Genomic DNA, 144,179 nt, shown 5'->3' with positions numbered 1-144,179 from the left:
GCAGAGCCAAAAACTTACACCTCCCCAGGGGAGGCATAAGGGAGGCACAAAAAGGAGAAATATCTTAATTTCCCCTTGTTATTCCTCTTTCTTTATCTGTTGCATTCTGCAGCACACATAGAAAGAGGAACATGCCTCTTGTGCAGGAAGGGTCCCCTTCCTGAACAAAAATAATCTTACCCCCAATGTAATGGTGCAAAGGTGCCTGCACTGGCATACAGCAATCCAGTGTGCGCTGGCACAGAAGAAAAGGACTGGAATGCTCCCTATCTAATAAATACAGCGCATTCCAGACCTTTTGTTTTGCAGTAGGGCAGTAAAGCAGCAAGGCCTGCTGCGCTGCCCTAAGGCAAAAAAAACATAAATGAGACCCAATAGAGGGCATTCTGAAGGGCATTTCTGAAGTGCTGAAGCCAGCACTCTCGAGGTGGATGAACCCCCAGTCAAAATTTCTAACCTCCTAAATTTGACGAACCTGTGAACGACCAATTCACACCAGTACTTCTGTTCTGTTAAACCGTAAATGACCCCTTAGTCCGCTTATGGCAAACCAAAGATGGACACACGTGTAGCTTGCACATGGGTCGAGCCCGTTCACAGAGAAATGAGATTGCCAGGGGGTGGATTTAACACTCTAAAACGTGCTTCTCTTCAGTAGATCCCTTTGGATGCCTGTTCTATAATTTTATTTATCATAATACTGATATTGATTCAAAGAATGTTGAAACTCCATGAATAAAATTCCGCATGTACTGGCACATTTTAGAGTTTGGGAAGCAAAGCTCTGCTCTGAGATTTCCTGAAGCTTTTGGAAAAGTACAGACTTTCTGAACGCTCATCATAGATTACGCATTTCTCTTCACATGAAATGATTTTAAGGTGGGGTATGAGTACATTTGAACGCATCCACAATGTGAGCAGGGAGTCTCTATTTAAAGATCCAGACCGACTATGCGAAGTTGATGAAATGAAAAATGTTGTAAAGAACTTTTTATTCCAAACAGATGCCGTCGAGCATCTTGGTTTTAACAACGGATCATACGCCAGTGACACCAGCTTGTCATCCCTCTATCGCAGGATGAAGGAGCCAATGCAGCTCGTGTCTTGTTGAGTTAGTAGAGTGCATGGATAACAGCTGCCCGAATCTTAGAAGCAGAAAAACGAAGGTACTGGTCTTAGGAAAGTTACCTACTATCGGCTCCACTGCCTGGTGGCCAGACGTTCTTAGACCAGTACCGATCCCTAAGCCTAAAGTGAAAAATCTCAGCATTTGGTTCGATGCCAACTTATCATTCGATAGCCATGTATCTGGCATGCCCAGAAAATGTTTTGGGATTCTGAAAATACTGAGCAAAATCCTGGGTCTCCTTCAGGAAGCAGCTAAGAAATCAATAGTCCAGGCATTGGTAATATCCAGGCTGGACTATTGTAATGTGCCTTAATGTGGAATTTCTTAAACTAGAGTGGAAAAACTTCAGAGGATGCAGAATGCAGCAGCGCATCTGCTACTAAATCTGCCTAGGCGCTAATCCATGCGCCCTGCTCTCAACGAACTTCATTGGCTTCCTATTCACAGAAGAGCTGCTTTTAATGACGTGTTTCTGCCATCAAATTCTTCACAGGAAAGGACCTCGATGTCTAGCTCCTTTAGTGAAACCTTTTGTTCTTGGAATATATCTGAGGTCTGTAGGATCCGCTTTTGCTGTGATCTGCTTGGTCAAGAAAGTTCATTTAGGAGGATGTCCCTTCAGCTTTCTTGCTTCCAAAATGTCTAACACTGCCCCCATCTTTAAGACTGAAATGTTCAGAACCTCTCTTTCGGAAAAAAAATCAAAACCTGGGGCTACATGGATCTAAATTGTAAATTGAAAATACCTAATTGTGAATTCCTGAGAATTGCAATTAGGTAATCGCAATTTACAATGGATGAAACACAAAGAGTTTCAGATTGCGACTCCTAGGGGGTCGCAAATCGTTCTACCTCATTAATATTAATGAGGGAGATCGCAATTTGCGACCCCCTAGGAATCGCAAAAATTATGGGGACGGTGGCCTGCTCAGGTCAACAGACCACCATGTGCCTGATTGCTTTTCAATAAAGCAATCTTTTTTGGTAAAGCAGGCTATTTTCCTTAACCCCTTCGACGCTCATGACGAGCTGGGCTCGTCATGGCCGTAGCCTCCTCGCACGCTCATGACGAGCCCAGCTCGTCACGTAAAGTGCGCTTTTTAAAAACCCAGCGTACGGGCGGAATTCCGCCCGCACGCATGCGGTTAAAGGAAAACAAGATGCTTTACAAAATGTAAAATAAAAAGCTTTTTTTTTTAAGACCAAGCAGTGGCCTGTGGGACCACTGCCTGCTCTTAAAAATGCTTTTACAACCATTCACAAAGGGGAAGGGGTCTGCTGGGGATCCGTTCCCATTTGCAAGTGGGTTAAAGTAGGTGGTAATATGCTAATGTTTTGCGACTGCATTCATGGTCACAAAAAATTCATGCATACATTAGGATTCGGTATTTGGAAGGGACGCCATTTTGCGATTCGGTAACAGGTTACCGTATCGCAAATTGGGGTTTTGTGCATCTGAAAAGCATTTTTTGCATTCGCAAATGGGCCGATTCTGCGAATCGGCCGTTTGCGAAGGCAAAAATGCTAGATGCATGTGCCCCTCAGTTCTTTAGACAGATTTAATGTTCGAAGAGCTGGTGTAGCCAGGCCTCTGTAGCAAGAGTAGAATCCTTATCGGTGGACACTCTGAATGGAGTTACAAGACACTCTACAAGTCACTTTTTATTATTATTATTCAGATTAAAGGCATATGTTTTCGAACACGCACGGGTTAATGTTAAATTGCCGGATTTCACTGTGCAGTCAAAAAAAATAGCAATAATACGGTATGAGACGGAGGAATACATGCAAATTGTGCATTAAAAGACAGTGACTAATCCAGTGATGAGAGGAAACCTTTTCAGTTGTTTCAAAACCTGTCACACTGATGCACCGAATAGATAATAAAGTGGATTCTATTTGATAGGCCCTTCTGTATCACTGTCTCCGCTCTAGCTTTGTTGTTCAGCTCAATTAAACACGATGCTCCCTACCTTTCGGCTGTAAAGATATGATTTTCTTTATATGTCGTGTCTTCTGTCATATTTTGGAGGCATTTATTTTGAAACTGTAGAATGTATTTGGTCGTTAGACAATGTAAACGATGGGAAATGGGTTGTAAATATCATTTAAATGAAAATAACAATGTAAAATTACAAACTAAACCACTGACATTTATACTTCCCATAAAGGGAGTCTGTTAGAAGATGCAGAACATGTGCAATCATTTCAAATAATAAAACAAACAATTCACTGAAGTAGACATAAGTACATTTTTTTTCTTCAGCGCTAAGAGAGTTAGGAATAAAACAATCTCTTTCACATCTTTACAGACCGAATCCGAATGTGAACCAAAGGGCACTGCGGGTGCCCTGGTTTAATTTTCAGCAGAAAAATGCAAAATTGCAACTCCACTATGGCGGAGGAGAGTTGCCCCACTTCTTTTGAGCAGTGCTCAGCAAAGTAAAGGAAACATAAAATGATAACAACTTTGAGTTATTATCATTTTATTTTTCCTGCAGCTTTGCTGCGGCTGCTCTGCTCTCGGAGCAGGGCAGGGGAGTAGTGGTTTGCCCACTCCTAATTGCGCAATTACTGTTTGGTACGCCCTTTCGGGAAGCCCAAACCAGTCATGCGCACTTTCCTCTTTCTCCATGCAGGCTGCATTGCAGCTAGCGTGGAGAACAAGCCCAGGACCCCATTTCCTGGTTGAGCATAGAACCAGGATGCTTAAAACCAATCACAACGCTGCATTAAAGCATTGTGGTTGGTCAGGGAAGCCTTTTCTGTGCTTTCCGTGCCTCGGTCAGACGAGGGGAGAAGGAGCAGCGACGCAGGACTGATGCAGCAAGGTAAGTGCTTCTTTTATTAATATTATTTTTTTATCCTTTCACCCCCAACCTCCTCAGGCCCTCCGCACACCTGCACCCGTCCTGCTACCTGTGAACCATGTCGGCCGCTACGGCAACTAGGGAGTTACTTCAGGTGGTTAGAGGGGGGATTACACCTCCTGATAATTGAATTATTTACTTGGTGGTGGATGTAGGGACTCTCGGTTGTAAAGGCTGTGTCTATGTTGGACTTCACTGGTCATTAGCAGTATTGAAGACACAGCTGCATGACCCTCTAAATATATGAAATGTTTAGACCAAATCTTCACTCCCCCTTACATACATATACCCATAATCACATAGCAGGACAAGGGAAAACAATTAAGACACATTGTTCCAAACATAACACTATTTCACACCTGTGTCTCTTATTGGGCCTGATTCATAGGAGATGTGTAAACTTGTATCCTAAGGTTTACAACCTCACATTGATGTAGATTTCAACATTTTTGAAATTCACAAGTTTTCAGGGTATTCCTGGAAATCTGCTCCAGTCAGAGATTTTCAGATGCAAGCCTGATAAATATTTATTAATTCTAATTTCTCAGATAGAAATTCACATTCTTGTATTTTCCATACAAAAAATACATTGGACATGTAAATATATTTTATTCTTTTTTCTCTCTCTCTATCAAAAATATTTACACCCATAGAGAAAACCCGCTTCTTAATTCCTACTTCAATATGGGGAGGATTACTTGCCTTTCCCACCCTAGAAACGGATTCACTACTGCCACTGTTAGGTATAAATCTTTAAAAAATGTTGGGGGTGGGGAGAAATTTGGAGAAGAGTTAGTGAAAACTGTCAAACATGTTTGTGGGAATGTATTAACGTACAAGGCACTTGCACTCTGTACTGACATCTCGCTGGAACCACAGATCCACAGGTTGTAGATTAACTCACAAAAATACATGTTATGTGAGTAAAGGCTCATCAATTTGAAAAACTAACTGCACTAAATTAAAAGTAGATTAGCACTAATAAATAAGTCTATTGGAGTGTGCAAGTTTGATTTACAGGCACAAATAAGTTTGGGATGAAGCTCCAAACCTGGTTGTGCAGGACATCAGCATGACCATATAAAATGTACTTCTTGCCTGGTGGCAATACACTGCCATAAGGTGAAAAGAACTCCTTTCGTGAATCTCCACTCTTTTTGTGCAGTGGAATAATCTCTGGATTCCTCCATGAAATCGTTCTAAGGAACCTTTGTAATCCTTTGGATTGCTCTCTCAGGAGGGTGAGCACATGGTCCCCTCAAGGTCAATTCTTCTCCAAGGGACTGCTCTGCAGGTACCGTCCATGGTACTATATAGGTGAGAGAAACCCCACTATTCCTCTTTTTTAGGGGGCTCTTGCACACCCCATAGAACACATTTGTGGTATTGTGCATTTGTGTCTTTGTGCATTTGTAAAGTGGAGGAGGTTGTGTTGTAGAATATCGAGTTTGGAAATGCGCAACTGTTGAGAGATGGCGTGCATGGTGAGATGTTCCCAGTTGCAGCTGTTATCTGCATCTTGAATGATTTCTCTCATTCGTATGAGGACTCTGTATCATCTTGTAAATGGAATCATAAGGATTCCCAGGGCGCTTTATGCCGCTAGATTGAGAAGAGCTACCCCCCTCTCTGGGGTTCAAGGGCTCCATGGCTACAAACCTAGGCCCACTGGCAATCTGCATCAAACTGGGGGAATACCAGGGGATTTCTTGAGCCCTGGCTTGGGAAAAATCGGGGGGGGGGGGTTGGGGGGTTTGGGATACCTGGTCTGAGGTGGCAGACTACAACACCATCTCCCTACCCACTCACGTTCAAATTATGTGGCGATTACTGCCACCTGATTCTCACTTCGAGCAGGCTTTGTGGGTAGCAAGGGTGTCTGCTGATTGATGCTATTCCCTCCTCTGTTGCGCAGTTGGTAGCTAGTAAGCAATTTGCTGCACAACATGCAGATTCATCAAAGCTTGAATAAGGTGAAAGGATGCAAGAGTGCTATTTACCTTATAAAAATATCAATTTTCCTCCTCCACACTTCTCAACCATCTTCCTTTTCAACTAGTTAATCTCCCATCTCCCACTCATTGCATCATCTTTTGTGGTCCCGGACATACTAGACTTCAGATGGAGCAACACTGAGGTCAAATCTGTGTTTGTAGGTTGTACTAACGTAGAGAATAACATTCTAGCGCCATGGTTAAGAAGAGTTATTAAATGCACTAAAAATAAAGTTTTAGTCTCTACTAGACTTCACACGGAACATCACTGAGGTGAAATCTTCGTTTGTACGTTGTGCTAACGGGAAGAAAAGCATTCCAGCGCCATTGTTAAAAAGAGTCATTCGTTGCACTAAAAAGAATGTTTTTGTGTAACGCTAATCAGTAAGTTTTTACACAAATTCAAGCCCTTGGTTTCTTGTGAGACAGCTGTACTCGAGGTTCAGCTTCCGGTACAAAATCATATGCAATTGACACTGTTCAAGCATGGGTTGCAAAAAATGTGTACTTTTGTATTTCAGAATACGACTGCAGATAGCATGTGATATTCCACTTGCCTCTTGTGTGCAGCTGTTGCCACCAGGATTTTACACAAAGCTATATTACACTATTTCAGTACCTGTGGCATTGTGCTGAGTTCTGTTAGTGTTTCCTCTGCTTATGCCCTCTTACACCTCACTTGCAGCTGTCCTTTTCGCAGGTAAATAATGTACTGGACTCTTTCCAACAGGGTTTTAGACGCCAACATTTTACGAAATCGGCCCTGTTGCTAGCAACAGAGGTGAATCGCAACCAGGTAGATCGGGGAGAAGGGCTGACCTGATTGTAATTGATCTCTCAGCCACTTTTGATATGATTTACTATACCATACTCGTTAGTCAGCTGGAGAGTATCGAGGTGGGGGGCGCAGCCCTTGCAATCCTCTGTTCATTTTTGCTAGAGAGATAACAAAGAGCATAATTTGGAGACTTTTTCAGAGCCATTCTCTCTCCTTGTGGGGTGCCAAACGGTTCATTCCTATCACCCACTCTGTTCAACATCTTTGTCACTCCCCTGACTAAACTTATTTGATCATATGGATTTACAGCAGTGTCATACGCTGATGATACACAAATAATGGTAGAAGTGTCATCAAACATTGAGGAAGTAGCAAACAAATTTAAAAACTATCCTAAAAATATTGTCATCTGGATTCAGGAAATCTGCTTGAAATTAAATTCAGAAAAGAAAGAGGTAATCATCTTGGGTGTGGATACCTCCTTTTGGAATAGTTCCAGGTGGCACAGTGACTTAGGGCCGCTTCCTTGTCCGGTGGAGAGAGCTGATAATCTTAGAGTTTTTTGGCAATCATTTGTCATTTTCAGACCGGGTTAATCAGGTTACCTCGTCCTGTTTTTATCTTCCCAGTGAGTTGCAGAAGACGGTATGGTTGTAGTAGCATTGGTACTGTCACAAGGGAATTATTGTAACCCACAACATTTAGGTACTCCGAAAAATGTGCTTGTGAAGCTTCCTTCATTGCAGTATAAGGTAGTACATCTGCTTTTGGGCTTCCTGAAATTGCTCCAATTTCCAAAGAAATTAGGGACCTGCGCTGGCTGCAGCCCATAAATGATAGAATTAAATTGAAGGCTCTGCGCACATAGTCCATAAGGCTGTGCACGGTGGAGGCCAAGTCAATTTCAAGAATTGTTTTGCATGGTAGCCTACGGGGAAGAATTTGAGCTCAGGGTCCACAAGAATGAATATATTGAAAAAAATCAGGAAGGTTAGATGGGGGGTGGGGAGGAGGCGAGTTTCTCCTTCTGAGACAGCAAACTATGGAATTCCATGCTGCTGAAACTACGATCGATATCCAACTTACTCCCTCTAAGAAATCAGCAAAAAACATGAGTGTTCTTCAATTTAAATAAGTAAAGAGTTGGTAGTCTTACTCTGGACCCGCTCGCTGTTAGACACCTTGGCATGTGCCCGCCCTGCAAGACGGAAAGTTACTTGCTTACATACTAAATAGTAGGGGACTTAGGACCCTGTAATGAAAAGTGATTTGCACCGTGCTCAACTCAGTATTTCAGCAGAAAATATGTTTTGATCGGCTGCTGCTTGCATGCAATACATGGTGTCATGGAGACCTGATGCTAAATAATAGTTGTTGTTGTTGTTGTATAAGCTTTATTCGAAACAATTTTCATAAAAGCACATGACATATAAGACAATTACACAATAATACATAATATCAGTTAAAAAGACATTAAACTTACAGTGCAGCCCATACAATATTGCATCTAAAACCATGATAAAATATATTACATTATCCATTTTTAAAAGGGATCCCTAATTACACAATTCTCCCAAGAGCCCGTCGTCTAATTGCCCAGGCCCAACCTAGATATTTAGCCACCCCTATGACTATCGAGTCCTGAGTAGTTGTACATAGAATTCTTAAGGCCACAGTACTATCGCGTGTCCCTAGGTTCCTACATACCGGCGTAAGCCATTTAGCCCTAGGTTTCTTATAGGCTTGACATACGAATAGGAAGTGGCCTATACTCTCTTCGGCATATTCACATGCAGGGCATAAATTATTGGTCGATTTATTCCAGCCAGCTGTCATTTTCTTCAGGGGGATAGATCCTGACCTTAGCTGAAAAACCAATTTCCTATCCATTGGTACCGTGATGTTGTCCCAATAATTTTCTAAGGCGGGTAAAATTTTTGACTCCAGAAACCGGCCAGACATGGAGTCAGTCCTTGTATCTTTCAACAATTTAACACCCACCCAATCCCAGTACTGTTTTTTTAGGTTTTCCTTGCTGGGGAAAATCTCTCCTTCAGGATTATTCCAAAGATTTGAAAACCCTAGATTAACTAGCATAGACTGCAGATGTTTCAGCCATTTTATCTTATGGAATGTATCTTCCTGGATTATCCACAGAAAGCCCTCCGCATATTGTCTAATTTCTGGAGTCGTCCAGAGGCGCCTCCAGTAGAGGAGTGGACGCAATCGGGCTCTATCAATGATAGAGCGCCTACCCAGTTCCAAAAACAATGGAGTTAACGGGGTGCTCTGTGGAAGTCCTGTGATCCCTCGCAAAAACTTATTCTCCGAAATCTGTAATGCCGCAATACTTTCCCAGGCCCATAGCTCTGCGCCATATAATGTTGCTCCCAAGACCTTTGCGTCATACACCGTAAGTGCTGGTTTTATAGGTTTTGTCTTGGATTTACGGTGCTCGCCCCTAAGGGCACCTGAGAGCTGCTGATGTCTTAGGACCACTTTGTCCACGTGATGTGCCCAACCAGTGCCCTCAGCAATCTGGACCCCCAGATAAGTGAATTCTGCAACAATATCCAACCTGCTGTTATCCAAGGTTACTTTGGGGTGATTCCTACGGCCAGATGAAAAGGCCATTAATTTTGTTTTTCCCACGTTCACCTCTAGGCCATGCTCAACGCAAAAAGCATCGAAAATGTTCAGTGCACGCTGCAGCCCCATAGGGGTCTTAGATAAAATGAGAGTATCGTCAGCGAACATCAGGATGGGAACCCTGGTGTCCGCTAACGATGGGGCATCAACGCTCGCCTCCAACATTCTCTCTACAATCCCGTTGATAAATAACGAGAACAATAGGGGGGCCATGGAGCAGCCCTGCCGGACGCCCCTTTCCACTGGGAAGTCCATAGTTGTTTCCCCACTTCCACCCCACTGGACTCTTGCAAAGTTGGACTCGTGCAGTCGCATGATTAATGTAAGCAGATCTGCAGGAATCCCCATCTTTTGCAGAACCGACCATAACTTGCATCGGGGGACTAGGTCGAATGCCGCCCGTAGGTCGACAAACGCGACATACAGGCAGCCCCTTCCCAGTACAACAGTCTTCCACCGCAGTATGGTGAACCGAAAGACCTGGTCGATGGTACTGGTTGCTCGCCTAAATCCAGCTTGGTATGGGGAAAGGCCGTTGTTGTTATCAACCCAGTCCATAAGCTGATTTGTTATCATCCTCCCCACAACCTTCTGCATGGTAGCTATTAAGCTTATAGGCCTATAGTTTGCAGGCAGCGAACGGTCGCCCTTCTTGTGGATAGGGATAATAGTTGCACATTTCCAAGGGTCTGGGACCACTTCCCCCTTTGCCAGGGCATTTGCTACGAGGAAAGTGTACCTCGCCCATCTTGTCACATCATATTTGAAAATGTCAGAGGGAATCCCATCTGGGCCTGGGGCCCTCCCACACTTCACAGTCTTGATGGCAATTTCCGCCTCTCTAAGAGAGAACAGATTGTCAGTTGCGTAAGCCGGTATTATACTGCTCGCCCCCATTGGGTGATTAACATTAGCATACTGTGGTCTAAAGTAATCGACCCAAGCATTTTCTGCCACGTTGTTATCAGGCTTTCCGGGACCAGCTCCTCTACCCCACTTAATAATTTCCCAGAACCTTTTAGAGTCTTTATTGCCTGAGGCCTCTTTCAATTCTGCCCAATGATCTTCATCCCATTTCTTTTTCGCTAAATAGATGGCCCTCTTGTACAGTTTCCTTTGCTCTGCTACTACTTCACGGTCCCTACTCCTTATGGCTTGTCCCAGTTCAAGTCGTGCCAATCTACACTGACTATCAAACCACCTTCCCACCTCTTTGGCTTTCTTCGCTTTCTTGTTTTTGGTGAAGAAGCACGGTCTTAGGAGGGAGAACAACTCGTTATGGATTTCCGTGATACCACTATCTCCCGGTACCACTGGGGCCGTTGCTTCAATTGCAGAAATTGCACTATCGACCACATTATTAATGAAGATCATAGTAACCTCATTTGCCACTACTTTTGGCCATTTTAGCCTCCGTTCATCATTACTCATGACCGGGATGTCATCATTGGTTACGAAAGAGTTTCCTGCCCCTGCATTCCACCACCTGTGAGTCACGCAGAGGGGGTTGTGATCACTTTCGACCATAGGCCTAATAATCATATCAACAACTCCCTCCCACAGCTGGAGACTACACAATATATAGTCGATTCTGCTCCTGTGAATACCATTATCATAAGTGTACCCACCACCCTTGTCCCCTTGTGTCCTCCCATTGAGTGCTCTTAAGCCATGTTCCAAACAAATACCATTTAATATTAAAATCTCTTTTGTCCATCTCTTAACAGGTTTTAAACATAGAGAGGGTACTCCCCAAAGGTTATCCTCTTCGCTCCCTAATGGATCGTTTGTACAATCCAACGGCTCAAAAGTCCTGTTGAGATCGCCTGCTATTATCAACATACTTTCTTGTGACGTAGCCTCTATGGCAGCAGATAACAACTCTATGGTGGGTGTATTAATTTCTTTATTACCTCTCACATAGACATTATACAAATCTATTGGGGGACCCTTTCCTGTAGAGATTCTTAGTAATTGTAAATCACAACTACCCAGATCCAACATTTTAATATTAATATGCAAATCTTGTTTTACCCATACAGTAAGACCTCCCTTTGGCCGCCCTCTTCCACCTTTTTGGGCTGGTATGCAGTAGTTTAAATAACCAAAACAAAAAAGAGAATCGCAAGCCCAGGTTTCTTGGAAACAGCAGATATCATATCCATTTATAAAATTCACCCAAGATTGGGAGTCCATCTTACTGCCCAGCCCTGCAATATTCCAGGATAAAAGGGTACCAATACTAGCCACAGAACCATCAAAGTTGTTGGTATTAATGGATACTTGGAGTGGCGTTAAACTTCCAATAGAATTGATCGGCCCTTCCCCTACATCCATGCGATCTACAATCATGTTATCATTCTTTGTCGGTAGTACGTTTACATTTGGGTTTAAAATTTCTAAACTATAGGCACTTTCTTCCACCAAATTCCCTACCGCCATGTTATCAGACATTTCATTTACACTTGTAATATCAACTTTACCATCCCCAACCATTATTGGCACATTATGACTCTCCCGCTCCCCAACTGTACTGGTTTGTCAATATCCCCGTCCGGGGTCCTGCCATCCTACACAAGAGTTGTGGTTTGTGTATTTGTTATAATTGTAACCAACTAAAGGAGGTAATGGAGGTAATGGGCAATTGACTGGCCAAGGTGCAGTTGGGGGTATTAGGGGTTCACTAAGCAGGCTAGTTGTTACACTACTGGATCGGGGATAAAAAAAGGTAAGGTCTACAATTCCAATACCTCCCTTATTTATTCCCCATCCCTGCCTAGTTATCCATCCCGCCACCCTGGGGTCTTGAAAATTGACCACTATACAGTCTCCACCCAAAGTTTTTGCTGTGTATCCCATCCAGTCTATTCTCCTTACCCCTATAATTAGCCCGTCTATATCACCAGGGAGGGGACGATTGTCCTTTAACCAGTGCATGGTCTTATTCTTAAGTGTCTGGAAAGTTTCCCTCTGCCCTGGCGCTAATGATGGTACATTTATAAGGACTGCAACATAGGGGAAGGAATCAGGAGTGAGATTAATCGGGGGTTTCCTGTAAGTAGGCTTTACTAAGGGAGGCGGGATAGATATAGAAACTTGGGGGACTGATTGGGAGGAGAGTCTCAACGCCTGTTGATTATTATTTTGTTGAATTGGTACTAAATTCTTATCCACCACAGGGCGGGCATTAGCCCTACTCCCTCCCACCTGAGTGTTTGGGACAACTTGCATACTAGCGGTTGCTTCTGCAGTTGGCAGTGCTTTGTCCACACTCATAGTAATTGGGGAATTTAGTACCTGCTGTGTTGAGGACTGTATATGGTGTATTATAGTCGGCTGAGTTGGAACAGAGCCGACTTTAGATTTGTCCGATTTTTCTGAGGGTTTTATTACTACTGCAGCCAAAGATTTACCCTGCTTTGGGGGTAAGGGAGAGTTATTTTGGGGCCTTCTTCCCTTATCCTGATTAACAGGGTTATTAGAAACCTGGGGATTTATCCTTGCATCCACCCCAACATTCGCTTTAATCAGCGATTTTGTAGAATAGAAATTGTCTAATGTAGACTGTTCAAAATGATTAAGCCTTTCTGAAAGCTTAGTAATTCTATCCTCTATAGGGTTAAGCAAGGATCTTAATAGTTTTTCTAACTCAGGGAGCACATTTACAAATGAGAACACATTATCATTGTTATGTACAGTGGAGCCAGTACCAGAGATGACTTCGATATCCTGGCTATCTAAGAGGGCATGATCAATATACACAACATTTTCTACACTCTCTGTTTCTTTAATAACAACCTCTCCAGTGTTCATAATTTTATGTAGCTTCCTATGTTTCTGGGGTGGTTTCGCCGCCGTTTTGCATCTCCTTGCTGGGGCTGATCTTTTCCTTTTAGACCCCAGCTTAGATTGGGCCAATGTTGCCTGTGCACCAGAGTCAGGGAGCATAGTAGTTTGAATGTCACTCCCACAAGAGATATTTAAATCTGTTACAACATCCTTATTTCTTGTTTGAGTTTGGCCCTCAAAATACTCAACTGCAATAGGAAGATTCAATGATGACAAGGGGGTCACCAGGGTGGGGTACGTCAGATTAGGAAGTTTGTCAGCGGAATTCTTGAGCAACTCTATAGACAATCTGCGCTCCGCGCGCTTCTCAGCCAGAGACAACTCCTTGTCAATTGCTACTGAACGACTAAAGAAAAATTTATCTAGAGGGCCAATTGCTAATGGAGCATCCTCGACTGGGTTAGATATCATCTGACTAGAAACAGGACTTAACGATGTGGACGTTGCCATAGTCAATATCGAACTCAACCACAATGACACTTACTGTAACAAATACGGTCCAGCAGGAGTTAAGGGGGTAGCCCGGCCCGGCCTCCTGCGGCCCCGGACGGCCACAGACGGTCCCGCCCTTGTCCCGGGCTTCTCCCGGCGCCCTCCCGCGCGCTCCCGCGCAGCGGCACGTATAGCTCCTTTTATGATGATGGGGAGAGTTTATGGGCGGGGTGGGCGGGGCCAGCAGGGAGAGCAGCCCAGGTGTTGCGAATAGGGCTCGCAGGGACTCCTGGTAAGGCGAGTCCCTGCTCCCAAGCTCGCAGCCCTGCCGGCAGCTCCTCACGCCCAAGAAGTCAGCTCCTCTCCCAAGAATGGCACAGGCTCCAAGTGCGGCGCTGCGGGACCCGCGTAGCGGGTCCGGCGAGGTCTCTCTCACCCACGACGGAGGTCAGAGGGGCAGCAGGTCAGTGCAAATCAGCAGCAAGTATGGCCAGCAACAACAGGCTTAAGGGTCCCGTGAAGGCAAGTTCCTCTCCCGCTTTTCACTCCGTGGGCGGGTGGGCGGGGCCAGCAGGGAGAGCAGCCCAGGTGTTGCGAATAGGGCTCGCAGGGACTCCTGGTAAGGCGAGTCCCTGCTCCCAAGCTCGCAGCCCTGCCGGCAGCTCCTCACGCCCAAGAAGTCAGCTCCTCTCCCAAGAATGGCACAGGCTCCAAGTGCGGCGCTGCGGGACCCGCGTAGCGGGTCCGGCGAGGTCTCTCTCACCCACGACGGAGGTCAGAGGGGCAGCAGGTCAGTGCAAATCAGCAGCAAGTATGGCCAGCAACAACAGGCTTAATAATAGTATAGCAAGACCTAAGTTGGGTATGTTACAGTGACTGCTATGAAATCTCAGGTTAGAATGCCCGACCTCCACCACAACCTGCCAAGATACACCCCTTAATGCAATAATAAATGGGAGATATTAATCTCGAAATGAGCAGTGTACCTCAAGATCCTCTGTCTGAATTAGGGCATATCTGCTACAGTCCTTCATATGCGTTTGCAGTCATGCACACTGCTCTAATCTGTAGCAGTGTATTGTCCATGAAAATGAGAAATGCAATGTGCACTTGTTTAACCGACATTGAAAATCAAAGTGCAGGAATGCATGTGAAGGAACTAATTAAAACAGGAAACACTTATGCAATCGAGATTGTTTGAGGATCCAGTTTTGCAGAAATGTTGTTTTGATGTGCCCTTTGACAGTTTTTACAGAGGTAGGAGCCATTTCTGCGCATGCACTCGGGGTAGTATTTCAGTCTTAAGAACACCAGCCTATTCCAGCAACGGTACCATACGTGTGTATCTGTACTACTACACACAGCCAACAGTCATTTTTTTTGTGTTGGTTGTTGGCCGCAGTTTTATTATTCATTACATATGTCATATTTATACAATTCCCCTGGACCACCTTCTCGAGCCGGGGTCATAAATCATTATCATACTTTATCGCAACTGGTTATCACTCATTGTCATTGGGACATCATTAATCATCGGTCGTAAATCATCGGGTATCATAAATCTGTCATCATTTGTTGTCATTTGTTGTCATAACTTGCTCTGCCTGATCATCATAAATCAGCAGCCATAAATCATGGTCATAAATCATCGGGGTGTCATAAATCATTCTGTCACAAATCTGCCATCATTTTGTTGTCATAAATCATTCTGCATGGGCATCATAAATCATCAGCCATCAATCATCGGCTAGCCATAAATCAGGTTTGTCTTTTGCTCATTTGCATATTCTAGGGTCGTAAATCACCCTGACAGCTTATAGATTGTTCTTTGTTGTTTTCCATGCCGTTTGCATGTGGGGGGTAGCCTTTTCCCGGAACCAGGCCACCACACGCTACCTTGCTAGTCTCTCCTGCGCCCTGCCATCTGGCGGGGTTGGGCTGCGAGTGCCGTCTCCGTTTGCTTCCCTGATTTTTTGTCAGGCATACTCACCCAGCCGTGAGGCATCCCAGAGTGAATGGCCCTCCTTCTACACACCACCCTGTTAGTGTGTTTCCATAACCAAACAAATACACCTTTTTTTTCCGCCACGCTGCTAGGGAGGCTTCGGTCATCCTGCCGCTCCCCCTATCCTGTGTCGTCTCTTTGCGCCTCTGTTGCTCTTTCTGTGGGCCTGCCCATGCTGTTATTCCACTTGAGCGCCAGGATATCCTCTCTAGCTGTGTCTCCGGGAGGCTGACATCTGGTAAGGTCTGACGGCCATCTTCCCCCAAAGGCCATGGTGTGCTCTGCTCCATCCTCGTCATTATGTTGGGGGCACGCTTGTGTCCTGTTCGAAGTCGTATGGCACTATATCCTCGCACCATGGGTCACACATGAAATCAAACAAAATTGGGAGATAGTCAGATACCGCTCGTGGAGGCATGATACAACATGCATTGCTTAATTACACCGTCTACTTCGTCCATGCTCCTGGTAGGCTCGTGCCGCTCCCCCAGCTCCCTGATGTAAAAAGGTGAGCTGCTCAGGGTGAGCGTTGCCTTATATCCCCCTTCCCTTTGTTCTTGGGGAGGGGTTGGAGAGGGCCTCAGGCGCTTTTCACCATGCGGTGACTCCCGGCGGTGCTAACCAGTGCAAACCGGATCTATTCCTTGCAGGCAAGGGAGGCCGTTATGGCACCGGCCTTCAAGGCCCCCTTCGGTGGCGGACTCTGCTAAAACACTCTATGTGGGCGTAGAAGGTATTTTTGTAATAATGGCCTTTGACCTCCTTTAAAAATGTGCACTGTAGTGAGAGATGCGGCTTCCAGTCTATATGTTGAGATAACCCAGCTTTGTACAGGTGGTCAATGCATCAGACCACTTCAGCCATTTGTTGACTTCTCCACGCTGACTCTTCACAAGTAGCACATCAACACAGAAAGTAGTTCCCTTCAGTGCCAGGGAATATTATGGCAATATGTGTGTTTTTTAGACCAAAAAACACTTTTACTTTTAGCTAATGTTTGTTTAACATTGATGAGGGCCTGTCAGCTTCTCAAACAACAACATTTTTCAAAAACGACAACAAAACCAAACAAAAAGTGCCAAAAGGCTGGCGGCCAACACAGCTTATTGGCTTTGCAAATAATTGTTTTCTAAATGCCATTATGATGTAATGGGGTAACCCACAATTGTCCAGGACCTGGGTAGAAATCAATTTAGAAAACAATGGTCCTAGACTTATTAACTAGAGTTTAGTTATGAGAACAATTTAATTAAGAAAGCATTCATTTATCGAAAATCATATCAGATATGTATAAGTTCAGCATCTGGTTATTTACCCCTTCGATGCTCATGACTGAACCATGCCATCATGAGTCATGGTTGGGCTGTGCTCATGACGGCATGGTTCCGTCACGACCACGTCCGCGATTTGAATGTCCAGCACCGGTCTCGATTTCCTGCCTCAGGCAAGATGTTAATTCACAATCATTTATCAAAACTGCACATCATCAAAAGACACAACAGCACCAAATATATCCCCATTAGTGACTGTTTATTCCATCTCAATTACTTTTATAACAGATCACCATATTAAATGTTTTAACAGGGAGGTTGCTCCAAAAGGAGTGTGAAAGAGAAAGTGTGCTTGTGAATAGAACAGATAGGAAAGAATGGAAATCAAGTCAGGATAGAGTTCACCAAAACACTTTTTACCTTAGTACCCTAAGCAAAAAGGCTATGATTTCTCATGACCCCAGTTCACAACTAGGCCTGTCCCTCGTAGGTAGTTACAAAATGTTGCTTTCCGATTTTCTGGAGTTGCACAAAGATCTTATCATCTGTGGAATGGGCCGGGCTGGGGTGGTATCAGGTACAGACCCACTGGGGAAGTGTCAATGGTTTTGACCTTGGTGCATAGAGGGTAATTTACATTCTCAGCGGACGGTTCTTCCGCAGGACTAAGCGGAAAGGGGGGCAACCTATGGTTGGGTAAAGTCTGGGTACAGTGCCTCGTGTGATGGTCCGCACAGTGTTTGCAATGTAACTACGATTAGATAAGAAGAGTTGTGGCTGCAGTGTTTATATTAATCAAACACCGGTTGATTCACCCGTGTTTGATTAATTTAAACACAGTTCGATTCACGAGCATGCTTTCTCTTTCACACTCCTTTTGGAGCAACCTCCGTGTTAAAACATTTAATATAGTGATCTGTTATAAAAGTAATTGAGATAGAATAAACAGTCAGCCTTGGAGATTTATTTGGTGCCGTTGTGTCTTTTGAGGATGTACAGTTTTTAAAAATGAGTGTGCATTAATAACCAGATGGTGAATGTATACATATCTGATATGGTTTTCGATAAATTAATGTTTCCTTAATTAAATTGTTCTTACAACTAAACTGCAGTTAATAAGTCTTGGACCATTGTTTTCTACATCAACTGTTTTCTAAATGCAGCCACCCAGGAAATACATTAATGCATTTTGCAGTTATAAGTAGAGAATGGAGACCTGCTGTTCTTCACAGGCCTTCCTCCTTGGATTCACAGGCAGCCGGTAGGATTCAGCTTATTCTACTGTATAGGCAATTTGTCCTGTGATAGTGTATTGCATCTGCCACAGTGCAAAATGAAGGTAGGATATTGAAACTGTAATTCAGAGAATTTTACTGAGCAAAAAGTCAATGTCTTAGTGGATTTGTACAACGAGTATTAATATACTAGGAAATAACACGTGTGGTATACCACATCAATTGTAATCCAGTTTGAATCAAAATGTTCGATTTCCAGCTAAAATAAAAATATCAGGCCCCTCTTAATGAGGGCCTAAATAGGTTATAAAAGTGGTACATAGAAATAGCGGCCTGTTAGTATCTCCTATAATACATTATTTCTCCCAGATAGGCCAGGTATTAAAAAAGTCACATTATCTAAATTATGCCAGTTCTGTTTTAGACTGATTTCCTTGAATACAGGTTTAAATTGTATTGCACTATCATTGCCTTCCCAATAACCAAAAGCACTTGGCATTTTCAGCCTAAATACCAAACCCGCAGGTTATCACCCTTTAGAAAGCTGCTGTTGCCTATTTGAGATACATGCCCCTCCAGATGCTTTTCAATAATGAACAGTTTACACTCTCACTCACCGAATGGTTTTATCATGAATTACCACAAATCTTGATTGTGGTCACACACACACTGGTCTTGCATATTCAACTGTGAAAGCACTTTGTAATCCATCCGGAAGTGTGCACTATTCTTTGTTGCAAATAATGCTCTGGGGATATCAAAATGGGCAGCTGCTCATCACCTAAGGAATGTGTATATATATAAATATATATATATCCACAAAGTGGCTCTCAGTCAGGCACACAGAGCTCTAATGACAGTGCCATTTTGTAGATACGGCGGAGCCCAGCCGTTATTAAATTGACACAAGTTTCCCAAGGGAAGAATTTTACTCGCACTCGTGGGTGAAAATCGTTGTTGATTTATTCATTCAGCAACGTTTCTTTTAGAAAGCTCAACAACCCCACGCGTTTCGGTCTGCTCTCAGACCTTGATCACGGGTACCCGTGATCAAGGTCTGAGGGCAGACCGAAAATCGGAGGGTTGTTGAGCTTGCTAAAAAAAACGTTGCTGCCTGAATTAACCTTGATCAAGGTCTGAGGACAGACCGAAACGCGTAGGGTTGTTGAGCTGGCTAAAAGAAACTTATCTGTATATATATATATATATATATATATATATATATATATATATATATATATATATATATATATATATATATATATATATATATATATATATATATATGTTACCTACTGGCGGTCACCAGTAGGTAGTTATAGTTAGGACCATGGTTCTATTCAAAAAGCGTTTTTTCTTTTCCCAATAACTTTGGCGCCGGTTGATGAATTTTTGCGAAATTTTCAAAACTAGTGGGGTACTCTGGTCAGCTCCTATCTTAAAATTTTTGGGGTTATTTGACAAGCGGGGGCATAGAAATTAGGGGGGTCCCAAAACATGTTTTCTTCATGTTCATTTCCACAGGAAACTTTAGACACGGTTACAGCCTGAACTGCTGAACAAATTACACCAAATTTGGCAAAAAAGGTAAAAAAATGCATTTCCCATAGGAAACTTTAGACACGGCTACAGCTCGAACTGCTGAACGGATTTAGCTCTTTTTCTTAAATGGTGTAAATCCATTCAGTAGTTGCTGAGGAAATAAAAAAATAAAAGTTTTGATGTATAGAGGCGCAGCGGATCCGCGCACCCTCCCGACCACAAGCTTTATTCTAATTGGCTGTCAAAACTCCAAACCAGGAAGTTTTGGCAGCCATCTTGTGCCTCGGTAGAAGTGTGTCAGAGGATAACAGGGAAACTAAGGTGAAAAGAAAGAAAAGGGGACAGGGTAGAAACACCCTGAACCCCTTGGCCTGCTCAAGGGGGTCCCAGAAGGACCCCCATGGCCAAAAAAAGCATTTTATTTTTAAAACAGCTGAATGCACGATGGGTGCGCGGATCCAAACGAAAAACATTAAAAAAACGAAGCGAGGGCTTTCTCGCATCATTATTTTTTACCCCTGGTGGGCCAGGTCCCGGGGTTATTTGAAAAATAAAAGCGGGGGCCCAAGGGGGGCCCCAAATGCCCCGGGGACCACCACCTCCCCGGGGCACTGTTAAATTCCGGGGGTCCAGTTTGGACCCCCGAGCCCCAGAGACCACCACCTTCCTGGGGCTTTTCAAAAGTTGTGAGGGGAGCCCTGGGTCCCCTCCTGGAGCCTTTGATGGCCCTGGGGACCAACACCCCCCAGGGCAAGCTCCTGCGGTGTCCTGATCTGTCCACCTCCAGGACACTGCAGTTTGCTATGGTAGGGCAGGAGCACGTCCCCCACCCCACTGTATCAAACTCTGCTTTGTATTTTGGAAGAGAGAGCAGGGAGACCTGCTCTCTCTTCCAAAATCCAAAGCAGAATTGCTTTTCCACACGGGGAGCTGCATGTTAGCAGCTCCCCATGTGGAAAAGCAATGCTGTCTCTCACTGGATGCGGGGAGCCGGCGGTTTCATGGGGCATTGGGAATCCCCGCATGGTCCCTATCGAAGTGGATAGGCCCCCGGCGATGGGGTCCCCGGGGCAAATTGAAATTAGGGATAGGAGCCGGGTTTTTTTCCGAACAATTTGGAGTCGGGACCCTAGCGTGACGCTCAGCGCGGACCCCTGGTGTGAACGCACTGGGTGTGTGACTCCCAGCTTGACCCCTGATGTGAACGCGAGGGGTGCATGACTCCCATTGCGGCCCCCTGGTGGGAACGCGAGGGTTGCATGACTCTTAGTTGCGCTGGGTGCAAGACTCCCAGCAAAAAAAAATTACGTTTTTTAAATTATAAATCTAGGTTATATGTTTGGATTTTGGGTGGCTCTAAAAAGAGCCCTTGTGTTGATTGGTAGATTTTGGTTCCTACATGTAAGTGCCTATGTAGAGTCTAAAGCTGTTGAGAAAGACTCTGTTTCCCTCATCTGTGAAATGTACACCATCTCCCCTGTAGATGCCATCCATATTAAAACACAGATTGCTGTTACATATGGACCCCATACTATAATCTCTGAGATAAGCAGAAACAGCTTTATTGACATTTTTCCTAGCTTTCTCCATCTGTGGACAAAATTGATTGGACCAGTTACATTTCTGTCTTTGGAATATGTTAGAGTAGACAAAAGCAGTTTGGGGGAAAAGTAACATCAGTTCTGCAAAGATGTCCTTCATTAACATTTCCAGACCTACCCCAGTCAATGTACCAAGGTCATTGCCACCACAGTACACAATAATGAGGTCAGGGTGTTGGAGATGAAAAAAGGATTTAAACAATGGCACCAATTGGTGCCACTTTTATCCTCCCTTGTCCAATCCATTGAATGTCTATTTTATTTTATTTATTTTATTTTAAAGTTTTATAGAGCGCGAACTTGACCCGTGAGGGTATCAGAGCGCTTTACAGGTTCAAGAGTAATACAGAAAGAATCGGTTGACAAAATGAAAGCAATGAATAGGGGGGGTATACAAAAACAGGGGTCATATGGTAGGCAGGGGGTCAAGGAGTATGTGCAAGGAGGGAGGGAGGGGGTGAAAAGGTATATAGGAACATTTTACAGAATAAATGGTCATACATTGACACAGTGATCTTTACAGAGTCAAGGATCATACAATAGCTCAGGGTATCATATAATAGAACAGGGTATCACAAAGGTAATCAGTCTCTCGGTGCTTGTGGAGCAGGTTAGCCAAGGAATTTGGCCATGAGGAAGGATTTGGCCTCTTTTTTAAAGCGTGCCAAGGAGTGGATACTTCTAATGTCAGGCGGGAAGGCGTTCCATATTCTTGGAGCAGACCCGGTGAAAGAGCGATTGTAGTTTTTTTTTTCTTAAAACGTGCAGGCCGCAGTAGGAAGGTATTTGCCGATCGAGAGTTTCTGCTTCCTCCGGATATTGCGAGCTTCTGTGCAAGATACGCAGGGGAGTTGGTGTGTAGGGCCTTGTGCGTGATGCATGCCAACTTGAGGTGAATTCTAGCCTCGCGAGAGGGAGCCAGTTCAACGCTTTCAGGTGGGGGGTGATGTGATCAAATTTTCTAGAGCCCGTGAGTAGTCTGGCCGCTGCATTGAGGCAGGCTTTTAAAGGTGCCAGAGTGATCTTGGGTAAACCAGAGAGGGTGGAGCAGCCATATTCCAACCGAGAGATGACTAGAGATTGGACTGCTAGTTTTAGGTCGGGAGCAGCTAGAAATGGTTTCAGTTTCCATAGGTAACTCAGGTGGAATCTGGCAGATTTGGCCATTGAGGTGATGTGGTTTCGTATGTTTAGGTTGTAATCCAAGGTGATTCCCAGTGATTTGGCAGAGTCCACTATGGTCGGGGAACAGTTTAGGGCTGTGATAGCTTTGATCCAAGTCTGTATCTCAGGGTTGCTCTTTGGCGGGGAGATTAGAAGGAACTCCATTTTGTTAGCATTGAGTTTGAGATTGGTTTGAGGCTAGCCAACGGACGGTCAACTTCAGGGCCTCATTCATGGTGAGGATCTCCGCAAGAGATGGGATTTTTATGTAGATCTGAGTGTCATCAGCGTACATATGGAAGGAGATATTAGCATTGCGGAGGATTTCAGCAAGGGGTTGTAGATAGAGATTAAACAGGGTGGGGGATAACGCTGATTCTTGAGGGACTCCCACCGTGACCATGGAGAAGGAGGAAAGTTCACCATTGATTAGGAATCTCTGGGATCTGTTTTGGAGGTACGAACTAAACCAGTGGAGTACTGTGCCATCTAAACACATCCTAAGTTTGAGGCGTTCGAGTAGCATCTCGTGATTGACAGTATCAAAGGCAGAGGATAGAACAAGGAGGATTAGGAGACAAGTTTTGTCTTGGTCCAGGGCTTGAAGAGCATCATCGACAACGTGGAGCATGGTGGTTTCAGTGCTATGTCCTGGTCGGAAGCCGGATTGGCAGTCATCGAGTAGATGGAAGTTGCTGATGTGGCGACTTAGCTGTATGTGAACACACTTTTCCAACACTTTTGCCAAGAGGGGAATGTTGGAGATTGGTCTAAAGTTGTTTGGAGAGGTTGGGTCCAGTGATGGCTTTTTCAGAATAGGGAGAACTTGTCCTGCTTTCAGTGAGATTGGTATCGATCCCTGCCAGAGTGAGGCGTTAATTATCGCGGTCCAGCAAGGAATAATGGATTTGGTAATCGTCTCAAGACAGTTCGAGGGGAGCGGGTCGTTGAAATGGTTGTTCGGGTTTAAGGAGGAGAGGATATTTGCGACAGAGTCTTCATCGTAGGGTAAGAATTCAGACCAATGCGCTAGGTTCTTGGGTGAGGCCGGTGTCAGTAGCAGTGATGGAGGAGGCGGATGGTCAGGGTTTGGAGGGGGGAGTAAGACAGCTTTGAGTTCGGTATCTAAGGTGATGATTTTGTTTGCGAAGAATGAGGAGAAATCTTCAGAGGAGATGAGAGACTTGGGGTTTTCTTTCGCTGTTTTGGACAGTTTATTCGACTAGAGTTTGATCATCTCAAAGAGTTTGCGAGGCCTGTTCTGAGCATTTCCTAGTTCCGCTCTGAAAAACTCTTTTTTTGAATTGAGGATGTTTTTGTTGTAAGCATTTCTGGCCTGGTGAAGAAATTTCAGGTGATCTGCCGATGGGTGCTGTCTCCAGATTCTTTCGGCTTGACGGAGGGATCTTCTCTCGTTGTTGAGGGAGCCAGTAAACCATGGGTTTCTGTCTTTGACTTGAGTCTTTTTTAGTTTAAGAGGGGCAAGGTCATCCAAAATGTTCGACATCGAAACAGTGTAGTGATCATTGAGGTCACTGGCCGAGGTGATGTGGGGTAGGGGTGGGAGGTCGGATTTGCAACGAGACTCAAGTTCAATTAGGTCGAGGTTTTTGGTGTCTCTGACCCAGCGTTTTGGGAGCACTGGTTGAGGAGCCCATGTTTTGATGGTGCAGGGTAGAAGGAAGGCGATGGCATGGTGGTCTGACCAGTCGCAGGGGTCGGTGGATATGATCTTGACAGTTTTCTCATTAGAGATGATCCATTTGAGAGTAGCCCCTTTCGAGTGGGTAGGGAGTTGGCAAGCTTGGGTCAGGGCTAGATCAGCCATGAGGTCTTTAATGGTGTTGACATGGGGATATTTATGGTCGTTCCAGTGCAGGTTGAAGTCCCCAAGGAAGATGTCTTTGGAGTTGGGGGAGTTCTTAGCCGTGATAATTTCCATGAGGTAGTCAGTGAATTGATTGTTATTGCCTGGGGGGTGGTAAAAAGTGTGCAGGTTGCACAGGAGGGTGGTGTTGCTCCAGACTGAGAGGGCTAGATATTCGCAGGAATCAGTGGTATTCGTTGAAAGCTCTGAGACAAGGAGGTTAGAGCGATAGATGCAAGCAATTCTGCCACCTTTTTTGTTAAGCGGTCTGTCTAGTCTGGTAATGTTAAAATTGGGGGGGACTAAGAGGTCGAGGCAAGGGGATGATGCGTCATTGAGCCATGATTCAGTTAAGATGGCTAGGTCGGTGTTATTGTTTAGGATGAGAGCAGCGACATCGGCGGCATGCTTTACTGCCGATCGGCAGTTGATTAAGAGCCCCGTCAGACCATGGGGGGAAGTGGTGGTGGGAGTTGGGGCAGTCAGGGGTACAGGTGCAAGATTGCTTCTGATCGCCCTTCTATTGCAGGGGGGGGGGCAGTCGGTGTGGGTCAATAGCGACCGTGCAGATGGGGTGTGCGGTGCTCAAGTCAGGTAGGCAGGGAGGGATAGGGGCTGGGTTGAGGTCTTTAAGAATATCCAGGATTTCGGGGAATCGGTAGTGATTGGGCAAAGGTTATATGAGCAGGCGAGGTCAAGGATTTCTTCCTCGGATAGACAGCTAGTGTGCTTGCAAGGGCGAAGATGTCTTAAGGCTATTGGTAGCGGGCGTTTGGGAAGTTCAGGGATGGGCGGAGGAGAACGCTGAGGCATGAGGTTTGCGAAGGCTGATTCGGCGAGGTGGAGGAGGTTTTTAGTTCGAGGATGGAGGAGTGGACGCTTTGAATTATTTTGGAGGCTCTGGAGTGCAGAGAGCGGATATATGTGGGGGAAGGGGTAAGAGGGTTGGGGTGGATGGAGCTGGGAGTTATGGAGGATTGGGTGGTAGGGTGGACTTTGCTAGGAGTCATGAAAGGGAGGGTGTGATTGATATCGGGGCAGGCTTGATCTGCTGCGGAGGGCGTCACTATAGAGGGGGGGTTGGTAGGATAAGGATGGACAGTTTTGGTGGATTGGGTGGTAGGGAGGATAGTGCTAGTGGTCATGGAGAGGGGGGTGTGCGTGCTAGCTGGGCTGGCTTGACCTGTTGTGGAGGACGTCACTAGGGTAGGGGGACGAGGAGGGCAAGGGTGGACCATTTTGGTGGATTGGGTGGTAGGGAGGATAGTGCTAGGGGTCAAGGAGTGGGGGGTTTGCGTGTTAGTGGGGCTGGCTTGACCTGCTGTAGAGGACTTCTCTTGGGTGGGGGGATTTGGGTGGACAGTGTTAGGGGTCAAAGAAGGGGTGGATAGAGTGTTGGCAGGGCTGGTTTGACTTGTAACAGCGAAGATCACTGAGGATGTGGTGGTCTTAAAGTCAGAATGGGAAGCAAGGGGGAGGGGACTGAGGGTTCAGGGTTAATTACAATCAGGGGTTGAAGAAAGATTAAAGGGGTTGAGGTGTGTTGTGAGGGAAATCGTGGGTTCCGAGCGATGAGTGGGGAGGGGGGAAATCAAGGGTCTCTGGATGCTGGCAGTATGAGGGTTGATAGGAGTAGTGAGGGGATGAGTATGCTCTATGTTGGGCCGGGGGGACGGGTTACCGTCAGGCCGGATGTTGGTCGGCGTTCCAGTGTCCTGCACATGTTTACGGAGAGTGGTATAAAGAGCGGAGAATTTGTCGAGGTTATTTGTTGAGGCTTGTACCAATACAATGCCGCTTTTGTAGAGGGTGATGGTTAGGTCAGCTTGAAGAGATATTGAGGGCCCTATTGAGAGCTTAGTGCCATAGGGAATGTTCCTGGAACAGCGAACATTGAGGAGTAGAGAGAGGGTGTTGCGCCAGACGGGAATTCTTTTGGTGTAGAAAATGAGGTCGTTGGTGATGAAGCTAGGTCTTTGTCAATACCTCTGCTTTCAGCATACCTTTTGCACCAGAAAAGTGAGCTGTGTCTCACAATCCATACTCTAAGCATCTTGAAGGGAAGTCTGGATGCACTCAAAAGATGTCTGTAGGTGAAGTAGGCAGATGGTAAAATAGGAGGTCTCTAAAATGGTCGATAAGATGCAGTTTTAAAAAAAGAAGAGAAGAAGAGAACGGATTGGCTGTTTAGCGTAAAATAGGGTGCATGTTTCTATGTTTAAAAAGCATGTTTCTTATTGGTTAGTAAAACTGGGTGAAAGGTACATATTATAGGATACTCTGATATTTCCAAAAGTCAAGCACACTTGCTGTTTGAATTTGCAACATTGTGTGCTGAACTTGTGACCTGTGTGTTCAGTTGAGTGTTCCATGAACTGTTACTATGGAAACAGGCATTAAGCAGAATAGGGGTAGGGTTGGAAGTTATATGTGGCATTAAAATATGTATTTCTAATAAATATTAAAGTAATATGTAATTGCAGTGAGAATTCCCAAGTCACGGGTATGGTTAGAAGTAGTGTGTTATGAAAAAAAATGGTAACATTATTTGTGATATACTTTTAAAGTCTCTTCTGGATCCGCGGTTCCATCACTTACGGTGCAACCACCAGGAGCGACTCCAGAAAATTCCAGAAGCAATTTTGGTTCAGTTAGAGGTCAGTTGGCATGGGTTGATATGTGTAACCAATAGAAATGTGTCTTAGAATTTGAATGAATCTGGGAAGCAATGTGATTTGATATTTACATTTATAAGTGTGTAGAATAAGAAGGAAACTTTGTCATTTTTTGGTTTTGCTAAGAGCAGTGCACTATATTCATTGTGTGCAGAAGGAAATCTGGAGTGTGATTCAGATACTTCATAATCATCTACAAATCAATTTGAAAAATGAGTTATTAATTTGTGAGGTGTACTATGTAGTGCCTTTGTTTTTAAACATAAAATATCATTCATAACATGAAATTAGTCATATATTTTGTAATGAAGAAATATTTATTGCAGTTTTTTGTAATGTGTTTAAATGTTGTTTAATATACACTTTGCCTAGTATAATGTGTGTTTTGGAATAGGGATTGCTGATTATGACTGATGGTTTTCATATGTGGATATATACATTAATAGTACATTGCATAATTTTTAGATAGTGTTCGGTAGAGAGATACTCATTTATGTTTTTCAGTGATATGGTGAGACTAATAGTAGAGAAATGTGAATGGTTTCTGCTTTGTATTTGGCTACTTGTAATATTGAAAGTAGTTGTAGAAAGGTAATGTAGCAGTAGAGATGTATGCAGCAGTTTTATCCTATAAAGAGTTTGCTTGCTGAGCAGGTATTGCCCTGTTAGTACTGAAACACTCCTCCAATCACCCATCGAGCACCATGCCCTTATTCATTTAGTGTAGTAATATCAAAGTACTTATACATTCTCTATGTACTGTGTTTGGTGCACTGTAAATATTCCAGTTACTGATTGTGTACTTATAGAATGCCTTAGATAGTAATAGACCTACAGGTATGTTATTCTGTGCACTATGCATGCACGTCTAACCAGCTACATACTATTTATATACTCTTATAAATACCCAGTTAGTACTCATGCAGACTATTGATTCAAAAATCCAGGTAATAGTCATGTAAGTCAGGAATCACACTGTGAGTCTGTGTCCAGTCTTAAAATAATTGTGACAGAAGCATGTCCTTGTCTAATCACTCTGCTAAAACATAAGTACTTATAAACCTACCTTGATGTCAACTACCAGCTCTCTAGGTACCAAGTCACTGTCTATGTACTTGCACAATGACTTAGGCATTGAGACAAGCAGTGGTACAATGAAATGTGCACAATGTATGCGGGGCCCTAAGTCCCTGCAGACTATTGATTCAGTCCTGCAAAAATCTAGGTAATAGTCATGCTTGTCTGGAATCACACTGTGAGTTGCGTCCACTCCTACAATCATCCAGACGGAAGCATGTCCTTATATAATCACTCTGCTAAAACATAAGTACTTATAAACTCATGTTGCTGTCAACTACTAACACTCTAGGTACCCAGTCACTGTCTATGCTCTTGCACAATTACTCAGACATTGAGACAAGCAGTGGTACAGTCAAATGTGCACAATATATGTGGTCCCTTAACCCCCTGCAGAGTACTGATTCAGTCCTGAAAAAATCCAGGTAATAGTCACACTTGTCTGGATCACACTGTGAGTCTCTGTCCACTCATAAAATCATCCTGACAGGAGCCTGTCCTTATCTAATGACTCTGCTGAAACATAAGTGCTTATAAACCTATGCTGCTGTCAACTACTAGCACTCTAGGTACCCCGTCACTGTCTATGCACTTTCACAATGACTCAGGCATTGAGACAAGCAGTGGTATAATCAAATGTGCACAATGTATGCGGTCCCCTAACCCCCTACAGACTACTGAGTCAGTCCTGCAAAAATCCAGATAATAGTCATGCTTGTCTGGATCACACTGTGAGTCTCTGTCCACTCATACAATCATCCTGACAATAGCCTGTCCTTATCTAATGACTCTGCTGAAACATAAGTGCTTATAAACCTATGCTGCTGTCAACTACTAGCACTCTAGGTACCCAGTCACTTTCTACGCACTTACACAATGACTCAGGCATTGACAGATGCAGTGGTACCGTCAAATGTGCACAATGTTTGCGGTCTCCTAACCCCTTGCAGAGTACTGATTCAGTCCTGCAAAAATCCAGGTAATAGTCATGCTTGTCTGGAATCACACTGTGAATCTCTGTGCACTCCTACAATCATCCTGACAGAAGCATATCCTTCTCTAATCACTCTGCTGAAACATAAGCACTTATAAACATATCCTGCTGTCAACAACTAGCACTCTAGGTACCCAGTCACTGTGTATGCACTTTCACAATGACCCCCCAGTCATTAAAACAAGCAGTGGTACAGTCAAATGTGCACAATGTATGCGGTCCCCTAAGTCCCTGCAGACTACTGATTCAGTCCTGCAAAAATCCAGGTAATACTCATGCTTGTCTGGAATGACACTGTGAGTCTGTGTCCACTTCTACAATCATGCTGACAGAAGCATGTCCTTATCTAATCACTCTGCTAAAATGTAAGTACTTATAAACTCATTTTGCTGTCAACTAGTAACACTCTAGGTACCCAGTCACTGTCTGTGCACTTGTACAATGACTCAGGTACTGAGACAAGCAATGGTACAGTCAAATATGCACAATGTATGCCGTCCCCTAAGTCCCTGCAGACTACTGATTCAGTCTGCAAAAATACAGGTAATACTCATGCTTGTCTGGAATCACACTGTGAGTCTGTGTCCACTCCTACTATCATCCTGACAGAAGCATGTCCTTATCTAATCACTCAGCTAAAACGTAAGTACTTATAAACTCACCTTGCTGTCAACTAGTAACACTCTAGGTAACCAGTTACTGTCTATGCATTTTCACAATGATTCAGGTATTGACAGAAGCAGTGGTACAGTCAAATGTGCACAATGTATGCGGTCCCCTAACCCCCTGCAGACTACTAATTCAGTCCTGCAAAAATCCAGGTAGTAGTCATGCTTGTCTAGAATCACACTGTGAGTCTCTGTCCACTCCTACAATCATCCTGACAGAAGATTATCCTAATCTAATCACTCTGCTGAAACATAAGCGCTTTTAAACTTATCCTGCTGTCAACTACTAGCACTCTAGGTACCCAGTCACTGTCTTTGCACTTGCACAATGACTCAGGCATTGAGACAAGCAGTGGTTCAGTCAAATGTTCCCAATGTATGCGGTACCCTAAGTCCCTGCAGACTACTGATTCAGTACTGCAAAAATCCAGGTAATAGTCATTCAAGTCAGGAATCACACTGTGAGTATGTGTCAACGTCTACAATCATTCTGACAGAAGCATATCCTTATCTAATCACTCTGCTGAAATATAAGCAATTATAAAGTCACCGTGCTGTTAGGTACCAGTACTCTAGGTACCCAGTAACTGTCTATGCACTTGCACTATAACTCAGGCATTGAGACAAGTAGTGGTACAGTCAAATGTGCACAATGTATACGGTCCCTTAAGTCCCTGCAGACTACTGATTCAGTCCTATAAAAATCCAGGTAGTAGTCATGCTTGTCTGGAATCACACTGTGAGTCTCTGTCTACTACTACAATCATCCTGACAGAAGCATATCCTTATCTAATCACTCTGCTGAAACATAAGTGCTTTTAAACTTATCTTGCTGTCAACTATTAGCACTCTAGGTACCCAGTCACTGTCTTTGCACTTGCACAATGACTCAGGCATTGAGACAAGCAGTGGTACAGTCAAATGTGCCCAATGTATGTGGTACCCTAAGTCCCTGCAGACTACTGATTCAGTCCTGCAAAAATCCAGGTAATAGTCATGCAAGTGAGGAATCACACTGTGAGTCTGTGTCAACTCCTACAATCATTCTGACAGAAGCATATCCTTATCTAATCACTCTGATGAAATATAAGCAGTTATAAAGTCACCGTGCTGTTAAGTACCAGTACTCTAGGTACCCAGTAGCTGTCTACGCACTTGCACTATGACTCAGGCATTGAGACAAGTAGTTGTACAGTCGAACATGCACAATGTATACGGCCCCTTAAGTCCCTGCAGACTACTGATTTAGGGCCAGATGTAGGTAATTCTATTTTACCGACTCATAAATATCGAATTTTACCGATTCGGTATTTATGAATCGGTAAAATAGAAGTACCGAGATGTAGGTAAATCCTGATGTGCATTTACCGAATTGGTAAAATTCGGTATTTACCGATTCGGTAAATACCAACCGGTAATGCCCATTCATTCCTATGGGCTTTGAAGCCCATAGGAATGAATGGGCATTACCGATTCGGTACCGAATTTCACAAGGGTGCTGAGGGTGTCACTTTGACACCCTCTAGTACCCCCAAAACAGGTTTGGGTGCCATGTGGCAGGCATACCTGCCCTAAGGGCAGGTCTGACTGTCATATGGCACAGGTGCGCATGCACCCATGTGCATGCACACCGGAATCGGTATTTTACCATCAAATTGAATTTGATAGTAAAATACCGATTCTGTTATGCTTGTGGGACTCAGAAGAGTCCCACCTACATTTCAATTTTACCGAATAGGTACAAATACCGATTCGGTATTTTACAGCATCGGTAAATTTACCAATCGGTAAATTTACCGATTCTGTAAAATACAGGGCCCTACATACCATTTCTCAAATACCGGTCGGTAACGGCCGAAAATACCGATTTTCGGCCGTTACCGACCGACCTACATCGGGCCCTAAGTCCTGTAAAAATCCAGGTAATAGTCATACAAGTGAGGAATCACACTGTGAGTCTGTGTTCATTCCTACAATCACGCTGACAGAAGGATGTCCTTATCTAATCACTCTGCTGAAACATAAGCACTTATAAAGTCACCATGCTGTTAAGTACTAGTACTCTAAGTACGTATTCCCTGTCTATGCATTTGTATAACACTTGTTCATTCCAACAATTATTCAATTAGTATCTGTGTACTTAAGTAAATTAATTGTGATTTTAAAAGAAAGTGTTTAAATGGTTTTTACGTAGAATGTGTTTGTTTAGTAATAGAATAGTATATTTTATAGATTTACTTAAATAATATTATATATTTACCGTTTACAGATATTGTTCATCATCATTAAAATAAACTTATCATTGATAGAAAAACAGAGAAGAGGAAACTACAGAAAAGGACTATTATATGAAGAAAACTCTACAGCAAAAATTAGATGAATAACATGTGGTGAAAAAGAAAAAGTCTTTTGATAAGAGAACAAAATAATTTATTTTAAAAAAATCAAAGCTTAGAAACAGTGTGCACATTGTGGAAAGTACAAAGAATGCTTCAACAACAAAAAGAATAAGAAGAAAAGAAACGTAAATAATGGGAAATCACATTCGGAAGAAACAATGTATGCTAAAAGGAAAAGGAGTCAGTATGAAGAAATTAGAAAGAAAATGCTTTACAATAGAGTTGTCTTTCATTTGTTGAAAGATGTGAAGAAATACAAAAGAAGATCAGCATTTTATTAAAAGAAAAAACAAATTGAAACTATTGTTGTGAAGGCTTTTGAATTAACAAAAAAATATTCATTTTAGTTTTAAATAGAATTCGATCACTAGATAAGCCAATACATTTGGTGAAAGCCAAAAGTAAGAAGAAGAGACTAATTAAGATAAGTAACTTTTGTGATATTTTTGTGGGTGAATGGAAACACTGTTCAAGTTCAAAGCCTTTTTTTTTATGAAGAGAGTTATTTTCAAACCAATACATTATTGCTTGCAGTTGATACCAGTGGGCGAGCTTATGAGGTTAGAAATGGTTGTCCAATTGAGAAAGAGAAGATGGTTCCCAGAAATGTAGAAGAAGTGATAGCTGATGAAGTTCTAGGAAGATGTCCTAAAACTCCAGTGTATACTTGGGATTGTAGTAGTATTTGTAGTATCCAACAGGAATATTTTGATATTTTACGAGAGTATAGTAAAAAAATGTTAAACAAAAGATTAAGATGGTGCAGAGGACTAGATCCTAGCAGAATGAGGTAAAAATACTGGTTTGCAAGGTCATTCTCTGGCTTGTCTTTCTAGAAAAGTATGTCAAAGTGTTTTTCATCATTTTAGAATATTAGCAGTACATCATTCTCAAGTGCGGAAGTTAGTCAGAAGATTGTATTACGCAAAAAGTCCAGCAATAATTTTAAATGAGTTAAACAGTGCTCTTTTGCATGGGTCAGATGTAAAAAAGGTTTGTGATGAAATAGAGTTTTGTTAATTTGGTCCTGAAAAAGAGAGTGGAGAGAGTGAGACATTAGTAGAAGTAGATGGTGAAGAAAATGTGGAACATACTACTACAGAAAAGTTTGAAGAACAAATTACAAAGTTTAAGGTGATTTCATGTGAAAGGCCAAATTATTCTTGTATTTGTTGCCAACGAACTCCCTATAAAAATCAGACTAGGACTGTTGATCTATATTTAAAAAGTGAAAGAGAAAATAATGATGTGGAAGGAATTTTCAACGTATGTGTTGGTAGAGGTTTGCTTTGATTTGGGTTCTGATCAGCGTATTCGTAAATATTATTATAACAAATTAGATTATGATAAAATGCCTGCTAGAGCTGTCCATAATAATCTAGAGTTGGTAAAAAATCCGCCTCCACTGGTAGATTTAAAAACGTATGGGTCTATTCTGATTCAATGTGTGCACCCATTTCAGGCTATTGTTCCTATAGAGCCTAAATAGGTAAATTGCCTCCTACAGATTTACAGAGAGGATTAAAAGGAAGAGTTTTATATTTACCCCTAGATTTAATGAAAAATATTAAAACTATTGGTGTAGAGAATGTAGAAAGTGATCCACTAGTTATTCTTGTTAATGGTGTTCCTACTAATAGTACGAAAACCTGGCAGGAATTAGTGGATCAAAACTTTAATTAAGAAACGTGCAAAAGGCAACATTATATCTGACAAAAACAATGAATACTACAGAAATGTGTATGTAGAAGTAGAAAAAATACTTGTAGGAGATAATAGTGAAATGTCAACTGGTCAAATTGAAAAAGTGGACATGGCCAACAGTGAAGAAATTTATGAACATTATAGTGTACATCCACTTCATTCAAAATAAGTGATTGGGAATACTAATGAAATATTCCAAATGAAGAAAGTGGAGGCGACTCCCATGAGTGTATGGGAAAAAAGTTGGGAAACTTGTTGTTTTCCGCAGCTGTTACCAACTGGAAAAGGTGGACGATATGACGAACGATCAGTGCAGATTCTGCATCAGAATATCAAACAAGAAGATTGTATGCAGAAGATCCAAGATTTTGATGATATACTTGAATTGAGAAGCAAATTCAAATATTAAACATATTCAATACAAGACACCTGAAGAATTGTGTTCTTTGGATCCTGTTAATGTAGGCAGATATTTCAATCATAGGTTTGAAGCTATGATGTCTTTTATCTGCAATAAAAAGAATCCTCCTCTTGGAGAAGTTATTGATTTCTTTTGGAGAAAGGAGTATCAAGCTAGAGGTGCTCCTTATATACATATGATGTTATGGATCAAGGATGCACCCAAATTTGGAGCTGATTCGGATGAAAGTGTTTCATCATTTATTGAAGATTATTTTACATGTGCTATACCAAAAAGAACAGAAAAAAAACCTTAAGGCGACAAGTTTTACGATTCCAAAGTCATCGATGTGGCATATACTGTCGACAAAAGTACAAGTCCAAGGAAAAGTTTTATACCAATTGTCATTTTGGATTTCCACATCCAGTAATATCCAAAGGAAGAGTAAACAGTTTCATGTCAGCTGTGAGACATACCATCGCTAGAAAATCTCCTAAAAATGTGTACAATTTGAGAAGAAGTGAAGAATCAAAGTATATCAATGATTATAATCCAGTTATTCTCCCAATGTGGAATGGTAATATGAATATCCAGTATGTTGTGGATAATTCCATTGCTGTTGCGCGTATGTAACATCTTACATAACAAAATCGGAAAAGACGGAGTTGAAAGAAATGTGGGAAGAAATTCCCCACGAGAAGAGTCTTAGTAAGAAATTATACAGTTTTAGTTTGAAGATGTAATCCCATTGAGAAATTGGAGCGCCTGAATGCTTGGATCGGTTATCATCTACAAGTTTATACTCAAAGGCTAGAAGAATCATTTGGGTGAGTCTAGGTCTTGCTGCAACGCGAAAACGAGTACTTAAATGTATATAGGAAATCAAATATTTAGCAGTAAATGAACCGGAAAGTACAGATATTGTCAAAATAAACATGTTGGATACATACTATCCAAATAGAAGTCATCATCTTGAAAACATATGTCTCTGTGAAGAGCTGCAATATTACAATTTTAAGAGAAATACTACAGAAAACACAAATAAGGAAAATATGCAGTGATTGGTTGAGAAGGATGTTTGGTGAAACAAAGCAAAGGAAATCTGATTAATGACCGAAAACTGAGTTGTGATACTCCTGATAGAAGAGAATTTTACTATTTAGCACTTTTTCAACTCTTCAAGCCTTGGCATACAGAATTGAAATTGCTTGGAGATTTTCAGTGCTATGAAGATTCTTTCAATGCATGTAAAGATAACATTGAATGCACAGTTTTTGCTAATTATCTAAAAATGATGAATGAAGAAATTGATCAAGAAGCTACTATTATAGCTGAGATTGCTAGAGACAGTTCTCATGATAGTCAAAGTTCTGCTCAACTGAGTCAAGATCCACTAGGACAACCAATTCTTGAAAATGAAGCGGCAATCGCCATGAATGAAGTGGAAACAGCAATGCATCAAGCTCAAGAAGATATTATGGACTTAGGAAACTTGGAAGAACAACTAAATGTTGAACAAAAAGAAATATATCAGCAAGTGAGACAAAAGATCAACCATGGTTTTCTTCATGAAAAGAAAGAATGCACATCATTTCAACCTATCCGAATGTATGTCAGTAGTCAAGCTGGTAGAGGAAAAAGTTTCTTAATTAAAGTTTTGACCAGTTATCTACAGAAAACAACTGACACATTTGTCTTGTGTTGTAACTGCTCTAACTGGATTGGCAGCACACAACGTTAAAGGAATAACATTACATTGTTTACTAATGCTATCTGTAGAGCATGAAAACAAATTGGAATATCACAAGCTATCTGGAGAAGCTTGTTATGAAGTTTCAAGAGTGCTAAAGAAAATGAAACTTCTGATTATTGATGAGGTGAGCATTGTCTCAAACTTATTGCTTGCCTTTGTGCATTTAAGAATTCAGCAGAATCAGAAAACAGAATATGATGCCTTACTTGGAGGAAAACGTTTTTGGAGATCTACTGCAACTCACTCCCGTAAAAGGACAACCAGTATTTAAAACACTTGTACATGAAGACACCAAAAAGCTTTTGGGAAGTGTTAGACATGTTACCATTTGGTCATATTTTGAATACAAAGGACTCATTAAAAATATGCAACAGGCAAATGATGTTGATTTTGGAACTATTCTTCAAGATATAAGAATTGGAGTATTGACAGAACATGGCAAACAAGCTTTGCAAAGTCGACTACTTACAAACGTGTTTCCAAATGAAAATATAGTTCCTGAAAAAATATACCAAAAAATTGCAGAAAATAAATCTATAATCTGCTTAATTCCAACACTGCACGAGTGTTCTACATTAAGTGAAGAACTTTTAAAGCTGGAAAATGAACAAATGATAAAAATGGAAGCCATTGATAAGATAGAACATGAAGGAATCACTAATATTTTAACAGAAAAATTAAAAACAAAATTGGTTTCTTTAGAAAAATCTATATCTAAAACTGCTGGTTTAGAAAATAATTTAAATCTATGTGTAAACTGTCGGGTAATTTTAAGGCGTAATTTGGATGTGGAAAAAAGTTTAGTAAATGGAGCAATGGGTATAGTTGTTGATTTTGTTAATTATCAACGTAGAGATGAAATTGAATTTTTGAAAATCAAATTTGATCAAATTGAAGAAGTAAAACAAATTGGTCGCTGTTCTGTTCATTTTTTGCTTGTTAAAGATGTGTATGTTCTTAGAAAACAGTTTCCTCTTTCTCTGGCACATGCTGTGACTATTCATAAATCTCAAGGTTTAAGTGTAGACAGTGCTTTGGTAAACATTAGAAGTACAGTTTTTAAAGAGGGTATGGCATATGTTGCTTTGTCTAGAGTCAGAACTTTATCCGGATTGCTTTTGATTGATTTTGATGAGAGAAAGATTAGTGGAGATGCAAATTGTGTAAGAGAGTATAATTGATTAAGAATATTGTATGCTCCCAATTTAGGTGAATATCCTGTACATGAAAAGCATGTAGTAGGTCGAAAAAGAAGATATCAGAATATCTGAAGTGAAGTTAAAGAGAAGACAAAAAATCAAGATAATGTTGAGATTGCAAGCAAAAAGAAAAAGGACACTATTGAAGAGATTGTCGGATATCAGTTAGAAAATAGTTTGAGTATCAACTGCTATGCTAATGTAGTGGTAAATGGGTTTTTTTCTTGAAAGTCTGCAAAAGCAAAATTTGGACAATCAAAAAACAGATTTTGTTCCTTGTTGCATTGTATTTATGAAAAATTGAGAACTGATAAAAGTAAAATCTAAAGTGTTCCTCATATTCGCAATCTTTTGGATATATTTTCTGGTTCTACTCAATTTACACAGAATGTCCAACAAGATGCTCAGGAATTTCCAATGTATATGCATGCAGTATTGGAAGATGAAGGAATACAAATTGAAAATGTGTTTGGACTTCATTATAAATGGAAACATGAATGTGAAAATTGTACATTTACTTCTACCACTAACATAGACACTGAAAGATTCATATATTTGACAATACCAGAATGTAAAACAGAGTCTTTCAACAAATTAGTTAAAGCAGCAAATCAAAACATGGAGTGTAGCCAATGCAAATCAGAAATGTTATCAACAATATTTATAGAAAAATTAGGACAATATATCATTTTAATGATACAACATTGATACATTAATTGAGAGAGACATCTTTGTCTTTAGCTGTGCTCTACTTAGGCTGTGGTGATACCCCAGCCCCCTTCTTCTTTTCACTTTGAGAGAGGTGGGTCTCCTCCCTCATCAAAGTAGATGCACACACTATTTTGTTTACATTTGAGAACTTCTTGGTTATTAATAGAAAAGGTTGATTCTTAGGTGTGCAGGTACACCCCATTTGCAGTGGCCACAATATTTGACATGTCATCGACGTAATCCATCAGCTGACCGGGACAGTTTGCTGACTCCAACCACTGTACCCAATGTGCACCAAAGCAGAATCGGGGAGTGGGTCAATTTGCTCACTGCATACTACGACACATGTAATCTCCCAGGCCCAGTTCCCAACATGCATGCCAAACATCCATGCATGCCATAAATGGGCATCACCATGACACTCCCAGTGTGGGCCAAAAAGGGGCGCACACACCCATTGTAAACCATCTCAGATACCCACACGTTGGAGAGGCACACGTCCATGGACCACTCAGATAGGCACAGGCGACATTGCAACACAGGTTGAACGCAGGTGACGTCATCAATGCAGAAGCTCTGCCGGTAAGTGATCCGCAGCACTGCTAAACTGCTAAAGGCAGTGCACCCAGGACATGCAGCAGACGTGCAAGGTATAGGTGGATGTGAATGGAGTTAACCATGTGTTTGGGATGCCCCGCCATTGTGTCAGTGGCTCTGCTTGTAGCTGCACTGGCTTGCCGTGTGCCAGTCTTGTGGATGAAATGGTACAGCTTGGTGCAATGATCTGGGTCTGTGTGCAATGGGTGCAGGGCAGGAGTGGGGTGGGAGTACTTGTGAAGGTCATTTCATGCACGCTAACTACGACAAAGGACTTTTGCATGTGGGATGTGTACTCGTTGTTCTCAAATCGGGAAGTGCGTAGTGTGGGAGACGGATGCAAATATTATCATATCTGTCAGGGGTGCTGGTCACTTGCAAGTTCCTTCTCGGAGCAGCAGATGTACATGCACAAGATAGCTCAGCCAAACAACCTTTCATCCCTACAGTAACATTTCCAGCTGCATTCATACAGGATGTGTACCGAAGTCGGTTGTAGGTGTTGCAGGATGTCTTCAACCCTGGTCATCATGGATGTGATGCCCAGCACATGACACATGGGCGGGGTCACTGTGTGTTACGCTGCCAAACAGCTGCTCCTCCCTCCCATGAGCCCTCACACTTTTGTGCGCTGCGCTGTTGTATCCCGTCCACTCCTACGGCACACCATTGTAATGCTTATTTTGCGCATGTCCTGTGGCATTCCAACCACACCGTGACACTGTACTTTGAAGGTGGTGCATGCCACTTTACAACATCGACTGCTACGGCCCTTATAGCGGCCACACCAGAACACAGAGACACACTTACCGCACTTCCTGTACATGGACATGTCCGAGACAACCCGTTCCTCTTGTCAGATAGGCACACCCCTGCACTGACCTGTGTACGCCGGACCAGCACACGCCGCTCGTGCATGCAGGAGGATTTGTGTGTAGCTACATGTCCAGGCTCACTGTCAACCCTGAGGTGACATGGTAACGTCCACTGAAGACAGCACACTGTGATGTTGTAGGGCCTGTGCCCATCATGCTAACACAATGACCACACGGACACACTTGCTCAGATGTGGGATTGGGGGGTGTTAGCGGTCCTGGGGTTGTTGCGATGAGTGTTGTGGCCCTCATGGGTATCTGTGTATCATGCTCATTGACTCTATGGCACCTGTGGATGTTCTGGTGTGGTTCTTGGCCGTGTTCCCTTTCATGCTGCAGGTAGTCGTCCTGCTTAACACCAGCAGAAATCAGGTTTAAAATCCCTGGTGCTAATGCGGCTTGTCGCCAGAAGGTGGTTCGCATCGCACTTTTTGCTTTTCGTGAGATTTCTTCATTGATTTTTTGTGTTCCACAGTGCAATTCAATACAAGATTTTAGTCTTAAGATTAAATCGCAAAGGTGCACCTCGTGTGCTTTTGCTCTGGAACACCTACTCTGCATCTCATTATCAGCACTTTAATGCAACTAAAGTTGAGATAAATCTAATACACTATTTAGAAGCTGGTGCAAACTGAAAACATCACCATTATTTCCGCAATAACTGCCCCAAAATTCAACACCATGGTGGACACCACGAAATAAAAGTAATAACAACGAGAAAGAGTCACAAAGCACTTAAGTAACAATCAAAAACTTTATTGAAATTTAACAAACAACACAAAACAACAAGGCAGAAGATTCCTGTCGGGTCCATCAATGTCCACGACACAGCCTGGAAAATAAAGCACAAAATAATGTGTAATGTGTAAGGTGCATAGCAAAGGAGTGAGACACAGAGAAATAGAGAAGGAAAGAAAAGCCAGAGGGAAAAAGAGAGGGAAGCAAATGAAGGGAGTGAGAAAGGGAGAGAGAGTGAGAGAGATAGAAGGAAAGGAAGGAAGAGAGTGAGAGAGAGAGTGAAGAAAGGAAAGTGAGAGAGAGAGAGAGAGAGACACCGACACCCCTGCGCTTCCATGACGAAATAATTAGCGTCTGCCACCAGATTGTATACCAGTGGGCCCTCCACGTGCTCATGAAAGCTCCAGTGCCCGGTCCGCCACAAAGGCTTGGTGCAAACTATGTGGACCTGCTCCGCACCCTAGCAGATCCCACACATGTCGCTGAGTTCTGAGTCATCAATGGCGGGGACCACGTCAGCTTCTGGTGCCGGTAACCCTGTGCAACGCAAGTCAGCACCACGGGGTGGTAAGCTGCTTACGGCCATACAACTTAGGGTGCAACTAACCCTGTGCAACTCAAGTCTGTGACACGTGGTGGTAGGCCCCTGATGGCCACATCAGCTTCAGGTGGCAATAACCCTGTGCAACTCAAGTCCACACCATGTGGTAGTGGGCCCCTGACAGCCACATCATCTTCGGTTGGCACTAACCCTGTGCAACTCAAGTCTGCGCCACGTGGTGGTAGGCCCATGACGGCCATACAGCTTAGGGTGCGACTAACCCTCTGCGCTACTTTTCATGGACTCTTTATGATTCAGACCCGTGGAGCGTTCGCCATCCAGTCATCACCGGCAATAAAGGATGTGACGTTGTCGATCCATTATATCTGCGTGGTCACATGGCCTGTGACGTATGTGCTGGATGGGTGTGTTGCATGTGCAAACCTGCCCTCAGGGAGTGACCATGACATGTTGACAACTAGACCACTGACCTGCACACCAACAGCGAGTATGCCTGCGACTGGTAGCTATGTGGGGCCAACACCTGAACGTAATCAGAGTGGCGTGGCGTATGACAGAACAGGGCAGGGATAGCCACAATGACTCTGAGGCTCTGGGCGTGATTCAGTACATGTCTGGACAAGGAAGTGACTAATGCGTGTGTCCCCATTGTAGTGTTTATGGGACCAGAAACACAATAGGCTATGTAGCATACTGTGACTGGCATCCCATTAGATGAACATCATTGACATAAGGTGAATCACTGTCTCTACATTCTTCCACATATTCATACATGAATTAGGTAAAACATAACACAGCAGTACGTCACTGGATGTTTATTGCACATCCAGTGGAGTTTAGCAGCTGGAGCGGTAAAGGGACAGGACAAGCACACTTCACAATATGGGCTCATGGAGGGCAGACCAGAGTCCATCCAGGGATGACAGGTACCGCGGAACTGGAAGGGAACAGTCCCCAGTGAGGTCACCGTGTCATTGGTCAATAAAGAGGATATGGCAGGCCATGTCCCGGACCAAGGTGAGTGCATCAGAGTGTAACGTGGGACAATGGAAAGTCATGGGGCCATGTGTGGCACCAAGGATAAACAGGCCAGGTGGCGGAAATGAATGGTAGTGCCATCTTCTGATCTCAAACCCATCCACGTCCTTGTCCTCGTATGTGTGCACTGCCCCACCTGTGGGTTTTTCTGCACCAGCTGCGGGAATGTGTGCCACTGAGACATGAGTGGACAAAGGTGGATTGTTTTGCGCACTGTGTGCCACTGACACATCATTGGACAGTAATGGACTTTCTTCCACACTGTGTGCCATTGACACTTCAGGGGGCGCAGTGCATACGCCTGCCGCACTGTAAGACACTAACACACCAGGAGGCAGAGATGTGAAGGGTATGGGGGCAGCAGCATTCATATGCACCATGCCTTGTAGCAGCAATGCCATGATGAGGATCTGAAGGGCATGGTAGATCCCAGCTACATTTCATGTTCAGCGGTGGGTGCCATCCTTTACGCCTCCATCCACAGCATGTCATCCATGAGCCTCTGCATGTGTGGCAGGTCATGGCATTTAAAAAGACTATGAAATTCACATAGGTTTCAGACACGTTATTGTTAGAAATTAGCATTTAAACAACATTTGAAATTTACTGAAAAAACCATAGGTTTCAGACACGTTATAGTTAGAAATTAGCATTTAAAAAACCTAAGAAATTAACTGAAAAAACGATAGGTTTCAGACATGTTATAGTTCGTTGGACATTTCACTCGTACAAAACCACAGAAATTCACCTGTTATAGTTAGTTCAGCTAACTATAACTCGTGCACCCGCTATGCACTGCTGATGACATCACATATCACATCATTCATGACATGGTCAGTGACATCACTGATGACATCTCAAATGACATATATATATATATATATATATATATATATATATATATATATATATATATATATATTTATGGAAGAAGGAGTTGCCCCTGGGTGGGATGCACGTACAGGTAGGAATTAATGCCAACGCAAGGGCGCGAGCTGCGAACAAAGTCCTTTTCCTGCCAGACGCATTTCGGGCCAACGCCCTCTTCAGTGGCAGACCATGTGACATTACGGCAAGCGGCAAGCACCAGTAAATACCCACAGTAATTATACACATGTGTAGCACCTGAAGCAATGCTTTCTGGGACTGGTGGTTTAGTAGAACCCAAGTGGGTCGCCGCCGCCATTCACATGCAAAAAAGTATTAAAAGGATTGCCAATGTCCCCGCAAGCACCCCGCAAGTAAAAGGCACCTCCTGTACCACAGTAAGCTACCCAAATGAGGTATGACGGATTCAAGAAGTCAAAAGATAATATCTGATTGGCTGGCACCATATCCACAAAGATTTTGTGGAGCAATTTTTGTACTAGAGGGCTCAGTCCTCTGTACTTCAAATGGAATAAAAAAAACATATAGGGAGCTGGATCGTGACACTCTGAGCCCTTATGCCTATTACAAGCACATAGGGACCCTCCCTTGGAGCCAAAAGGGTATTTTATTTTTGAGTCGCACAGCAGATCAAGTTCTTTTTTCAAATAAGCCCCGGGTGTGGGCCAAGGGCCCAGGGGGTCATCAATATCTTTTTTTTAGAAGGAGGAATTGAGCCTCCCCAGCAAGAGCCTCTGTAATGACCATGGGAACCCATTTCCCAGGGCAGATTCATGAATTATGGGGAGGGGCTATATGACTGCCCTCCCTAAGCCTCTGGAAGGCCCTAGAGATCTTATCGTTAAACAGCATAAATAACCAATCATTTGCAAGTGCAGATTCTGAAATAGATATGAAATTAAAGTCCAAGTATAAACAAGAAATGTCTGCTTATATAGGTTATTCAATGAAAGTCTCTCTCAGCAGAGTAGTTGTTGACAGCATTTCAACTAGTGGAGAAGTGTGGCTCACTGGTTAGAGGAGGCAGACCTGGAAGCAGAGGTCAGCCCAGGACCAGGGTTCAATTCCCGGCTCGGCGGGGTCTTGAGTCCTAAAATGCCCATGGACTCGACAATTCTCGCTCCGGTGCCTACTCGATTCAAGGGTTCACACTCTGCGACTCTGGGCAATAGCTTGCTTAATCTCCACAACGGCCCCTCGCGGCGGGATGCCTGGCTTTCACCTTGCGGATACCCTTCCAGGGTTATCTCACAGGGGAATACCAGGACGGGTTCCCTAAGCAAGCGCTTAGAAACCGCTTGGTGATTTGCGCTATATAAATTCCTGTACATTTACATAATATCTATTAAAGAGAATTCAGGCCACGATTATTAAAACAAATGCTGAATGAATAAATACTGCTTAAATATCCCTTGGTAAGTTAGGCAAGAGAATTCAGCACATAGGGGTAGAGAGTTAGCCATACAGTAAGCCAAAAAATATTAGGACTCAGCTCATCTGCAGATCAAGTTAGCTAGTAAATAACCACCCAAAACATCACAATATCTTACTAAATAAATAGTACCACAATGGGTTAAATATTGCATCCAAGCGGTAAGAGATGCTGTTTCATAAAGAAAAAGACCCAACATCACTGAAGGTCTTCAAAAGAGGGAGTACATTCTTCCCTTAGGCAGCAAATAGAAACACAACTTGTATACGTTTAGAAACTGTCTCAAAAAGCCCATATACAAGACGTGGTGCTAGGGGCATCTCTGAGGTTCATGGAGGAGGGCTGCATGAATCCTCTCCAAAGTGAATTAGGTTGGCCCCAGTATTTCGGTTCCGGGGCCTTCCAGAGGATCGGTTAGAGAGCTGTACATACCCCTACCCCTACCCCTAAAGCGAATCAGCCCCAGGGGATATTATTTTTTTTAATCATTTTACATTATACAATACAATTTTTTATATTGCAGAAATGTTGAATTCTGGCTTGTAATGATACCAGCTAGGACACTGTTTCACATTCATGTTTGATACTCTTATCTTTGGAGTCCATTTGTGCCTCCTGTGTTCTAAAATACCCCTAGCTCCTCCATTCCTTGCATCTTTCTGGGTACCACTTCCGAATTTGTGGTGGTGTGAGAGACAATTCTGTAGTTATCATAGTCATAGATTTCATACTAGAAGCATTTTCTGATTTGTGTTGTGTCACATGTGTCATAGAAAAGCTATTTTCATTCCTTTTGAGAGAGGGTCCTCCCGATTTTGTTTCTTTTCCACAGTTTGAAGGGTTGGGCATACCTCATGGAATTTGACTCCGGGATTCTGAGCTACAAAATAAACTACAAGATTCCACAGAGTTCTGCCAATGTGCGGGAATGGGCACTTTGCACTGCTCGCACTGTGATTTGGCCCTGGGAGCACATTCATGCTGAAAAATTAGTGCAGAGGGCACTAGAGTAGATTTTGTTTTTGAGCTGCAGCCTTGGGACCGTCAATAGTCATGACTGGACGCATTGAAAACATCTCACCGGACACTCTTCTAGCAACTGAAAATCACTCTCGGGGACACCTTACTCGCTAACTGCCCATTTTGACATACACGCATCAAAAAAGACTGTAATGCGTTAATTGGCAGATTTTGGCCAGAACTCCCACCCCTGCAGATTTTTCTTTAGGGGGTGCTTTGTTAATAGTGCATTTATTTTGAGAATTAGTTGCTTATCATTATCTTTCCTGAAGACTTTTTTTCTCAAAGTTCGTGAAGGGCCATAGTGCATGTGGTTTAATGAAGAAATGCAAGACCCAGGGCCTGATCTTGAGGTATTGCTTGCGATCTGACTCATGCAACCCATAAACTGTCTCACGCAGTTGGAAGGGAGTGATCCATGCGACATTGAATAAGCTGCCTATTTCCTTACAACTTAGTGTTGCCAGGTGAAGAAGCGTTTCTTCTGGAAGCCAGGAGTGAAGCTATTTTTGTGGCCATTTCCTATTCGCTGCGTGTAAGGCTCTTAGGGTGTTGGGAAGGTGTAGTCGAAGGCTCTGGAATAGAAATAGTTGTTTAGAGAGGGTATTCATCCCAGTATGGAGAGCTGGTATTGTTGCCAGAGATAGAGATATTGTTTCATCTGCCCGAGTAACCTGCAATAGTTATTGGCTACCATTTCTAATGGCTGTTCAACATTCTGCAGGCTTGGTTATGGGATTGATGCTCCAGACCAGACAATTAGAAATTCTTTGTTGGTGGGTTGAGAGGACTGTAAGATTACAATTTTGGGATTTCTGTAGATTGATTTTTAAGCCTAATACAGCTCTGAAGTACTGAAGTGGCTCAATAAGGCTGGTAAGGAGTGAGTGGGGTCCATAAGGCCACTAGCATGTTGTCAGCATATAAGCTAATGCTGTGGGTTTTCCCACCGAATCTCACTCCAGTGATGAGTTGGTCAGACCTAATGTGTTGAGCCATCAGGTCCATGTAAAGAGCAAACAAGAGGGCAAAAGGGAACACACCTGCCTAGCTCTTCTCTGAATGGGAAGGGGCTTTGGGAAAACTCCATTCACATGCACTGTGGACTTAGGAGAGCTGTAGCCACAAATAATCTAGTAAAGGAACTTGTTTCCAATACCAAAGTGTCTCAGGGTGCACATTAGAAATGGCCAGTGGACCCTATTGAATGCCTTTTCAGAATTTAATATAAGTAGTAGAGGCTCCTTTAGGGACCATTCTACAATTTCTATGAGATGGAGAATGAAATACATTGTGTCACAGCAGTTCTTATTCAGAATAAACCCTGCTTGGTCTGGGACCACCAGGTAATGCATGTAAGGGTTGAGCCTTTCTGGCATGATACTGGTGAAGAGTTTAGCATATGTTAATTAGTGAGATAGTTCTGTAGGAACTACAAATCTACCTATCCTTCCCTGCCTTCGAAACCACGGGCATGGAGGCCTTTAGCATAAATTGGGTTAGTGATTAGGTTAGGGACCCACTTTCAAAAAATAAATTAAAGAGTCTAGTTAGGATTGCGGTTAGGGTCCGGCAAAAAGCCATCCAGGCCCAGTGATATGAGAAGTTTTAGCTTTGAAAAGGTCAAAATACCTTTCTGTATTCTAAGAGGTTTTTCCATAGTCTTGGCTTGTCATGTGGTTAGTTTAGTTAAGTGGACACTCTCTAGGTAAGTGGGCATCTCTTTAACCTTGCGCATTTGCGACAAGGGGAGTCCCTGATGGAGGTCACTGAAGGGGTCCACTATCTGAATGTCTCCAATTATCCCAGGCCAACTTGAGTCTATAAGGAAATTCACCCTGTTGTTGGTCATTTTAGGACACAGTCTGTGAGCCAACAACATTATGCATTTGTTGCCTGCACCATAACATGTGTATTGAAGGTAAAACAAAGCATTTAGTGCCCTAACCTGGAAAAAGCATTTGAGTTGGGCATTTGTAGCATCTAACTTTCACAACATTTTCAGAGCTTCATTTCTTTTATGAATAGTTTCCAGTTCCTTTACCTGTCCCTCTAGTTCCAGTTGTTTTTATCTTCTTGTCTAGTTTTCTCCAGCAACTATAGTTATCAGTTACCCTGTTCTCACAGCTTTTAGTGCCTCCCAAAACATAAGCAGGAGATGTTCCCTGTGCCATTATAGTGCATGTTGTAATTATGGATCACATTGATCACTGCAACATTGGCATCTTGGTTAATTATCCTATTCCGCCATAGTGCTTTGGCACCATCGGGTTTTTGTGCAATACATAAATGTTATCCTTTCCTATCCTATTATGTTATATCTTAATCTCCAGGGCTCAGGAGCTTGCACCCCCCTGTCCATTGGAGAACTATGGATTGGTGTCTGGTCTGACAAGAACAAAGGTTTGATTTTCACATCCTGTATGTGTGGTAGTAGTATGGGTTTGTCTAGAAAGTAGTCTATTAGTTCATAGGTGTTGTAGGCAGCTGAAACAAATGTGTAGTTTCTTTGAGCAGGGTGTGGGTGTCTCTACAGATCTGTCAGCTTGCTCTCTTTTACCCAGGTTAGGCAGTTTGGGGTGAAAGCCCCCATTTTGTTTATGGCATTGTCCTGATAAATCAATGTCATTACCCATTATGAGGTTTATGTTCCCTCCCACCAGTATTGATGAGTCCGGGTTGTGCACACTATCTTTACTTGCCTTGATCAAAAATTATTTCTGGTTTTGCTTGGGGGCATGTAAATATCCACTGTAAATATTTGCTCTGCACATTTTATACGATGAACTAGTATTCTCCTCCTGCTTTCACATGTCTTGCCTAGCATGTTGCCTCAGGAGTTTTTAATAATACATTTGGCAACTCCTTCCTTTTTGGCCGGTCCAGAGGAGAAGTATTGGTGGGGCAATCAACAGGATTTCATTGTATGCCATTGTATGGAGAGGGGATGCATCTCCTGAAGCAGACAAATGTTTCTCGACTCCACATTTTGCTTGAGCAAGGACAGTATTGCTATTCTTTTAGTCAGGTTGTTTCACCCTCTAACATTAAGGTTAATTATTTTGAAATCAAATGCTTGGTGCATATCATAGCGTAAGCATTCGGTGATGCCCATGGACATAGTCTGGAGGAGGGGGGCTATTGTACCCTTTTTACTGTGAGGTATTACTAACAGGATTTCCATGACAGCAACCCTTTAATAATCCAAAAATCAAACTAGAACAACAAAGCGTTCAGAAGGTCCATTCAAATGGGTGCAGTACTTGGGAGTCCTTAGGGCTAAACCTGGACTAGGGCATTAGTGGTCATTAGAAAGAGAGATGACCCCACCCCCCAACGCCCCTCCTATTGGAATGGAAAGCTCAGGGCCACCAGATGGCTTGGAAAACACATTTCAACTTGAAGTACCTGGACTTTCATGTATGGAATCTACTTCCCATTGAGGTCAAATCTTAGCATGAGAAGACTTGACTGATATCGGTGAATTACCCTGGTGGTAAGGGGGGTTGGAGAGGGAGAGAAAGAGCACAGTGGTTATGGTGTTCCCTGGAGCTCCCGAGAACAGGACAGCAGGTGGGTGTTAATCCTTCTGATGAGGACCCCTCAACTTCTAGTGGCAAGGTGCCCCCTTGGTCAGGATAGGTACTCTGCAACAGGAACACAATCATTTCAGACAACCACACATAAATGCTTTACAATAAGCCTGTGTTGTGAATCCATAATAAAAGTTACCAAAAAAGTCTTACAAAAAGGAATTTGAATCTAGGAGAAGCACCTTTGAGCACAAACCCTTGTGCTGAATCCTGACTGGTATCCTTCCAGCCTCTGCTCAGATGATTCCAAAAATGTTATCTGTCCTTAACATTGTGTTACTTCACACAACTAGTCTTTTTCCTTTACACAAGGTTTTCTTAATCAAATTCAAATTTGTCGGGTGTCTGTGAAGAAAAAGGGGACACCAAAACTAGATGCATCCAAATAGTGCACATACTAGATGTATGTGTAGAGGGCTGAAATAACTGGTCGCAGTTAGGGAATAGTGGGGCACCAGTACCAGTTGATCATCCAAGTTCTAGGGTTCAGGTTCGAAGAGGGATTACTGGCTGATGCACCAAGTTCCAGGATTCAAGGTTGTTGGAAGCTTGCTTGAAGGAATGGAGTTCCAAGAGGGGTTGCTGACTGGTCAATCAGGTTCAAGGTTATTGCGAGTAGTCCCAAAGGGACGAAGTTCCAAGAAGGGTTGCCAGCTGATCACACAGGTTCCAGGTTTCAGTTGTTGGAATTTGTCTCTAAGGTATGTAGGTCCAAGAGGGGTTGCTGTCCTTTAGCGCCAGGTGAAGCTGCAGAGGTTATTCTTGTTGTAGGTGGCTGGGCTCAAAACCTCTGGATTGTGCTGATTGGGGACACAGCTCTCTCTCAAGATGGACTGAGGAAGATGTATGTGACTGAGCTGGAAAGCTGTATTTATAATCTGTCATAAAATTGTTTATCTAAAGCCTTCTAGAAGATTGCTCAGTGTTTGCTGTCAATTAGAAGGCTGCCTCCAGTGGAAGGCTAGGGAAAGACATTGAAGGTTGATTGAACCAACACATTAAGCACTGACATCTTCCTGAAGACAATTGAGTATTTTCTGTTAAATAAAAAACTGTCTCTGGCAGGGAACTGAGGCAGGGAGTGAAGGTCTTTATTCAGATGGCAAGGCAGCTGAAAACAAAAACAAGTGAGCATGCTAGATACCACGAGGTCAGCAAAAGCATTTAACTAATTAACTCCATCTGTTAGAGCAGCTGAATGAATAAATAACAGACACACATCAGGTGACATTAAGGATACAGAAGCTTTTACTTTAATCAGCATCACCTGTTAGGGAAGTTGAACACATAAACAACAGGCAAGCATTAGATACCCTTAAGGTCAATAAGAAACGGCAAATTTTAACTAATCAGGCCCACCTCTTTGCATATCACTTAGATAAACATATCTTGAAAGAGTTCACTCAAGCTAAAGTACTTTGCATTCCTAAATAAAGTGCACAACAGAGTATATTGTGCCTGCCCAGTTAAACAAGCATTTGCAAAGCAATAGGTCTCACATTTACACAAGTTTTAGCAATTGGCATTGTAAATGACAATGCACTTTATTTATGTTTTAAAAACCAAAACATAAATAAAACACATTGTCATTTACAATGCCAATAGCTTAAACTGGCCGAAAATGCGAGACCTATTGTATTGCAAATGATAGGCGTCATAGACAAATGGAGGGGGTGGAGAAGGCACGGACAATGGCTGGGCGGGTGCAGGGAGAAGGAACATACAATGAGATGGAGGGGGTAAACAAGGCATGACAATAGGGGGGCAAAGAAGGCAACAAAGCACGTCATGCCGGCAGTAAGAGAAACGTAAAGTGTAACAACCGAAGTAAAGAGGCCAGTCGCCATGGGAGGTGTCAAATGAAGAGGAGGCAGTACTAAGGAGGGACAAACAAGCCTTTTTATGAATAAGAAGCCATTATAATAAATGGGGTAACCCAATAGTTGTTCAAGGACCTGGCTATCGATCGGTAAAGACAACAGTTGGTCCTAAACTAATTTATCACAGTTGAGTTGTAAAACATACATGTTTGGAAATATGTGATGGTGGGCCTCAGCAATGCCTACCAGTGCTAGAGGTTCGCTCTTCTCTGCACAAGTCCTCAGACCAATAGGATAGAAGTTGGCACAGAAACTGGAATAGAAAATACAAGGTTTATGAACCTCATGAGGTGGAACTACATCACACAACACTCTTCTGCAATGTATGAAGTAGCACCTGAATGGAAGGAGCTTGGTCCTTTTATACCCACACAGGGGCTCAGAAGAAGGTGGTACAAGTACAAGAAGTAGGTATTAGGCACATATAAGGTCATACAGAAAATGCACAGTCAACAAGTCGGAGGAGCTAACTGTTGCTAATTCTGGTGAACACTTCCTGACATTTACAGACTGACAGCAGCTGCATGGACAGCTGCAATCTCAACTGAGCATGTGCAAAGTGGAAGAGGCTAAATATAACCTGTCTCTAGGCAGATGTCAAGAGCAGACAACAGCAAGGTAGGACAGAGCACATGGCACGCACGTGGTAGCACATGGCAGACAAGATGGCTGCCAGAAATACAAAATGGATTCCACAAAACGGACAAGATAGCCTCTAAATACAGGATGGCTTCTGCTAATGCTAACCCAATCACTGCCAAATAAAAACAGACAACCCTTTTATCATTAGCTGAAGACATTAGTTCATCTGGGGTAATCTAGATATGCATCCTGTACATCGATTATCATCAGTATAGTGACCTCTTTATTTAGCATTAGTTGGGCTTTCATTTCTGCAAAAAAAATTAGTAGGTATACTGGTAGTGATGCAAATAGAGCAAAGCATGGGACCACATTGTATACATATACAGCATGTAAATAGTATCACCAATAGTATACATAGCATAGTCAGTATCTTCCAGCCCCAAGTATTAAAGAGTGTCCACAACCAGTTCGAAAAAGTCCATGTACCAGTCTCTGGGTGAAGCTCCGCAGCTATCTCATGTAGTTTAGATATTGCATCATATTCTGAAGGCGAGTGATCCGGAATGAAAACACAGCAGCTGTTGCCAATGATACGACATACACCACCTCAATCAGCCAAAATCACATCAAGTACCATACGATTCTGGAGTGCTACAATCCTCGCAACTTGTAGCTCTTCTGTAATGTTCCCAAGTGCCATTGCTGTCTGATTGGTAACAGCTTCCACAACACGAGTCAATCGCCTTATCTTTCTGCTGTTCAATGCAGCACCCACAAAAAAGAATAAACCCAAGGTAAAGTCGACATATTGTTGCGAAGCAGTGTCAGTTTGGTCAACTTCATCCATACTTATTGTCCTCTTATTTCTGTTCTTGGAAATGTCATTGTATAGCTTGAAGTTGAGATGATACGATGCAGATGCCAGAAACACAGGGGTCAACAGAAAGGACACGTAGCAGACCCCAGACCACCCCACAGGTAGTTGGTAGTATCCCTTATTACCACAAATGAAGTATGTATTATGCGAAGACATAAAACTGCTGCTATTGGTAGCTACAATTGACAGAATTACAGTACATTTGCTTCTCCCCACTGGAATTCTCCCAACACTACTAATACATATGTCTGCTTTAGCTCTTGTCACAGAAATCACAAAAGGTCCACTGTTCTTAATAGTCCTTGTATTTGTGAAGACATGTGGCATAGAAATATTGTCAGGTTGGTACTCCTCCCATTCCCATTTTGTTCCTCTAGCTTGAGGGTAACCATTCCCAGCAGGATAACATTCTTTATTAAGGTGATAATTGATTTGTCCCACTGTCATCTCTGTAATGTTTGCCCTTTCAGAGGCAAACAAAAGCGCAAACTAGGCTTGACAACAACCGCTATGAGAAAACGGAAGAGGAATAAAAGGTGTTCCTCGTTTCTTTTGGTGCGCAGGTGTCATTCCACAAACCCAACAGTCGATAGTATTTGTGGCATTATGTGTATGATGCAACATCTGGATAAATGTATTGTTTAGGTAGGCTTGTCGATGCTTCTGCTAGGGAAGCGTGAAATAGTGATGGTCAACTGGTTCAGAAGTAGTGGCAATCAGCATTTGTCGAGCAGGAGCCACTTTCTCAACAAACCAAGTTATTGGTGCCATAACCGCCATAGCAACAACAAACCCTATAGCACAAAAGATTTTCTTATTGCAGATCTTAGCAAATTTTGATCATTCAGCAGACATGATTATTTTGTTGTAAAAAAAACAACATTTGTTGGAGCTCTTATCCCTGGGCAGCCATTGATTTCTTCACCGAGGGTCAAGACAGGTGTCACTTTGCAGGACTGATCCCCCCCTTGCCACATCGGCACTCCGTTTCACCAACTCAGGGCGGTAGCTCAACCATTCCTTTTCAACAATGCAGGCTCTTTCCTTGGTCTCAGTTGGTATCGCGATGCTCCAGAAATCGTGTGGTCCAGGAAGACTCCCTCAGATTTGTCAGGTGAGATAGCGTGGGCCTTCTCCGTTTCCAAGCTCTCTCAATGATCAGTAAGCACAGCAGGCTCCACCAAAGCAGGTGACACTCGCTTACAGTGAGTGCTATGGACCCAGTTCTTCCTGTTGGTCACTCGAACTGCTGTCCTCGTCGCAAGAAGCACTTGCTCTCGTCCTCGCCACCTTGGCTCCAAACTGTTCGACTGCTCGAAGACCTTGACCATCACATGGTCTCCAGGACGGAGGACGGAGTTCGTGAGCCTCACCTGTAGATCCGTCTGGAAGAGCTTCTCGAACCTGTTGATGAATAGAGATCAAACTGTTGGTTAATTGTGTCAGATAATCATTCATCTGAACACATGGTACATCATGTACAGGGCATGGCTTAGGAACTCGCCAAATGTTCATCGATCTCTAAAATACCACTTCATATGGTGTAAGGCCAGATCGTGAATGTGGCACCGATCTTATGGACAGCAATGCGAAAGGTAGTGCAGCTGGCTACTTCAAAGATGTGGAAGCCAGTATTTTTGCTAATTTCAGCTTTAGTGTAGCGTTGTACCTCTCCACTAATCCTGCTGATTGCTGGTGGAAGACTGCATGGAATTTCTGTTTGATCCCTAATCCTTTCAGGACATGCTCAACAACTTGCCCAATAAAATGAGGTCCGTTGTCACTCCACAAAAGTTTGCAAACACCATATGTAGGGAAAAACTCCTTTAGAAGCACCTTCGCTGTAGTGACAGCTGTATTATCCTTTGTAGGGTATGCCTCTATCCATTTCCTGAAGGTACATACCACCACTAGGACATACTTTAAGTTATTGCAGCGTTCAAGTTGGATGTAATCCATCTGCTAAACTTCAAAAGGTGCAGTCGGTGTAGCAAACCCTCCTGTAGGAGTTTGTGTCCCTTTACCAGGGTTATACTGCCAACAGATCAAACAGGACTGTATTATTCTTTTAGCTGTACCGGCAATCTCTGGATGCTCCCAGACTTGTGTGAGCAATTTCGTTATTGCTAGAGTTCCAACATGTGCCGGCCCATGTGCCATTTGAACCATAGGCTGTAAATAAGCAGCAGGCAATTTCCACTAATCCATTTCTTTGTTACGCCAACAGCCCTCATCGACTAACATTCCTTCTTTAGACCATTGCTCCAGCTCTTTCACAGAGGCAGATCTCTGTATATCTAATACTTCTTCTCTAGCATCATGGCAACGTTCAGTTTGTGATATCACTACATACATGGAAGTAGTGCTTCGTTGCATCACAGTCTCCCGAGCTACGCGATCTGCAAAGGCATTGCCTTGTCCTATCTTATCCATGACTTTCTTGTGCGCGCTACACTTAATAATAGCAATTTTCTTTGGATATGTAAGAGCAGTCAAAAGATTATGCACTAGTTCTCCGTACATTATCTGCATTCCGTGGGATGTAAGAAAGCCTCTTTACTTCCAGAGTAGGCCAAAATCATGGGCCACTCCAAAAGCTTAGCGGCTGTCTGTATAGATGTTCACATGCAAGTCAGTGCTAAGTTCACACGCTCGTGTTAAAGCTATTAGCTCAGCTGCTTGAGCCGACTTCTGTGGTATACTAGCTGTCTCCACTACTGTCTTAATTGTTGTAATTGCATATGCAGCTGAGGTCGTACCATTTAGTAACTTCAAACAGGACCCATCAACCCACAGTTCCCCATCTACATCTGAAAGGGGCATATCATGCAAGTCAACGCGACCCTTTGTCTGTTCCTCTGTAAGGAAGATACAATCGTGAGATTCTTGTGACTGAGCCTGAGTCACTGGATAAGGCAACAAAGTAGCTGGATTCAGTGTCGCACATCTCTTTAAAGTAATGTGAGGGGCCAACAGTGTCAACTCGTATCCTGTTAAACAAGCACTAGTCAAGTGTTGCGTCTTGGTCTGATTCAAAAGTGCATCTACTGCATGGGGTACTAGCACCAACAGTTTATGTGACAAAACTATCCCTTCACTCTGATGTATGGACACATCTGTTGCTGCAAATGAATGGAAGCACCCAGGCAATGCTCGAGCAACAGGATCAAGAACTGCTGAAAAATATGCACAGGGACACTGCTTGTTACCGTGTGCCTGTACTAAAACTGACAATGCACACCCTTCTTTCTCGTGTACATAGAGTGTAAAAGCCTCTGTGTAGTCTGGAGTGCCTAACACTGGTGCAGAACTAAGAGCTTGTCGTAACTGACGAAAAACATCCTGGCATTTATCTGTCCATGGAAGGGGCATTTGAGTGTCTTTAATCAAAACGCTAGCAGGGGTTTAAGAATGTGTGAAAATCCTAATATCCATTGCCTGCAGAATGAAGTCAAACCAATGAATGCAAGGAAATCTTTCTGAGTAGAAGGTACTGGTGTGTCTAAAATTGCTTGTATGCGATCTGGTATAAGTGCACGACCCTCCTTAGACAGAAGGTGACCTAAATAGGTTACCTTTGATCTACAATATTGCAATTTCTTCCGTGACACTTTAAGGTTGTGTGTAGCAAGAAAAGAAAGTAGAGACAAAGTACATTTTTCACACTGCTCAGGCGTATCTGCTGCCAACAAGACGTCATTGACATATTGTATGAGAGCCACTCCTTCAGACAAAGTAAAGGAATCAAGTTGTCATTTCAACGCTTGACTATAAATGCTCGGACTCTCAGTGTACCCTTGAGGAATTCTACAAAATCTGTACGATCTATTATTCAAAGTGAAACTGAACAAATATTGGCTATCAGGATGAATAGGAATCGAGAAGAAAGCATTCTTCAAGTCAATGACAGAAAATGTAGTTGCTGTTGGAGGAACTAAGGTAAGCAGTGTTGTTTTGTCTGAAACCACAGGGTACTGCGGTACTACAATCGTGTTGACTTCCCGCAAATCAATAATGAATCTGTAAATCCTAGTTTCAGTATCTTTTTTCAAAATGGGAAAGATAGGAATGTTACAGACATTATAGGGAACTTCTTCTACAATCCCCGCTTTAATCAAATCATTAACAATACGTATAAGTGCTTCTTCTCCTTCTCGAGAGATTTTATATTGAGGCAATCGTGGCTATGAAGCACCCTCCTTGACACTAAAATGCACTGGCGGAATAACCATTTGCCCTACATCAGTGTCTGAAGTAGCCCACAAAGTACTAGGGAGTGAAGCGAATGCAATGTCCTCTTTAACAATACAGGATCTCTCCATCACAGGGTAGTTGTCATTCAAAATAACCCGTACTCCTTCTGGAGAACATCGTATTGTAGCCCTGAAATGCTTGAGCATATCAAGTTCCACAATATTGTCTGGTGTATTCGGAGAAAGCAAGAAAGGACATGGAGCAGTAAACGTATCAACATGGAATGCAAGTGGTTGTGATAGCGGGCTAAGGGAAGGTGTTCCATCGAAACCTATCGATGTAATGATTAAGCCAGACAGGGGAGCCATTGGAACCAAGTGTTTAGATAAGGCGCTACGAGTAGCTCCTGTATCAACCAGAAACTGATCAGTAGAACCCAAGACATGTGCTGTAACATCGGGACACTTCTGATCCACTGGAACTTCAACTGATTCCTTACCCCATCCTAGGCAATACTATGCATAAACAAAATCTTTGAAATCAGAGGGCACATAATCAGACATTTGATATTGATTTCGTCTATCAAAAGTGTTAAACCCATCCTGTCCACGTGTGTTAGCATCAAACCTAGCACGATCATCCGTGCTTCCTGTAGGTCCTGAATATCCTGACCGATTTCGCATTTGTCCCCGACCACATGGATACTGCTGAGCAAGTAGTGCTGGACAATCAGAAGCCCAATGTCTAAATTTCTAGCAATACACACACTGATCAACAGAAATTCAAACGAGTATAAGAGAAAAAGGACGAACCATAAGATCCACGTGCACCTCTATCATTGCCTCTAGAAGGCGGACCATAAGCCTGAGCCAACATAACCTTAGTTTTTAATTCTTCAGTCTTTTTATCCTCATTGCCTTTCGCTTCTAATTCCTGTCGTTCGTAATACTGAGCCATAGTTAAAAGAGAAACCGGAGAAGAGGTAGTCCATGAACTCTCGCTGGCCTTAGGCGACGAGATATTCCTGGCAACAGGTTTGCGACATATTTATCGACGAACAGATGCCTATCTGTGTCATCGGTCAATGACTGGCCACTAAAATCGTGGAATGCCTCTTCAAAGTGCGTGAAGAAGTCAGAAACCGATTCATCTGTCTTTTGCTTACAAGACGCTAATACAGTCCAAACTATCTTTTTAGGGGGAATAATCATTTTTAACTTTACTATAATAGCTGCTGGAATATCTAGAATTAACTGACACGGTTTCTGCGCAGGTTCTCTTTCTTCATCTAATTGTTCTAAATCTTTCCATTATGCCCCAAAAGTCGCACAATCATCAACTTTACGCACAGTTCTCCACATATCAGGGGGTAATAACAAACCAAAAAACAGGTCAATATCGGGTAAAGTCATAGTACAAGAGCTAATAGCACCCTCAACTTCCTCATAAAAGGCTGCTGGATTTTTTCGTAGATCAGGTAATGCAGTTTTAAGAGCCATAACATCCGCTCTATTCCATGGAGTGTAAACCCAATTATAAATAAAATAACCCTTTGCATCAGTAGAAGCCTTATCATCACTTGTACCTGCTCCTTTAGGAGGAACCTACAAAGGCGTGGCCTCCCGTATAGGTCTCACATTCACTACAACATTCTTATCTGTTTCAGGAGTAGAAGCTCGTGCCATGTTACTCCGGGATGTTTGTGCAGCTGCTACTGCTGCCTTTTTCTCTTCTCTCAAACGGACTGCATCAGCACGCGGTTTAACCAAACGTCTGATTGTATCAGCCATGTGAGAGAAAACAAAAAGACCATAACGCAGTTGCTTATAATCATTTACTATATCAACGGGCTCCAATTCTTCCGAATATTTTCTAAACCGCTCAAGGACATCTGCGGCAAAAACCTCAGTAAAATATATTTGCTCCCTTTCAAGCCAATACTTTATGTTATCTAATAGGTCAGAAGCAGGAGCAACACTACGAACGGTTTTACGAGCAGCAGCTCTAATCACAGACACACGCTCAGCGGACAACATAGAACGAGTTTCTCGTGCTTAGTCCTGGTCTGTAGGGGAGTCCTCATCTGAGTCATAAGGAGCAGAAGGAATAGTATACGGAGGTTGAGAACAATCTACCAATAGAGAATCATATTGGGGTTTATTAAGAATAGGATAAAAAGGTCTACGAACAGGGTATTGGCCATTTACCTGTAAATGACGCTCCCTATCTTCACTCTCTTTAAGTTCTTTCATTTCTTTATTTTTAATTTCCAATGCTTTCGCATAAATGCTCTTACACTGTTCTTTTTCAATCAAGGGTTGCTCACGCTTCATTCGCTCACGCACTTCTTTCTCCCACGTTCATACACAAACATGTCTTGTCTAGCCTTTCGCTTAAACATTCGTTGTTCCACATACTGAATCTTTCGCAAATCAAATGACCCATGCATAGGCCAACGCAACCCAGGATCCTTACGAGTATATTCATTCCATAACGTGCTGTACATTATAGAAGAAATACCATATTTAATATACATGTCTCTATTAGGCGTCCCCTCAGGGGGCCTGGTTGTGCTTCATCGAGTCTTAAATTGGTACCACTACGAAAGCAACACATCCTACCAAGTGTGCTAGAAACAGGCATGCCAAAAATAGTGTAGAATATGCAGTATTATAAGCAAAGTAGCACTTAAGGTACTGTAGTACGTTGTGCCGTTTAAATCCTGGAACTCCCGCCCCTGGAAGGGGGGTTCGTTGTTGGACTTGACTTCTTCCAGCAGCCCCATCATTGTGAAGGCTCGATCCAGGACTCTCTTCACTTGGGGGAAGGCTGTTGACGCCATGACTTCAACGATGTGAAACTTCGAGAACAAGTCAAACATGACCAGCATGTGACAACCATCGGGAAGCTCCCAAAGTCCACACTGAGATTTGTCCATGGAGTCCTGCACGGTTCTTCCGTGATCACCGGTGCTGGCGCTGGGTCTCCCCCGGTGATCGTGCAGGCATGGCACTGCCGCACCATCTCATCTACCATAGAGTCCATGTCCGGAAACCAAACATTGTCCCTCAACGTTGCCTTGGTCTTTGCCATTCCCTGGTGCCCAACATGGGCCAAAACGAGGATCCTCCTCTGTGGGCTTTCTGGGACCATGATGAGATGTCCCCTCAGGAAATAACGTAAATCTTCTCTTCCAAACACTACCCATCCTATTTTTCTTTTAATCCTGGTTGTGGAACCCACTAATAAAGGTTCATTTGGTATCCTCAAACCAGTTTTAAAGCACTTTCCTATTAACTGCACTTTGTCGCATCACTAGTCCTAGTCACAGGGTGGCACTCACTGATTGCTCACTATATATATGTTGTGTTTGTTTTTGAATTGTGTCTTTTGGTCTTTTATGTTTACCCCCTCCCTTATGCTCCGTCCTGAGTGTGGCTACACCAGGGCATTTTGTAAGCAGACCCGATGACCCGATGATGAAGCATGTCACGCACTTTGGTGTGTGAGTGAGGGCAGTTTTCCAAAACAGTTGTATTTTTTCTGTTTTGTGGTGTTATACGTGTATTTGAGTCTCTCCACCCCTTCTTGTGTGTATAACGTGACTTAAGGGGTTCGGGTGGTAGAGTTGTAGATACGGTTGACCCTCTCCCCTCATTTGTGGTTAGTGTCGAGACAGGTAGTCAGCAGGGTTGTGCGACCCAGGGCGGAAGATCACCTTAAAGTTGTATCCCTGTAGATGTACGGCCCATCGTTCGATTCTCGGTGGTGCTAGTCGGGATGAGCCGGTGAACAGCAGGAGCAGTGGCTTGTGGTCGGTCACAACGCTGAATTCTTTGCCGCAAAGATACAAATGAAAGTGCTGGCACACCCACTTGATCGCCAACGCCTCTCTCTCGATTTCGGCGTATCTGGTCTCAGTGTCGGTTAAGGCTTTGCTCGTGTAAGCAACAGTCTTCCATACTTCCAGGCCATGTTCTTGAAGTAGGACCGCCCCAAGGCACACAGGGCTAGCGTCAATGACCAGCTCAGTTCTGCATTGTGGATGGAAGTAGGCCATCACGGTCTTGTCGAGTAGGCCTGCCTTGATGTCCAGGAAGGCCTTGTTGGCCGCTAGTGTCCATTCCCATTTGTGGTCTTGAAGCTTGAGCGCCCGCAGTGGCTCGGACATGGCTGCCAGATTGGGAATAAACTGTCCACAGTATGTGGCCATGCAGAGGAAGCTTCTCACCTCTGTGGGGTTGCGAGGGGTGCTGGCTGCTTGGATGGCTTCGGCCTTCTTCGGATCAACCAGGAGTCCCTCATGGGTGAACGTATAGCCAAAGAAATCAATGCTCTCCTGATAAAACGAGCACTTGGATTTGTGTAGAATTAGCCCGCAGTCGACTGACCATTTCAGCGTGGCCCAGAGGTGTGAGTGATGCTCTTCGAGCGTGGCAGAGTACACGAGGATATCATCGCTGAGGTTGATCACCCCCTGAAGTCCCGACAGTGCTTCCCGGATGGCATTTTGGAAGATTTCGGCCGTGGAGGACACTCCAAAGCTGAGCCATCTGTACCTGCGCAGGTCCACATGCGTCGAAAAAGTTTAATGTACCGGCTTTCCGGCTCCAGTTCCAGCTGGTAGTAGCCGGCGTTGAGGTCTAGTTTGGAGAACCACTTTGCTCCATTCAGGTCAGCTATGACGTCGTCCATTGTGGGGGTGATGTGGCATTTTCTCTTCACCGCCATATTCGGTAGCCTCATATCGATACAGAGTCAAATGGCTCCTGGTTGCTTGGGTTTAGGTACCATGACCAGCGGGGACACCCACGGCGTAGTCCCGGACACCTTCTCGATGAAATGGGATTTCTGGTTGGCTAAGGCTTGCACCAAAGCCAGGCAGAAACCACCACTCTAGTCAGGGCAAGGGAGTTACAAGATAACCCCTGCACACCCCCTTGGTAGCTTGGCACGAGCAGTCAGGCTTATCCCAGAGGCAAAGTGTAAAGCATTTGGGCACACACACAACAGCAACAACATCCTTACGAGAGCCCTGCCTGTAATCGGATTGGCGTGCATGGCTCCCTCCTCGCACAGGAAGCGCCGGAGGACCATGGCGGCACTCTGGGGGAAAACATAAGTGAAATCACAGTCCGACCCACCAGCAAGGACCGGCATTGGTCTTCTGGGTCATGCTAGGCAATGGCCTGGGGGAAAGCTCTCTCGCGGCTCGGGCCGCAACGGTGAGATGCGGGGCGGGCACCCGCTGTCACTCAAAGATACAAAAATGGGGAAAGTCGCGGGGTGGGCACCCGCGCAGGAAATAAATAAGCGGGCATAATGCAGGGTATTCACCTACTGGTAAACATCAAAATAAGCGGAGTAGGCACCCGCCCGGAAGGGGCCACGGGGGGAATCCCTACGCTGGGGATTCCCTCTTACAGGGCCACATGGAAAAGGAGCACAGCGCTCCCAGGGGAATTCAGGCAGTGTGCTCCTCATGTGCAAAAGGAGCCAGGTGCTTTTAAAGCAATGCAAGCCCTCCCAGGGCCAAAGGAAATAAGATCCAAGGTTTCAGAAAGTCCTCCAGGCATCCAGGGGCTGGACAGGGCCCAGGCAGGCAAACATTCCCCTGGGCCCCAGCAGCAGCACGCCCCTGGTGGATTCGAGTCACAAGCAGGAACAAGAACCAAATCATGTGATCACAGGTTCTCTTTTATTCACACATAATCCTTTGTCTACAAGGTGCAGGCAATGGGAGAACCAGCTACAATTGGTTCAGGGGAACTCCTGAGCACTTTGTTTTGCTCAGCCCCTCTCTCGCTTTCACTGGCCAGGCTAGGGACATCAGACGCACCACAGGGGGTGGAGCCAGCATTGTGTAGGGAAGGCACAGCCCTATTCAAGTCCCAGGTGCAACTCCTCCCTTCCATCAAAATGCAGATGTCCCCATTCACCCCAGGGCAGACCCATCCTGGCTCCTGGAGCCAAGCACACCAGCCAGTCCCTGTCACTTACAAGCCAGACAGTCAATTCACATTCACTGCACACAGAAATGCCAACTTCTAAAAGTGGTACTTCTACACTAGACACATTAAATGTGCTCACACCGTCGCGCAGCATTTAACCTCATGAGTTGACACATACCAAACTCGCCCCTGCACTCCCCACACATCAGGAACCACCATGGACACACATATCCCCATGCATTCCTATGGGAGGGCAGGCCACTCTCACTACACATACACAGAGAGCGCACGCACTTTACACTGGACCACAGTGAAAAAGTGCACAGAGGCTTAAAATCACCAACACCAGGTTACAGAAACAGGCTAGGAAAATGCAAAAAGTTTCGGGGTGTACCTGCCAAAAGGGCCACGTCCAACAATGACCCCTTACTCTTCGAGCTTCCTTAGCTCCTCCTCCACCTGTGGGCGTAAGTTGAAGGGCACCCGATGGGGTCGGAGGGCCACTGGTCGCACGGAAGGGTCGATGTGGAGCTTGAGCCTCTTGCCTTTTAATTTCCCTAGGCCTTTGAAGAGCGTCGGAAAATCCTTCAGCATCGCCTCCGCATGGGACTCGTGAAATTGATTGGCAAAGAAGACAAGCCCAAGGTCTTCGGCTGTGTGACAGCTGAGCAGAGTCCCCTCCTTCCCCTCCGTGACGTGGAATTTCGCTTCAGTGGAGTAGCTTCCACTCACAATCGTGGTCTGAATGACGCCCCGGAGACGGAGCAGGTCCGTTACCCAAATATGTGTAAATCCTTGCAGTGGATGGTGCGGGGGGAGGTCGTGTTGTTCGGTGATCATATTGGTCAGAGTCCATCATATTGATGGAGGCCCCAGTGTCGATGAGAGCTTATACCTCAATACCTTCCATCTTGGAGCTGCCGTTGCAGGTTCCGGGGCCTCACTGAAAGGGGGTAGTGGTGCACCTGCCGTATGGGTGTGCACTGGTGTCAGGGGATTGGCAGCAACCACTAGATTGCGCCCCCCATCTTGCTTGGTAGCAGTCCCTGCCGCCGGTGTGGTGTTGCTCATTGCGGCTTGTCTCGAGTGTGCGGGCGCAGGAGCGCGGTTTGCGTGCTGACATGCAATTTCAGTATGCGCCTTTCAACCCGTTTCCTTAACACCCTGGCGCCGTGGTGTCTCCTCACGCCTGCAGGTGGCGTGGCGTCTCTCTCTGCGCACCTTTATCTGTGCCCCTGGAATGTTATCAGACTTGACCCCCACTGGGTTGTGGGTCAGAGGATGATCTAGTCTCTTTGGTTGAAAGTGTGTTTACCTTTTGTTATCTTCACTTTCACCTTCCTTGTCTTCTCCCCTTTTCTTATTATTTTTTTGCAGCTGCCAATGCTTGTTTGGCAGACAGAGCCCGAGGGTACAGTCAAAGGCCTCTTCCCTCAAGGCGTCACACGTGGCTCTCTCTCTCAAGACAGGAAAACAGGCAGTGGAAGGGGAAGCTCTAAGCAAGGGCCTCACTGCTCGGGGCAGGCTGATGTAACAGAGTCCGGGCCGGCCGGCACTGCTGATACCGGGCCGCTGCAGGTGAGGAAACGTAGGCTGGCGGGGTAGAAGAGGGGAAGAGGGGGCGGAGCCGGGAGCCGAGCGGACGCTGATCGTCTCGGCTCCCGGTCGACGAGATGCTCTGACCCGGCCCTGGGCAGATGCAGCCCTTCATTTTGACCGCTCTTTTTTCCAGCACGAAGCGGAGCGAGTGGGGCAGGTGCGGAGCAGAAGCGATCGCTCCGAGGTTGGCAGACAGGCTCGATCTCCCGAGGTGAAGGAGGAGAGGGCGGAGGCGCTCAAGATGGCGGGCGGCACTGCGCCGTGGACTCCGCTGACTGCGGCCGCCGCTGGGAGGTAGGATTGCGTCCTACACTACCCCGGCTGGTCGAGACTCTCGCCGCAGCAGCTGGCATAATTTCCTCTACCTTCACTTCGGTGGAGACCCCCACCGAGGGAATCCTTCCAGCGCCTGCCTGACTCTAAGATGGCGGCCGGAGGCGACTTTTGGATGGCGATCGCCGCTTCCACTGGCTCGCCCCAACTTCTCCCCGGCCTCCTGCTAATTCCGGCCCTCTCTTGGATTTTTGGCCTTCCTCCCGACCTGCTGCCAGTTTGGGGCCACTGCCAGTGCCGGAATGCCCTGGGGCCCTGCAACACGGGCCGGATCTCCAGACCACTCAGCCTCCCGCTCCCCCCCACAGGGCACCAGTGTTCTGAATGGACTCCACACTGCTTGCGGGTGAATCCACACACAACCCACCGGCAGCCGTGCAGCGCCCCATGGCCAACGCGTGACCGTACCAACAGCGTCAACATGGCCTTCACCACCTGGCGCACTCTCTCCCCCACCGAGACGGCTGACTGCAAGCTCTCCAAGATGGTGTCGCGCCTGCGGCTGGCCTCCAGCTTCATCTCCCACCTTCACTCCTGGACTTCTTGACTTTTTGCTTTGACCTGACCATCACTTTGCTGCTGTTTTCGGACAGTTTCGATGGACTCTAGCCCTCCTCCCATTCCCTCGTCCATCAACCCTTTTCCTCGTGGATGATCCTCAAATGTTCCCTCCCTTTTCCGCTTCCCCTTCTCTCCATACCCTTGCATCCCTCCCACCCTCCCTTTGTTCTGTGACTGCATCCACACTTATGGAACTCTGCTCTTTGACTTATTGTAATAACTCTAATCGATGGTATTTGCTTTAGACCTTGCACCATATACCTTGCCTATGTGACTCTTTAGTATATCCAGTCTTATCCCCTCCCTTTGTATATAGAGATAACTCTAATCACTAGTGTATGCAGTAGACCTTTGTACTCTCTACCATTCCTATGTGTCCATTAGAGTATATCCGGTCTTATCCCTTCCTATGTATATAGAGATAACTCTAATGACTAGTCTCCTATATGACTTTTAGAGTATTTCCATGTGTATCCCTTCCCTATGTATATAGAGATAACTCTAATCACTAGGACATGCAGTAGTCCGCTTTGCTCTCTTCCATTCCTATGTGACTTTTAGAGTATATCCAGTCTTACCCCTTCCCCATGTATATAGAGATAACTCTAATCACTAGTTTAAGCAGGAGTCCGCTGTGCTCTCTACCATTCCTCTGTGACTCTTAGAGTATATCCATGTGTATCCCCTCCTTAAGTAGATAGAGATTTCTCTAGTATATGCCTAGAGTTTATCCATTTGTATCTCCTCCTTGTGTGACTCTATCTGTTGTACATTGGAATTTTTTTTCTGTTTGTACCTTTTTTGTAACGCATGTAATCCTAAGTCCGTATGTTTTCAACTGGTTCTTATGTAAGTCAAAAATTTGCAAATCTGTTTTTCCGAATGTAACCATCAGTCCTTATGGTTGAAACTGGGTCCTATGTAAAGCGCTCTGACACCTTCGGGTAAAGTTCGCGCTATATAAAATCGCATAAATAAATAAATAAATAAATAGAAAGCACTTACCTCCCTTCTTCTTTGGCAGAGCGCCAGCAAGCTCTGCCAGCTGAACATGCTCCCCGGTAGCACGGGAGGCGCGTGGGCGGGCTCGAGCCAGTGTCGCCGTAGGTGGCGGGCACATCACAGAGGCAAAACCTCCGCACCTCGTGGCAATGTGGGTGGGCTCCGCAGTCAGTTTCCTTCCGGCAGCGGGTACAGGCACAGCGTGAGGGGCAACGCGGGTGGACACCGGGTCCCCAGAGCGATGCAGGTGGGCTCCGCAGTCGGTTTCCTCCTCGAGCACCACACGGTCACAGCGTGAGAGGGGCAACACAGTGGACACTGCGTGTGTCACTCGACCAGAGCACTCGAGGGCAGCGGGCACGCATGGGGTGCGACCGCCCTCATCGCCAATGTAGAGCGGCGGGCCCAGGTCACGTGGGACACAGCAGAGCTATACAATAATACACAGGAGGCAATACTTGGGCTCTCGGCCGAAAGACCCAGAGCGGTCTACAGCCCATTTATTTATACCCTCGGGACGAACCCGCCCCGAGGGGTGCGTGGATGCGTGGGTGAAACGCAACATTGTCGTAGAGAGTCCGAGTGGCTCTCTACATGGTCTACCATTATTAACCCCTTGCCCTGCTCTATGTGGCCTGTTGAGTTGGATTTTCATTACTTCCTCCTTGGCCAGGATTTGTTGAAACAGAGCTTGTGCATATCTTGCAACATCGGATCCCATTACGTTAATGTGCTTCCCTCTAATACCAATGTTATTTCATACAGGAGTGATTCTGGAGGTCTTGTGCGAGGTCAAGAATTTTGCTTTGTTGCTCCTGGAGGTGTACAATTTCCTGCTGAAATGTTTCAATTTCTTTGTCTTAGGTAATATTTTGCCATCTTCCAGAGTAGCAACTCTGTCACCTATGGCTCTGTAGTCCCGTTTCACTGCGCACAGCTTGTACATGAGGTCTTGCTTCACCACCCATGCCCTTCCCCGTGGGCTGCCTTCACTGGGAGGGGGCAGCCTTTAGTCAATGCACCTGTATAGTGTGTCAACATGTCTTGCAAGTTGTGGTCTTTCTTACTTTTATTCTCTGCTATGGTCCCACCAGGAAAAAAGATAGCACACCTGGTGCTCTTGGTAAGCAAACTTGCTCCTTTGCACTACTGATCTAGACACCTCGACCTCAGAGAATGGTTGTGGCCAGGCGCATGTCTGGCCAGGCAGCTCATATCTTGCCAGTTATCTTTCCTCCAGCTCACCATTGTCCTAGGGCTATTCTCTGAGAACTGTGAGCGATTTATAGGTTCACCATACCAAACAGGGCCAACACAGATCCACTTCAGACTCCAGGGAGCAACACGCACTAATGTGCGCTTTGGCCTGCATGGATACACAGTAGTTTTTGATCTGGGCGGTAAGTTAAAGAATTAATTGCGATACACAAGATTCTTGGGCCAGCTATATATCTTCCCTGAGGGCTGAGTGCTGTCTGCAACCTTTGGTGCACCCTCCCATCTGGCCCGGTCACCGGGGCATTTGACCAGTGTTTGTTGTGGCCGCCAGTGCCCATCTCCTATGTAGATGCCTGGTCATCCACCTCATCGTGGTGCCCAAATGCCTCCAGCAGATCTTCGTCTAGGCCCTCCAATACCCACTGGGCCCTGCCCCATCCCAATTAGATCCGGCCTATAGAATAGGTGGAGTGAAGAACACTCCCTCACTCATGGCCACAGCCCCTTGCGTGGTTTTAAAAAAAGCTTTTATGGGGTGTTTTCTGTGTGAGTTGCAAGGAGATGCATGGGTTCATAATTCTTCATAATTTATTGTAAATTTCACATAATTGTATTGGTGGTGTATCTAGTTATAACACCTCGAATTGAAATAACAGAGGGAAAGTGTTGTTGCTCATCATTTTCACATCTTTATCACTAATTCCTATTTATTTTCTGGCTATGGTTTTGCAGGTGGATATGTGCCTGAAAACACATGGAGACATAATTTTTCAGCTGCAGACACCGCAAGAATTGAAATCGACCCCCTAGTAAGAAAGAGCAAATAGGTAAACTAAACTAAAAAAAACTAAATGTGATTCGCTACTCGAATATTTCAATTTTAACACGGCCTACCTGTTTTCTGTTATATTGCTAGGTTATTTTACAAAAATGCATTGAAATGTTTTGTATCTGCAATGTGTTAATGGCAATTTAATTTTATAAACTGTTGCACTCAATGAAAAAATATTTTTGAAATTTCTGTTATTTTTAAAATCGAAATGTGAAACTATGTGCACAAGTGTTACATTATTTAAAAAGACACATAACCATGAACATTAAAGATAAAGGAAATTGTGCTATATGAGCTCTCTACTTTAGATTAGGAATCTTAAATAAATTTCAAACGAAATGAATACTTGAGGAATAAACGGGAGTAGACATGAAAAAGCAATGCAGCTTTCAATTACCGGATTTAAAAAAAACAGCAAATGCAGCATAGCCTGAGTAGAAGAAACAAAACAATAAAAAGCATGCAAAAAGTAATATGAAATTGGCAAGCAGAAGTCTTGAAACAACATCAATGTTAGGAAAGTGATAATTCTCTGCATGGACAAAACCATTGTCTGAAGGCACTTTTATTTTTTTCATTGCTTAGGTTTTCCAGAATAACTGAACTTCTGTTTGCAGTGCAATTCTGCCGATTAACTAGTACACCATAGATCTTATATAAATACAATTTAAAAAATCAACTTGTGTAACAGTTATTAGTAATGTAGCGTTCTATTGCCTCCCCTTTAGATTGATGATAATGAATAAATCAATTACTTTAATCATGGATGTCTAATGATACTATTTATGCTATTTTGAATAAAGAGGTACCGCACTAATAACCAGCATGACACACGATGACACAGAAGGGCACACCGCATTAACCTGCAGTTTATGAATAGGGCCGCTCATGTGTGTATGTTCAGCGGAATGACATAATTATAGTAAGGTGACAGACATAAAATGCAAATAAAAGGAGCAAAATGAGGGCACAAGTACTTACGGGTATTAGCAGAAAGGAAATAATGAGCTGTAAAGGTTGAATTACAGAGACATTGTAGATATAAAGAGAACAAGGTCTTGTTTTTTTTGGTGTGTGTGTACGAGTGGCCGCCGCGAGATAGAAAAAGAAGCAGACACTATGAAGTGTAAGGAATTCGTAGAATTTATCACTATCAAGATGAAAGATCAGTATAGAAAAAGAGAAATTGTGCAACCGCCATTGCTATGCAGTTCATCCGTCTCAGTAGGTTCCACTGTCTGACCGATAATACGAGAATATTTCATTTCAATTAGGTATTTGCTTTTGTTGTTCTGTACTTACAATTGGCATAATATTATGCATTTAAGGGTTTGTAAACTTTGAGTTTAGCCTGCGTTGGCTGTAATGAGGTTTAGGGAGTGTCGCAGGTGGCCACGCGCCCTTCGATCACAGACAAGCCTACCAGCCTACATCCTGCACACGCCATGCACCTGAAATTAAGGCCCAATGCAATATTGCAGAGCAAAATTAAGGCAAGGTTTCTCAAAAGAAATTTAGCCCTTCTGCCAAAAGCACTTTCTTGGGGGTTCAAAACACAAATTAACTATTTTGAGTGTGTCCAATGTTACATAAAATGATGTTTCTGATAAGTCAAGGCAGGCCATTGCACCATTTTGAGGGAGTCTGATCTGAACACCTTCTGCATTGATATAGTACTTGACTGGTACTGAAGCTCCAGATTTATGGTCGGAATTATGTGCAGTAACTCAGATTGAATACCACATGTACATTCTGAGAAAGTAACATTTAACCCAACAGCCCTTGGAACGTGATCTAATCTACAGCAGCCTTAACTGCCTTGTACTCTAAGCTATCAAGATATCTTGGATGGCTGAAGACAATGACATCCTCACACTGTCTCTTATCCACACTTGGCAACTGCAATAGAAGATGGAAGATTCATCATGCAGCATGAACCAGCCCGGCATGAGCATAGTATAAACGTGATGTTATTTTCTACATGTGCATTGATATAGGCTCAAACAGAAGCAGAATCAGCGCCTCTATAATAGTTATGCTTAAACATACACAATTAAATATAGTCAGCCTAGTGTGGGTTAACCACTCCTTTGCACAGCTTCAATATCCATGTAAGGAATTCGAGCACTTTGTGAAATGTTAGGATCACACACAGTCCTCTGTATTATTTTTGTTAGTAATTGTTAGATCTGGGGGTCTCTAGTTGGCAGAGGTAGGTACCAATGTCCAAATAGGGACCCTTGCTTCTAGTCAGGGTAAGGGGGATACATGCTTTGGATAACCCCTGCCCACCCCCTTGGTAGCTTGGCACGAGCAGGCAGACTTATCAAAGGCAATGTGTAAAGTATTTGTACCAACACTCACAGTAACACAGTGAAAACACCACAAATGGTCTCCACACCAGTTTAGAAAAATAAAGAATCTTTATCTAAACTACACAAGACCTAAATGACAAAAATCCAACATAAACAGTTCAAGAATATGAGTTTAAAAGAGTTCTAGGGTTTGCGTTAAAATAATCCACAGTTGCGTCACTTTTAGCCCAAAGTACCTGTAGATGCGACAAAAGTTCGAAGGCGAAGCTGCAGCGTTGAAAAACAAGTGATGTGTCACTCCTGAGACCCTGGTGAGGGGATGCGACAACCCCGCTGCATGCAGCGGGTGTGTTGCGACGAATCCGGTCTGTATGGGGAGAGATGCGATACCTTGCATGGATTCAGGTGCACAGGTTCGGTAGGAAGCGACTTGCACAGGCACAATGCGACGATTCTTGCAGCGGCAACAGGCGCTGTGACGCTCTTCGCAGCAACGGGAATTTTCTCTGACTGTCGACGATGCGCTCTGCAAGCGAGCGATGCATGAAAATTTTAGATGTTCTGTTCTTCTACTTTTACAGCTCCCCAAACAGCAGGCAAAAACTTCCAGAGGCCCCACAAATAGATCAAGCACTCTAGGAAGGGCAGAACTCACAAAGTAGAATTCTAGGGGAAGCTGGGGGTGAAGTCCTTTCGTTCCTGGGACTTCTTAACAGGAGGCCAGCTCTTCTCAAGCCCTTGGAGATCTCTTCAAGCAAGGGGACACTGCAACAGCAAAGTCCTTCCCGCCTTGGCAGCAAAACAATTGCAGGTCCGCCCACAAACACACAGCAGGACAGTCCATCCTCTTTAGTCTTCCAGCTTTCTCCTTGGCAGAGATTGCTTCATGATTCCAGGATGATCTTATTTTCTGAGGTCTGGGCATCCCTTTTTATACCAGTCTTTCCTTCGTTCCCTGGAGGCAGTGAGGCCTTGGCTTAGTCAGAACCAGTTCTGGTCAGTCCTGGAACACTTTGTTTACTTGACTTCTTCCTTCCTTTGAGAGAGAGGGTCAGGGTCGTCAGCCGGATAGCAGGAGGTGGAGCCAGCATTGTGGAAGGCAGGCACATACCTATTCAGGCCCAGGTGCTATCCCCTCCCACCACTCAAGATGCAGATGGAGCTATTAAGCTCAGGGATGACTCACTCAGCCTCTGGGAGCCACCTCAGGCACTGTCATTCACAAACCAGACAGTCAATTCACAAACTGGCCAAGGCACACAGAAAGGTCAGACAAGAAAACAGCCACTTTCTAAAAGTGCTATTTTCAAACACAGGATCTAGAAAACCATCCTTCCTAAAAGATGTGTTATTAAATTCTGAGTTCAAGGATACTAGACTTTTATTTTCTATCTTGCTCGTATGGGAAGATATGCAGGTAAACATTATACACAGCATTCCTCATTATATCCTATAGGGCAAGATAGTCTTTCAATAGTGAAAAACGAAAATGGCTGTAATTCACTACCAGAGCATGTCACCCACACTAGTACATGCTCTACCTTTCACATACACTGCACCCTGCCCAGGGGGGTACCTAGGGCCTTCCATAGGGGTGTCCAATGTGTACAGAAAGGGAAGGGTTAGGCCTGGCCTGTGTGGACACTGGTCATGTCAGCATGGCAGTTAGCAACTGAACACAGGCACTGCGGTGGCAGGCCTGAGACACCATTTTAGGGCCACTCACGTGGGTGGTACAATCAGTGCTGCAGGCCCCCTAGTAGCATATGAATCACCAGCCCTGGCACACTCAGTGCACTTTACTAGGGACCTACTGGTAAAACAAATATGCCAATCATGGATAACCAATCACAATAACAATTTACACAGAGAGCATATGCACTTTAGCACTGATCAGCAGTGGTAAAGTGCCCAAAGTCCTATTGCCAACAACCACAGGTCAGGAAAAACAAGGGAGGAAGAAGCAAAAAGTTTGGGGATAACCCTGCAAAAAGGGCCATTTCCAACAGTAATCAAATTTTTCTTTTTGTTTGCAGATGATGTTGATATGCACAACATCACATTCACCAGTCACTCCATTAATGGGCTTCAACCTCAAACTCTGCTCAAAGACTCTGGGCTAGGTCATCTTCCATGAGAATTCTGCAGCACTGCATCTAGTATTTTCTATGTCTATGTACAGATCTCAGCAAAGACAAACTTTATCATGGCCACTATGTCCATCTGCTATTCACATTTGTGCAAAAGAGCTTTCCTTGCCTGCATATAGAGATATACATTCCCAAATGTAAATACGCAACTGAGCTCTCCTCTCATTATAACAATTTTCAACTTATGACTTCTCAAGAATTAATAACCCTAATGCCAAATATTCCAACCCCAAAACGAAGATATATAGCAACCAGATCATGATATGCACAATATCCAAATACGAACTTGCAACACTGAACACATACTGAGGTCCCATAGACCCAACACCGGTATAGAAAATGTTGTGATTGTTGATACGGATTCACCTGGCTCCACAGGTGGTGGACCATGCAGGGTGCTCTTTGCGTTCCAAACACCTAGAACATATTTGGGCATGCATGCAGCATGATGACTACCTCTATGAGTTGCAGGCTCCCCAGTACCTGCTTTGTTATACACAGACGATGCAGTATTGTTGATCATGACCCCTAAAGCCCTGAGACACCAGGTGGATTATTTTGTTTCCTTTTTGCAGAAGCTGAACCTTAATACTAATGATTCTAAGTCGCACATCATGTCCTGAGGCCCAGGCAACTAAGACTAGGGGGGGGCATTTCCAGAGCCTGACGCCGCCGTGAGGGAAACGGCTCCAGGCAAACTCACCTGTGTGTCCTGTGTGTTCACCTGCGGACTACCGCTCCCAGCAGCCCCGGAGAGGGCCTGACGCTTCTCCCCGCGCCCGGAGGCGCCACAAGAGCACCGAGTGCCTCCCGCCTCGCGGGACGCGCGCGGGCGGCGCCGGGCTGAGCCCGGGCAGAGGGCGGGCCGTCTGAGGCCATCAATGGCCGGATAAGGACGGGACGGGCCACCCCCTTTGGCTGCCACTCTGAAGGTCAACTATCACAAAGGTTAAGACCCCCTCTAATCGATTTGTCTCCATATTTGTGGACTCTAACATATATTGCCGCCCCATATCACCATGACCTCCAAGGCGGACCATTTAACTAGCGTAGCAGGTAATGGGCAAATGTTCTCTTTGTTAGATGAGTTAAATTTCCTATGTAAAACTAATTATGCCACATTGGTAACTCCTCCTCCGCCCAAAAGCGTTAGCATACTATCAGACAAGGCTATACACCTAGATCCCCCCATGCTGTCTGATAAAACCTCCAGTTCGAAAACTCAAAGCATTGAAACCCCTCAGGTCTTATCTGTGCAAAGGAAATATAACGGTGTCAATCAAGGAGGAAACGACCCCAAAACCCAAATTTTGTGTCTAAGTCCACCCACTGTTAATTCCTCTATGATTCCACCGACTGTTGAAAATCCAGAGACCATAACACCTCCTCCCCACTTGCACATACTACCCCTTATCGAACAACTGGTTAGCTCCATGTTAGCTCCGCTGTTGGAAAAAATTAACATGTTAGGGGATAGGCTCTCTGGCTTCAAGTCAAACCCGCTGGTTGACAAATGTAGTGACACACCCAACCACCCTAAGCCATCTCCTACTCACCTAGGCTCTAAACCTCTGTATCAGGTGAAAAAATAGCTTAATACCCCGCTAAAGTTTCCCTTCCCCGGTTGACCGCCCCTAGAGTAGGTCACAACGAAGCTAATTCTATTCATTTACCGCCGGAAGCGGCCCCATACGTGTGCATTCTTGCGGGTGTACCTGCTCTCCCACCTGGAAAAACTGAGAGACAACACGATTTAGTCAATAAAACCAAATTCTGGCTGTCAAAAAATAGGGCAACTGCCTCGTTATCTATACGGAGCAATAAGGAGTGTCAGAAGGGTGGACTGGTTGGGCTCCCTCCCCAAAGATGTTCCTGGGGACTTAGTACTTGTGCGATTTAGAGATAGAAACATTGTCCCGTATTTGAAAACTTGGCCGCCTGAAATAAGAGATGGCTCAATATCTATTTGGGATTTATATGACTTTTATCCAAATATACCGTGTTTTCCTCCTCTTCCGAAATCATACCCTATGCGGCAGGATTTATAAAATACACCATTACTTTTTGGGAAAACATCTGCAGATGTAACAATGACTAACCATGAACCCCTATGATCCTGTCTCAAACCTTGGAGTGAAAAAGAATTTTTATGATTGGGACCCTACCATACTGTATCTTGGTCTCTTGAAGTGTTTTTAACATAATCTGGATTGTGAATTGTATATTTTATGAACTTTTATGACAATCTATGTATTTTATATTACTGTATACTTTTATGATTCCTTTGTTGAATCGAAATAAAGTTATTTGAATTGACTAAATAGATTCAGTATTAACGGGCATGTTCTGATGTCCAAAACAAAAGAAGGCAATGGCTTGGTTCAACAGGCGCACTTTACCACATTGGTTTTAGAAAGGTTAGAGGTATATCCAAATATATCAAAATCCATATATCTTCAGGAGCTTCAGGAGGAGAAGGACTGATCCATTCATTCTCAGAAGGACAGAGTCCAGAAGATCAGAATCACAATACCTACAAGCACACAGAAATTCCAGGCTGAGGTTGTGGTCTTTATTCTTTAAGACATTATTTAGACATGCCCTTATGGCTACATGTGTTTCTAGGGCTGTTTCAATCACAGCAGACTTCTTCAGGGCAAAGCATCTAGAACAATGTCTTTAAACTATATTTAGGAGGAGTCTAGTTTGGTATTTTATCCAGCCGTCACGTGGGTCAACTGACCCTGAAGTTTCACCATGGAGTGTCCATCATATCAGGAAAGACGTGCTTGCGATTCTGTGGGATCAATCAATCAATCAATCATGACATTTGTATAGCGCACTACTCACCCGGGAGGGTCTCAAGGCGCTTGGGGGGAGGGGTATGCTACTGCTCGAACATCCAGGTCTTGAGTTGTTTCCTGAAGGCGAGATGGTCCTGGGTCAGCCGAAGGTGGATGGGGAGGGAGTTCCAAGTCTTGGCAGCCAGGTAAGAGAAGGATCTTCCTCCGGCGGTGGCTCTTCGGATGCGTGGTACGGCTGCGAGGGCGAGGCTGGTGGACCGTAGCTGGCGGGTGGGCGTGTAGAAGGTCAGGCGGTCGTTGAGGTACTTGGGGCCCAGGTCGTGGAGAGGCTTGTGTGCGTGGGTGAGGAGCCGGATCGTGATCCTCTTGTCGATGGGGAGCCAGTGCAGGTTCCTCAGGTGGCTGGAGATGTGGCTGCGTCGGGGGACATCCAGGATGAGTCGGGCGGAGGCGTTCTGGATGCGCTGGAGTCTTTTCTGTAGCTTGGCTGTGGTACCGGCATAGAGGGCGTTTCCGTAGACCAGTCGGCTGGTGACGAGTGCCTGGGTGACAGTCTGCCTGGTCTCGGTCGGGATCCAGCGGAAGATCTTGCGAAGCATACGCAGGGTGTTGAAGCACGATGAGGAGACGGCGTTGACTTGTCTGGTCACCGAGAGGGAGGGGTCCAGGATGAAGCCCAGGTTGCGTGCGTGGTCGGTTGGCTTGGGTGCGGTGCCCAGGGCTGGGGGCCACCAGGAGTCATCCCAGGCGGAGGGCGAAGATCCCAGGATGAGGACTTCCGTCTTGTCCGAGTTCAGTTTCAGGCGGCTGTCCTTCATCCACTCGGCGACGTCTTTCATCCCTTCGTGTAGGTAGGTTCTGGCAGTGTCGGGGTCTCTGGTGAGGGAGAGGATCAGCTGGATCAGCTGGGTGTCGTCGGCGTAAGAGATAAATATCTTTTTTCAGTAGGGATCAATTTTAGATATGCTGAGGGGTGGCTTTATTATGTTAATAATTGGGCATTTTTACATAAAGGATGGAAGCATGCATCCTTAATTTGTATTTGTGCCAAGTGTAAGTTGGTGAACAGTGCGTTATTGGTGGGAGAGAGGTAGTCTTATACTCAATCAGTCAAGATAAGACCAAGCAATACTAGAATCCAAGGTATAAAGTGTGGGCGTGAAAGTATGTATTCTGTAATGAATAATAGAAGATAAACTAAATGAAATATCCTCAAGGTATAGACTGCTCAAGATAAGAAGTGAAAGAACCGAGTTTAGTGACAATGTCCTTTATGGAACACTCAGTATTGATTTATTTTGTCGCTAATTAACCTTTTATTTGATATTGCTATAATTTGAATTAACCTGATTAAAGATGACAAAACTATACTAATCCTTTAAGATAAATAAAGGTTTTGAAAACATCTTCAACCTCTCATCATTGATTGAACATTAACCGCATCGGTGCGGCGCATTTTCCCGATGTGCCCTGAAGTTTTAAAAAACCCGCGGTTGATGACGAACTCAGCTCGCCATGAGCGTACGAGAGGTGTACCTCATGACGAGCTGAGCTCGTCATCAGCATCGATGTGGTTAAGGATCTGACAGCTGATTTATGACTGGCTTGTGTTTTGTTCCAGCTCCATTTGCACCACGTTGGCAAAGGTTCATATGACCTGTCAAGCACCATCTGGATTTACAAACAGGTGAATCTGTAAAACAGGATGTTTAGACTTAAATACCATTTGGCCAATCCTATAAGGCGCTAACAGTAACAAGGAGAAATGTTTAATTTCTCCAAACATTCCACACATTGCACATGTGCTGCATTGTAAAGCCTACATAAAATGTGTGAAATATTTAAGAATTGATCTAAGCATAGAATGTTATTTTGGACACATCTGATACTAGAGAGGACATTCATTACTTGGTATGATGGTACAAAGATTGTGCACGTCCCTAGGCAGCCTGTTTGTGGCCAGTGCAGGGGAAATAAGCAGCGACATGGCATTGTTAGTAAATATTGACCCGCACTACGTTCTTTCCCTTGCATAGGACAGAACAGTAATTTGGTTGCTGTGCTGCGTTGCACTAACAATGATAAGTTTTCCCCAATAAGTTATTTTTAATACATACACATTCTCACTGACATCCATATTGAAACTTCTTTATCTGTGCCATCAGTTTTGTGCAAATTCCAAGTAACTATTAACTGTAATGTGATGAAACACAGCATAATTACAAAAATAAAGAAAGGTCTGCCCAGTGGGTGTCAAATGTTAATTTACGAGGAACAGATTATCAGGATAATTAAAAATTATGTTAATATTTCCCATATAGATTAATTATATGTATATTTATCCCCTGTGGAAATACAGCCAAAAATTGTAACCTGTGAGCAATCATTGTGAATGAGTATTATGCACCAATGGAATATCTGCAACTCTCTGTGAGTTATCTATGGACAGGTTCAATGCATTTGATGTTTGTTGAACAAAATAACATATATTGAGAATAACAGCATCAAGTACTGCTTTTAACCCATTCAACTGGCCCTTCACCCCAGGCCCATTATCAAAACCAAAAACGAAAGTACAACTTGTGGGACTAAAATACAACAAACATTTGTTATCTGACTACATAGTAATAATGTATTGTATAAAAAAACGGAAAAAAATCCATTGCGACTTAGAAATATCACTTCCATTATAGCTGCCATGCTCGTTTTGAAACCCTAAATACAATCACATTGGGCCCATTTAATATAGCTCCCAGAATGATGTAAATCAACAAAATGATAAAGCAACAGCTTTTGAAGGCAATATACTGATTTTCAATAATAGAAAGTCACATTTAAAACAACCAGTCTAGCGTCTGAGACTACTGGTGAAACTGGCATTATATAGTTACTATTAACCAAACAATCAAGCACCACAATACAAACTAACAGCAGTGATGCTTCACAAACACATTCCACCTTAATCCAAAAAGGATAGGTAGTTGTGCAATCAAAGTGTGGTTGGTTGATAAATAGATTCCCTTTCACTACAGCTGAACCTGCTAATCGAAAGAAGTTCAGAATTAATCAAAACATATACATAGACAGTGAGAACGTGCAAAGGCACAAACAAGAAAACAGCTTACAAAAGTCCTCATAAGTGTAGGATGCGCTCTAGTCTATGAGCGTGAACGCGATGACGCGTCACGCCATAGACAGGAGCGCGATGCGCGCGCAGGCGCAGTAGGCGCAAATAGGAAGGCGCGAACGGGGAAACGGCAGTTGGCGACCGGAGCAGTCACTGTGTAGACGCTCGGCGCCCTTATGCTCTAATTACTTGTTGTATATGGAAATAAATATAAAGCAACCTCTTACCTACCTGGAGTCAGTGCATTGTGTGGGCAAAGGAACATTACATTGGCGACGAGGCTGGGACCACGAACACCAGGCATTACAGTGGTCAGGAGAGACACTCCATGACAGCCCCACACCTCCAGCAGTAGGACAACAACGGAAAAAAGACGAGCAGAGGGCGTGGCAGTAGCAGAAAAGCACGGGAACCACCCAATCCAGCTCCAACAACCAGGTCAGTGCTGGGCTAGGGAAGGAGAGCACAGCAAGCACCCTGGCAGCCAAAAGCATCGACCCCAAGACAGAGGAAGGGGCGCAAACTGACGACCCCACGCAGAATAGAAGGGATAGCACACCAGGCAGCCCCAGAGGGCAAGGGAACACGGCAGGGAGTGCAGGAGCATCCGGTGTACCCATTCAACACAGTGCCCAGGTGGTCGACCCCAGAGGTGAGGCTAAAATGGCAAATCAAGCGTCTGCTCTGATGGCCCCTGTCCCATTCTTACCTAGACCGGGCGAACCACAGTTAAAATGGGAAGACTGGAAGGAGTATTTCCAAAACTATATTGAAGCACTCGAAGATGAAAACGAAGGGGCATTCACCCCGGAAAGGAAGAAGAGACTGTTACTCCACAACCTGGGCCCGGAAGGGGTAAGAGTGTTCAAGAATCTGGTGCCCAAGGAGAGGGGAGCGACTGAAACAGATGTTTTTAAAAACGCTCTGGATGACTTAGACAGCCATTACCGTCCAGCAGTTTGTGTCTCCATAGACAGGTATAATTTCCAACAGAGGAAGCAGGAGACTGGTGAATCGATTGATGATTATGTGGCGGCGCTCCGACGCTTGGCCATCACGTGCCAGTATGGAGGTCTTCAGGAGGAGTATATCAAAGACCAAATCGTCATGCACACCACGTGCAGGTCTGTCCAGGACAAACTGTGGGCGCAGAGTGAGACGTCGCTTAAAGAAGTGGTTGCAATGGTCAAAAAGGCTGAGATGTCAAGACGCGGTGCAGAGGCAGCAAAACGTGAGAACGCACCGAGACAGTTGGTCAACAAGATAGACGAGGCACCCCAGCCCGGCAAAACCAGGGGGGTGTATGGAGATCAGAGGAAGGACTCGAGATGGACAGGGAAGCAGACAGTCCGCCCTGGTCCAGACAACAAGTTTGCATGTTATAGATGTGGCAGCACGGCACATTCGGCGCAGGATAAACGCTGTCCCGCGTTCCGCGCCAGATGTTCGTTTTGCGGCCTGGTCGGCCATTTTGAGAAAGTCTGCCGCAAGAAGGGGAAGAAATCCACGGTCAAGTGCGTCGATGCGGCCACAGCGGATGTCAGCGGGGAGGACGACCTGGATGATGACGACTTGGTGTTATGCATCGAGGACCAAGTACTTGAGGTGTCGGGAAAGCGAAGAGACAAGCCCCGCACGGACATGCTGATAGGTGGAGTGAAGGTACATGTGGCCGTCGACTCAGGATCTCCTTGGACCATTGTGCAAAGATCCATATGGGAGGAAGACTTTGTGCCTGTGGTGGGGCCAGACCTATGGCCGCCGGACATCAGACCCATCTCGTACACGGAGAATGCCATTCCCCTGGTGGGGTGCCGAGACTTCACATTCGAATTCAGAGGGAGGTCAGCCACGTGCACCCTGTATATAGCAGAGAGAGGTCCTTCGGTGCTGGGGTGGAGAGACGCAGGAGATCTGGGGATCATACTCAACCCGGGAGGAAAAGAGCAGATTCTCTTGACAGACGAGTGGCCCCTCACGAGAGGTGAAGATTGGAAGTCAGCATACCCCAAAGTTTTTGATGGTTCAGTGGGAAAACTGGACAAGTTCGTCCACAAAATGGTTCTCAAGGAGGGCGCAGTACCAGTGGTGCATAAAGTCAGGAACATTCCCATGTCTACCAGCGGAGCGGTACAACAGGAACTCCGGAGGCTGGAGGAGCAAGGCGTCATAGAGCCGGTGGACAGTGCGGAGTGGCTATCCCCCTTGGTCGTGGTCAAGAAGCCAAATGGACAGGTTCGTCTCTGCGTTGACCTCCGCGAGCTCAACAAAAGTCTCATCGTGGAGAAGTTTCCTCTACCTAGAATCGAGGAGATGCTAGCCAAGACTAAAGGTGTGACTCACTTCTCCACCATAGACCTCACGTCTGCTTATTATCAGATTGAGCTGCATCCATCGAGCAGAAAGTACACCGCCTTCATTACTCCATTTGGGTGCTACCAGTTCCGGAGGATGCCCTTCGGCCTGGCATCCGCGGCGGCTGTCTTTCAGAAGCTCATGCATCGGCTGTTCAAGGACATTCCTGGGGTGCAGTACTTTCAGGATGATATCCTGGTGATGGGCTCTTCCAAAGGAGATCACGACAGGAAGTTGCAGAGAGTGCTGGAAGTGTTGCAGAACAAGGGGCTAACGGCGGAGTGGAGTAAATGCAAGATAGGGACCCAGTCGGTGACCTACTTGGGCCATGAGATCAGCACGAGCGGAATTTCACCCAAGGAACGAAATGTAAAAGCCATAAAGGATGCAAAGGCTCCCAGCTCCAAGGAGGAAGTGCGGTCGTTCCTTGGAATGGCCGAGTATTATAGTAAGTTTGTGAGACACTTCGCCACCAGGACGTACAGATTGAGGCAACTCATCAGAGACAAGACCAAGTTTGAGTGGGACGCAGAAGCGCAATTGGAGTTTGACACAATCAAAGACTGCATCAGTCAAGCTGTTCCATTGCAAGGGTTTGTCCCCTCGGGCCAGACCGTGGTGACCACAGATGCCAGTGATAAGGGCTTAGGGGCGGTCCTGGCACAAGTGAGGGATGATGGTGCCACTGAGACGATCTGCTTTGCTTCACGTGCGTTGTCTCCGACGGAGCAAAGGTACAGCGTAATTGAAAAAGAGATGCTGGCCGTCACCTGGGCCTTGGGCAGATTCAGGCAGTTCGTTTGGGGTACGAGATTCAAGCTGCAAACGGATCATAAACCCCTGATCAAAGTCTTGACTTCCTCGGGTCATGAGACAGCGACCCCGAGAATAGCCAAAATGACTCTGAAGCTGCTCGACTACACCTATGATGTCGAATACTTGCCGGGAACACAGAACAGGGTCGCGGATTATCTCAGCAGGGCTGCGGCGATGGAAGCGGCGCCGGAGGATGCCCTGGACAAGGAGGAGATGGTGGCATGCATGGAGGATCATGAGAGATCTATAAGTGTCCAAGAATGGGAGGCCGCCTACGATCAGGACATGGAAAAGGTGGAGATCAAGAGACATTTGACGTCAGGCTGGCCCGACAAAAGGAAGCTCACAGAGGGAGTACGGAGGTTCTATGAAATGAGGGAAGAACTGTCCCTGAGTGACTCGGGAGTGTTCATCTATAGGGGCGAAAGAGTCGTGCCGCCAGATTCACTGGTACCCAGATTGTTAACTCTCCTACACGAGGGCCACCTAGGTATTGTAAAGACCAAGGCACGCGTCAAGCAAATGTATTGGTGGCCAGGCATGGATGTCCACATTGAGAGGCAAGTAAGGGAGTGCGGCCAATGCCAAGACGCTGACAAAGTGCTTAGGCCACTCCGACCGGCCATGGGGAAGTTTGACACACCACAGGGACCTTGGGAGAACGTGGCAATCGACATACTGGGGCCGGTACTGGACAGCAAAGGAGTGAACAAGTATTTATGTGTAGTAATGGACAAGTATTCAAAATGGCCTGAGGTGGACATTCAAGGATCCATGGACACTGACACGATTTTGAGATTCCTGACGTCAGTTTTCTTAAGGGAAGGCATTCCCAAAACCATCCTCAGTGACAATGGCCCGCAGTTTGTCTCGGACAAATGGATTAGGTTCATGAGGAGAAATGGTATTGAATCTAAACACACGGCAGTGTATCATCCCGCATGCAACGGTCAAGTGGAGCGGTTCAACCGTGTGCTGATGGGCTCCATACAGGCGGCCATCATGCAGGGAAAGGATTGGGAGACCGAGGTGATGAGTATGCTGTGGTCCTACAGGATCACCCCCACGGCGGTGGGGTACAGTCCATTTCAAGTGCTGAGAGGACGGCATCCGTTCACACGGGACAATGTAGTATGGAGGGAGAAGACCATCACCAGTAAATGGTCCCCTGCGGTGGTTCAGCACAATCTGGAAAAAGCTCAGAAGATCTATGCCGCAAATTATGACAAGCGTCGAAATGTGAAAGGAACAGAGCTGGAGGAAGGAGAGTGGGTTAAGGTTAAACTCCCTACCCTTCAAAGGAAAGGTGACAGCAAATATAGTCGGCCTCTACAAGTCAAGGAGGTGCGAGGTAGAGCAGCCCTCCTCAGCGACGGCAGGGTGTGGTCCCAAGACCGCATGGCCAGAGTGAACAAGATAGTCGTATGGCCCAAGCTGGAGGAGACAGAGACACAGAGGAACTTCCACGAGACCACGCCTCCACCTGAGCAGGGTGATGAGGTATTTCCCGAGGAAATAGGAGAGGACAGTGAGATAGAAAATCCCAGCGCAGGGTGCGCAGTCAGAGATGACACACCGACTGGAGTAATACAGAATGGAGATCGGAGAGATGGTTCGAGATCAGGCGGAGACAGAGAGGTGGAAGAGAACATGCCGGTAAGACACACCCGCAGTGGCAGGGCAGTTACAGTGCCCTCTAGATATAGAGACTTTGAAATGAGTGGACATTAACAATAGGTTGTCACACTGGCAGCTCAGCCAGAGAACATTGAGGGATCATGGACATACCTTAGAGTTTAGAAAGTTAACTTTGTTCGTTGTTAAAAAGAGGGAGATATGTAGGATGCGCTCTAGTCTATGAGCGTGAACGCGATGACGCGTCACGCCATAGACAGGAGCGCGATGCGCGCGCAGGCGCAGTAGGCGCAAATAGGAAGGCGCGAACGGGGAAACGGCAGTTGGCGACCGGAGCAGTCACTGTGTAGACGCTCGGCGCCCTTATGCTCTAATTACTTGTTGTATATGGAAATAAATATAAAGCAACCTCTTACCTACCTGGAGTCAGTGCATTGTGTGGGCAAAGGAACATTACAATAAGTAAATGGCAATTTAAAAAAATAAATAAAACCTGAATTTGCTTGCTTGTTCCTGTAACATCAGAAATGTGCTGTGCAGCTGCCATGGCATAGGGCCTGATTTAGAGGTTGGCTAATGGCTTACTCCGTCACAAATGTGGTGGATATCCCATCTGCTGAATTACAAGTGCCATTGGATAGAATGCATTTAGGGGCAGATTTACAAGAAACTAAATCAGCTTAGTGCTGCAAGTGATTTTGTGGCACCGTGCTGCTTTAGTTTTGAAGCACACGGATGTGACATATTTACAACAGTATGTCGCATCTCTGTGCTAATCCCTGCGCTGGCACCCAAACTGCTGTCATGCGCCAGTGCAGGCACCCTTGCACCATGGTGTAAGGAAGCTTGCGTCGTGGGGAAGATTGTTTTTGTGCAGGAAGGGGCACCCTCCTGCTGACAAACCATCAATTGGGGTGATTTCCTCTTCCAATGTGTTCTGCAGAACGCAGCATGCATTGGAAGATGAAGAAAACGAGGAGAAATAAAAATGAGTTGTACCTCGCTATGCCACCCGTAGGGTGGCGTAGCATTCTGATGCATTTACGATAGCTCATAAATCTGGAAATGCTTCAGTGGACATGGGTTTTGTGTGGAAACACCCAGTGCAGCACCCATGTCATGCCCCTAACATGCAAAGTGTTGCGTCAAAAAGGGCGATATTTATAAGCACAGGTAAAACCACGCAGGGTGGCTTTACGTGTGCTTGTAAATATCAAGCAGCAGGTTGCGTCGCAGGTGCGTCACACAACGCAATGCACCGGCAGCTCAAGGTGCTTGTAAATCTGCCTCTCATGATATAGCAGATGACATATCCATCTTGTTTGTGAAAGAGTAACCCGTCTGTCAAATTCTAGATCGGGCCCATAGTCTTTACCCAGCATTTCAGTTTAGCTGAAAGCACTTCTGCCACACTGTAAAAATTCCAGTTATTAGTTGATTGGGGTAAGTACCCACGTCAATCAACAATCACAGTCCTTGTCGGGTTCAACCACTAAAGTCACTTAATAAGCCTGAGCTCAACCCACAGACAGATATGGCAAAGAGCAGACAATCTTAACTTAGAGGCCCTATGTGAAGTACTTATGAAGTACTAAAATATTGATAGGAAAATTCCCAAAAGCATTAGAAAAAGGAGAACAATTTAATAGGCAAAATGATGCCAAAATGACAAAAATCCAATAAGCAGAACCGGAGATATGAATATTTAAAGTGCTAATGATAGTCTATGATCAAACCGGACCTATGCGTAATTTGATGCTGACAACAATAGAGTGCGGGCCAGATACACTAAGCAGGTTTGTCCTGTTCAAAGATTTTACTCATTAGGATGATCAAGCTTTGCTTAAGACTATTTACCTCTTTTACTTAACCCTGGAACACTGCCCTATTTATTATAGTGCATCCATTTTGATACTCATCAGCGTCCTTCATTTCTCGATCTCATCTCTCAATCACTAACTCTAAAACACATGCTGTCTGATCACAGAGGACCCCATGCTACATTTCAAGTAGGTGCAGATCACATGTTCAACCTTGATAAGAAATGGGTTATTAGTTGGGGAGTATGTGAGTCTATGTTGGAAATGGCCCACTTTGCAGGTTCACCCCCAAACGTTTTGTCTCCCTTCTCCCATTTTTGTTGAATTCGTTCATGTTGGCTTTAGGACTTTGTGCACTTTACCACTGCTAACCTGTGCTAAAGTGCTTGTACTCTCTACTTTAAACATGGTAGAATTGGCATAAAGTGGCACTACATGTGCCCAGGGCCTGTTATTGAAATGCTTCCAGTGGGCCTGCATTACTGATTGTGCCACCCACTTGAGTAGGCCTCTAAACACGTCTGAGGCCTGCCATTGCATGAGCCTGTGTGTGTAGTTTAAACTGCCATGTCGACCTGATAACTGGTAAGAGCTTGGTGAATGACAACATTGTTTCGGCTTCCAGTGGGCTATTCAATTCAGAACCAGGATAAAAGTGTCTCTGTATGTTTACATATAAGTGGAATAGGTTGAAGATGTTCTTTCACATGTCTAATCATGATTTATGTTAAATGTTTTGTGGGTCAGCATTGTGATTGAAAAAATGTTTTTTGGTATTGTTTTTCATGTATGTTGGTTAACTGTCTATGAGCTTTGAGGTATAAAAATGTTTTGTGAATATTTTAGATAATGATAACAAGTAAATGGGGGCAGCAGTAATTAATTGTGTGCCCACGAATTGAATGATGTAAAGGATCATCATCATTGGTAATAATATTTTTGAATGTTAGTATTTTCTTGCCTTTGCCATTTGGTGACTGCAGTCTGTCTCTGATCACATGACAGTTAGGCTTTGTGTATTCTATTTAGACATCCAATCACAATTGGAGCTTAGGTGTTACTGAGTGGGCTATCCTGACAGGATGGGAGGGAGAAGCTGGACCCCGCCTCACTTATACCCGAATAGGCTGCGTATTGTCCCCATACAAAGAACTGCCTAACCCCCTGAAGTTATTCTGGAGCCAGGGCTGACAGGGCAGGACATCTGTGCACTTCACAGGTTAGTCTTTGAAGTCGTCCCCACTTTAAAGGCATAGCTGGGTATAAGTCCTGAACCTCAGACACCACCATCCCATTACACTTTTGAACGTGTGGAAACTCTGCCAGGAAGACATAACATGCTTCTGACCCATGCACCTGGACTCTGCCATCTGTGAGTCTACCCTCCCAAGTGGTGTTCTCCCAGTCCTGGACCCTTGTAAGTGGACTTAAGGTGCTTACCAGATGCATCTTCTCTGCTGAGCGGTGCATCCTAAAGCTGAACAGATGCTTTTCCTCAGGTGAGCTGCGTGTCCTCAAGCAGAACTGTTGCATCGCTGCTGCTGCATGGATTGGCCCTGGTGAAGAAGGTCTGCATCGCCTCTGAAGTCTTTTCAACCGACACATCGCCATTGGCATGGTGGATCTCTGATACAGGTCCACACATCTCTCATCAATAGCAGCTCAATGACGACAATGATGACTTCCACATCGCAGCCTTGCCGCATTGCCTTGACTGTGCACTGCATACTCAAAGCCTTGACTTTGCATTGCAAGCTTCAATGATGGGAACCTCAATGACGATGCAACAGAACTTCAAACTGCAGCCTCACTGCATATTGGAACCGATGCGTCTATTCAACAGCACAATGTTTCTTTGCCTCAGATCCACGCAACTCTCTCCAACCAGCAATTAAGGTACTTTGTTCATTGGGCCTAACCAGGTGACTGTAGCCAGCCTGCACTTCATTGTGGTCGACCTGAACTTGTGAGTTTGTCCTTGTCCAGTACAACCACATATCTCTTGTTGGCTCTTTTGCCCTAAAACCTTAAAATGTAATATCTAGTTACACATGGCCTCTAAGTTTATCCTGACTGCTCTGAGCCAAGCTACCAGAAGGTGAGTACAGGTAATTTATGGTTTGCCTGACCCTTTACCCTGACTAAGATTGTGGTTACTTCTTGTCCAGTGTTCATAGCACAGTCAATAAACAATCCAAATTCTTACAGTCCTTCTTAAGTGATAAGGCCAAAATCATCTCCAATTCAACACATATGTTCAATATTTAAACTTGGACTCAACCCCTGATATCTGTAGTGCACTGCAGAGAGGCTTAACGTAAGGAAAATGTATTAGGTATTTAGCCATTCCAAAACAAATAAAAAGTCAATAAACATAACAATAAAGTCCCTCAGCTATTTTCATGTTAATCAGAAAACTGACACAAAAATTATTAACATCCAACAAAGAACTGGAGACATTACATTTAAAATTTTTATAGCAAAGAGTGCTAAGAAGACGTAAAGCACTAACCTGAAGTCACTGTTTATGGGCAATTAGGACCTAGGTGTGATTCAGGCTGACAGTGCTCCAGTGGGCCAAGCAGGTCATCTTGGTCAAGAATTTTACTTATGATTTAGGGGCACATTTAAGAGAGGCTTGCATAACATTTGCACCACAAAAAGTGGTACATACGTGACACAAGCCTGTAAAACAGATTTATGAAGTCATGCAACGCCACATTGCATGCCTTTGAATGGCCTCATAAATCTGGAGTAAGGCAACATCGAGTAAATCACTCCATTGCCTTACTCTGAGCAAGGGAGGCAGTCCATGAGCATCGTGGTGAGTGATCCCACACAAATCCCATGATTTGTGATGCATTACCACAGTTACCAGACCTGGCAAACTTGGGAATGCATCAATAAACAAAGAAAGGAGTAGACACCAGGACAGAGAGTCCTAGTAGTCAGGAGCGGAGAAGAGTGAAGAAAAAGAAAAAATGTTTTTTTCTTTTATAAGAAACCCCTCACTCACCGACCTGGTCGGTGACATGCTTCATCATCGGGGCCCACCCACAGCCACTTAGGTGTGCTGCGACGCCTGCAACTGCAGCGGAGCTGGTTTTTTCAGTGAGTGTGTGAAAAAATGAAATGGTGAAAGTGTTAAAAGGTGTACAACAAGTGCTCCTTAAATGGATTTATTCTGGAGCCAGTGTAACGCCATTAAAAACAAGTGGGATACTCCTCATGGTTCTATTGGCCAAGTAGTATCAAAATGTGATTTAAAAAGTGGTCGACATGTTTCAACCCTGTATGATTGTGGGTTTTCTTTAGGGGCCTAAGGAGTAGGTACCTACAAAATACCCTTACTCTCCCTTTGGTAAAAACAAACTTGGGAATGCACCAAAATGATGCACCTCCCCAGGTGAGGCATAATGAAGATATCTTTCTTTCCGTTTAATCCAATTTTTATGTGTGCTTCATTCTACAGCACACATAGAAATAGGAAAGGCCATGCATGATGGTGCAAGGGTGCCTGTGTTGGCACTAGACTGCCAATATGGCACTGGCACAGGGGGAAAGGACAGGAATGCGCCCTATTGCTTAAATACAATGATTTCCTGCCCTTTCCCTCTGGTGCGGAGCGATGCAGCAAGGAGAATTGCTGTGCAGTGCTGCATCAGAATCTTGTAAATGTGCCCCAGTGTCTTTAAAAAGGGAAGTCGAAATCTTCCAGTTGTGAAATGTTGAAGGCTGTATCAATCAAACTCCTATTAAAGTCAGATAGCTGTTGGATTACATACCGCTGAAGCCTTTGTGCAAGACATTGGGTTGTTACTTGTGCATGAAGTGAGGCCATCAATTGTCTCCTGACTGGGAACCAATTTATTTATTTATTTTTTTAAACAACGTCTAGAGCGCACAAATTCCCGTGGGTGTCTCCGCGCTGTAAACTGTGAGGATTAGTGGAGAGCTGGCCACTTATTATTCAAAGAGCCAAGTTTTTACTTGCTTTATGAATGATAACAAGGTAGGACTGGTCTTAATTTGTGTGGGGAGCGAATTCCATAGTTTAGCCGTGGCCACTACAAATCTTCTATCATCCCAGTTGACTATCTTGGTTCTGGGGATGATAAGAAGGTTGGCATCTTCTGAGTGCAGGGCTCTGCTGGGAGCGCATGCCAGAAAAGCTTTTTTAAGGTATTGAGGTCCTATACCGTGAACTGCTTTATAGGCAATACATAGCGCCTTACATTTAGTGGGCAACCAGTGGAGCTGGCGCACCACATTAATAATTGACTTAAACTTTGGAGTACCTGACAGTATCCTGGCAGCTGCATTCTGTATCAGTTGCAACCTGCTCAGAACTTTTTCTTGGGCATTGACTAGAAGGCCATTGCAGTAGTCGACCTTTGACATAACCAGGGCACTGATGAGTGTTTTTCCTGTGCTAATTGGGACAAAAGGTAGCAGTTCTTTATCATCTGTAAGACATACAAGGATGAGGAGACCACTGAATTGACATGATGTTTAAAAGATAAACTCTCATCAAATATAATACATAGGTTTCTAGCCTTCTTAACTAGGGTGGGGGGTAATCTCAACTCACCTGGCCACCAGGTCGGAGACCATCCTGGGGCAAGGTTACCAAAGTCCATTACCTCGGTTTTATCTGAGTTTAGTTTCAGGCAGTTATCTGCCATCCATGAGCTAATGGCCAACATGCCATCATGAAAGCTAGCCACCCCTGCCTCTCCATCTTTGTGCACCGCAAACACCAGTTGCGTGTCTTCAGCATACGATGTGAGACCCATCGCAATGATTTGATTACTCATGCTATGTCCGTCACATATATATTAAACAAAGTCGGACTTAGCGACAATCCTTGCAGAACTCCACAAGGGAGAGAAAAAACTGATGAGTCGAATTCACCCATACTGACTGACTGGGTCTGATTGGAAAGGAAGGATGATAGAAGGGCTTTGGCCTTTCGTCCGATGCCTATGGCTGAGACACAGTTGATCAAAGTAGGATGATCAACTGTGTCAAAGGCTGCTGATAGATCCAGAAGTACCAAGACTGCGGCACCTACTCTATCAAGCACCATTCTAATTTCATATGAAGCTTTGATAAGTGCAGTCTCCATGCCGTGGCCTTTCCTAAAGCCAAATTGTGTGTCATCTAACAGCTTATTCTCTTAAATATACTACGCCAGCTGGATGTTCATAATTTTTTCAATGATTGTTGCTGGAAAAGATAGACGTGCGATTGGCCTATAGTTTTTGGTCTCTTCCGGATCGAGATTGTTCTTCTTTAACAGTTGCTGAATGATGGCTTTTTTCCAAATGGAAGGATAAGTTCCTGAGCAAAACATAGTTACCAATGCTCACTAGATTAGCACCTATCAAGTCCAGGATCATTTTTAGGACTAGCGGGGGGCATGGATCAGACGGGGAGCCTGATTTAACTGTGTTGACCAGATCAATCACCCCATTGCAGCACTTAACTCTCTCAGGGTAGCGAAATCCAAGGACTACTCAGAGGAGGAGTTGTGGGCTTGTAATCCCAATCCACTGACACTCAATAAATGATGGTGCAGTCAGTGCTTTTTCTTTAAAAAAGGTAAAGTATATTTATTACACACTTACCAAGAAATACTATACATTACATTGCAATATATAATTCAGGCAGATCGAAATACTTTTGATGTAATTCTGAAATCCCACTTGACTCCAAAGGGGTCATGATCCCCAAAATCAAAGTACCCTCTCACCTATACAATGGAGAAGACTGCAATATAATGGGGTATCATTTTAAATAAAAAAGGCTTGTTGGCTTTGTCAGGTTATCAGACCAATATATTAGGGATGGATGTAACTTGCGCAATTCAGTGTAGCATAATCACATGGAATTAGCTGAGAATTCTGCAAGATTATGCATAATTGTGCGAGAGTTTAGAGATATTTCTCAGTGCAAAAATGCCCCCTCACATCCAAAATGGGTGTGCACTAATAAATAGCACTAAATGCAACAGAACACGAATAGTAATCAGACACTCCCACTCTCTAAATTTGCTGTTGGGGTAGGATTTTGCCCCAACTTATTCCAAACATTTAGAGATATTTTCTTAGCACCAAATGCACCTTCTTATACAAAATATTGACAAGGATGTATTTTGTGCTAGGAAATAGTGCTAAGTACATCAGAGCACAAATAGCTAGTGCAAACAGCCACTTGCACTTGCAAAATGTGCTCTTGGGGTAAGATTTTACCACAACATACTTAGGGCATTTTGTGCTATTTTCCTAGAGCAAAGTGCACCCTTGCTTCCAAATTGAATGCGAGGATGCTTTAGAAATAGTGCTAAATTCAACAGAACACAAATAGGAATGCAAGAGGACACTAAAGCTTGCTAAATGTTCTCTTGTGGTGGGATTTATTTCCCTCAAATTACTCCTAATTATGTGTGCAGGAGAAATTGCATCATTAACAGTAATTCTGCACCAAAGAGTAACACAGAATTAGCAAAATAACTCCAGATTACTCCAGGGTAATTGACATTCCACCCAGACCTACAATATATAAGGCAAGTCGTTTTACATTGTCAAGGGGCCACCACATCAATATATAACACAAGCTTGTTAGCTTTATCAAGGGGGTGCAACATTGAAATAGAACAGTAACCACAGGTTAAAAGTCACCACCATGCCAAAAGAAAAAGTAACTAAGTTAAAAAGCAACCAGTACTGTCTATAAAAGCATTGCAATATTTACCAAGACTCATTGTCAGCAATACACTTCAATTAAAACACTAAACAGCAACATAACATGTACCTGAGTCTTTCTTTTATACCATAGGCCACATACAATGCAATCATAAGACCAACCTCTAGTAGTTCCTGCACTCCAAAGCCAAGAAGCAAAAGCTTTAGCTCTGGCACTGCTTTAATTCAAAGCCTGGTTGTCATGCACTTAATCACCCCAAAAACTTAGGACAATTTTTCAAATATTTCATGGAGTCTCCTTCAGTCCTTGCAGCCCCTCTAACACTAGGATTATTCATTGGTCGTGCCCTTGGGGCACCACAGCAAGAAAACATATGCAAATAGCCCATCACAGGGCAATATGGAGCACTCCAGAAATGAAGCAATGAATTCTTAATGAGCAGCATGCTCTGCTACAGTTTCTTTTTCACTGTGAGTATTTCCTTTTTCATTTTCTTCATTCTTTGAGTACCCCAGTCCTACCCGGGGCACCCAGATTACCTTGGGGCTAAGGGGCAGTGATGTAGTCTACCCCCAGCTGCCCTAGCCAGCTCCCTTTCCAGCTGACAGTGTAAGTTGTCAGTGCTAGAGATAGCAAACTTATTCTCCATTGCTGCGGTCTTACTTTGCAATGTGGTGGGCTCAGTTCTTTCTGCCTTAGTCTTTGGGGTCCAGGACCCTGCCTTTTATGTTGTTGAAACCCTGGGGATGGAGACCTGTAAAGGTCTGGGGGTAGAGAGCCAAGCATGCTCCCTCCGTAGGCATGTTCAAACATATACACTAAATTTACCCTCCCCCCGCTGGCTGTGGCTCACCCAAGTGGTATTTAGAAGGAATCTTGGCAGAAAGCCATGCTCTTTGTTTGTTGCACAGGATAACGTTAAAATATTTTTTAAAGTTGAATAAATCTGACCCCAGGGATCAGATCATTTTGCTACTGGTGGCAACCTCTAGCCACCAGCAGAATTATCAATAGGCCTCCTGGCATCAAAATGGGCATACCTTGTGGGGAGCTGGTTTGACTAACTCCCTGTGCTGGTGCTCCTCTCCTCTTGCTTAGGCACAGAAGTTCAAGTCTTCCCCCAACTGGTCCTTGGGAGGCATAAGGGGCCAGAATTACTGCTACTCTAGAGACCCATCTAGCTCTGGGCATTCCCCTATAGACAGAGTAGCTGATGTATTTGTTAGCAGTAAAGATACTCTATTGCAACATGATGAAGTATCCTTACCACCCCATAATGGTCCACCCACCTGACTTAAATGTGGTTGGACCTTATGTGTAATCGTGGCAAAGACTACTCCATCTCCCCCATGGTAACAACCCTTCTTCAGCCCAATGGAGTAACTTCCGAAGGAGGCATTTTATTTATTTTCTAAAAGAATACCTCTCTTCAGGTTTTTCTTCTTGAAAATAAAAAAATATAAGTTTGATGGATGTCTCCGTCATATTGATGGACACATACGTCAAACGTAAAAAGGTATTGACAAGAGCAGGCATGATGGGTTCTCCTGTCAATGCTTCAAAAATGAGCACCAGGTTGTCAGTTATTTCTAATTTTGGCACTCTGTCAGGGCAATGAAATAATTTACTCTGCATCCTAATGGAGCCATCATCGTCTGCCAACTAATAATAAAGACCTGAGTCGTTAGTCCATCAGGGGCATCAGGTAGTTTGTCCTTCCATCTGTCCATGGTATTGCTGCTTTCGCCATCTAGATCCACGGTCTTGCTCACTGTCTCTCAGCTTTCAGGGTTTTTTAAATGTGGGTGGAAAGTTCTCAATGTTAATGCTGGGACAATCCTAGTATGCCACATCATCTCTTTTCTCCTGTCCCAACCCTCCTGCACAGCATTCCGGGAATAATCCAATATAGAACCAACAAGTTGTCTGTGTACAGAGCTCCTCTGAGGGCCTGGGCTTGTCTCAGCCCAGGTAAAGTGTGACAGCTAATTAACAGATGCAGATATTCCTCCACATCCCTTACTTTTCAAAAATCGAGTCAAATGCTGATAATTGCTCCTGTTGTGTGGGAAACAGAGGAACTAACTTGACCCAGCAGGGTGTCAAAAGGCCTAGCTGCTGATTCTGAGCTGAGCCAAGGAAATGTAAAAATTCTGGACGGCCAATAAGATTTGAACATAGGTAATTGGGACTTGCATATTCAAAGGTGACATGCATGTTTCACCCCAGTTTGACCTCACTTGACTGTGTTGGCCTAAGAGGAGTGAAACTGGACTTTAAAGTCAGATTTCTCATATGTATATAAAGCAGTGACCCTACAAATAATCCAGTAAACTCTACTGACCAATCTGTGATACCCAGGTCCCTTTTGCGCCAGGCTGCCTGTAGGCAATTAAAGGGCTGCGCATACTTGTTCACATGTAACCAGCTCAGTGCCCAATACCTTAGCTGTGTCGCAGAAGTCTTCTCCTAAAAGGTGGTCACTGCATGAGAATCAGATAGTGAGACTCTCGCACACTCGAGGTCCAAAAACCTGGTGATTCAAAAACGTGAAAAATCTGGGTTGGCTAAATAGGCACAACCCCTTTTTGCTAAACATTGGTTTTAGCAGGAACGGCTTTGAGTAGGAAAATTCAACTATCATGCCCGCTGAAGTCCTCTAGTTGGATACATACTCATGGTAGTCTGCCATCGTTGTTGAGCCGTGATATCCTCACACCTATAAGGGTTACTTAAAATCACCTGACATCCGGTCCGGTTAAACCTTTCACCGGTATCTCCCTTGTGGAACCCAGAATCACATCATACATCGGTAAGAGATGCTTTGTTGTATGCTAAAGCTTAGAATCACTGAAACCATTTTAATAACGAATTCACAGTAGATTCTCTTTGAAACATTCCCATGTTGCATATCACATTGATATACGAGCACCACCTTACCGAGTTCTCCGTTTAACTTACAGGCACAACTTTACGTACACCGCATGCTTCTCCCCTCAATTTATTTGAGGGCACTATTCTTTGATTTGGTTATGATTAACACCGTCATGAAGATTGTGGAGCACACGCCATTTAATTTAATTTTCAGTCGAGGTTTTCTTGATCACACATGCTTCAGGTTTTTAAATGGTCACTTTCGGTGAAGAATTTCTTAGTAGTCCAAATTATTATAGAATTGCCATTCACATGAAACGTAAACTACAGTCATGCCTAAGTTGTAACCCAGATCCTTTCCTTCTTCATTTATTGAGATGTTGAATTTTACCCTGATGAAGGGCCCCTATGCGCCCGAAATGCATTGTGACCAATAAACAGAGGTCTAAAGTCAGCTATCAATTGGAAATGCATGTTTATTTTGGAATCATATGAAATTTCTTTTGCAAAAAAGAATTTATGAAGAAGAATAAATTCAATTTATTCAACTCACTCGATTGAATGATTTGAATCGGGTTACTCCTTTCATTGAATATACCACTGTGCACTGAAGGGATGCTGCCCCTGGGGTGACGCTTACGACTCATTTCATTGACGCACATGGATCAGTGAGTGATACCCAATCCGCACCCTTCACACTGTTGAATTTGATCAACATTTGTTTCTCATTATTCTCAAGACTGGTGTGCATTTACCATCTTCCTAATTAGATACTTTTCACATATTCATCTAGTCAAGATTTCTACGTTCTGGCTTAGGTCCTCCTGATTTAGAATTTAACAGATGGGTAACTCCGTCATAAACATGATGGACATCCCATCTGTCTTATTACAAATCCCATAGGATATGATGCACTTGTAATAAGATGGAAGGGATATCCATCCTATTTATGATGGAGTAACCCATCCACCAAATTCTAATTCATGCCGAAAGTCTCTATTGTGAAGTTCAATATCCTCCAGTGGGACAAACCGATAAGCTGTATCCAATGAAGAGCTCTGAAAATTAGACACCTTTGTCATGCTAAACTCCAGGGATCTTGGAAGTCCACAATTGTTCCAACTTCCAGCTTTTTAGACTTTCTTTCTCTTCTAAAGCTCTCTGGATATCAGGAAAAGACCTTATGGGCCAGGACTCACTCATGTCGGGCCCCCAACAGGGCTCAGAACACTTTAAGGTGTTACAGGTCAGCTGGTCCCTCCTGGAAAAGGTCTCTTGGAGCTTGGCAACTTGTTGTTTTCATGTAACCACAGAGTTCGTAAGCCATGTGACCCTTGGAGTCCACTTCTCAGTTATGAGTAGACATGTGAGAAGATCCAGCCCTTCAGATCTACACACAGGTCACAGACATCAGGTCCAGAACTGTTCTTCGAGAGGTCCAGAAAGTGCTATGATGAGCTTGGAGAGTGGTGCCACTTTTGTAGGATTTACAAGTCAGTGTGAAGAGGAGACACTTACTAACCAATGGGCAAAAAGGTTCCAAGGGCAAACATTCCCACCTTTGCAGCACATCCTATTTGTTTTAGTGCAACTACCGCACAGAGTACTATTCTGAGTAAAACCCCAAATGTCAGAACTTTTCTCCACATGGAGGGGGCCATGTTTTCCTTTTCATACTTGTGAATGGCACAACACGTGTTGCAAACTACATGTGACATTTAACTCTCCATGTCATTGGTGCATTTTCCTGCACGATAAAGAATGCCAATACTGAAAAGTTAGACATGGCAATTCAGGATTAGCTATTTTTGCATGGTTGAGTTATCAGAGCACAAACAGTGTGTACTGGACAGCAGTGCCTCAGTGTGAAATGTCACAACCACTAATACAAGCCAACAAAAATGGGGATGGTGACGCAAAGGGAGGAGTTTTCAAACAAGCCCTTACAAAGATACCTTTGCCTTTCCTCCCACCGGCTGCCAACAAGCTCCAAAATATAGCAAATCTCGCTTTGAAAATCTGCCACAGTCCCTGTCATAATCCTGCTTGTTCTACTCAAACTCAGTGGAGGTGAGAAGGTTACTCGCCAGAGGTGTCCTTTGTCTCCGACACCTTTCATTTTAAAACCAGACAGCTCATTTCTGTGAACAATCTGACCATCTTCATTTCTTTATTGCAGTGTGTTAATGAAACATTTCTTATCCTGATTTCGGAAGACAACGCTGTCATCAAGATAAGCAATCTTGATTCTGCTCTCTGCTGACTTTTAAATGGCACATCTGAATTTGACCCCCCATCACCTGGGAGCCAACTTAATGGCAGTTAAACCTAGATGATTTTATTAACATACTAGAGTTTCCTTCATTGAATGTAAGTAAGAGACTGGCTGTTGAGAAATTTGTAAGTAGTGAAGGATGAGGCACTTAGGGGCCACGCGGGTTACTTACAACCACCTGCTATGCCTTCCCAAGAATGAAGAGTCAGTCAGACAGTAGAGAATGCAAGCAGTTAGTTTATTAGCAATACTCTGCAGAGGAGTCCATCATGACCTGCACACTTAGATGTCTGCCGAGGAACTGGCCCCCCAACAGTCTACAGTGGTTAATCATTCCTCTCGTGAAGCCCCCAACCACCCCCACCATGGAAAAATACTGGCCTGTTATGTTAAATGCTATGTTATAATTATTTATGGAGGGCACTTTCACCAGACGGTTTCATGGCGCTGGGCCGAACATGAACAAAGAGGCACAGTATGATGAGCCAACACCTGCCAGAAGGGTACACGTTATCATGGCCTCACCCAAAGATGTCTGGCCCCCCAAAAGTCTACAGTGGATAATCATTCCTCTCGTGAAGCCCCCAACCAGACCGACTATGGAAAAATACCGGCCCGGCCTGGGCCGAAGTTGAATAAAGAGGCACAGTAAGATGAGCCAACACCTGCCAGATGGGAACACCTTATCACTGCCTCGAGGCCACAGTACTCAGTCTCAGCATCTCCTAACGTGGGAGCAGAAGCTACACATTCAGATAGCCATGCCTATTCATTAGCAAGTCGAGAGAACTGCCTTAGACTAGAGAGAAAATAATAACGAAATACAGTGTTCTGCCGAGGCAAGCAGTATGAGTGTGAGGCCTAACTTGGGCACAGTCTAAGCAGCCTAATGGGGATTATGAAATGCAAAATGGAGTTGCACTTGCTAATTGAGGCCTACACATTACGGGGATAAATCAGTGGGTTGCATAACGTGAACACAAATGTCATCTGTTTTATTTAGCCACTCACTGCTAACCTACTACAGCATGAAACGGGTGCATTGCAGGAATGGGGATTTCTAACTTAACAGACCCTCCTTTTAGAAGAAGTGACTAAATGCTTTAGTTGGCTATCCGGTAGGGTCTTTACAGTTCTAAGGGGAAAACAAATGCATAGGTACCCATGTAGCAATATAACAATAGGAAAGAAGGCAACACACTTATTATGAAATTTCAAATTATATTCAAAAATTCCCTCATCTATGAGCATGAGGTCCTGGATACCCTGCATCATCATAGTAGACACTTTATTATCAGGGTTTGGTAGCCTAGGAGTAGGGGTCAGCTTGCTCACACAATAAGTGCAACATGCTGGAAGGCAATTAAGACACACACAACATGTAAAGATGACACCTGCGATAGCTATCAGAACCATTAATATCTTCCAACCCCATGATGTCAATAGACCCCAGAGCCACCCCGAGAGAGACAATAAACCATTATCTTGGTGTATTTCTGAGGCAAGTCTGTGTAATTTCTGTATTGCAGAGTATACAGTAAGGGTGCCATCAGGGATGTATACACAGCAACTACTGCAGATGACGCGGCAGGCTCCACCCCTATCAGCCAGAATGATGTCTAAAACCATCCGATTTTGAAGAGCAACGAGCCTCGTAGCCTGAAGCTCGAATGTAATATTGGTCAGTACACTGGCAGTACTATTAATGACTCCCGCAACTACTCTGGCCAAGTGCCGAATATTACGGCTATTGAACATGGGACCCCATAATGGCAGCATTATGTCAGTGAATTGCTGTAGGGAGGTATCTGTCTGATCAAATTGCTGTAGGGGGTATCTGTTAGATTAATATCATCTGCATTGACTACTCTCTTGAACGGGGGAGCTATGGCACTCCGGCGCTGAGTCTTGTGGTAGTTGGGGGGGATATATAGCCTGGGGGAAGGAGGTTAGAAAGATAGCACCTCCCAGACCATCCTTCAGGGAGCCACACATAACCATGATCACCACAAAAAAAAAAATATTAGGCGGTGGGATCAGGGGTGGACTTTTGGGCACTCTGAACATGGAAGTTGTGTTTATCTGTCTCCCACCTCTATGTCTCCCATCCCTTGGACACAGAATGGAACCGGTACATCTACCACTGCCAGGGGTAGGGGCTTATCTTTGGTGACATTGCAGTCTTGGAAGTATTGTTAATATTCTGATTAGGCCCGGTAAATTCCATTTTGTTCGCGGAATTTGGGTATTTTCGCGTTCCGCGGAGAACGCGAAATTGCCCAAAATTCTGGAATTTCGCGACTTAGCGAAATTTTTTGCATGTTCGCAAGATTTTCCCCCCGAGCACGCAAATAGCAATTGCGAACAGGAAAAAAGCATTGCGAACAAGCAATTCCACTTGTTCACTGAATTTCTGCGTGTTGGCAGAGATTTTTTACAGTTTCACAGAGATTTGCATAACGCGATTACGCAAATTTCGCCCACCCCTAATTCTGATACATCGAAAAGCGAAAACCTATCTCTATCCATCCCTGTTCTGTTTGCCTTTCTACCTTTTTCTGCAGCTCTGAGGCAGGAATTTAAGAACACTCGATCAAACCATCCATTTCCAGGGGAAACACCAAATGGGGACCTATGATGGGAGTACACATTTATTGTCAAAGAACGGGAACCCGTACTTCTTTTGTCCAGGGAGTCAACTTGCCAGAAGGGGCGGATCAAACTAAGTAAAGTGAACCATCCCTCACAACATAAGAGAAGGGCATAGGCAGCAAATTCTCACTTTGATGTGTGACAGAATGTAACATCCCACTCGTTGTTTTATAAACAGCATGCATTTAGTGCAACGTTTGAATAAAACATTTACTTTGTATGACTTCTGGTGTTCCTCTTTGTGGGGCGTCAAGGTACCAAAAATATGTTCTGGAGGTGTTGGCGTTGTACTTATGCAAGTATGCACAGGATATTTTTCTTCTAAGAAGAACAGCACCCCAAATGCAATCAGCAGAGAAAGCTAAATTATTGCAATGAACACTATCTTGCTCTGAGTGAACCAAGAGGACCAAACAGAGGACCAAACAGGCCCATCTGAAGTGGGATGCAGAGCCGCAAAGGGCTGCTCCTCATTCGGGATAGGACGACCAAAGGGATACATTTTAGAAAACTTCAAGGGCAACTTGTAAGTGTCACAAGGGAAAATAAATATTCACAGGCTAGAGCCACTATTGCAACAACAGACCAGAGGGGCAAATGTCACCCAGCATTTAGAGCCTCGCCGGTAGGATCCTATTGTTCATCAATGACTGTGCTATGAAGCACACCCACGGGGGAGCTGCGCGACCGCAGCCCTTACTGAAAAAACAAATCCTCTTCTTTCAGGATAGGGCCCCCTCCCTCTTTGGCAAGTACCCTCAACTATCCTGTCCAGTGTCCAGGGCAGTGCACCAGTGTTATTCACTCTAGTCTAATACAGGTACCCTAGGCACAGTACCTGCGCCCTAAGCTTAAGTCCTTCCCTAAGTCCTAGACTGCTTTGCTGGTGCACCGTCCTTCTTTTGGGGCCTCAAATTGTAATTAGTAACTCCAGGCACGGTTTCGTCAACAAAAAGGGGCACATTTTCAGAAATAGGTGGGCATCGAAATAGGTGGCAGACTCACACTCTTGATTAGCAATGCCGGTGTTGACCCAGCTGTCATACGGAAGCGGTAGGGGCACCCGTTTCACATGAGAGGCATGGATCCAATGACTTCTGCTGTCTGCCTTGACTGCGGTGTGAGTGACGAGTAGAACAATGACAGGTCCTTTCCACCTCAGCCCCAAACAGCTTTTTCTCTGAAAATGTCTGATTAGAACATAATTTCTGGCCTGTGTGCAGTGCCTGGGCCCCTCTGGTACTGGCTGCAACATGGTATGCACCTGATGGTGAAGAGATTGGAGATCTTTAGACAATTAGTATAAATAGTCCACAAGCAGAGGGTACTCTATCTCGGAGAAGCACTTGGGTCTTCGGACTCCCCAGACATTAGCAGGGCGTCTGAAGATCACTTCATACAGAGACAAACCTGTTCTAGAGTGTTCTGTCACTCTGGTAGATGCCAAGGCTAAGGGTAAAGCAACTGGCCATCGCAATCCTGTGCTCTCTTGAATCTTTGCTGGTTTCAGCTTGATAGTACCATTGTACTTCTCAACTAGGCCTGCTGACTGGGGATAGTTTGATGCATGAAACTTCTGCCTAATATGCAAACTGTTGCACACCAATTCAATGACTTTTGAATTGAAATGACTTCCGTTGCCACTCCAAATCACGCATGGCAATCCATAGTGCGGGAAGAACGCTTTTAAAAGTGCCTTCACCATCACCATAGCTGTATTCTCTTTAGTGGGGTAAGCCTCAATTCATTTACTGAATGCACAAATCACTACCAGCACATACTTCAAGTTATTCACTCGTTCCATTTAGATGAAATCCATCTGGAGAACCTCGAAAGGGAAGGAAGGCAGTGCAAAGTGCCACTGGGTGTAGGGTACCTTTTCCAGGCTCATGCTTCAAACAAATGATACAATGCTTCACTTGGTGCGTGGCTACCTTAGCAATATTATCATTCTGCCATTCTGGGTCTAGTAGTTTGCATACTCCTTTGGCACTAATATGCACTGGGTCAGGGGCCATAGTAACAACGGGGAGCACGTATGCATTAGCCACTAACCATCGCTGTTTTCCAGACAAATCAGTCCTATCCTCATCCAAATTACCTGTTTTCTCCTCCCACATTGCCAATTCATCTAGAGTTGCCTCAGCCTGACTTTCCCTGACATTTTCCAATGTATCCTCGAACATTCCATTGTCTGGGATCCACGTAGCAGGACCTGCTTCAAACATCTTTTCATCTTTGATTTGAGTTGTCTCCTTGGCTGTCTGGTCCCCAACCCATTCCCTCTCCCAACATCATCTTTGATGGCTTTATGAGCATTACATTTTACTATTGCTAACTTATCAGGAAGTGTCAATGCGGACAACAATCCGTGTATCAATGGGCCGTTCTATATTCGCAGTCCACGCGAAGTTAAGAACCCTCTCTCTGAGGCGCCCAAAATTATGGGCCACCCCATAGGTGTACTGGCTGTTGGTGTAGATATTAACAGCCAGTACCTCACTCAACTCACAAGCCCTGAGGAGAGCAACCAATTCTGCAGCTTGGGCTGATTGATATGGGATACGGGATGTCTCAAATACAGTGTGTAACATTGTGATTGCATAGGCTGCAGTGGTGGTGCCATCTGGCATTTGAAGCAAGAGCCATCAACACATAGTTCCCCTGGAGGTGGTCAGATAAGGGAACATCAGTCAGGTCTACCCGTCCTTTAGTTTCTTCCTCAGTCCGAAATAAACAGTCATGGACATCATTGTCTTTTTCTTCCGAAGGGAGGGGTAGTAACGTGGCTGGGTTCAGAGGGGCACATCGTTTGATGTAATGTGCAGAGCAAACAAAGTCAGCTCATATCCAGTAAGACGTGCACTAGTAAGATGCTGGGTCTTTGTCTCCACAGCATGAGGTACCATTACTGTGAGATCAGTATCAAGAATGAGCCCTGCCGATTGCCTTATAGAAACTGCCACTGCCAGTGCAGCTCTCAGACAGCTCAGGAGCATTCTGGCAACGTTATCGAGCATGGCAGATAAGTAGGCACAGGGTCTCTGCTTACCACTGACACCCTGGGTTAAAACAGAAAGTGCACAACCGTCCGTCTCATGCATAAAGAGAAAAAAAGGCTTCTGATAATCAGGAGTGCCAACCACAGGAGCAGAGCAAAGCTCGACCTTTAATTGCTCAAAAGCTTGCTGCCATGCAGTTGTCCAAGGCAGGGGTTCATGCACATCTTTGGTGGTCTGGAAAAGAAGGGGTTTTGTTAGTAGGGAGTAGTTAGCGATCCATTGCCGACAATACAAAGTCATCCCAATAAACACACGTGCCTTGGTTGGGTCTTAGGAACAGGCATATTAGTAATAGCAGCTATACATTCAGGTGTTAGTCTGCGACCTTCCGTCGATAGTAGGTGACCTAAGTTGGTGACCTCCTTTCGACATATTGAAATTTTGAAAGTATCACATTGTGTCAATGATGAGCCAAATGCAACAATAATTTAACTGTGGCTTCTTTGCAACCATCCTTAGTGTCCGAAGCCAACAGGAGGTCGTCAATGTACTTCAACAGCACATTAGCAGGGGGAAGCTCCAAGGACTCCAATTGAGCCTTCAAAGCTTGGCTGTAAGTATTAGGACTTTCTGTATAGCCTTGTGGAGCATGGCACAATCTAAAGTTCCGACTGGCTATTGCAAAATCAAACAGATATCGGCTATCTGTGTGGATCGGAATGCTGAAGAAAGCATTCATTAAGTCAATCACAGAAAAGAATTTGACAGAGGGGGAATCATTGTCAGGATCGTGGTAATGTCTAGGACCACAAGGTACTGCGGAATCACTATTTTATTTACATCTCTGATGTCTATCACAAAACAGTAAACATCAGGGTGGGTATTAGAAGAGTCCAAGGGTGTCTTTTTAATAATAGGAAGAATAAGGGCTATTACACACATTCTCCTCTATCTCTTCAACCACACCAGATTATTCAATTCCTGAATTTTTGCAATAAGACTTTTTCTCCTGCCTGCGAGATCTTGCACTGGGGAGTGTGTGGCAATTTGCCATTGTCATTTATCTGGTTGGAGACCGGTGGGATCTGAAGCAACCCCACATCTGTGTCCCCTGTAGCCCACAAAGTGTGCGGCACATCTTTGAATTTTGTAGGGAGGGGAGCATCCTTAGAAAACCATTGTTTTGGCCGGGCCACCTGCAGTCTAATAGTCATGTATCAGGCGAACAAAATAATGTTGCATGTAATTTTTTTGGCAAATTCAACCCCAACAAATTTTCCCCACAATTGGACGTCAATAAAAATGGTGAATCAACCTTGAAGGGACCAATAGTCAAGGCAAGGAGTTTAGAAATGAGGCTAACAACCAGCACACCTGAAAAACCAACTGAAATATTATTTTGGCCAGACAGAGCTGCCTCCAGGACCAGTGGGCCCAGGAACAGATCTATTCATAGCCCCTGTATGAACAAGACATTTTTCTGTGGTGCCCTGTAAAACAGCAGTGATGTAAGGTCTGTGTTGATCTATAGGCATGGGAACTTGTCCCTCGCACTGTCCCTGGCTGTCCTAACTATGAGACAACTCATTCACCTCGCCCATGTCATAGTCATCGTGGTAATACTGTCGGCTTCGGGGTCGTCAAAATAGTTCCCGCTCTGCCTATTGTATGCTGCATCCTCTGACTGTGTCCCTCCTCAGACTCCTCCTCCTCTAAACCCCTCGATCTCTCAGAGCCTCTCCTACTGCAACATTTCTGGACACTCATTCCACCAGTGTCCCTCCTGCTTACAATACGCCCATTGGATAAGCCCAAGGGTTATACTTGAACCACCACCACTATTAGACCTGGGTAACCGCTGAGCTGAACCCAATTCCCTGCCTCTTCCCCTCGCAACCTGCTGCATCAACACCTTCATCTTTAAATCCTTAGAATTTTTCTCCATCTTCTCTTTGTCCTTATTCTCTCTATGCTCGTTGTACTGTGCCATACTCAAAATCACGGACTGGGATGATGTTGTCCAAGTACTTTCCGAAGCCTGCTACCTTGTTGCAATCTTGGGAAGCATATTAGTGACAAATCTGTTAACAAACAACTGAACACCAGCCTCTGCGACAAGTCCTGACCACTAAAATTGAGAAACAACCCTTCAAATCTAGTAAAGAAACCCAACAGACTTTCATCCTTCTTCTAGCGACACACAGTGAAGTTGTCCCACTCCACTCGTTTTGGCGGCATGAGGGAGTGCATGCAAGTGATAATACACCCCGGCAAAGCTAAAAGCTTCGCTTTCAGCTTATCACCGGGCTTTCGCTCCTTATCCCATGCCTTTATTTCCTCCCATGTGCCACCCAAATCCAATGCATGATCCTGCGTATGTACCTCCCTCCATATGTCTAACGGTACTAGCAGACCAAAGAACAATTCAATATCAGCTAACGTCATTACTGTGGAGGAGGCCGCCTCCGACAGTTCCTTTTAATATGCAGTGGGATTTTTCCAGGGTTCTGGCAGTTGACTCTTCAGGGATAGGACCTCACTCCTCTTCCAAGGAGTATAGATCCACTCTTCTTAAACCGAGCGTCGACCCATGGTATAATTACAGTGTCCGTAGAGTCACTCAATTCCGGAATTTCAGGATGGTAAATGGGATGAACTGCCCTCAAAGGGTGCTGGGCCCCTATTGTCGGAACCTTTTGGCATAGTCTTCCACGGTACTGCACCAGTGTTGATACATAAGCAAAACCTCATGTAGCATATACCCTGTCCAGTATGTCGTATATTATCTGTGATGCAACACCCTGAAAACACTGTTCCCACAGTGTTATGTCATACGTCAACATTTGGAGAACCCTCAGGAGGCGCATGCTGACTCTCTCAAATCAAGCATCAGTAGAACAACATCGACATCCGAAACATCCGAACTTACTTAAACAAGGCTTCTTAATATAATACACATACGCTGTCCCCAAGGGATAAATATAACACCAATGAAAATAAATAAAGAAAATAAACAAGAGAATAATTGTCCAAGAACCAAAACAAAACAGTCTGCAAACCGCTCACTTCTGTTCGTAGAATGTACCAAGTTCAAGGAGACAGGCTCTAGCCCCAGACCTTTTGCGAGAATAGAAAACCAAATTACCAATTGGTTTGGCAGACTGTTCACAAACACTCTGTGTCTTTCAAAAAGGGCCTGCAAACCCACCAAGTTCAAACCAGAACACACCAAGACACAGCCCGTAGGCTTGTGCCGTTCAAGCAAGATAGTCAAGAGACTGTATCAAGACACAGACGGCAGGTTCTTGCCATTCAAGAATGGCGGCATTTGCCCAAAATCAAACCACTCACCTAGTGCACTCAGGTCGAGTCAAACTATTCTCCACTGCGACACTTCAGACCAAATGGTCAACTCCAGGGTTCCCGCTTCTCAGGACCCCAGCCGGTGATCACCAGACAAGGAGTTGCCTGATCAGACAGTCGGGGCAGCTGCAAGAACTAAGCTCGGTCGTTGTGGGATACCCCAATCTGCCCAGCTGACCAAACGCACCCCGATCCTGCAAATCACCTTTCGCGGTCCCTGTTTGGGCACCAACTAAAGGACGAGCCCTTAGGGGCCATGCGGGTTACTTACAATCACCTGCTATGCCTTCCCAAGAATGGAGAGTCGGTCAGACAGTAGAGAGAACAAGCAGTTAGTTTATTAGCAATACTCTGCAGAGTAGTCTATCATGACCTGCACCCTAATATGTCTGCCGAGGGACTGGCCCCCCAACAGTCTACAGTGGATAATCATTCCTCTCTCGAAGCCCCCAACCACACCCACTATGAAAAAATACCGGCCTGGGCCGAATTTGAATAAAGAGGCACAGTAAGATGAGCCAACACCTGCCAGATGGGTACACCTTATCACTGCCTCGAGGCCACAGTACTGAGTCTCAGCATCTCCTAACATGGAAGCAGAAGCTACACATTCAGATAGGCATGCAGGGGCAGAATGGCCTATTCATTAGCAAGTCAAGAAAACAGCCTTGGACTAGAGAGAAAATAATAACGAAATACAGTGTTCTGCTGAGGCAAGCAGTTTGACAGTGAGGCCTAACTCGGGCACAGTCTAAGCAGCCTAATGGGGGTTACGAAATGCAAAATGGAGTCGCACTTGCTACTTAGGCCTACACATTACGGGGATAACTCAGTGGGTTGCATAACGTGAACACAAAAGTTGTCTATTTAGCCAAGCACTGATAACCTAATCCATCATGAAACGAGTGCATTGCAGGAATGGGGATTTCAAACCAATCAATAGATAATTGAATTATCTCTCTTTTTGTTTTAAATAATGCTGTTATCATATCATATTAAAGATCACTATAGATCATAAAAGTAAATGCTATTATAGACCACTATTTTGAGTTGGATCAACATTACTTTGTCCCAAACTTTGTATACCGATGTGATGCTATTCCGTATTATATCACAATAAAAGAATTTCACAATTTTTCATTTGATTATATTGAGATGTGTATGATAATTAGATTGTATGCGGTGGGCGTATCACTGGCTAAGACAAATTCTCAGCTGTAGTGGAAAGACCTATCCTGATCGGATCATTGTTGGTCACACTGGACTTCTATAAGAATAAAGTGGCTCAAATTATGAAATTTTCAGCCAGATTAATGTTACTCCAGCTCTACTTTTGTCCTGTTTTATGTTTAGGCTTGACAGCGAGAGCATAATCAAGGTGCTTTAAATATATTAGTGATGACTCTGACCTTGACACATGTAATCACTACATGTCTGCCTCAGAACACCGTCTGCTATGGGATGGTTAACCGGATTAACTTACTCGCTGGTCTGCAGTCATGGATTCACTGAACTTTCACCTAATAATAGGTATTTGTAAAGCACACACTAATCACCCCTAAGGGTCTCAAGGCACAGGGGCCATTGGGGGGATGTAGCAAGCTATTGCTCAGAGTCACTATCATTCCATAGGCTAGCTGAAATATTGTTGAGTGTGATGTATTACCAACTGAGCTAAGTGTATTACATGTATTCAGTATCTTGTTAAAACACCATTAATATATTTCTTCTTTAGAACTGGGGGTTAAGTTATTGTGGTGAACTCAGAATAACATCACTCTCATATTTTGCATTATAAAGCACATCAGAAGAATGGATTGCTTTTGCGCACTTTCAAGATTATATCATTTTATAATTGAATTGTTTTTTTTCTGCTCTCATCCTTGGTCAATGTGTTCACACTGTATAAAGGGAAGTTGTTGTGTACTGATTGTATTTTAAACAGCATAGCATAGTTAGCATGAGGTGTCTTTTGAGTCATTTACAAACAGTTCATATAAAGCTAGTTGAGGATCACATACAAGGCACAAGATTTGATGGGTAATGAGGGCTGGGTCCCGTCCAGGGGCGGGAATTAGGTCTGTGAGCTTCTGATGGGTAGCAAAGTTTCCCTAGAACCTACCTGGAAAACAATTACTCTAGGCAGCATTTGAGAACGGAGGCTATGATCACATGACTGGCTGTCCTAAATGCAAGACTTAACATCTTCCGCACTCAAGTGCTGTCTTTGTTCAGAGGGTATTTTCAACTACGATCAGGTTTGCCAACTCAGTACTACATCATGAGAAGAATCAAGATTGTTTGGGATTCTGGTTATTTTTGAATAATTCAAATGAGAACAGGTAGTTTGATCACTATTTTCCAGTTCAATAAATCATCATTGAGGATATATATCGGCATTGAGGTGAATTGACCTGTTTCCCCTCCTGTTGGGAAGGATTGTTGGTGTATGGAGACATTCCTCATGTATAGAATAGAAGGGACTGATAATTTAACTACTAATTTTAAGATCCTCACTTGGGTGACTTTTTATAAGTAACGTTAAGTTTTCTTGGTGTTAACAATGTAAGAAACACTGGTATGTTTAAAGGTTGAAAGGAAAGCTGTGTTAAAATAGGGAGGGATTCATTGAATAGAGATCGAAGAATGGGTCTGGGACAGATATTGGCATTTCTTTTTAAAGAAATCTGGCATCTGTATTTCAGTTTCAATATGTGTAATAAGTGTGATAGTTTTGCATTCATGCATTGTCTCTTTGGTAGTGAAAATATCTTTTAGTGGTTTAAGATTTGTGTTGAACCTGGAGCTTTTTTCAAGGCAGTCACCAAACTTTTTGCCTTCACCTCTCTTCTTTTCTGAACTCTTATTACTGGGTCTTAGGACTCTGCGCACATTACATCTTCTAACCAGTGCTTAAGTTCTTGCGCTCCCTCCTTAGCACATGATAGAATTGACTTATACCCAATTGGGGTATTTAATTTACTTGTAAGTCCCTAGAAAAGTGGCACTACCTGTGCCCAGGGCCTGTAAATAAAATGCTACCACTGGCCTGCAGCACTGAGTGTGCCAACCACTTAAGAATTAATTTACACTTGTCTCAGGCCTGCCATTGCAGCCTGTGTGTGCAGTTTTAAACTGCCATTTCGACCTGGAAAAACAAAACTTTTGCCAGGCCCACACCTTTCTTGTTAATACACATAAGTGACCAAAAGGGTAGACCCTAAACAGCCCACAATGTATTAAACAAGTAAAAGATGCAATTGTAAGTCTTACATGACCTGGGAGTGAGAAACTCTTAAATTTGCTTTTCACTACTGCAAGGCCTACCTCTCCCATAAGAAAACATGGGAGTTACCTTATTACATTTAATAAGCTCTAATTTTCAAATGGGAGCAGGTAACCAATTCATGTTTGATGTTTTCGGAAATGAAAAATCCTCTTTCATGGTAGAGTCCGATTTTAAATTACAATTTTGAAAATGCCACTTTAAGAAAGTTGACATTTTCCTGTCTTAAATAGTTTGAGCCTGTAGATTGTCCCTGAGTCACATGACTTAGTGTAGCTAATAGTTGGGCTGTGTGTATTCCTCCTAGACAGTCACACACAATAGAGAGCTTAGGTGTTCCTGAATGGGCCATCCCTAGCAGAATGGAAGGGTGGAGCTAGGCACAGTCCTACTTGAATAGGCTGTGTTCTGACTCCACACAAAGGCTACATACCCCCTGTAGTTAGTCTGGAGCCAGGACATGGAAGGCAGTATGCCTGGGGCTTCAAAGGGAATTTCTATAAACGTCTATCAACTTCCAGAGGAAGGGCAACAGGTATAAATATTGGATCCCAGATACCTCTTCAGTACACTTCAAGACCTGTGGATACTCTTCCAGGCAGGGACTGCTGTGCTGCTGCAAGGACTGCCACTCTGCAGGACTGCTGCTCTGCTGTGATGACTTGCTGCCTGCTGCCCTCTTGCTTGAGTGAGAAGAACTGGACTTGCATCTGTTGAACCTAGGACTCGATAGTGACTCCACGGCCAAGTAGGTTGGCTTCATGACTAGAGCCTTAGGGAAAGAAGGCTCCAACAAATTTTAGCCCAGCACCTGGAATCTGCCATCTGTGAATCATACCCTGCCAAGTGGTGCCACCCCAATTCTGGAACCTTGGAAGTGAGCCTGATGGTGCTCTGCAGGCCCATTTGTGGACCCTGCAGAACCAACGCATCTCCTCTGCTGTGCAGCGCAATCCCGAGCAGAACTGGTGCATTGCCTCTGCTGAGAGGGTTCTCGCCGCACAAAATACTCCGCATCTGCTCCTATCCGCATTGGAACTGCTGCCTGTTCAAAGCTTCACCAATGCAAGCCCTTGCATCCCCTCATTGATGGCAGCCTTGGCGACAACGTGGGTTCTCACAACGCAGCCTCACATCTCCACAGAACCGACCCATCACCTCCACTGCCTGACGCATCCTCGACGCCGTACTTCAGATCACAAGCCTAAATCAACGGGATCCTTGATGATTACACACAACCTTGCATCACAGCTCTGCATGTTGGAACTAATGCATCAATTTGGCTGCATGACGCACCCTTGGTGCAGACGCCGACAATGCTCTGCAAACCTGAAAATAAGGTACTTTTTTCACCGGACAAAATCAGGTCCCTGTATCCGACCTGTGCTCCATCCTGGTTGGCCTGAACTTGTGACTTTGTCCTAGTCCGGCATGACCACAAAACCACAGTTGGTGCTTTGTGTTTTTTTACACTATTTTCACTAAAATCTTTAATCCAGCAAATTTCATGTTCTATTGAGTGATTTTTTTCATTTAGGTCTTGTTTCATTTATTAAAAATAACTATATTTTTCTAAAATTGTGTTGGATTTTTTTGTGTGGTTTTCCTCACTGTATTACTGTATGAAGTGTTGCACACATTCTTTACACATTGCCTCTGAATTAAGCCTGAAACCTGTATACAATGATACCAGAGGGTTGAGCACAGGTTGAATTAGGATTGGAGTTTTACTCACCCTGACAAGGATTGTGGCTGCTGATTGACCAGGGCTCACATCCCAATCAAACAATAATCCAAATTCTTACAACTTATTTTTGAAGAAATATGGTCTTATTTCTCTAATAAAGATTGTAGTTTGCTCTTTGCATTTTGAGATTTGCAAAAGGGTCAGTTATGGGTGCTAGTGTCAATTTCTTCCTGGGTGTCTAACAAGAGTTTAGCTTACTGCAATTCCTTCCACAAATTGTAATGAATTCCTCTGATTGATGTTGTTGATTTAGGTGTGGTTGCTTTTTTAGGCATGTCTCTTATTTCAAATGCTTAGAGATTACTGAGGATTAGTTTCTTTCAGATTTGTGATAAATATGTCTAAACTTGAAAGAAAAATGTTGGACATCCAGGCGAGGTTTCCAAGGGGATTTTTGATAAATGTGTGGTGATTCTCTGGTTGAAGTGTAAGGAAACTAGTACAAATGTATGAAAAAATAATTGCTTTGTGTTAGATTTAATCATATGTGTGAGCCTAGAGTCATAGACCATCATTTAGAAGTGAATAATATTGCACTTTTTGGCAAAAAAACAAGAATTGTAGGAATGGATAGTATGTCTGTTGAACTTCATTCAGATTATACTTGTTCGTTTTTCACTGTATTTTAAAGTCACCCATATATAGAGACTGCATGTGTGATGCATGGTGTGATTGCTGATGTTCCCAGTGAAACCGAAGGTCACTCACAACTCCAAGTCAATTCTTTCAACATCCCAGAATCAGCTTCAGACTGGAAGACAGAGAAAAGGGCCCTGACCAGCAATCTGGTGCCCACGTTGAGGGGTCTACTTGAAGGGCTCTTCCTGGGCGCCTCACCTGTCTTCTTATAACATGCCAGAATGGCGTGCAAGAAATCAGTCTCACACTCCTTTATGGAGATTGAGTAGCCACACATTGGGGCTCTGCAAACTATGGGGCTATTCGCTGCAGCAGCTGGCCAACCGGCCCACGGCCTGATAACCGACCAAACATGGTTTAATGCATCCCCCAATTCCTCCTTTATTCATGATGGCTTGGAGCAGACCCGGACAGTGAGCAAGTTCCTGGACTTACACCTAAATTCGAGTTAATTATGTTTTCTTCCTTTCGTGTTTGAATTTAGTAGGTTTTTCTGTTTGGCATGATACCACAAAGGCGACTCCATGCACAAGGCATGCACTTTACTCATACCACTGGTTACATCACTGTTAACCAAATGGGTACAAAAGTCAAGTAGGCAACCACCACATTGTCTTCCTCGCTTGCAATTGGCTAATTTATGTTGGTGACATGGAACCTCAATGACCTCAACAGTTTAATCCAGTGAGGGGCAGCACTCCACTTTGCCAAGTGGCACGGCTTGCAGTCCTGCTCCTGCAGGAGACCCACCTGCTGGGCAGTAATTGCCCCTTCCTGATGAGGTTTGGGATTGACAGAATTTACCATGCTCGGTACACGCTGGGATCCAGGGGAATCGTGGTACTTCTCCACAAATCATTCCCATTTGTTGTCTCACAGGCACACCTCGACACCCTGGGTCATTACGTTGTGGTGGTGGGCACTGTCGAGGTTTGCATACATCACTTTATCAGCATGTACATCCTCCCCACCCTGGCACACAGCACCATGGACAACTTGCCGATGCCACTCCCTCACGGAATAACCATAATTGGAGGTGATTTCAACGATATTATAATAGCTGAAGTGAATTCCATGGGGCTGGACACTTGGAGAGGTTGGGAGGGGAGCAGAGGGGGTTGCATGGTTGGACAGATGCCCTGGGTCACTGTGATGCATTGAGAGTGTGGAACCCCAGGGCCTCAGCATACACCCACCTCTCTGCAGGGCACATATCCCTGTCCCGCATTGACTTAATCCTGCCCCTGGCCTCAGAACTAACCTATGCCATGGGCTCACAAGTGAGTTCTAGTATATAAAAAGTGACTTAAAATAGGCACAGGAGCCCACAGGCAAACTATTTAATCAGATATGGGTCCCAGGACTAAGTCAAAACAGTGGTGCTATCTTATGGTCCTTAGGTAACAGGATAGCGTTAGTAACAAATGGTCAACATGTTTTGTGCCAGTCACTTTTTATTTACTAGAACTCACTACTCATACAGCCCACCTGCACTCATAACTTACGGCATCCTCAGATCAAAAGAACTCCGCTAGAGCAGCCACCAGGCCCATCAGGCATTGCAGCGCCTGCCTGACAAGGAACTCCCAGTGATGAAGCATGACACCCCAACATGTGTGTGAGGGCATTGCGATCTGAATTACAGATCTCTCAGTGACACATACTCTGGCCAAATAGCACAAATACATGTGTCTGTCTGGCAGAGAAACTACTTTTCATATCTGATAATCCGAACAATAGAGCAGACCTAGACCACTCCCTTTTAATTGAAGAAATTACTCTGGCCCTCCAGGACATAAACTCAGGAAGATCCCTGGCACGGACGGGTTCCCTATGGAATACTATCAATATCTCCAACTGCAACTGGCCTGCATCTCCTAATCCTCTATCAGGAGGTGGTTGACAAAACACACTTCCCTACGGAACCCGATTTTGTGACAATAGTTGTTTTAGCTAAGCAAGACCAACCTCCCCAAAAGATGTACATTTTATAGCCCAATATCACTCAAGAATTCTGAACTTAAAATCTGCGCAAAAATCCTGGTCAACTGCCTTCTTAAGTCCTTCTATTTGTGATCCACTTAGACCAATGTGGATTTATACCCATTAGGGGCACAAGATGATCTCTTCGCGTAGTGCGAATCAACTGAATCACCTAGCACTGCTGAGGGATTGAGTCACCCTTCTCCTACTAGATTTTGATGAGGCCTTTGACACTGTGAATTGGGCCTTCCTGGAAAAAGTGAAGGTGAGGGTGGAACTAGGCCCCAGATTACAATCAATAGTGTGGGTTCTGTACTCCAACTCCAGGGCCCAGGGCTGAGTCAATGGTACCCTCTCAGCCCCTTTTGCAATTGGCCGTCGCACCCATCACGAATGTCCCTTATCCTTGCTTCTCTTTTCCCTAGCCATAGAGCCCCTGGCAGCTTGGGTCAGGTGTGACGCTCAGGTTCGGGGTTTTGATTGTGTCAACTGAGGACTGCATTGCTTTGTATGCTCCTGACATTCTTCTATATATCTCCCAACTATCTGTCTCAATCCCATGTTTGTTGCAGTTGCTCACCCTGTTTGACAACACCTCAGGATTACTAATAAATTGGCCTAAATCAGTCCTAGTCCCCCTGAAGTGTTTGGAGGAAGGGTCAGAGTGGCAGTCAGTACTCACAGTATGGAAGCACAATTTTCGATACCTGAGGATACACATAGCTCACTCGAAACAAGTCTCGACTGGAGTTTTAACTTACAGCCGCAATTGTCCCGACTCACGATATCTTACCTGATGTGCGAAGTTGACCTTTAATGTCCTGGGTTGTGTAGCCCTGTTTAAAATGATTCTGTTGTTGCATCTGCTCTACACCTTGCAAAATTACCCCCTGGCCCTGCCATAGCAATGGTTTTATAACCTCCAAGCTAAGCTAAGTGCCTTTCTATGGTTGAACCGCCCACTTGCATCGTCTTTGAGAAATGCACTCAATCGAACTGGGATGGCGGACTGAGTATGGCACTATTGGGCAGCCTACCTACTAGTGGTCAACAACTGACTAAACAGGGTGAGTAGGGAACCTGAGCTCTGGCTGGAGGTGGCCCTCCTCAACCTAGTCAACATAAGAGGCATGCTGTATGGGAGCCCCCTCCCCTCACACCTCCCTGACCCCATGAGAGTGGTCCTCCTGACTTGGTGCTCTGCATTTAAATGGACCTTTTGGGACAAAAAGTACACTCTAGACCACTCTAGGGACAGAGAGATGACTAAGCCACTTTTGTCCTCTGAAGGGATTTGAAGGATGGGCCAGAATAGAACTATTCACAGTGCGAGACATATGGCAGTGCTCACAGATTAAAACCTTTCAGAACCTGTAAGAGGGATATGATTAACATAGATCGCAATTCTTCAGATCTCTTCAGTTATGCCATGCTCTTAGCCAACATCAAGATTCCCTCCAAAACGTCCCCAAATATAGCTCCCTAGAATCCCAAATCCTCATGGGGCCCATTGAAGGTAAGGAGGTCTTTTGGGTTGGTCCCTCATACTTAACTCTCCAGATTTGTTTACACCTCTGAAGCCCCGATGGGAACAATGGGTGGGCCCCTTGAATGATTCTGACTGGATGGATGTCGGCATGTCACCCAGGGTACATGTCATATCATCTAGGCTCCAACTCATCCAACCTAATTACTTACATATGATTTACATAACAGCAGTGCATCTCCAGCACACCGGTGCCCCAGCGACACCCGCATGCTGGTAATGCTCAGAGCCACACGCTCACTTCTACCACTTGGTTTGAGAGTGCTCCTATATAACCCAATACTGGCAAACTCACTTCCACATTCTCGCCAGGGTGACGGGAGGCCAAGAGATTTCTTTCCCAGGGTCTCACTGCTGGGAGTCCTAGAAAGGATTAGTGTTAATTTCTAGGATAGAAGCCTGGCGGGGATTGGGGCAGTCCTAGCTGTATTTGGAGCAGTGGATAAAAGAAAAAGAAAATTATATGTTAATATAATTTTAAAATTCCGGTTCGGGGTGGGGTGGGGCTTGGCAGTGTCACAACCAGCAAGGGGAGGAGTGGTGGGCACCTAGGTGGTCATGACTGCTAGGCCAGTCGTCTTGGCCCGGCCCAACAGTCATGCACACTTTGCATGTTCCGCACCAGGGTGTAATGCATAGTCTGGTGAGGAACATGCACAGGCTCCCACTGCCTGACTGAGCCCCAAACCACAGCACTCAGACCAATCACGATGCTGCATTGCTGCATTGTTATTCGCTGAGGAAGCCTGTAGAGAGGAAGTAGAAAAGGACAACACGATCCCAGAGCAAGCTAAGTAATTTTTTTTTTTTATATTCTATCCCACCCCCACCTCATCCGTGCTACTTGGTGGCAGCCGCCACAGTGTCTCGAACAAATGACACTGTAAACAATAGTAAATTGTTCGTTCTCATTCCACTATGTACTGCAATTAGCGTTTTGTACTTGCTAAATCTCTGCTGATTTTGTTAAAGCAAATACACCAATATGTACTTGGGAACGTGCATTGTTTTTTTTTTTTACTTTCAATTCTCATTGTACTCTGTGTGCATTCGTAAAAATACATTGCATACATATTGCAAGTTTGCCCTTAAATTCTAATCAGTACTAAAAAAAACAAGCGTTATATTTTCTATTTGCTTTAGTGGAAGAGGATAAGGGGCTTGTGATTTCCTAAAACATTTTTATTCAAAGGAAGAGTTAAACTCAATGTCTGTGTATGTATACTCTTTCTTGCCAGGTTTGCCATGGTTAAATTATATTTATATTCTGATGCGCATGAAATTGAACTTGTCAACACTAATGCATTTTCCTCTTTGAATCACTACTATCACCATAATTTCCAAGGAAAATTTGTGTGCAAATGCAGTAATAGACACATTTATAACATCAAAAGGATTCAATTTTCTTTTCAATCATGCTCCAGTATGAATAGCTTTCCCCATTGAGTTGAACAATAAGACGTATTACCATGGTGTAAATGACGAGATACTTCAGATGGCTCTTATGAAAGTGTGTCAAACAATGTATAATATATCTCACAATAGCTTCGGGTTAACTGCTCTTTCAAATTGGTTTGTTTCCAATTTACCTGTGTCAGCAGATTGCCCTTTTATTTAATTTTGTCAGAAAAGTTCAGCAGCAAGACACATAATGTTTAACTCTTAAGATGAATACAAGTGCCTGGCCATGTTACACGGGGAGCAGTCAATAAATCAGCAGTACAGAAAATATTCATTGCCCTGTGTGAGTTTTCTTGACTTGAATAAAGAAGAACACTATTCCCCTGAGAGTGATTCGTTTTAGAAAAAGTATATTTCAATATAGATGCATCTTTTCGAAGAAGATATTGTCTGCTGATGGGATTTTTGTCTACAGTCATGTATTTATCGAGGGTCTTGCAAACGTCGACATTTCAATTTGTGTCAGGTGAGTGACAGACATAACTTTGGTGTCACCTTTGGTGAATTAACACAGGCAAGTACGCACAAAATGAAACGGGTTTGGAAAAATGTGGTCGTGCTCAACAAGTATTTGCACCTCCAATATTTTTATCTTATTTCACTAGTTGTACAGCAACCCATGCCTCCTGCAGCCATTGTAATGTGCTTAGGTAGATGAGCGAGGGGCCACAATTTACTTGGATTAACCCCGCTAGAACGTCATCCTGACCCATTAATTGTGATGGTTAACCACTCTACCAGATTAGTTAGTGGAAAAAGTCCTGGAAGCCACCTTCACTAATACTGGTGTTAAAGCCATTTACGGAGTCAGATAGTGGCAGGGAATATATATATATATATATATATATATATATATATATATATATATATATATATATATATATATATATATATATATATATATATATATATATATATATATATATATATATATATATATATATATATATATGTATATATATATATATTACCTACTGGCGGTCGCCAGTAGGTATATATAGTTAGGATTTTTTCTCTATGGGTTTTTTGAAAATTCTATGTCTAATAACTTTGGCGTTTGTGGACGGAATTGGCTGAAATTTTCTGGAAAATGGCACATTTTGTTTCTGAGCAGCCCTTGAAAATTTGGGGGGGGTTCGTCCAGGGGGGGCCGAGAAAAAAGGGGGGTCCCAAAACGTGTTTTTAACATTGAGTTTTCCATAGGGCGGTTGGCCTCACTTTTAGCCCGAACGGCTGAATGGATTTGCACGAAACTTGGCAAAATTGTAGGGACTGGTAGCCCGATGTGCCTTTTGTAGGTCTCAATATATGTGCTCCAGTGGATTTTGAGAAATTAACGTTTAAAAAAAGATATATATCTGTAAGCGCGGACCAGGCAGCGCTCTGGTTCGCGGACTTTTCGCGCAACGGAGCTTTGTGAAGCGAAGCTGATTGGTTCTCCGGCGTCTGTCAACATTCCAAACAGTCCGTAGCGGCCGCCATCTTGTCTCTCGGTAGGATCGAGAGACAAGAGGAGGTCAAAACAAAGGGGGAAATAACTATAAGGGGGCATAGTAGATCCTCGCTGACCCCCTAGGTTTGATGTGGAGGTTTTAAAAGGGCCCCGCGGGGCAAAAAAAATAAAAAATAATAATAATTGAACGGCTGAATGGATTTGCACGAAACTTGGCAAAATATTAGGGACTGGTAGCCCGATGTGCCTTTGCTAGGTCTCAATATATGTGCTCCAGTGGATTTTGAGAAATTAACGTTAAAAAAAAGATATATATCTGTAACAGCGCTCCGCTTCGCGTAACGGAGGTTTGCGAAGCTGATTGGTCATTCTGTCACTGGGCTATAGTTGGGCTACATCTGGCTGATATTTGGGCTACATTTGTTTTTTTGTGTGTCTGGCGGCCATCTTTGGGCTACATTGGGCTACATTGGGCTTCATTGGGCTACATTCGGCTAATTAGCAAATAGCTCATCGCAAACTAGGAATGGTAAAGAATCGCTATTTATTCCTTAAAGTTCGCTATTTAGGAAATGCAAATAACTTTGATGATACATATGGCGGTTCATCTCTAACAAGATAAGAAGCATAGGGATAGATTTATGATGACTGGCGCATCACCAGGGATGTGTTAGTCATTCTGTGCCGCTGTTCCGTCACCTATGGTGTGCTGCATTTACAATGCGGCGCATCATGGGGCAAAAACAGCACAGATGCGTGATGTATCTGTGCCGTAAAGGTGGCGCATTGCTGGAGTTATATCGCAAGTGTGATGAAGCTCCAGCAAGGGTCGGGGGTGCCCCTGTCGCAGGGTTTCTGTTCTCACACAGAACTGTGGACAGAGGATTGGAACCTCGGCGAATTAGGGTGTCCCAAAACTCACGTTAGTAATCAAAAACTATTTAGCAAGCTAGGTACAGTGTCACATTGGATATAACAAACTCTCAATGTTTAGACAATCCAGAATATGAACTTATAGTACCTCAGGATACGTGGAACTCATGAACAGTCGGTCGTTATAGATTTCTTAGAAACCAGAACATGGAGTTAAGAAGAACAGATGTGTATTTGAAATGTTTATTTACTAATGCCGTCTTCTCAGGCGTAGTACCTTAGATAATAAAAGTACACATATTATCAGTAGCAAAATTACCAGCATAGTTACTAGTACATAAAAAGTGAATGGTGATAGTATGTTAACATGCTGTAAATGAATAAGAGTTAGCAACACTTATAAGCAGCCGCGGGCCGTGGAGGGAGTTACGGTGAGGCAGGGAGGCGGGGAGGGGGAGAAGCAGGGTGGAGAATACAAGTACACATATTATCAGTAGCAAAATTACCAGCATAGTTACTAGTACATAAAAAGCGAATGGTGACAGTATGTTAACATGCTGTAAATGAATAAGAGTTAGCAACACTTATAAGCAGCCGCGGGCCGTGGAGGGAGTTACGGTGGGGCAGGGAGGCGGGGAGGGGGAGGGGCAAGGTAGAGAGGGCTCCACCCTGCTTCTCCCCCTCCCCGCCTCCCTGCCCCATCGTAACTCCCTCCACGGCCCGCGGCTGCTTATATCTCACCCTCCCTAATACACATATTATATTATTTGCTAAGAAGGTCTCTTTGTGTTGGTTTAGGGCGTGCCCATACTTTAGTGTCTTAGATTTGAAGGAATCACATCAGCATACACCAGCTCTCTCTTCATGTGAACCGCATCAACTGTTGTGTATGTGTGTTCGGCAAAGCAATATAAAACCCGCCTCATGCCCAGAATTGGCAGAAGTTGCACTTATGTTATGAGTATGAAGTCGTGGAGATCAGACCTCATAACAATTCTGTATCGTGTTGTTCTTGAAACTTTAGCACTCGCTGTACAGATATAGTTTAACAAGTAAAGCAGATAGTAGACCAATAACATATTATTCTCATGTAAACCACGATGAACTACTAGGTGGAAAGCTAAAGCAACAACTAAGTGTCGTGTGCAGAAGTTGCAAAAAAGGAAAAATGGCGTTTAAACCGGTAATGAGCCCATGCTAACTTAACACGGTGTAAAGATATCCAGGACCTAGATGACACCTCCTCATGATCCGGAAACGAACTGAATAAGATAATAGAAGTGCCATCTCATGAGAGCAGATTGCAAGTTTATATGTGGACGGTCCGCAAGGTAAAGCATTAAAAACTAGGAAAATTCAATGCTAAAGAAAAATAAAACAGCCAAGTACTTTATCGAGTCTTAAGCCAATAGGCAAGGTAAATAATAAAAACTTGACAAATAAGTCAATGAATTGTCAATGAAATGCTAGTACTCAGCATATCAAACATGAAAAAGGTCTATGACATAACTGTGTATGCAAAATAAGCTGCAACAGCCTCCAATAGGAAGTCACCGTCTTCATCCGAAAACAGTTCAGCCATCCAATTTAAAAGCGGAAAAGAACATACGTGCTCTCCCAGCACCGGATCCTCTATCACCATCAGAGGACAGCTCGGTGGGTTTTCAAGAAAGCTGTGTTCCAAGAAAGACTGTGCTGCCGCCAGTAAATTCCAGGGACCAAGTAGTCCATGCATCAATGCCACAGCCATAATCCTTTCGCCAGGACAAATCAACTCGTGAGTAATGATAGGAGTCATCAGCTGATTAAAGTCGACGTCAGGAGAAACCGGTCCGCAGAGACACAAATCAATGGCCCAATCGAAATCACAGGTCAGGCAGTGAAATACAGGCTGGACACAGGTGAAGTAGGAGAACCGAAAAGATAATCCATATGCCGTGCTTAATATCGCCAACGGCATTGTGCCATAATATTCTAGCATGCGATTGCGGAACAGTGTCAGCAGCTGCAGGGTCGGAGGTTGCATAGGAGGGACATCCATATTTAAAAATGTAAAAAAGCACAAGAGCGTCCGCTGGTAATGCAAGTAAAAATGCCAATCCACGAACCAGAGTGCAGAAAATACAATGAAAGGGAGCAGGGATGACTCCAAAGATTTTCTCAAATGAAGTCACGAGACCACTGGTAACAACTTTAAAAAAGTGTGCCAGGGATTTTGTGGAGGATGCGTTAAAGATAGTCGGAAACATGTTGCTGAAATTGAAAGGCAAACCTGTGTACGGGTGTTCGCTATGTGAAGTACGAAAGTTTCACGGGCCGAACTCAAGGCCACCTCTCTCTGAGACAAAAGAGCTCTTATTCTTGCCATGCCGTTGAAACGTGTCCCAAGGTTGGTATTTGTGGCCAGATTGAAAACTCCCTATGTTCATGTGTGGGAGGAAATAGAACATTTCTGCAGCAAAGAACCCGTTCACTTACTGTTACGATAAAAGGAATACTTTTAATTAACTCAGAACAATCTTCATTATTGAGCATCAAATAACTACCATTTTCCAACAACTTGAACGTGGGGATGATAGCAGGAACTGGCGTGCCTTGCAACACGCAAGCCATATTTGGTCGGTGTTTGTTGCATGAATCGTGTAACTGTATGTGCCTACACATTAGTGAATGATCTGGCGTCTCAGTGCATTCCTCTCCATTCAGATAAACTTCTTGATCATCTTTGAAACATCTGTATGTGTATGGAAGCGACCAGACCTCATGAACAAAAGCACTACCTAAAGGTTCATAAAGACCTATTGGTATATATTTCATACAATTTGAAAACTTATATAAAGCAAATGGCAGCGTTATTAAACCGTGGATAAGGCATGTTGCCAAAAAACCCGCAATCCTCTGCTGATGATGTCACTGAGCATGTCATGAATGATGTAATATGTGACATCATCAGCAGTGGATTATGGGTAATAGTATCTCTAGTTTACTCCCCTATAGCTGTCTTTCTTTTAACATAAGTGTGTGTTTCCTTCCCTTATACTTACTGTTTTTGGTTCGCTTCCAGTTCGCGTACCAGCGAGCGAACTAGGAAGCGAACTAAGAGAAATAGAGGTTGGCACAGTTCCAAATATTGTACCAATTTTTTAATAACGGGGAGGTAGTTCTGAAAAGAACTTTTTTTTTTATTTTTCTGAACATTTTTTTACTGTTTTTGAATTTTTCGGAACAGTTTTATATTTTTTTGGGTTTTTCTTGGAGGGGGCAATGAAAACGATTCATTGTAAAGGGCTCAACAGGAGCAACAAAACAAAAAAAAGAAGTATTTATTATTTTGGGCGTTTCGGACAAACTTGCATATGATAGTCAATAGCTCTGTTGATCAGAGTGATGCTTCTTTCTCCGTAGGAAATGAATCCATCGCAAAATACGCAGGTGTGTTTTACTTCACCAAATCTCATTTGTATATTTGGCACCATCTCCCTGCCCTCTGGTCCCGTTACTTCCGGTACAACAGATCTTCTGGCCATAATAGGGAGATTATCTAGGTCGTTCCGAAACTGTGCAGCACTGTAGTTGTTAGGATGCCACCTAGTCATATGGCGATGCATTGTGTAGTTTCCGAAACTGTATTTTTTGTCGGTCCCTCTGGACAGTCTATCTTGACATATAAGGCAAGTTACGTATCTTGCATTTACTTTTTTCTGACCATTGGGAATTTTAAAAAATTGCCAAATGAAGTTTTCTTTCCGGTGAGACGTCTTGGGCTGCTCAGGCAAAAACTGCCTCTCTTCGTGCTCGTCCTCCTGTTCCTCTTCTTCTTCTTCTTGTTGAATTACAACTTGAGCAGGTGGTCCACTCTTCCTTGGATGTGGTGGAGGTGGTGGGGAAGCACCAGCTGAAGCTACTAAAGAAGCCATTGCTCAGTGATCACAAAGGGTCTTTCTCTCACAATGATGAAAGTCAGAGTGAGGAAAGAAGGAGGGATTTTCATCATTTGGGAAAAACAAGAGTTCTCAACCAATCAAAAGTGTTCATTTTAGATTATATGACCTAGTCTTACATCATTAGGAAACCAAAAGTGAAATGAACCAATGAAAAGTGTTATTACCAAGTCACATGACTTGCTGTGTTTACGTTAAGCGCTTTGCAGGGCCTCCCGGTTTGCTTCCAGAAACCTGCGCTTTGGCACTCGCTTCGCGTACCAGTTCGCTAACGTAGCACGTCATATGACGTATCACGCGACAACGTGAAACGTCATGCGGACGGGAGGCATCACGATGTTGTTTTCTAACGCGGCACTTGCGGTAAAGAAACGTTTACCGGCTCGCGGTCTATTTCGCGGCATCAAGGTCAGCTAACGGGAAGCTTCCCGATTCGCGAAGCGGGAACGAAGAAAAAAAAATATAAAAAAAAAAAATTATTCATAAACATATAAAATATATTTTTGGATTTAAAGAAGAATACATTTTACAGCTACAGATATTAGCTGTTAAAAAACCAATGAAATTCACAGAAAAAACCATAGGTTATAGACCATATATAGTTAGGAATTAGCATTTACAAAACCTTGAAAATTCACTGAAAAAACCATAGGTTATAGACCATATATAGTTAGGAATTAGCATTTAGAAAACCTTATTTTACTCACACAAAACCATTGAAATTCCATATATAGTTAGTTGCACTAACTATATATCGCGCACCCGCAATCCACTGCTGATGATGTCACATATTACATCATTCATGACATGGTCAGTGACATCACTGATGACATCACTGATGACATCTCAAATGACATCACTGATGACAACATCCAGTGACTGTATGTTTCTGTAAAGTTAAAATATGTCTTAGATATTGAAGAATGAGTGGATGTATAAGTGTCTGGATGAAGGATTTAGTAGGTGCGTGACTGACTGTATGAGTGAGTGATTAAATGTGTCTCACTGAATGCATGGGTTAGTGACTAAACTGTCTTAATTTGTGCATCATTATGTCTGTTGTGATGTAAACTGCTGCATGTGTGGATCATTAGCTATACGAGAGGCTATATGTGTTATTAATTGGTTGCCCAAGTATTTCTATGGGAGATTGAGTTTGTGTGGGGGTGGCTGGGAGGTGTGTGACTCTGTGCATAGATGTGTGAGCAGTTGATTCACTAGGTGTATGAGTTCAAGAGTGCATGTGGAAAAAGCTACATGGGCGGTTGACTGTGTGCATGAGTGTATTGATGAGTGAATGGATATCTCAATGCTACATGTCATAGTAAGTACATATGTAAAACACAGTACATGTGAGAGTTGGCATATATAAATAACTGTGCATGAGAGCCACTGAATGTGTGAGTGGCTGTATGGATCATTGTGAACTTGTATCAGGGATTGTATAAGAGAGTAAATATGTGTTAGTATATGTTTGAATAGGTAAGGTGTGTATAACTGTATAGTTGAGGAAATGGAGGTGAGATTGTTTCTTTGCATGACTGACTAGGTGTGTGAGTAACTCCATGGATGAGTGACAGTGTGTGAGTGTCTGTATACACTGAGTGTATCTAAGGTTATATTAGAGTCTGAAGAGGTTTATCGTATTAGCACAAGAATGATGTCAAATGAGATGTCATCAGTGATGTCATCAGTGATGTCATTTGAGATGTCATCAGTGATGTCATCAGTGATGTCACTGACCATGTCATGAATGATGTAATATGTGACATCATCAGCAGTGGATTGCGGGTGCGCGATATATAGTTAGTGCAACTAACTATATATGGAATTTCAATGGTTTTGTGTGAGTAAAATAAGGTTTTCTAAATGCTAATTCCTAACTATATATGGTCTATAACCTATGGTTTTTTCAGTGAATATATATATATATATATACCCTGCCACTATCCGTAAATGGCTTTAACACCAGTATTAGTATATATATATATATATATTTTGGAACATATGCACTCGGGCTGACCTGTCCCCTAGCATATGAAGGACCAGTGTCCAAAATCAGTAATACTGCAGTTCTTAAATTTCAGGCTAATAAGGAGTGAATTTCCCCCGGTTATAGGCTGCACAGCTGTACAAAACATATGCCAAATCACTCGGTATAAATGGTTACCAATGTGTTGCGTGCAGGACCTGTTAGGCAGTACAGCGTTGCCAAACCAAACCTCCTCATGATTATGGCTTGCGTCCTCCGTTTCGAGGTTCAGTGGTGCCACCGCCATTGGGTTAAAACCTCCTCATGATTATGGCTTGCGTCCTACGTTTCGAGGTTCAGTGGTGCCACCCCCATTGGGTTAAAAGGGAAATCATTGTGGTTGAGTTCCTGATTGCAAGGTACAAGTGAGGAGGTGTCTTCCACTTCCAAGAGTGCCTTCTTCTTCAGGCGTAGTCTGACATATGTGAATGTTCTGAGAAGGTGGCAATGAGGTGGCCAGTGATTGAAGAATTTTCCCTACCTAATCCTGTACACAATTTCCCTAAACCCCCTCCCTTTTCATTGTTTCCTCTTTGCCTTACAGTAAAAATTCCCAGAAGTAATCAGTCTAAGATGGCTGACCCTTTCTTCTACCCGGAGTGTCTCTGAATCTCCCCAAACCACACCCCTGTTTAGATTATGTCTCATTTCCTCTCGCTGGGTCCAACTGGGTTCTGCCTCCTCTTGAGGTTGGTGCCAAGGATTCTAGGAGAGCCCTGGGAATGTGTAGCAGCAGTCCCATTTGGCATTTCAAAGCCAACGTGATAATGTCAAGGCTGTACAATGCTCTGCCCTCTTTTCCTGCCTTCACACAGATATCTAATCCCTGCTATGTGGGTGGCAATGCCTCTGTCTTTCTGGGCCAAAACACCAGGCGGTTCTCCTCTAACAGGTAGGGTCAACATTTCCAGTCAGGAATGTGTATGGGCCTATGGAGACATGATGAGTGGCAAAACTGACTTAAAGTCAGTGCTGGCTTAGGCAGGAGAATGTGTATTCTGGCAAAATAACTTTTTCATTGAAGTTAATAAAAATCTGATTCACCATACATTCAGATTTTGAAAACTAATAGGGAAAATAACTGAATACTTTTGATAGCATATTCTCTAGTAGGTGGCAAAGTGGAATAACTTTATTCATACCTAGGCCTGTTCATGCATAATGTAGCCTAAACCTATCCATAGAAACGGCTTTTGGACCTTCAGTGAAATGAAATGAAATGAAATGAAATGAAATGAAGAAGGTTCTTAATAAAGCGCACTGCGACCAAACGGCTTCCTGGCGCTGAGGGTAGAGAGCTAAAGAGAATGGAATTGCCAAAGGAGGTCAGTCGGAGTACGCTATGGAAAACAGGTGGGTCTTTAGAGCTTTACGGAATTGTGGGTAAGCTGAAATAGACCTGATTGACAGAGGGAGGCTGTTCCAGAAACGAGGAGCTAATACCGTGAATCTGGTGCCTCCAGTTTTAGATCTGCAAAATCGCAGGACATTGAGGAGGGATTGGTTGGAAGAGCGAAGGGCACGAGTGGGGGTGTAGGGGGTGATGAGTGAATTGATGAAGGCTGGGGCAATACGAATGCGGGCCATAAAGGCCAGGCAGCCCAATTTAAAGAGAGATCTCTGAAAGATGGGGAGCCAGTGAAGGGATTTCAGAACAGGCTTGATGTGAGAGGATTTGGGCAAGTGATGGATAATTCGAGCAGCCTGGTTCTAGATGGCCTGCAGTCGGCGAAGTTCATAGGCCGGAATGCCAACGTAAAGGCTGTTCCCGTAATCAAGACGGGAGAGGATCATTGCCAACATAATCAGTTTGAGGGCGTCAGAGGAAAAGAAGCGAGACACTTTCCGAATAATGCGGAGTGAAAGAAAGCAAGAAGAAACAACAGTGCTAATCTGGGCATGCATGGAGAGGTCCCGACTGACTTTAATGCCCAAGGTCTTAGCCGAGGCCGCTGGTATGGGCGGGGGGCCGAAGGTGGAAGGCCAAATAGCGGCCGACCAAGGGGAGATGGTATGGCCAGTCAGGACCAGCTCCGTCTTTTCCTGATTGAGCTTTAGTTGGTTACAATTCATCCACTCCGAGATGAAAACAAGAGTGGAATGGAATTTAGGTAGGGAGTGCAAGGGGGAGGAAAGGTCAAAGACTAACTGGAGGTCATCCGCATAGTTGTATACGGATACCCCCATGTCAAGAAGAGAAAGGATAAGGGGACAAATATAAAGATTAAAAAGAAGAGGGGAAAGGGAGGAGCCTAGGGGGACCCCACAGGGGACCAAGCGGGTTGGAGCAGCGTGGCCAGAGAGATGGACAGCCTCAGTCCGTCCTTTAAGAAAGGATGCGAGCCAAGAGAGGGCGGTGCCCCAACGCCCGCTGTGCAGACACGGCCAAGAAGGATGGAATGGTCGACCGTGTCAAACGCAGCGGACAGATCGAGGAGCACCAAAGCTTGAGGCAAGTTGGAGTCTAGGACTCTTAAGCTCGTCTAGGACGGACAGGACCACTGACTCCGTAGAGTGAGCTGGGCGAAATCCCGCTTGGTGGGAGGCCAGGAGATGGTTGTCCTCAATTAAGGAGGAGAGACAAGAGGTAATATAGCTCTCCAATATCTTCCCAAGGTGAGGGAGCAGGGAAATAGGTCTGAAATTGGAGGGAAGGGAGGGGTCAGCGCCAGGTTTTTTTAGGATGGGGCGAACTATTGCAGATTTGAAAAGTTGCGGAACTAGGCCTGATGAAATAGAAGCATTGAGAAGGGAAAGAGGGGGGTTAGGACAGTGAGTGAAAAGCTCTTTCAATATGCGTGCTGGGGCACAGTCAGCCGGGGAACCAGACTTCACTTTCTGGAGTAAAGCCAGAAAGGAATTTAGAGCGATAGGTGGAAACTGGTCCAGAAACACGGAGGACGGGGGGAGTGAAAGAGCGGGAGAGGGAGAAGGGAGTGAACTTGTTGGAGGAATATTAGATTTGATCTTCGCGATCTTCTCTAAAAAGAAGTCGTTAAGAGACAGACAACGGGCTTGAGAGGGGACAAGATTGGGATTGGCTCTATTCGATGCAACTAGGTTGCGAACTATGGAGAAAATTTCCTTAGGTTTTTTGGCTGATAAGGAAATTCTCTCCGAGAAATACCTAGTTTTGGCTAAGAGAATGGCCTTCTTGTACTTGGCCAAAAGAAGCTTATATTTGGCTCGCAAGGAGGGACAGTAATTGCGTCTCCAGTGGCGTTCGGAGCGCCTGAGGTCCAGTTTTAGGTTTTTCAGCTCATCTGTGAACCACTTTTGGGCGTCATGTGGGCGGCAGGTCTTAACTTTTCTAAGGGGGGCAACCCGATCACAAGTAGAGGACAGCCAATGGTTCACAGCGTCTGCTTGAAGATCAAGAGAGGGAATACCTAAGTCGGGAGGAGAGGCAGCAAGAGAGGTACAGAGCGAGTTGAGGTCAACTCGATTCCAGTTACGAGCTATGACGTTTTTGGACACAGGAAGTTTCTCTTGGGCTCCAAGCTCAATACAAAAAGAGATCAGAAAGGGGTCGGACCAAGTGCAGGGGAGGACTGTAGGGGAAAGAATAATGCAGCTAGCTGACCATATCTGATCTAGGGTATGGCCATGGACATGGGTAGGGGAGTGAAGGTGAGGAAGAAAATTAAGGCAGTGGAGTGGCTGAGAAGTCTTTGGAGGACAGATCCTCCCTAGGATCACCTGGCCAATAATTAAAATCTCCAAGAAGGAGCAATGAGGAATTATTGACCACAAGCGTGGCCAGCAATTCTTGTAGGGCAGGAATAAAGGTAGGCATGTTCCGAGGGGGACGGTACATAAGAACTATTGTAATGGGGGCTAGGAGATTGACTGAACGGGCAACTAGAAAGTCTGTGTCGAGTATAGGAGAATGGGGAAGAAGCTGAAACTGGAGGTTGGAGCGAATGATCATCGCCACACCTCCACCTGCTTTACCAGCTGGACGATCCGCCCTAAGGGCGTAGTACGAGTCGGGGAGGGCGGACAGGAGATCAGGGAGGGAATCGGCGGTGAACCACGTCTCTGTAAGAAACAGCAAATCCGGGGCGTCAGTGTCCAGTAGATTAAAAAGCTTCATGTGATTGTGAGTGAACCTTTTTCAAATACGTAGCATGCCACATGTTTAGACATTGGATAGCTTGCCCAGTGGGCTTACTTTAGAGGTGGCTGATTAATATATAAAAGAAGGCAAATTAATGTTTCCATACCACATGTCACTGCAGTGTTTTCCAATTGCAGCCCAGCCAGAGCTCAGCAGTACCCCTGGTAACCAAATATTGTTTATTAGATACTAGCTTACCCGTCGCGCGTTGCTGCGATCTCCGAAGAAATGAAATTCAAGGAAACTCGTTATGATAACATTCAATTTACATTGTGTCATTTTTATTGAAACGTATTCATTTTAATATGGAAAACATTTCAAAGTGTTGTTTTAATTCTATTTATTTATTTGAGTGCTTGTGGATACATGATTTTTTGTTTTGCCATCTGGTGCGTACATCAGTATTCGAAAGATTATGAGGGCCCTGGGGGCCGATATTTAAAAAGATTTTATGCCAGAAACCTTTGCGTGAATGTAATCAACAACTTCCCAAAGTTTCCTGGCGATAGGATGAATGCTGTTTTAATTCTATTTATTTTTTCAAGTGCTTGTGGATACACAAAGTTTAGTTTTTCCGTCTTGTGCGTACATCAGTATTCGAAAGATTATGAGGGCCCTGGGGGGGGGCCGATATTTAAAAAAGTTTTATGCCTGAAACCTTCGCGGGAGTGTACTCAACAACTTCCCAAAGTTTCCTGGCAATCGGATGAATGCTGTTTTAATTCTATTTATTTATTCGAGTGTTTGTGGATACACGATTTTTTGTTTTTCCGTCTTGTGCGTACATCAGTATTCAAAAGATTATGAGGGCTCTGGGGGGCCGATATTTTTAAAAAATGTATGCCAGAAACCTTCGCGGGAGTGTACTCAACAACTTCCCAAAGTTTCATGGCGATCGGATGAATGGTGTTTTAATTCTATTTATTTATTCGAGTGCTTGTGGATACACGATTTGTTGTTTTTCTGTCTGGTGCGTACATCAGTATTCAAAAAATTATGAGGGCCCTGGGGGGCCGATATTTGAAATAAATTTATGCCAGAAACCTTCACGGCAGTGTACTCAACAACTTCCCAAAGTTTCATGGCAATCGGGTGAATGGTGCAGTAATGCATAAAGGACAAACAGACAGACAGACAGACAGACAGACAGACAGACAGACAGACAGACAGACATTTGTTTTTATATATGTAGAAGATGTGGTTGGTTTACATATAAACTGACTTTTAGTTTTACAGCATAAGGCCCAGGAGTAATTTTAATTATGTGAACAAACCAAAAGTAATTTTGGTAATCCTGTGTTACTCTTTGACTAAATAACACGATCATGCTCACTTGCGTAATCAGGAGTTATTTGGGGGGAAATCTGTGAGAGTACATTGACCAGGCTTGAATGGGTATTTGAGCTACTGCTTATGTACTGTTGTAGTTAGCGCTATTTTCATAGCACAAAATGCATCCTTACATACATTTGGGACACAAGGTTGTATTTTGTGATAAGAAACTAGCGCTAAATGCTTGGAGAACGTTCAGGAAAATCCTACACCAAGGGCACATTTAAATCTATTTCTTAGTGCAAAATGGATCCTTCAAGTCATATACCGCTAAATGCAGACTAACTCTTCTTGTATAATTTCCACATAGTATTGCAGAATAAGTTTTAGATAAACTCATGTGATTATGCTACATGGAATGACATGAGTTATGCCCACCCCTATAGTGCATATTTGCCTGAAAACGTGAATTTCACAACCTTACATTCCAGGATAACACTTATGTTATTCATTGGTGGCACCCCTGCTCCTCCTTGGGGCACTACGAAAACTAGACTTCATGGGGCCCTCCCACACAGAGCAGTGACATTTCAATGAGTGGGTCTATGAGCTCTGCTTACTTTATTGGGCGGCCTCATGCTATAGTATTTGTTCATTTAGCCCACTCTTGAGTTGTTGAGCTAATTGTGCTTGTGCTGGTGTGTTTTCTATGGCTTTGTCCTGATCCCACTCAGGACAACCACGGCCTTCCTTTCTATGGGTTTTAATGGCTGCGCAGGGAGACATCTCTTGCACTGCCCATCTGATTATGCAGCCTCACACCAGGGACTTATTTTCTTTTTTAGTAGCACAAGGAGCCCACTTCCATGCTATCAAAACAGCTTCCCACCTACCAGCACAGTCCCCTACTATTGAGGTAGCTAGCAGTTTCCTAGCCCATGAGGGCAGGTTGTACAACAACAATGTGTGTCCTGTTCCCCAGTGACAGGCAATGAGAGCTCGAGTGGCACACCGCCATGTGGGGGGTGCAGTGACACCCCATTATCTTTGCCCCTAGGTCCTATAGATGGGATCCTTGGCTCCACCAAATATGATCTGGCCCTCTGGGAGATGGAGGCCTCAATCCATCTGGGAATAGGTCCCATGCATTCCCCTCCCAGCAAATACCTTATGTGCTAAAGATTGGGTCCCTGGGGGTCTGTAGCACTTTGGGAAGTGGGCCCCATGTACGGCCCTTCCCACATTTATTTAAATATTTTAAAAAATGCACCAACCCCCGGGCCTGACCCATCCCTGAGGGATTTTGATGAAAAACTGCATTTCTTTCCAAATAATTTCCCCAGCCCCGTGGGAGTACTACAATGAGAATTATTTTTAAATCTGGACCCAGTGGGCCTCAGGGACCCTTCTACAAGCCTTAAGAGGTTAGGGTATCCTATTTAAATCTAAAAAAGGGAAGTTCACCATTTATACATCGTTGACATGTGCATAAGTTGCACTGCAATAGATATCAAATGTTAGCAGTGATGTAATATGTGAGGTCTTAAGCAGAGCATTAGAGTTGCTCAAGTTATACTTTTGTATAAACCTCAAATTTTCTTTTTTGGCTCTGCAGGAGTCCCCACAGGAAGACCCACTGTCTCCAGTGAGACAAAAACATTTTTTCTTGCCCTGGGGGAGTCCCTCTAGGCCAGGGACTGAGTGTACCCACTACTCCTACCCTGAATTTCAGTGATTTTATGTTTTTTTTAAACTTTTTTTTATATTAGAAGACCTACCTCCATTTTAGCTTTTGTTTTTTCAAGTGAATTTTTAAGTTATTGTTTTTTACTGTAAGTCAAAATCACACTTCCTTACTTACGTATAACTCCACATTAACTTTTTTCAGTAAATACATGTACATTACAAAGTCGTCGGCGTCAGTGTGTAGTTATACATGAGTTAGAGTTTCCGTAGAAAGCACATTCATGTTTTGCTAATAACGTTGGCACCCTTTGACAAATCTTCACAAAAGGTTCCCACAAATGTGTTCATTCACATCAACAGCTTCCTAAAATGTTTTGAGGTGATCCATAAAGTGGGAGCTGAGATAAAAGGTGGGTCCTAAAACACTCTTTCCTCTATGCATTTTCCTTTGGAAAAAATAGAGAACGATACAGAAAAATGGCATTGTGAGAAAAAGAACAATGGAATAAACCCAGATCTCTTGACTGGAGGTGAGTGGATGAAAAGTTTCAGCACTCAGTCCATCATCTTGCTGTGTTTCCTATGTTCGCTCTAAGTGGCCCCAAGTATGCCCAGACACGGGTCCCTTGTTTGCTGTCCCACTGGATTCAAGCTAGCCTGGCTGATGAGGGATGACATCCAAACACCGGTCCCAGGATGCTTGTTTTTGGTCCAGGCAGTTCGGGCTAGACAGTTCACATGAGAAGCAGGGTCAAGACTGATTTGCATTTGGCTAGGTCAAAACTGGTGTGGCTTAGAGAGCAAAATAATGATAGATTAAACCAAGATCTCTTGACTGGGGGTGAGTGGTGGAAAGGTTTCAGCGCTCCGTCCATCATCTTATTGTGCTTGCTATTTTCGCCCTAAGTGGCCAACGGTAGGCACAGGTGTGGTTCCCTTGCTTGCTGGATTCAAGCTAGCCCGGGTGATGAGGGGTGATACCCTGAAACTGGTCCCTGGATGCTTGTTTCTGGTCCAGGGAGGACCAGGCCTGTCGGTTCATGCTAGATTGTTCCAGAGTAGAAGTTTCAAGACTGATTTGCACATGGATGTGTCCAAACTGGGGTGGCATAGCTAGGAAAAGAATGATGAATTGAACCAATATCTCATGACTGGTGGTGAGTGGTTGAAAAGTTCAGCACAGCACTCCGTCCATCATCTTGTGTTTCCTCTGCATCCTTTGAACTTCCTCAAACCTCTGAGGGCTATGCGAAGGTCTACCTTTTGGCCTTCATTGCCACATTCAGTCCCCTCTCCTTGCGAAGACTCTGCAACATTGCCTTGCTAGGTCATCTACGTTGATCAGCTTCATCTCCATTGTGAACAAAAAGGATGTGAGGTAACTTACTTTTGAAAAAAGAAAAAAATAGCCAAATCAAGAACTAATAAGACTTAAAAATATATATATATAATTGCAGCATATTTATTGGATTTAGGTGTTATGAAAAAAGAACTGAATTGCACAGCACAAATACAAGTACTGTCTCCCACCACTGAGCAGCAATGTAGAAAATTGGGTTTTTGATTGAAGGTGGTGAAAATCCTTCTCAAAGCTGAGGAAAATTGAATTTTGCCTTGTCATGTGTCCCTACGTGTTCCCCATTATATGTTATATGTGCATGATCGATATGCATATGTTCCCCCTTGACCGAATAAAGACGCAATTATAGTTGTGTCCAACGTTAGTATGCCAGTTATGCCAGTATGCCAGTTATCCAGTCCTCGTGAAAGCAACGAGTATTAGGCCTATGTTGCCAACGTTTTACATTGTGCACGTTAATTCATCGAGTTGTCCCCGTTTTTAGGCCTCATAGGGCCCGGATACCAGATTCAAGCTCCAGTCTCCTGAAATCACTCCGAGGAGCGATGCAGCCCCGCCCGCATCCCTGACCCTTCGCTTACTTTCTGCCAAGCAGCGCGGTGCCCGGCCTGGCCTGCCCGCCTGTCTGCCAAGAATATGTTATGCCTCTAGTTATCAGTTCAGCTCCCCGGCTTCACATTCCTAAGCTAACGAACCGCATAAACATCTTCAGCTATAGTCTAGTCTTCCTGTCTCCATGCAAGAGAATTACTGAATTAATATCCATAGAAGATTCATAGCACACGCAATACATGTAGAATATATGCATGCACCAGCCTTAGTGTCAAGTAGCCTTTATCCTGATGACATTTAGATCCTATCAACATGTACTCCAAACACAAGATATCAGATATGCTATAGGCACATGTCGTCCTGACATCCCAGACTTTAGTCTCCTCTTCTAGTGTAGAAATCAGAGCCCCCAGCTCTCCCCAGTTACACGTCATAGCCTGTTTGCGCGCACCAGTAGGTTAACGGTTCCAGCTGCCCAGGTAACCCCCGCCATGTATCCACCCATTTATGACACTTCTGTGACATTTTCATCACATGTCTACGTGCACGCCCTGTGCACGCCTTCTTTGTACGCCCATATGTTTTTATCTTACGTTTGTCACTTGTTACGCCTACTGTATGCAATGCAATTATACTGTTTTACTATATATACTATGAAATGTTAATGAGACGGGGCAGCTGCCATTCCATTCCATTGCATGCCACTTCATGGTCTTTAGGCTCGAGCCATCCGATGAAAGCCATTCTGACTCAGATATCACGGATCCTGCCTCTTATTTATTGAGCTATCTGTTTTAGTTAATGTATAGAAAAATAGTACCGGTAATTAATTATTTATTTACCACATAAAATGGCGCCCGAATAGGGACGAGCCCCTTCCCCACGCGCCGGCGATGTAACGCAGGCCCCCTGACCCTTCTACAGCCGTGACGGACCTCTACTGCGCACCTGCAGATATTTCTGCTCAAGTCTCCCTCAGGCCCACGGAGGAGACGGAGACTGCGGTCCGGCATCCAGACGAGGCGGTGAGGAAGGCGGGTCGTTCCGACCAGAGCCCAAGCCGAGAGAGCAAGGTCCGAGGTATCCGGAGGCCCACCTGTAACCGAAGCCCGAAGCGCATGCGTAGTGCGTAGCAGTTACCAGACGTCGTAGCAGTCCAGTCCAGTCCGAGGCCTTCAGTTTGCTTCCCGGTGAGTACCGTTGCTGGGGGTATCTAGACGGGTGTTCACTAATTTGTGCCCGGTCCGACGGGTTTGGGTACACAGATCCGGTCCGACGTGTTCACCTAGGTGGATACGGTATGACGTGTCTCTTTAGGAGACCGGTATGTTCTGTACTGTTTTTAGCAGTGCATCCAGTAATTCTAGTAAGTCTGTTCTCGAGAAGTTCAAGTATTATGTTTTCAATGTATTAGGTAGTATCTGTTGGAACTGTTATTAATGTGTTCTTGATGTCGTGGTATGAATGATTGTTTTGCTATTCATTATTGTGTTCATTGTGTATTGTGTTCAAGTTCAAGTACGGTTCAAATATGCCACTGTTTTCGAAATTACGTCAGATAAAAACCAGAAAAGGGTTACTCGAAGAATCAGTTCCTGTCCCTCCCAGGGACAGTCCTGGACATTTCATGTATCACAAGCATGGCTTAGATGCCATACTGTATCTAGATTTATGGGTTGATTACACCAAGCATCTCGAAGAAAAATATAGATGGCCTGTTTCAGGTACATGGGATGCCGAGTGCATCATGAGAGTAGAAGAAGGATTATGGAAAAAGAAAGCCAGACAGTCTCAGAAAGATGCCATAGAGTTGTGGCGTAAAGAATCTCATAAAAGAACCGAGAAAGAATTCAGAAAAGCAGAATTAATTTGGGAATACTCCGAAAAAGCCCAAGAAAGGGAATTACTAGAAGAAGGTGAACGAGTTAGAGCAGAACAATCAGACAGACAGAGAAATGCCCTTATTAAAGGTATGTATCCTCTTCTCGCCGAGGGTTTGCCTAAAGCGACCCCGGAAACACTCTGTAATTTACCGCCACCTTTGGTCCCGACTAAGCTACGTCATAAACCGACCGCAGCTGAAATTTTCTTTTCTTCCTATTTGGACGACACTGTCCCAGAATATGCTAATACGAATCCTCCGCCAGTTCAACATCCACCTCCTGTTAATAATGTAATTACTGTGCCTCCAGTCGTTGGTCCTGTTAATGTGCCAGCACCCCAGGACCAACCCACATTACGTACCCCTACTTTGCCAGTTACGTTACCAGTAGCCGCACATTCAGTATTAATTGACGATTCCAGTTCAGGAGGAGCAGGGGGAGGTATTCCTATCACCCCGCCTCAAACAAAGCGACTGACGCTGAGAGATGCAGCGTTACAACGTACGCCGAAAGTGACTACGTACGAAGCCCTCAGAAAGTATTTCAATGAGTGCGGATCTGATTGTAGATATGATCCAGTACCAGGTGAAGATAGTATGATAATATATTCCATACGCTTACGACGAGTTGCAAGCTTCTTGGTTACCATATCAAATATGAAAGAACATCTAGACAGAATATATCATTTCATCCGAACAGGGGAGAAACCAGAAAGTATTCACGAAGCTATGATACACAGAAAAGTCGAGATTCAAGGCATGATTTTGCAATTTTTAATAAATTGTTTAATAAGAGAACAGGATCATCCTGATAAAAATCCAGAAGAGATGAGAGTCCTGACCAGATGGAGTGACAATATAGCAGAAGGAAAACACAAGACACAGAATAGTATAGAAACCATGTACAGGAAGATTCGTAAAGAAATTATAAGTATACACCAAAAGGAGGAAGCAATGAGAGTAGCAGAGAAAGAAAATGACTCTTCAGACGAAGAGGTAGACAACGACAATCCCACTAGAATAGCGTATGTAGGTAGAACGAGACCTTCTGATAGACACACACGCCTAGACTACAAGAAAGCTTTTCCTCCTCCCGTGCCGGAACAGTGTTCTCTTGAACAATTATTCCAGGCTACTGATAAAGTTCTGAAACTACGAATAGGTTACAGTGAACTCGGTACCATGCATGAACAAGAATTAGCCCGATCAGCAGTCCGATGGGTTAGTGATTCTGCCACGTTTCCAGACGAAGTAGTGGCCCAAATGTTTCTGAAACTGCCCCCAGCCGAGCAGCGACTGGTGGGTATGTACATGATCCAGCACCTCATCACACTGTACGAGAGTGAGCATTCTGATCCAGGTCCCTTATATACTGTATTGAACGAGTTATTCCTAAACCGATGGAAAGGTCTAGGTACTGATTTAATTAACGTCATTCTAGAACAGCGCCACAAATACAGAACGTTCTTGACTCCGCATTTTGTTCCTGTTTCACCTCCGTTCTACATAGACAGACAGAATCCGTTCCGAGAAGTGCATCCTGTTAAGGGAACGGGGGGTAATCTCGAACGAGTATTTGTTTACACCCCTATAACGAAAATAGAACTACTAGAAATGAAAAAGTTAGTGCCCTTTCACGATAAAGATCCAGCAGGGTTCCACCGAGAATTAAAAGACATGCTCCGTATGGGAGAATACACGTATCCTGATATCATCAAAATGTTAAAGGTCCTGTTGCCTGCGGGCATATATGAAAAACTTAAAGAAAAAGAATGGGAGGTGGGAGAGAAAAAGATAGATTGGACCGCGTTAGAGAACGAAGATAATGCACGAGTCCCAGGTACTGGTCTTGGGGATAAAGCCAAAGAATTGCCCGAACTGTTAATACAAGTCTTGCCAAGATTACTAGCCACGAAAAAGGAAGACTGGGATGCCATCTCAGCCTGTAAACAGAAACAAGACGAAGACACTAGTGATTTTTATTCCAGATTTGAGAAATGTTTCATTATAAATAGCGGTCTGAAAACAAGTAGTGAATCGTATCCCCATCTTTTTGTTACCAAACTAGTTGAGAATTCTTTACCGCAAGTTAAAAACCGAGTATTGAAAGTCGAGAGTACTTGGCAAGCTAATAGCCCATCTCAAATGCTCCAGATGCTACAGTATCACCAGAATAGAATCAGGGAAGAGCAAGAACACGAAAGGAGACGTATGAAAGACACGAAAATGAAAGTACTGGTTGCACGTCTGTTCCACCAGATAATCAGAAGAGGGGTCCGAATCAGACTAGTCATTCTGCAACTCCTGTTAAAGGGACATGCAATTACTGTAAACAGCCAGGTCATTATATAAACGAATGTGCAGTTCTGAAACACAACATAGCTACAGGTAAGACGAAAGAGAGACCACGTCCTCCTAGACAAGAACATGTTCCGCAGAATTCACAGCCATCGCAGAACGCACAACAGACAGTCACAGTACCGCAGCCTATAGCTGCCACACAACACGTTACACAACAGATGTACCAGTACGCACAGTCAGATTATCCAGAATAGCAGCAGTATTCATGAAACAGCCTAGAGAGGGAGGTTGGCTTGCCTCTCATCGAGATTCCTGTAGATCAAGAGGGTCCCTATGTACACAGTCAAGTATTAGGGAAAGACAGAAAGTTTCTGATTGATACAGGGGCAAGTAGGACTACCATCAGTCATGACGAGGTTCCAGGGGCTCCACTCTCAGGCTCAATAAATGTTTCCCTGGGATTTTCAGGAAAGCCTATTGTTAATGAAATATCGAAACCAGTTTCCCTAGAAGTTGGTCCACTGTCCCGAACTACCGACTTGTTACTTACGAAATCGTGTCCTGAAAATTTACTAGGTATTAAAACATTGAAAGAATTAGGAGCGGTAATATGCTGCTCTCCGGAAGGAGTGAGATTGTTTTTACGTGATTTTAAAGGTCATTATGTGTTACGAGATTTTGATCCTAGATTACTGAATGTACCACAGCATTTATGGGCGCAAGGTCCAACCGATGTAGGATGTATGCACATTACACCATATCGTGTCACTCTGAAACAAGGCGTTGTATTACCACGAATCCGACAGTACAAATTGCCACCTGAGGCTGTAGCAGCCTTAACAAAAATTATTGACGAGCTCATTGCTCAAGGAGTAGTTGTAGAAACTGACTCCAATGTATGTAATTCTCCTATCATTCCGATTCTTAAACGTACTGATCCAAATGCACCTCCAGTATATCGATTAGTGATTGATCTTCGAGAACTCAATAAATGTATCATGCCCCAGTACCCTGTGGTTCCAGATATCTCTTCCCTATTGACTGCCATTGATTCTGAAGCTACGTTCTTTACTGTTATTGATCTCAAGAACGCATTCTTTAGTGTCCCCATTCATCCAGACAGCCAGTTTCTTTTCGGATTCTGTTTAAATGGAAGAAGCTATAAATTCACACGAGCTCCTCAAGGTTTCACAGAAAGTCCTAGTATTTACAGTCAAGCACTTAAAAGACAACTAGACAGTATTCACATGCCAACTGACACTGCCCTGCTCCAGTATGTCGATGATCTATTGATCACAGCCCGTACAGAACGTGACTGCGAACGTGCATCACTGACAGTCTTGTATTTCCTGGCAGACATGGGGCACAAGGTGTCCCCTTCGAAACTGCAATTCTGTGTCCAGCAAGTGGTATACCTTGGACACTTACTGTCCAAGAGGGGTAGACAGTTGACACCTGACCGTATCCAGTTAATAGCACATCTTCCACAGCCCAAGACACAGAAGGAGGTACGAGCCTTCATCGGCCTCACTTCCTACTGCAGACAATGGATTCCTCAGTATGCATATCTAGCTAAACCACTGATACAGTTAACGACACAGGAGGCAGCGACATCGACTGTCCTCCCTTGGACCCAGGAACATACACTTGTTTTTAATGAGTTAAAGAAAGCTTTATGTAATGCACCTGTGTTAGCGACACCAAACTACAGTAAGCCTTTTACACTTTTTGTCACTGAACGTGATGGTACAGCATTGTCTGTTCTCACGCAAGATCAAGCAGGACAACACAAGCCCTGTGCTTATTTTTCTAGCACATTAGATCCAGTAGCCCAGGCTCTGCCTGCGTGCCTCAAGTCGGTTGCAGCCACAGCTCTAGCTATCAGACAAAGTGATTCCATAGTGTTAGGACATTCCCTGACAGTACAAGTTCCACACTCAGTGGAAGTTCTGTTAAACCGAACACAAACTCAGCACTTGACAATTGCACGTTTAACAGGATATGAACTGACATTGTTTCAGCCACACATAGAAATCAGACGCTGCAACATTTTAAATCCCGCTACACTGTTACCCTCGATTACATCAAATCCTGCCACACATGACTGTGTGGAAGTTATCAACACCATGACAAAGCCAAGACAAGACTTGACGGACATTGCATTACCTGATCCAGACCTGACACTTTACGTGGATGGTTCATGTATGAGAACAAGTACAGGAGAACTAGTAGCCGCGTATGCAGTGACTACTGAAACTGAAGTTATAGAAACACATCGTATTGACACCCTGTCTGCTCAAGCAGCAGAGCTCATCCCTCTGACCCAAGCCTGCATACGAGCTAAGAACCTGAAAGTAAACATATATACAGATTCGCGTTATGCATTCGGAGTCGTACACGACTTTGGAGTCCTTTGGCAAGAAAGAGGTTTCATGACCTCTCATGGAGCCAAGATTCAGCATGAGCCCCTCATTCGAGCTCTGTTAGAAGCAATACATTTACCGACAGCTATTGCCATTATGAAGTGCAAAGCACATACGAAAGCTATTGACACCATTTTCCAAGGTAACGATCTAGCAGATCGAACAGCCAAGCTTACAGCTTAGACTCCAGTCATTCCAGCTGACAAGTCAAAGACAGATGTTCCAGAGCAGATGACTTGTATGACAGTAAAGGACCCTACACAAGACGTACTAGACATACAGACACATGCTACCCCAGACGAAATCAAGAAATGGTCTGAACAAGGAGGGGTCCAGACAGATCAGGGATGGTTGACGAAGGGAAGAGCCACATGGTTTTTCCCCGACTCTATGGTTCAAGTTATTATTAATACCACGCATAGTCCAGCACATTTAGGAGAGAAAGCCATGATAGACAGTATCCAGAATATTTGGTTTAACAAGCATTTGCGAGCAGCAGCCAAACAGAAAGTACGTACGTGTATGATATGTTGTCAATTCAATCCAGGTAAAGGTGTCTCGGTGGAACAAGGTGGATTCCATCCTCCTGACCACCCTTTTGAAGTCCTCCAGATGGATTATATTCAGATGGATCGATGCCGAGGTTTCAAGTATGTCCTCGTAGTAGTTTGCGCTTTGTCCAGATGGACGGAAGCATATCCAGTCCCAGATTACACTGCCGCGACCACTGCCAGGCAGTTGGTTCGTGAGTTTTTTCCCCGCTATGGTTTACCTAGGGTCGTGTATTCAGATAACGGCCAGCCATTCTCATCCGAACTCATGAAACAAGTATCTCTTCTGTTAGGGTACCAGTGGAAGTTCCATTGTGTACGACACCCCGAGGCAGCTGGCCTCGTCGAGAGACATAATCAAACTCTGAAAATACGCATTGCGAAGGTCTGTGCCGAGAAAGGCGTAGATTGGATGGTAGCTCTGCCAGTCGCCCTTTTTTACATGAGAATGGTCGCTCACTCCCATTCAGGTCTGTCACCTTTCGAAGTTGTTTTCGGTCGTCCCCCGAACATGTGGGGTACACCAATGCCACGTAAAATAACAGATGTTGACAGTAATATGCTGACAGATTACCTGGCTTCCTTGATGTCTGCACTACTCTCTTGTCGTTCACAGGTCGCGGCTGCCTTTCCAGACAACACTCAAGTGAAACCGCACGAGGTCATTCCTGGCGACCTCGTATTGGTGAGGAATTTCGATCGTTCAAGTCCGCTGGAGCCCCGCTGGAAAGAGCCGAAACTAGTTCTGATGACCACAAGGACCGCCGTCAAAGTGGAGGGCCGCAAGGGATGGCTCCACTCCAGTCACGTTAAACGTTTTCATGGATTCCGTCCAAAGACTTTTTTCAAAGACTGCCCAGATACTGACTCTAAACTCCCCCTGTTAGAGAAAACTCCGCAGCAGGAGTATAAACTGAAACTGAGGTCTAGCAAGTCAGACAGTTTAACTGTTTAAGTCCCTCTCGGGTGAAGCGGTTAGACAGGTTCCTGACATGTATGAGATAGACCCCCATAGTGAGAGAGTTAGTCGAAACTCCAAGAAAATACGTTATTGTAAAAATTTGCGCAGCCGATGCGTAATCACGTTACTGTTTATGTTGTTTCTGAGTCTTATGGTTACATGCATAAGTTATGTTTTACATGTATATTTTCCTCCTATTGATTTACATGTACATTTGTCCTCTAATGATACAGTAGAGCACACCTTTAGTGAACTACCTCCTCACGAGTTATCTTACAGACTTCCTATGCGCAACAATACTTTTATCCGAATGTTACACTATTCACACCAGACTAGCAATGCCACGAATTGTTGGGTGTGTGGTCGACTCCCTCCTTTCCAGACACCGAAGGGAGTTCTGCCACTCTTTCCCTATCCGTTTTCACACAATGGTTCGTGTGGAGCATGGTTTACGTTAACATCATCCTCCGACGATAAGTCCCTTATGAATAGAACATGTTTTCCGGACAAGGAAGGTCTTTCCCATAGAACAGGGTTAGATCTAGAAAATGAAGTATATGATCTAGGTAATTTCTCCTCGAATTTTATGGTTTTGAATGTTCAGTCTGAGACTAATCCAGACTTGCCTGCTATTACAGTCCTACCAGTGAAAGGTGAATTATGTGTTAGAAAGAATGGTTCAGTACATCTAGGATACAGTGATTGTACTACTGTGGTCGAGTATAGTGACAGTGGGAAGTCTACTTTCAAAGCCTCACGTCATTCGTATTTTGTGTGTGGTCAGACCGCATATGTACATCTGCCCCTAGATTGGGATGGAACATGTTACATTGCCTTCCTACTACCACCAGTTTTCCTAGCCCCATCCGATTATCACTGAAATACACATCTAGTACACGTCAGACATAGAAGGGAGATCGAGTCCCCAATTGTCGATCAGACTGAAACTGCTTTAGAACAGTATACAGACTTCAATAAAGGTTTCTTTTTCTTCATAGGACCTATCCAGAATAGTAAACTAATACGTAGGTTAACAAGAACCCTTGAAGCAGTAGTGAATGAGACTACTTCCGCTCTAGGTAACTTAACCGAAGAACAATCTGCTATGAGATTTGTTGTCCTCCAAAACCGCCTTGTTCTTGACGTCATACTGGCCGATAGGGGCGGAGCTTGTAGAGTCATCGGATCTAGTTGCTGCATTTTCATTCCTAATAACGCACCGTCTGTTTATTCAGCTATAACCAGACTTCACAAAATAGCCCATCAGTTACACCAGAATCCAGGCACCTGGACATGGTCCGGTTGGCTCTGGAGTATAATATCTGCCTGGGGATGGAAAGTATTGTCATTCCTAGGAATAGTAGTAATGATCATATTCAGTTGTTGCCTATGTTTACAATGTGGCCCTGCGATTTGCGGCTTGTGCGCTACCTCTTGTATTCCTAGTCCTAAATCCCGTTCCAAGAAGATTAGAGACGAGCAAATGATGCTCTATGAACAGATAGATGGTATCATGAATATTGATGTTTCCTGAAGGAAACGTAGGGCACAAGGAGGGAATGAGGAAAATTGAATTTTGCCTTGTCATGTGTCCCTACGTGTTCCCCATTATATGTTATATGTGCATGATCGATATGCATATGTTCCCCCTTGACCGAATAAAGACGCAATTATAGTTGTGTCCAACGTTAGTATGCCAGTTATGCCAGTATGCCAGTTATCCAGTCCTCGTGAAAGCAACGAGTATTAGGCCTATGTTGCCAACGTTTTACATTGTGCACGTTAATTCATCGAGTTGTCCCCGTTTTTAGGCCTCATAGGGCCCGGATACCAGATTCAAGCTCCAGTCTCCTGAAATCACTCCGAGGAGCGATGCAGCCCCGCCCGCATCCCTGACCCTTCGCTTACTTTCTGCCAAGCAGCGCGGTGCCCGGCCTGGCCTGCCCGCCTGTCTGCCAAGAATATGTTATGCCTCTAGTTATCAGTTCAGCTCCCCGGCTTCACATTCCTAAGCTAACGAACCGCATAAACATCTTCAGCTATAGTCTAGTCTTCCTGTCTCCATGCAAGAGAATTACTGAATTAATATCCATAGAAGATTCATAGCACACGCAATACATGTAGAATATATGCATGCACCAGCCTTAGTGTCAAGTAGCCTTTATCCTGATGACATTTAGATCCTATCAACATGTACTCCAAACACAAGATATCAGATATGCTATAGGCACATGTCGTCCTGACATCCCAGACTTTAGTCTCCTCTTCTAGTGTAGAAATCAGAGCCCCCAGCTCTCCCCAGTTACACGTCATAGCCTGTTTGCGCGCACCAGTAGGTTAAAGGTTCCAGCTGCCCAGGTAACCCCCTCCATGTATCCACCCATTTATGACACTTCTGTGACGTTTTCATCACATGTCTACGTGCACGCCCTGTGCACGCCTTCTTTGTACGCCCATATGTTCTTATCTTACG

This window comes from Lissotriton helveticus, chromosome 3_1 (assembly GCF_964261635.1).
Source record: "Lissotriton helveticus chromosome 3_1, aLisHel1.1, whole genome shotgun sequence".
Taxonomy (NCBI): domain Eukaryota; kingdom Metazoa; phylum Chordata; class Amphibia; order Caudata; family Salamandridae; genus Lissotriton; species Lissotriton helveticus.
The sequence above is the reverse complement of the archived record's forward strand: the minus strand, read 5'-3'. Positions refer to the sequence as shown.